The sequence below is a fragment of the Aulonocara sp. 'chitande type north' Nkhata Bay genome, linkage group LG14 (genome assembly GCF_057382095.1).
Source record: "Aulonocara sp. 'chitande type north' Nkhata Bay isolate Kocher_YH1m ecotype deep benthic linkage group LG14, A_spYH_male_GT1.1, whole genome shotgun sequence".
NCBI lineage: Eukaryota > Metazoa > Chordata > Actinopteri > Cichliformes > Cichlidae > Aulonocara > Aulonocara sp. 'chitande type north' Nkhata Bay.
In genome coordinates, this window is record NC_141357.1 from 17,943,577 (window position 1) to 18,084,674 (window position 141,098).

The 141,098-nt window shown below is 39.6% G+C and overlaps 9 protein-coding genes and 3 long non-coding RNA genes across 24 annotated transcripts in view; 9 read left to right on the plus strand and 3 right to left on the minus strand.

Moving 5' to 3' along the window:
- The first annotated feature begins 4,123 nt into the window (after positions 1–4,123).
- Positions 4,124–6,606, plus strand: LOC147314400 (uncharacterized). Its single transcript, XR_015124847.1, has 3 exons — positions 4,124–4,541; positions 5,433–5,461; positions 5,889–6,606. It is a non-coding gene; the product is annotated as an uncharacterized LOC147314400 (long non-coding RNA).
- A 6,538-nt stretch (positions 6,607–13,144) lies between these two features.
- Positions 13,145–16,454, plus strand: LOC147314401 (uncharacterized). Its single transcript, XR_015124656.1, has 4 exons — positions 13,145–13,723; positions 15,281–15,397; positions 15,514–15,617; positions 15,722–16,454. It is a non-coding gene; the product is annotated as an uncharacterized LOC147314401 (long non-coding RNA).
- Positions 16,455–28,223: 11,769 nt separating this feature from the next.
- Positions 28,224–32,669, plus strand: LOC147314402 (uncharacterized). Its single transcript, XM_086260384.1, has 6 exons — positions 28,224–28,314; positions 29,177–29,518; positions 29,671–29,766; positions 31,861–32,199; positions 32,309–32,407; positions 32,656–32,669. The coding sequence occupies exons 1-6, from the start codon at positions 28,224–28,226 to the stop codon at positions 32,667–32,669; spliced, it is 981 nt and encodes a 326-aa protein (XP_086116510.1).
- A 6,834-nt stretch (positions 32,670–39,503) lies between these two features.
- On the plus strand, positions 39,504–46,566 carry dhx40 (DEAH (Asp-Glu-Ala-His) box polypeptide 40). Of its 2 annotated transcripts, XM_086261321.1 has the most exons (17): positions 39,504–39,867; positions 40,035–40,180; positions 40,322–40,441; positions 40,924–41,160; positions 41,294–41,360; positions 41,461–41,592; positions 41,692–41,791; positions 41,881–41,967; positions 42,048–42,230; positions 42,340–42,420; positions 44,481–44,638; positions 44,850–44,964; positions 45,087–45,195; positions 45,283–45,377; positions 45,483–45,552; positions 45,644–45,872; positions 46,369–46,566. In XM_086261321.1, the coding sequence occupies exons 1-17, from the start codon at positions 39,696–39,698 to the stop codon at positions 46,488–46,490; spliced, it is 2,223 nt and encodes a 740-aa protein (XP_086117447.1). In that variant the 5' UTR covers positions 39,504–39,695; the 3' UTR covers positions 46,491–46,566. The 2 variants fall into 2 exon arrangements, with proteins under 2 accessions (XP_086117447.1, XP_086117448.1); XM_086261322.1 differs by lacking the exon at positions 39,504–39,867 and having other exon boundaries at positions 40,059–40,180; positions 40,263–40,441.
- A 242-nt stretch (positions 46,567–46,808) lies between these two features.
- Positions 46,809–54,448, plus strand: akt2 (AKT serine/threonine kinase 2). Of its 4 annotated transcripts, none has more exons than XM_086261326.1 (14): positions 46,809–47,243; positions 48,899–48,978; positions 49,218–49,349; positions 49,448–49,559; positions 50,432–50,585; positions 51,406–51,537; positions 51,635–51,700; positions 51,805–51,873; positions 52,126–52,248; positions 52,538–52,666; positions 52,957–53,171; positions 53,829–53,916; positions 53,991–54,093; positions 54,218–54,448. In XM_086261326.1, exons 2-14 carry the CDS (start codon positions 48,933–48,935, stop codon positions 54,295–54,297), a joined length of 1,449 nt encoding a protein of 482 aa, XP_086117452.1. In that variant the 5' UTR covers positions 46,809–47,243; positions 48,899–48,932; the 3' UTR covers positions 54,298–54,448. The 4 variants fall into 4 exon arrangements, with proteins under 4 accessions (XP_086117452.1, XP_086117449.1, XP_086117450.1 ...); XM_086261323.1 differs by having other exon boundaries at positions 46,810–47,243; positions 48,804–48,978; XM_086261324.1 differs by lacking the exon at positions 46,809–47,243 and adding an exon at positions 47,372–47,553 and having other exon boundaries at positions 48,804–48,978.
- Positions 54,449–55,600: 1,152 nt separating this feature from the next.
- ccnp (cyclin P) lies at positions 55,601–62,884 on the plus strand. 4 transcript variants are annotated; one of them, XM_086261327.1, is made up of 9 exons: positions 55,601–58,380; positions 58,902–59,027; positions 59,261–59,348; positions 59,509–59,681; positions 59,845–59,943; positions 60,901–61,056; positions 61,758–61,916; positions 62,005–62,183; positions 62,323–62,884. In XM_086261327.1, the coding sequence occupies exons 1-9, from the start codon at positions 58,291–58,293 to the stop codon at positions 62,480–62,482; spliced, it is 1,230 nt and encodes a 409-aa protein (XP_086117453.1). In that variant the 5' UTR covers positions 55,601–58,290; the 3' UTR covers positions 62,483–62,884. The 4 variants fall into 4 exon arrangements, with proteins under 4 accessions (XP_086117453.1, XP_086117454.1, XP_086117455.1 ...); XM_086261328.1 differs by having other exon boundaries at positions 59,512–59,681; XM_086261329.1 differs by having other exon boundaries at positions 58,139–58,371.
- A 718-nt stretch (positions 62,885–63,602) lies between these two features.
- On the plus strand, positions 63,603–71,343 carry LOC147314406 (CLOCK-interacting pacemaker). Its single transcript, XM_086261331.1, has 5 exons — positions 63,603–63,908; positions 64,899–65,037; positions 68,197–68,379; positions 68,988–69,169; positions 69,294–71,343. Exons 3-5 carry the CDS (start codon positions 68,205–68,207, stop codon positions 70,329–70,331), a joined length of 1,395 nt encoding a protein of 464 aa, XP_086117457.1. The 5' UTR covers positions 63,603–63,908; positions 64,899–65,037; positions 68,197–68,204; the 3' UTR covers positions 70,332–71,343.
- Positions 71,344–88,221: 16,878 nt separating this feature from the next.
- Positions 88,222–90,200, minus strand: LOC147314407 (uncharacterized). 2 transcript variants are annotated; one of them, XR_015124659.1, is made up of 3 exons: positions 89,890–90,200; positions 89,726–89,789; positions 88,222–88,942 (listed from the first exon to the last, which is right to left on the minus strand). It is a non-coding gene; the product is annotated as an uncharacterized LOC147314407 (long non-coding RNA). The 2 variants fall into 2 exon arrangements; XR_015124658.1 differs by having other exon boundaries at positions 89,726–89,794.
- A 6,205-nt stretch (positions 90,201–96,405) lies between these two features.
- LOC147314408 (sodium- and chloride-dependent GABA transporter 2-like) lies at positions 96,406–111,779 on the minus strand. Of its 2 annotated transcripts, none has more exons than XM_086261335.1 (14): positions 108,571–111,779; positions 106,377–106,511; positions 104,754–104,894; positions 104,566–104,653; positions 104,261–104,393; positions 102,307–102,441; positions 102,132–102,235; positions 101,890–102,014; positions 100,279–100,391; positions 100,065–100,202; positions 98,226–98,328; positions 97,873–97,973; positions 97,626–97,796; positions 96,406–97,457 (listed from the first exon to the last, which is right to left on the minus strand). In XM_086261335.1, exons 1-14 carry the CDS (start codon positions 108,728–108,730, stop codon positions 97,365–97,367), a joined length of 1,740 nt encoding a protein of 579 aa, XP_086117461.1. In that variant the 5' UTR covers positions 108,731–111,779; the 3' UTR covers positions 96,406–97,364. The 2 variants fall into 2 exon arrangements, 1 of the variants encoding a protein (XP_086117461.1); XR_015124660.1 differs by lacking the exon at positions 96,406–97,457 and adding an exon at positions 98,094–98,145 and having other exon boundaries at positions 97,749–97,796.
- Positions 111,780–111,966: 187 nt separating this feature from the next.
- On the minus strand, positions 111,967–128,721 carry vwa7 (von Willebrand factor A domain containing 7). 3 transcript variants are annotated; one of them, XM_086261334.1, is made up of 17 exons: positions 128,530–128,721; positions 127,583–127,842; positions 127,157–127,390; positions 126,941–127,037; positions 123,261–123,392; positions 122,931–123,126; positions 122,647–122,816; positions 122,102–122,214; positions 121,781–121,897; positions 117,176–117,391; positions 116,513–116,645; positions 116,000–116,152; positions 115,767–115,859; positions 115,403–115,683; positions 114,062–114,198; positions 112,755–112,914; positions 111,967–112,667 (listed from the first exon to the last, which is right to left on the minus strand). In XM_086261334.1, exons 2-17 carry the CDS (start codon positions 127,814–127,816, stop codon positions 112,104–112,106), a joined length of 3,030 nt encoding a protein of 1,009 aa, XP_086117460.1. In that variant the 5' UTR covers positions 127,817–127,842; positions 128,530–128,721; the 3' UTR covers positions 111,967–112,103. The 3 variants fall into 3 exon arrangements, with proteins under 3 accessions (XP_086117460.1, XP_086117459.1, XP_086117458.1); XM_086261333.1 differs by lacking the exon at positions 128,530–128,721 and adding an exon at positions 127,935–128,025 and having other exon boundaries at positions 111,968–112,667; positions 123,261–123,395; XM_086261332.1 differs by having other exon boundaries at positions 111,969–112,667; positions 123,261–123,395.
- On the plus strand, positions 119,080–121,175 carry LOC147314410 (uncharacterized). Of its 2 annotated transcripts, XM_086261337.1 has the most exons (3): positions 119,085–119,825; positions 120,060–120,342; positions 120,524–121,175. In XM_086261337.1, the coding sequence occupies exons 1-3, from the start codon at positions 119,593–119,595 to the stop codon at positions 121,040–121,042; spliced, it is 1,035 nt and encodes a 344-aa protein (XP_086117463.1). In that variant the 5' UTR covers positions 119,085–119,592; the 3' UTR covers positions 121,043–121,175. The 2 variants fall into 2 exon arrangements, with proteins under 2 accessions (XP_086117462.1, XP_086117463.1); XM_086261336.1 differs by having other exon boundaries at positions 119,080–120,342.
- A 5,121-nt stretch (positions 128,722–133,842) lies between the features above and the next one.
- LOC147314411 (von Willebrand factor A domain-containing protein 5A-like) overlaps positions 133,843–141,098 on the plus strand; it is a 9,555-nt gene continuing 2,299 nt past the window's right edge. Inside the window, exons 1-5 of the mRNA XM_086261338.1 lie at positions 133,843–133,962; positions 137,334–137,381; positions 137,538–137,740; positions 139,029–139,251; positions 140,850–141,034. Coding sequence (XP_086117464.1) covers positions 137,339–137,381; positions 137,538–137,740; positions 139,029–139,251; positions 140,850–141,034 — 654 coding nt within the window. The 5' untranslated portion in view covers positions 133,843–133,962; positions 137,334–137,338. The remainder of the gene's footprint in view (positions 133,963–137,333; positions 137,382–137,537; positions 137,741–139,028; positions 139,252–140,849; positions 141,035–141,098) is intronic.

The window sequence follows — 141,098 nt, forward strand, 5'->3', positions numbered from 1 at the left end:
GACATTCAACTATTCAACTTGTATTTATCTTTTCAATATCTATTATACTTTTTCTTCAGTTCCAGTTTAAGTTTCATGATGTTTTTTCACCCGTTTCAGAGTTTATAATGGGTGTGTATGGGACGGAATGTTGGGGCTAGAGTGAGACAGCTCAACTGCTAGAGTGAGAGGAGCAAAAAAATTAATCTTAAAATCTTTTTTAAAACTGCTGCTGTGTCCACAGCGTTTGCTCTACAGGTATGATTTTACCCTCAAAACGTAGCCATGGCTGTCCTCTTTCATCCAATGTGTTTACTATTGTACTAGGTGTTATGGTTCTTTCATAAATGTCACCAATGCACAGCCTCCTCCCTCCAACTCTTCCATAGACTCTAATGTTAAAATGGCTCAGAAGGTTCGTTTGAAAATCAGAAGAGCATGGTGTCTTTACACTGTCACCACGTCCATATAATAAACTCCACAGGCATGAAAACTGAGAATTAGGTAGACTAGACATGGCTGTCGCTCACGGTGAAAGAATTTTGTCAATACGACATGTACTTTTCATTTGGGAAGAATTTGTTTGGGCCTGACTTTTCTGTTCATTTTAAGCAGCAAAAGTGAGGTGCATGTCTGTGTACGTGTGTATGGAGCCATTGGGTGCAGTCACTATAGCAACCAGGCTCACACCTGCCTGCTTAACGAGCTCTGCCTGCCACTGTACCAAGATTCATCTTAAGCACTTCTCTTTCAACTGCTGCTGTGTCCACAGTGTTACAGCCATCATTTTACCCTCAAATTGTCGCCATTATTGTTCTCTTTCCAACACCATATCTTTCAAAGCTCAGGCATTTAAACTTTTTAAACTGTGTGGATCAAAGTGGAGGGATCACATTTGAGTCATTCAGTGATTCAAAGAATATGACCTTTTAATATTCATTCAGATGTTTTCTGACTCTAAATGTTCTTTTCTCATTTCTTAGGGTTTTCTAATTTACATTTAAAACATTTTCAGTTTTTTTTCCAACTCCTTCTTCTGTGTAACCTTCAGCTTTTAGCAGTTCAGCACCTTTGTTTTCAGGTTAAATTCGGGGGTTTTTTGTTTTTTTTTAATCTCATTCAATATTTTTAACTCAAAATTCAGCAATTAATTCATTTCAGTGCATACATTCAGATTCAAGCATTCACACTGCAGTTTCTTCAGAAAATGCACTTTCTAGTTATTAGTGTGAATGCTTGAAAAGCATTCACAGTATTGTTATTCGAATCTTTATTAGTGTGAATGCTTGAAAAGCATTCACAGTATTGTTCTTCTAATCTTTATTAGTGTGAATGCTTGAAAAGCATTCACAGTATTGTTATTCTAATCTTTATTATTATTATTATTATTATTATATTTTATTCTGTATTCCGTACGTTTTTTGTAATCCTATAACTTCAAAACCGTTCAACTTAGAAAAACCATTCAAACACCGTTAGATTCCTATTCTTTTGGACAACACTGCTTCTATTTTTCATATTTTTAACATTTATATTTTTAATTTTATTCAACTTTATTCAACAAAAATTTATAATGTATTTCAATGGGGAGACCCTTCAAATCCTCATTCAACTTACTCATTTTTAAACTCTTACTACTTCCACATACATTGACATAGAGCCACCATTCAAACTTTAAAACGAAGACAAGACATTCAACTATTCAACTTGTATATATCTTTTCAATATCTATTATACTTTTTCTTCAGTTCCAGTTTAAGTTTCATGATGTTTTTTCACCCGTTTCAGAGTTTATAATGGGTGTGTATGGGACGGAATGTTGGGGCTAGAGTGAGACAGCTCAACTGCTAGAGTGAGAGGAGCAAAAAAATTAATCTTAAAATCTTTTTTAAAACTGCTGCTGTGTCCACAGCGTTTGCTCTACAGGTATGATTTTACCCTCAAAACGTAGCCATGGCTGTCCTCTTTCATCCAATGTGTTTACTATTGTACTAGGTGTTATGGTTCTTTCATAAATGTCACCAATGCACAGCCTCCTCCCTCCAACTCTTCCATAGACTCTAATGTTAAAATGGCTCAGAAGGTTCGTTTGAAAATCAGAAGAGCATGGTGTCTTTACACTGTCACCACGTCCATATAATAAACTCCACAGGCATGAAAACTGAGAATTAGGTAGACTAGACATGGCTGTCGCTCACGGTGAAAGAATTTTGTCAATACGACATGTACTTTTCATTTGGGAAGAATTTGTTTGGGCCTGACTTTTCTGTTCATTTTAAGCAGCAAAAGTGAGGCGCATGTCTGTGTACGTGTGTATGGAGCCATTGGGTGCGGTCACTATAGCAACCAGGCTCACACCTGCCTGCTTAATGAGCTCTGCCTGCCACTGTACCAAGATTCATCTTAAGCACTTCTCTTTCAACTGCTGCTGTGTCCACAGTGTTACAGCCATCATTTTACCCTCAAATTGTCGCCATTATTGTTCTCTTTCCAACACCGTGTCTTTCAAAGCTCAGAGATGTAAACTTTTTAAACTGTGTGGGTCCAAGTGGAGGGATCACATTTTAGTCATTCAGTGATTCAAAGAATATGACCTTTTAATATTCTTTCAGATGTTTTCTGACTCTAAATGTTCTTTTCTCATTTCTTAGGTTTTTCTAATTTACAATTAAAACATTTTCAGCTTTTTTCCAACTTCTTCTTCTGTGTAACCTTCAGCTTTTAGCAGTTCAGCACTGTTGTTTTCAGGTTAAATTCAGGTTGTTTTTTTTTATCTCATTCAAAATTTTTAACTCAAAATTCAGCAATTAATTCATTTCAGTCCATACATTCAGATTCAAGCATTCACACTGCAGTTTCTTCAGAAAATGCACTTTCTAGTTATTCTATTTTATCTATTCCGTACGTTTTTTGTACTCCTACTCCTTCAAAACCGTTCAACTTAGAAAAACCATTCAAACACCATTAGATTCCTCTTCTTTTGGACATGACTGCTTCTACTTTTCTCATTTTTAACATTTATATTTTTAATTTTATTCAACTTTATTCAACAAAAATTTCCCATGTATTCCAATGGGGAGACCCTTCAAATTCTCATTCAACTTACTCATTTTTAAACTCCTACTACTTCCACATACGTTGACATAGAGCCACCATTCAAACTTTAAAACGAAGACAAGACATTCAACTATTCAACTTGTATTTATCTTTTCAATATCTATTATACTTTTTCTTCAGTTCCAGTTTAAGTTTCATGATGTTTTTTCACCCGTTTCAGAGTTTATAATGGGTGTGTATGGGACGGAATGTTGGGGCTAGAGTGAGGCAGCTCAACTGCTAGAGTGAGAGGAGCAAAAAAATTAATCTTAAAATCTTTTTTAAAACTGCTGCTGTGTCCGCAGCGTTTGCTCTACAGGTATGATTTTACCCTCAAAACGTAGCCATGGCTGTCCTCTTTCATCCAATGTGTTTACTATTGTACTAGGTGTTATGGTTCTTTCATAAATGTCACCAATGCACAGCCTCCTCCCTCCAACTCTTCCATAGACTCTAATGTTAAAATGGCTCAGAAGGTTCGTTTGAAAATCAGAAGAGCATGGTGTCTTTCCACTGTCACCACGTCCATATAATAAGCTCCACAGGCATGAAAACTGAGAATTAGGTAGACTAGACATTGCTGTCGCTCACGGTGAAAGAATTTTGTCAATACGACTTTTACTTTTCATTTGGGAGCGATTTGTTTCGGCCTGACTTTTCTGTTCATTTTAAGCAGCAAAAGTGAGGTGCATGTCTGTGTCCGTGTGTATGGAGCCCTTGGGTGCAGTCACTATAGCAACCAGGCTCACACCTGCCTGCTTAACAAGCTCTGTCTCTCACTCTGCCAAGATTAAATCAAAAATGTGTGTTACATCTAAGCAGTTGTAGTAAGATTAACTTTTTCAATAGGTACAATAAGACAGGTTTGACAGGCTTTTGCCACAGATTAACAGTATGTCAGTAGTTAATATAGGCTAACTGAATAGAGCCCTGAATTATTGCCCTGTTAAATTCAAGTTGATTGTGTATTGGTGGACAGGTTTTTCATACCTCGGCAGTTTTAGTCAGTTGATGACTTTAAAATAATCTTTTCTGACTGGATAATTAAAGCTCACAGCATCTACCTGTCTGTAGTGTATTTTCCCACATTTTAAATAATCGAATCTCATTTAATGTCTCTGTTTTTAGTCTGTATAGTTTATCTCCCCACGAATACGCTCAAAGTAGTCTTAAAATAAAATCCATAAAACAGTTCAAGATGACATACTTTTTATTTGCTAATTTAATGCCAGTTGCCCTCTTTCCTGAGTATAAGCGAATGAGTGACATAAAGAGAAAAAGTACCAATTTGTATGCTGGTGAGTCTTGTGTATTTTTTTCTCTGTCTCTCTATGACAGAGAAATATATATGCTCATTATTGATGTTCAAACTGATGCTCAAATTTCCAAGCACCACCTGAACGCCTCATCAGTCTTTAACTAATCACTGCACCAACTGCCGTCATTCCGCTTTGCTCTCTGCTGTGGTAAGTACAATACACTCAGTACAGCACTGTTTTAATTTTATGGTAAAAATACATGTTTGACATTTAAACTCACATATCAAGTCTTTTTAAAGTTCAACAGAGTTCAAAGAATAAAGAAAGCAAAAAAAGAATAACCTTTGCTACCATTTATATAGGTTTATGACTTTTGCTGTTAGCAGCAGTGCTAACGCTAGCTTCAATGCTAATGCTAGCTATAGTGCTAACACTAGCCTTAGCAGTTGTTAACTGACAAAAAGAATATTCTTGTGATATTCCTGTGATATTTATTGGCGGTCAGTGATACAAAAGTAACAAATGAGATTTATTATTGCCATTGTGCCTCAGTTTTAACAGTAAGAGTACTTCATGACTTTTGCTGTTAGTAGCAGTGCTAATGCTAGCTTCGATGCTAATGCTAGCATCAATGCTAACGCTAGCTATAGTGCCAACACTAGCCTTAGCAGTTTTTAACTGACAAAAAGAATATTCCTGTGATATTCCTGTGATATTTATTGGCGGTCAGTGAGACAAAAGTAACAAATGAGCTTTATTATTGCCATTGTGCCTCAGTTTTAACAGTAAGAGTGCTAGTTCTACCAGCAGTGCTAACACTAACTGAAGTGCTAACGCTAGCAGGAATGCTAGCGTTAGCAGCGATGCTAAGGCTAGTAACAGTCTAACAGTAGCCTTATATAAGTACTTAAATAAATACTTCAGTTAATTAGTTTGAATTATAAAATGGCTGCTGTATCAGCTGGTGTGCTATATTACTCTATAATTACCCTGCTGACTATAAGTTCAGTGTATCATGTCGTGTGGGCTTTGTTTTTTTGTTAGTCTGATAACACTGTACAGACAACTAACATGTTATTTCTTGTCTTACACTTTCAGGAACTTGACTCACATCTGTGCTTTGCCTGGTAGGTGTGCACATACTGTTAGAGAAGTACACCAAAATTTTAAAAAAAGAGTCTGACTAATATAAGCTTTAAAGTGATGGGTTCAAACTTTGTGCTAGACCTTTTAAACACATTTTTATAATAAATACACATAAGTTCAGCTTAACAATTGGGCTAAAATATTTTTTTCGTACATTTTTGCACATTACATGTGATTAGTTAACAATTCACTCAATCATATTTGTATTTAAAAATATTATTGCTGAATTTAATTAAATATTTATTCTTTTAAAAAGTGCCAAATTGTGCAACTTTTTGCACATGGCAGCCGACAACAGTTTAGCTTGAATATTTGTTTTGTCCTTTTTCAGTAGTCACAATTAGTTCATACAATTACCATGTAATATAATTTTATTAAAATTTTTTTTTTCTTGTTTTTTGTTCACAGTGTGCAGAAGAAGAACAAGGACCAGATCTCCAGTCTTCTATCTCACATCCCAACCCCCCAACCCCTCTATCTTCTGTCCTACTCCACCTGTTGTCTCTGCCTTCTTTCCATCTGTATTTCACCCTGTGGTTTGTGAGAAATTTTGCCAAACCAAGAATCTTATTGCGGTTTGATTTAAAGCCGTGTCTCTCCTGCTCTGTCTGTTCTCTCTGCTAAATTTTCTCTCTACCTGTTTTTCACTCTTTGGCTTGCTGCTGAAAAATGCACAAGCCAATAAAGCAATAAAGAGTGCATATTTTGCCTCAACCTGAGAACAAACTGAACAAACAAAGAAAACTCTGCGGTTTGATTTAAAGCCGTGTCTCTCCTGCTCTGTCTGTTCTCTCTGCTAAATTTTCTCTCTACCTGTTTTTCACTCTTGGCTTGCTGCTGAAAAATGCCAAGCCATTAAAGCAATAAAGAGTGCATATTGCCTCTACCTGAGAACAAACTGAACAAATAAAGAAAACTCTAATTCACGGTTTGATTGTGATTTCCCAGCCGTGTTTCTCCTGCTCTGTCTGTTCTCTCTTCTAAATTTTCTCTCTAGCTGTTTTTCACTTTGCGCTTGCTGCTAAGTTGTGCCAAGCCAATAAAGAGAGTGCATATTATTCTCTCGACTGACAAACTGTCAAACAAACAAAGACATCTGTTTCTGAGAAATAAAAACTGAAATATAAAGACAAAGAGAACATCTGCTGTGTGACACTCTTATTTTATAAACATACTTTCTAAAGACTAAGAGAAACACTTGTGTAAAAATGCCAAGGAAGCAGAAAAAGTCACAAGCTGCAAAACAACGCTGGAAGAAGTTCCATGAGTTTCATGAAGTACCAACATGTGAACAAGCTGAGTGTGATTTTCCTCAGAGCTCTGCAGAAGACTTTGTGTCTGCAAAGACCAATGCTGATGGTGTCAAACAGGCAGGTCAACATGTTCCTGCACATGTACAACAGGTATCCTATGCAGATGCTGTAAAGATTGGATTGCAGCATGAATTTAATGATCATCAGGTAAACCATAGAGACCAACCTGAGGTGTCAAGTGCCCCACAGGTGGGTTATGCTGATATTGTAAAAAGAGGCCGTCACAGTGATGTGGCAGGACCATCTCATGCAGAAAGAGTGAACTTTGAAAACCAGCCCTCTGTTACACATATCTGTGCATCTCACAGCCAGGCTCATCCCAAATATGGAGACTCCAGAAACAAGCAGTGCACATGTAACTCACTCACATTTCTTGCTTTCCTTCATGAGAATGATAACATGACTACAGCTGACCTTAATCTGGTCTTGGATAAAGGTGATGTGATGTACAAAGAGGCCAAGAAAAGATTTCCTAAAAATATTCATTTGGCTACCGATGAGCTGCCAGACAAAGTTGATGCTCGCAGGTCTATGTATCATGTCGACATGACACAGCCTTCCCGGTATGGGACATTTGAAGAACCTCCAGAGGAGGCAGTAGATACCTTTCTCAGCTTAGAAGCAGGACTGAGCTGCCTGTTGTCAGATGTGCAGTATGCCTTATTGATTATGAGTGGATTGTGTATCGCAGTGTTCAGATCCACATCAGGCAAATATGGTTTCTTTGATCCACACTCCAGAACAGCCAGTGGTCTTCCTCTAGCACTATGGTCACGTGACCGTGGTACGGCTGTGATGGTGAAATTCACACTCCTCAGTGACATGATTAAGAGGCTCCAGGATTCTTATGAAGGGATGGAGATATCACCTTCTTGTACCTATGAACTGAAGCCTGTGCAGTTCTACAGTATGAGCACAGTCAACCTGAGTGATACTATCACAGACACAGTCTGCAGACCAACAGCTGCCACTGCTGTGGGACCTACTCACTCTGATACAACTGAAGCAAACTCCTCTACTCCAAGGAGAAACACAACCACTGGTCTGACTGAGAACATCTTTTGTCAAATGTCCATTTACACGCCACTGGTGAAACAAAAAGAAGTCCGCATGACTCAGTTCACACCATATGAAGATCAGAATGAACCTCCTAATATACCAACTGAAGAACTATGCAGTGAATTAAATTTGCTTCCATCAAATGATGTTTTTTCATGCCAATCAAATGCTGCAATAAAAAATGTTGCTGCCTGTGACCTTTCTGATATAGTTTTACAAAAACTGAAAAAAGTTAACAAACAACAAAGGCACAAAATGAAAAGAAGATTAATGGCATCAGAGAAACCCAGAAATCAGAGAAAAGAAAACCAAAAAAGGAAAGAACGACAAAAGTATGCTTCAAATAAAGAGTACAAAGAAAAGAAAAAATCTTGCACAAGCGGGGCATATAAAAACAATCCTGAAGTTAGACAAAAACAACAACAGTATGTTAAAAGACGTTACTGTGAGAATGCAGAATTCAGACAGAAACAACAACAGTATGTTAAAAGACGTTACTGTGAGAATGCTAAAGTTAGACAGAAACAAAAACAATATATTAAAAGACGCTACTATGAGAATACTGATTTCAGAGAGGAGAAAAAAAGCTATATCAGTAAAAGGTATCGAGAAAGCCCAGAATTCAGAGAGAGACAGAGATCTCGTGTGACTCAGCGTTATGCACGTGACAACGCATTCAGAGTAAGACACAAACAACTAATGAAACAACTAATGCGAGACAGGTATCAAAGTAATCTTGCATTCAGGATTATGCACAACATGAGATGTGCCATGAAAATAAAAAGGAAATACAGATGGGTGAACAGACAAACCCAAGAGAGTGACAACAGTGTGATCAACGAGGCCATATCTGTGTTCAAATCACAAATCAAAGCTGGACCCTCATACCCATGTACTGTCTGTTTCAAGGCTTCATTTCCAAACCAAGTGCGACCCTGCACAAGGTCAAAGTATGTCAAAAACCCACATGTGGTTGCAACATGTTTGACTGGAAGATTTGTTCATGTTTGTGATGAAAACTGCAGAAATGAGCAGTGCAATGTTCCCGATGAGAGAAAGAGAGAGTGGATTTGTCACACCTGCCACGATCATCTTAAAAATGGATCCATGCCAGCACTTGCTGTTGCCAATAAACTGGATCTTGCTGATACTCCACCTGAACTGTCTGATCTCAACATACTGGAGAGACATCTCATAGCCAAGTGCATACCATTTGCCAAGATCATTCCTCTTCCCAAAGGCAGACAAAGAGCAATTAGAGGAAATGTGGTCTGTGTCCCATCCGAGGTACAGGAAACTGTTGAAGCATTGCCTCGATTGAGAATTAATTCTCAGGTCATGAGAATAAAACTGAAGAGACGCTTGTCTTACAAAGGTCATCAGCTGTTTCAGACTGTAAGCTGGTCTAAACTTGTGCAAGCACTGCATAAACTCAAGCAGATTCACCCACAGTATAAGGATGTGAGCATCAGAGATGATGCTGAGCTGTGTGATCCAACACTTCCTGATGAAGATGATGATGATGATGATGATGATGAAAACATGAATGAGGACGATTATGATGAGGCTGATTTAATGGAAATTGACAGCTGTGAGAAAAATGCACTGAGTGAAGCACAAAATAAAAATGAACAGGACATTGACACGTTACCCTGTGATGGTGAACAATCGCATGAACAGATGAGAGATGATTCAGAGCAAGCAGATGGACTGACTAATGGTGGTTTTGCACTCGAGTCCTGTTTGCAGCCCCCTGATGTGGCTGAGGAGATATTATGTTTCAGTGAAGGAATCTACTCTGTTGCTCCTGCAGAGAGAAACAATCCAATAAGTTTTTTCAAAACACCTAAACTGGAGGCCATGGCCTTCCCTGTGCAGTTTCCTACAGGCCAAAACACACTTGATGAAAGAAGGCTGATCAAAGTATCCCCCAGTGGGTATTTCAAATCAAGACTTTTCTGCATTGATGATCGTTTTGCCAAAGACACAAACTATTTGTTCTTTGCACAGTTTGTGACTGAAATACACTTGGCTACATCCAGCATGACAGTACAGTTAAGGAAGGCAAAGCCTCTGACCAGAGATGGTAGAAAAATAACCTCAGGCATGTTACAAGATAAACATGAGGTGGAGAAACTGGTGCGAAATAAAGATGCAGTGAGATTCATGCAGCCTCTGAGAGGAACCCCAGCCTATTGGGAGAAAACAACAAGAGATCTTTTTGCCATGATCAGACAGTTGGGAACTCCCACGTTCTTTTGCACATTTTCAGCTGCTGAAATGCGCTGGCCTGAAGTGATCGAGGCAATAACAAGGCAGCAAGGTGAACAAGTGAATTTTGAAGGACTCGACTGGTCAGCAAAGTGTGACATCCTGAGAAGCAATCCTGTCACAACAATGCGCATGTTTGACAAGAGAGTTGAAGCATTATTCAGAGATTTACTCTTATCTCCCGCAGAGCCACTTGGCAAAGTCATTGACTACTTTTACAGAGTTGAGTTTCAGCACAGAGGAAGCCCACACATACACTGCCTCCTGTGGGTAGAAGGTGCTCCTGTGTTTGAGGAGGATGATGAGCAAACTGTTCTTGATTTTATAAACAAATACATCACAGCTCAGCTGCCTGATCCACATAAACAACCTGAACTGTACAAAAAAGTAACAGAAGTGCAAAAACACAGTAAGAACCACACAAAGACGTGCTTTAGGAGTTTAAGCTCCGGGTGCCGTTTTGGTTTTCCCAAACCACCCTGCAATGAGACAATGATCACAAGACCCAGTGAGGATGATGCACTGGAAGTAGAAACGGCAAAGAACAAGCTCAGACCACTGAACCAGCTGCTAAATGAACCTGAAACTGCTTCCATGAGTTTAGAGCAGCTCTTGGAAAGATGCAAGTTGACACATGCAGAATATGAGAGATACCTGAATAAAATGAACATGAGGAGTACGATCATACTAAAGCGTGATCCAAAAGACTCTTGGATAAACGGCTATAATCCACATCTGCTTGAAGCCTGGAACAGTAATATCGACATAAGCTTTGTTTTAGATGCTTTTGGTGCTGCAAATTATTTAATGAAATATATATCAAAAAAAGAGGGCGGGCTATCTGAGTACCTGAAAACTGTCATTGAGAACTCCCATAAGGACAGTGTAAATGAGTGCGATGAAATGAGAGCCGTCATGCAGGCATATTCAAAGAAGCGAGAGATCAGTGCACAGGAGTGTGTTGCTCGTGCATGTGGTCTTCACATGAAGCAATGCTCACGTGCTGTAATATTCATTCCAACTGATGATAATCCTGTGAAAATGAGTCGTCCCCTGTCAGTTCTGGACAACACAACACCTGAATCTTCCAATGTTTGGATGACATCTTTGAATGACAAATACAAAGCCAGACCTGAAACACCAGAGTATGAGGAGATGTGCATGGCAGACTTTGCTGCTACTTGCAGGATTGTCTATGGCCAACAGAAAAAAGGTAAAGATGTTTTGCCCCTTCTCAATGAGATGGGGTTTGTGCAAAGGCGCAAAAACAATAAGCCTGCTATCATCAGATTTCACCGCTGCTCACAAGAAAAACATCCAGAGCAATATTACGGAAGACTGCTTAAACTGTACCTTCCTCATCGTTCAGACCACGAACTGAAAACACCATCGTTGCCAACCTATCAGGCTTTCTATGGTGCTGGCTGTGTACAGCTACCAGGTACTGACCATCTTGAGCACGTGCAACACATTGTCAAAAGAAACAGAGAAAAATATGAGAAAAACAGTGAGGAGATCGAGAGCGCTGTTGAGGAATATGAGCAGAACAGAGGTGTGACTGACGAATGGTGTAATCTGGCACCTGAATCAGATCTCGTAAGGTTGCCACTTGCCGAACAAGAAAGAGAGCGAGACAATGAAAATGAACAGGAAGATGTGCCCGACTACAGCCGTCAGGCTGATGCTTCAACAGAAGTCAGAGCCATCAGGGAACCCCCTGCTATTGATCCCACATTGTTACGTCAGATGTTTCAGAATCTGAACAAGAAGCAAGCCTGCATATTTTATGCAGTTAGAGACTGGTGCATTAAAAGAGTCTGTGCTCTAAATCCAGAGCAGTTTTTCTTTTATATTAATGGTGGTGCTGGAACAGGAAAATCACATCTTATCAAATGCATCTACTCAGAAGCATCTAAGATACTGAGCAAAGTGCCCAGATATGCAGACGACGTTGACATATCAAAACCCACTGTCCTGTTAACTGCTTTCACTGGGACTGCAGCTTTTAACATTTCTGGAACAACACTGCATTCTCTTCTCAAGCTGCCTAGAAGCTTAAAACCTCCCATTCAGGGACTTGGCAATCAGCTGGATGAAGTCAGATCAGAACTTTTGAATGCTGAAATAATCGTCATTGACGAAGTGTCTATGGTGTCAAGACATCTGTTTGCATATGTAGATGCAAGACTCAAACAGATCAAAGGGACTCGGAGACCCTTTGGAGGCATGTCAGTCATTGCTGTCGGAGACTTCTATCAGCTACCCCCAGTGCGACAGTCTAAACCTCTCTGTGTGCACGACCCGTCTGAGATCGACCTGTGGCGGGAGCATTTTCAGATGATCACTCTGACTGAGATTATGCGTCAGAAAGATGATGTTGTCTTTGCTGAGATGCTGAACAGAATTCGTGTGAAAGGAAAGTTGGATGAGCTTTGCGAAGCAGATAGAAATTTGTTGTCACAGGCCATAACTGAACCAGCCCTTTGTCCAACTGATGCGTTGCACATTTTTGCAACTAATAAAGAAGTGGATGCACACAACTCTGCAACACTGGCTCTGCTCCACACTCATATCATTGATATCCATGCAGATGATTATAGAAAAGATCCTAGAACTGGCAGAATGGCACTTCAAGACAGACCATTGAAAGGAGGTAAAAACGAGTTACCAGACACACTGAAAGTTGCAGAAGGAGCTCGTGTCATGCTCACCAGAAACATTGACATACAAAATGGTTTGGTTAATGGAGCTTTTGGAATACTACTTAGAGTAGTTCACTCTGAAAACGACCAACACATAATCAAGCTTGGACTTAAAATGGATAATGAGACATCTGGAAAGAATAACCGCACACCAGCAGACGACATGGTGTACATTGAGAGAGCAGAGGAGAATCTGAAGCAGAAAGGAGTGGTACGAAGACAGTTCCCAGTGAAGCTGGCCTTTGCATGTACAATACATAAGGTACAGGGTATGACAACTACATCAGCTGTTGTCTCTCTTAAGAGCATTTTTGAGCCCAGCATGGCCTACGTAGCTGTCAGTAGAGTGACGTCTCTCAGTGGACTGTATCTTCTTGATATGGAGGAGAAAAAAATATTCACCAACCCAGAAATCACTGCAGCGCTTGAGAACATGAGACAAGCCAACCTTGATGACATGATGCCTCTTCTACACGTGAGGCAAACACTGAGCAGGTCAGAGGTTTTCACCATTGTTCATCATAATACAGAGGGACTGCCAGCTCACATTAATGACATCAAAAGTCACCATGAATTGTGTCTAGCAGATGTTTTGTGCCTAACAGAAACACACCTGCGGGGCTCTTTTGTCGCAGAGAGTCTCCACTTGGAAAATTACAATTTGTTCAAACGCAACAGACACCTGTCCTACACAAACTTTCCCCAGATGGCAAACAGAAGTGGTGGTGGAGTTGCTGTTTATGTGAAAAGTGACATTCAAGTGCATGAAAAACAGTACATTCATAATGTAACTGACCTTGAATTTCTGGCTTTAAAGGTTGAAGCACCAGTCAGTGCTCTGATTGCAGTTGTATACAGACCTCCAGACTACACTCTGAGGCCATTCCTGAAAAACCTGGTAAGCCTATTAGACTCATTGGAGATCATGGACTGTCATCCCATCATAGTTTGTGGTGATTTTAATGAGAATGTTTTATCCAGTGCAAACAAACCAATCCTGGAGCTGTTTGAGTCTAGGGGATACGCACAGGTCATCACTGCCCCTACCACAGAGAAGAACACACTGCTTGACCTAATTTTCATTTCTCAGTCAGATCGATGTCTCCATTCTGGAGTCATGAAGACCTACCATAGTTACCATGACCCAGTATACTGTGTATTGTCCTGTGATGATTCATGATCTAGATCTTTGAATACAGTAAGTAATATCTATATTTTTGAATGACTTAAGAAAGTAGAGCGATATTTAAAAGTTGACGCTCTGCATTGCAGTATAATGGTTGAATTGTTTACATAAAATACAATTACATGAATTAAGTAATGATATCAGTAAAAGATGACAATTTTATTTATCACAGAAAATCTAAAGTTCACTAACAGTAACCTATAAATGTCAGAAAAATCAAATATAGCAGTTTAAAATGAATAGTGTAGGCATATCCTCTCTGCAGCCAGGCTTCAACATCCTGCCAGGCTGCCCCAGTCTCACTGTGGCTGGGAGGGAGGGAGGGTGGACCAGAGGATTGCCTACACAACACATAAATGTTCAACAGCTTCTTCATTGTTTCTGAGAGAACAATAATGACTAAAGGTTGCTTTTTAAACAAACAAACAAACAAACAAACAAACAAACAAACAAACAAACCTAATTACAGCAATAATGACAGTTAAGCCACTTTATGTGTGCCTCTATTTTGAAATACTATTTACAAAAATGTTATTATTTTGGTTTGTTATAAACTTTAAACTTTTTCAAAAGTATACGATTATATTTTTGGACAAATCTTTCGATGAAACATACATTTTTATGAGCTTTTATCATGTTTCGGCCAGTGCAATCATCAGGGTGGGTCTGGGTTGATAACTGCACATTTCTGGCCAGAAATGTTTCAGCAGTGTTACATAAGTAGTACATATGTAACACTTGCTTTCTGTTACCAGCTGATACCCTACATTTGTATAGACATTGGATGGTGTGAGGTTGGGGAGTTGAGTGGGGGGGGGGGGGGGGGGTTTACGGTGGGAGCTGAGGGGGGGGGGGGTGTTAGGTTTCCTTTTTTCTTTTTCTTTTTTAAGAGAGACACAGTCCTCCTGTGTCTTCTCCAAGCTTCACATGTAAGATCCAACAGTGTGAAGCACATAGCAGCTAGAAACTGTAATGCCACAGATCAGAGAGGCTTCATCATCACCATCTTCATCGCCGTACGATCAGAGCGTGAGACTTCACATCTGGAGCACAGGAGACATTCTGTGATAAGTCCTCCTTCTAGCTTGTCCCACAAGCAGTCGGTGAGATTTACTCACAACAAAAAGGGTTAATGACATAATTTCCATGAAAACATGTATTCATTCTTTGTAAAGTGTTTAAATTGTGTTTTCACTTGACCTTAGGAGTGTTAGAGTGTATTGTAATGTCTGTACTCAGGTGTTTCCCTCTGTGATCCATCCCCATCAGAGCTGAGACACTCAGGACTGAACAGACGGCACAGTTTCTGTGACTGAGCCTCCAAAACACCTTCTTTGAAACCACTCATGATAGAAGGGCTTCATATTTGCAGCAGCACTACTACAGGTATTCAGTTTATTACAGGATGTGTTTGTTTCTTAGGACCAGCTCTGAGTGCACACTACCTAACATATACACCTTTCTGTTCATTACAAACCAACTACTCTGGATCATATGGCCAGTTGGCAGGAATGTTGCTGCAGGAAAACATCCCTGGAGATCACCATCATTGTCAGACTGACTGTGCCTCCTCTGTGCAGTGTCAAGATCCTCTCTAAATGAGTGTGTAAGTTAACATTTTCATTATTTTATTCCCTTTGACAAGACAAGTATCACTGATATTTACATTTACAACTACATATGTTCCCGTTTTCTGCTCTTCTTTTAAAGTCCTCAGCTATCCTGCTTCTGTGCTGCTTGCCACACATCAAACACTGGCCGGATGACAGGGAGGATCCACTCTGAAGTCACTGGACGTGATGAGGATCATATGGGACTTCATAGTTTCACAGAAACATTGTGCTCTGTGATTACAGGTTTTAAATGGATACAATGACGGCCTCTCTCTGATCAACAGGCTAAAGGATTGTTTTCATTGTTAGTGCTCTGTACAATGTATGCTTATTTAATATTTCATCACAGAGCAAACCTTTATTTATTTAACATTTTTTTTATTTTGTTTTAATGTTGAATTAACTGTGGGGATTTTTTTAAGTGGGCACTTGGGATGTCATATGACCAGAAATGTGGTAACTGGAATTCAACAGTATGGAAGAAAAAATCTGCTGAGAACGAAACACATACAAAAACCCCCAAGAAAATTCAAATTCATTCCATGTAATCCAATCTAAAACATTTTAAACTGCTGAACAGCAACACAAACAGTGTTAAAAAACAGTGTTAACAGAATGATTATGATGATTTTGTACCAAAGTTTCAGGTCACATGGCACACCTAGTGTGTAGTGTGGGGTATCAGCTGGTAAGTATAGGTTTTTTCATATTTGTGTCCTTAGAGTTTAGATAGATAAAGCCTTGTGTATAATAATTAGTCATAACCACAACTCAAAGTCAGGGACTAACTAAATTTGGGACTTTGTGTCTGAGCCCAGGTTAAAACAATGTGTAAAAAAGGATTTAGTATTTAGTGGCATGGCTGAACAATGCTGTATTGATACTTATTTATCCATGTTCACAAAAAGGACTAATGTGTTTATTTGATTATTTGCATGTGTTAAACTGTGTCACCACCTTAGGCTTTCATTTGAGTTTACTCACAAATCTCTATACAGTTCTCTTTTACCACTGTGTGGACTCTGTTTACATTAAAACATAAAAAAGAATGAGTAATAAAAAGATGTGTAGACAGATCAGAAGATTAAGTAGACCGATAGAAACAGCTGTTCAGCCATGTTCTAAGAAACCAACACAATTTAAAGGTTCAGGATTGTGGTTTTAAAAGTTGAATTTTCATGTATTTCATATGTTGCTCATTATTTTTTATTTAGTTATTTAATTTAGTTATTTTTCTTTATTCTACCAGTCCTTTTCAGAAAGAAGCTGTATATGACTTAAGATTTTTATGTTATTTTCTATGACATACAAAACAAATTGATGTATGTAATACTATTAAACATGATATACACATGTGTATATGTCTGAAAAACATCATGCTGTATATTAAAGTTTGTATTTTCTGCAGAATGTTTGTTCATCTTTTAAGTTCATTTCAATTAGAAGAATATGAACTTTTAATATTCATTCAGAGGTTTTCTGACTCTAAATTTTCTTTTGTCATTACTCATCTTTTTATTATTTACATTTTAAACATGCTTAGCTTTTTCCAACTTCTTCTGTGTGAACATCAGCTTTCAAAAGTTCTGCACTTTTATTTTCAGGTTAAAAATTCTGTATTTTCCAGCTCATTCAGATTTTTAACTTAAATTCAGCAATTAATTCATTTCAGTGCATACATTCAGATTCAAGCATTCACACTGCAGTTTCTTCAGAAAATGCACTTTCTAGTTAGTGTGAATGCTTGAAAAGCATTCACAGTATTGTTCTTCTAATCTTTATTATTATATTTTATTTTTCCGTACGTTTTTTGAAAGCCTACTCCTTCAAAACCGTTCAACTTAGAAAAACCATTCAAACATCGTTAGATTCCTATTATTTTGGACAACATTGCTTCTATTTTTCTCATTTTTAACATTTATATTTTTAATTTTATTCAACTTTATTCAACAAAAATTTCCCATGTATTTCAATGGGGAGACCCTTCAAATTCTCATTCAATTTACTCATTTTTAAACTCTTACTACTTCCACATACGTTGACATAGAGCCACCATTCAAACTTTAAAACGAAGACAAGACATTCAACTATTCACCTTGTATTTATCTTTTCAATATCTATTATACTTTTTCTTTAGTTCCAGTTTAAGTTTCATGATGTTTTTTCACCTGTTTCAGAGTTTATAATGGGTGTGTATGGGACGGAATGTTGGGGCTAGAGTGAGGCAGCTCAACTGCTAGAGTGAGAGGAGCAAAAAAATTAATCTTAAAATCTTTTTTAAAACTGCTGCTGTGTCCGCAGCGTTTGCTCTACAGGTATGATTTTACCCTCAAAACGTAGCCATCGCTGTCCTCTTTCATCCAATGTGTTTACTATTGTCCTAGGTGTTATGGTTCTTTCGTAAATGTCACCAATGCACAGCCTCCTCCCTCCAACTCTTCCATAGACTCTAATGTTAAAATGGCTCAGAAGGTTCGTTTGAAAATCAGAAGAGCATGGTGTCTTTCCACTGTCACCACGTCCATATAATAAGCTCCACAGGCATGAAAACTGAGAATTAGGTAGACTAGACATTGCTGTCGCTCACGGTGAAAGAATTTTGTCAATACGACTTTTACTTTTCATTTGGGAACGATTTGTTTCGGCCTGACTTTTCTGTTCATTTTAAGCAGCAAAAGTGAGGCGCATGTCTGTGTACGTGTGTATGGAGCCATTGGGTGCAGTCACTATAGCAACCAGGCTCACACCTGCCTGCTTAACGAGCTCTGCCTGCCACTGTACCAAGATTCATCTTAAGCACTTCTCTTTCAACTGCTGCTGTGTCCACAGTGTCACAGCCATCATTTTACCCTCAAATTGTCGCCATTATTGTTCTCTTTCCAACACCGTATCTTTCAAAGCTCAGGCATTTAAACTTTTTAAACTGTGTGGATCAAAGTGGAGGGATCACATTTGAGTCATTCAGTGATCCAAAGAATATGACCTTTTAATATTCATTCAGATGTTTTCTGACTCTAAATGTTCTTTTCTCATTTCTTAGGGTTTTCTAATTTACATTTAAAACATTTTCAGTTTTTTTCCAACTCCTTCTTCTGTGTAACCTTCAGCTTTTAGCAGTTCAGCACCTTTGTTTTCAGGTTAAATTCGTTTTTTTTTTTTTTTTTTTTTTTTTTTTAATCTCATTCAATATTTTTAACTCAAAATTCAGTAATTAATTCATTTCAGTGCATACATTCAGATTCAAGCATTCACACTGCAGTTTCTTCAGAAAATGCACTTTCTAGTTATTATTATTATTATATTTTATCTATTCCGTACGTTTTTTGTAATCCTACTCCTTCAAAACCGTTCAACTTAGAAAAACCATTCAAACACCGTTAGATTCCTATTCTTTTGGACAACACTGCTTCTAAATTTCATATTTTTAACATTTATATTTTTAATTTTATTCAACTTTATTCAACAAAAATTTATAATGTATTTCAATGGGGAGACCCTTCAAATCCTCATTCAACTTACTCATTTTTAAACTCTTACTACTTCCACATACATTGACATAGAGCCACCATTCAAACTTTAAAACGAAGACAAGACATTCAACTATTCAACTTGTATTTATCTTTTCAATATCTATTATACTTTTTCTTCAGTTCCAGTTTAAGTTTCATGATGTTTTTTCACCCGTTTCAGAGTTTATAATGGGTGTGTATGGGACGGAATGTTGGGGCTAGAGTGAGACAGCTCAACTGCTAGAGTGAGAGGAGCAAAAAAATTAATCTTAAAATCTTTTTTAAAACTGCTGCTGTGTCCACAGCGTTTGCTCTACAGGTATGATTTTACCCTCAAAACGTAGCCATCGCTGTCCTCTTTCATCCAATGTGTTTACTATTGTACTAGGTGTTATGGTTCTTTCATAAATGTCACCAATGCACAGCCTCCTCCCTCCAACTCTTCCATAGACTGTAATGTTAAAATGGCTCAGAAGGTTCGTTTGAAAATCAGAAGAGCATGGTGTCTTTCCACTGTCACCACGTCCATATAATAAACTCCACAGACATGAAAACTGAGAATTTGGTAGACTAGACATTGCTGTCGCTCACAGTGAAAGAATTTTGTCAATACGACTTTTACTTTTCATTTGGGAACGATTTGTTTCGGCCTGACTTTTCTGTTCATTTTAAGCAGCAAAAGTGAGGTGCATGTCTGTGTCCGTGTGTATGGAGCCATTGGGTGCGGTCACTATAGCAACCAGGCTCACACCTGCCTGCTTAACGAGCTCTCTCTCTCACTCTGCCAAGATTCATCTTAAACACTTCTCTTTCAACTGCTGCTGTGTCCACAGTGTTACAGCCATCATTTTACCCTCAAATTGTCGCCATTATTGTTCTCTTTCCAACATCTTGTCTTTCAAAGCTCAGGCATTTAAACTTTTTAAACTGTGTGGATCAAAGTGGAGGGATCACATTTGAGTCATTCAGTGATTCAAAGAATATGACCTTTTAATATTCTTTCAGATGTTTTCTGACTCTAAATGTTCTTTTCTCATTTCTTAGGTTTTTCTAATTTACAATTAAAACATTTTCAGCTTTTTTCCAACTTCTTCTTCTGTGTAACCTTCAGCTTTTAGCAGTTCAGCACTTTTGTTTTCAGGTTAAATTCGGTTTTTTTTTTTTTATCTCATTCAATATTTTTAACTTAAATTCAGTAATTATTTCATTTCAATGCATACATTCAGATTCAAGCATTCACACTGCAGTTTCTTCAGAAAATGCACTTTCTAGTTATTAGTGTGAATGCTTGAAAAGCATTCACAGTATTGTTATTCTAATCTTTATTATTAGTGTGAATGCTTGAAAAGCATTCACAGTATTGTTCTTCAAATCTTTATTATTATTCCACATTCCGTACGTTTTTTGGCATCTAACTCCTTCAAAACCGTTCAACTTAGAAAAACCATTCAAACATCGTTAGATTCCTATTATTTTGGACATGACTGCTTCTATTTTTCTCATTTTTAACATTTATATTTTTAATTTTATTCAACTTTATTCAACAAAAATTTCCCATGTATTTCAATGGGGAGACCCTTCAAATTCTCATTCAACTTACTCATTTTTAAACTCTTACTACTTCCACATACATTGACATAGAGCCACCATTCAAACTTTAAAACGAAGACAAGACATTCAACTATTCAACTTGTATTTATCTTTTCAATATCTATTATACTTTTTCTTCAGTTCCAGTTTAAGTTTCATGATGTTTTTTCACCCGTTTCAAAATTTATAATGGGTGTGTATGGGACGGAATGTTGGGGCTAGAGTGAGACAGCTCAACTGCTAGAGTGAGAGGAGCAAAAATTTAATCTTAAAATCTTTTTTAAAACTGCTGCTGTGTCTGCAGCGTTTGCTCTACAGGTATGATTTTACCCTCAAAACGTAGCCATCGCTGTCCTCTTTCATCCAATGTGTTTACTATTGTCCTAGGTGTTATGGTTCTTTCATAAATGTCACCAATGCACAGCTTCCTCCCTCCAACTCTTCCATAGACTCTAATGTTAAAATGGCTCAGAAGGTTCGTTTGAAAATCAGAAGAGCATGGTGTCTTTCCACTGTCACCACGTCCATATAATAAACTCCACAGACATGAAAACTGAGAATTTGGTAGACTAGACATTGCTGTCGCTCACAGTGAAAGAATTTTGTCAATACGACTTTTACTTTTCATTTGGGAACGATTTGTTTCGCCCTGACTTTTCTGTTCATTTTAAGCAGCAAAAGTGAGGCGCATGTCTGTGTACGTGTGTATGGAGCCACTGGGTGCGGTCACTATAGCAACCAGGCTCACACCTGCCTGCTTAACGAGCTCTCTCTCTCTCTCTCTGCCAAGATTCATCTTAAACACTTCTCTTTCAACTGCTGCTGTGTCCACAGTGTTACAGCCATCATTTTACCCTCAAAACGTCGCCATCGTTGTTCTTTTTCCAACATCTTGTCTTTCAAAGCTCAGAGATGTAAACTTTTTAAACTGTGTGGGTCCAAGTGGAGGGATCACATTTTAGTCATTCAGTGATTCAAAGAATATGACCTTTTAATATTCTTTCAGATGTTTTCTGACTCTAAATGTTCTTTTCTCATTTCTTAGGTTTTTCTAATTTACAATTAAAACATTTTCAGCTTTTTTCCAACTTCTTCTTCTGTGTAACCTTCAGCTTTTAGCAGTTCAGCACTTTTGTTTTCAGGTTAAATTCGGGTTGTTTTTTTTATCTCATTCAAAATTTTTAACTTAAATTCAGTAATTATTTCATTTCAATGCATACATTCAGATTCAAGCATTCACACTGCAGTTTCTTCAGAAAATGCACTTTCTAGTTATTATTGGGTGGATGCCGTAGGCATCCACACTATTGAGATCCTGTTTCTCTTTATTCTTTATCCTTTATTATTCTAGTTGCTCCGTTTCTTTGCCGCTTAACTACTCCCTCAGTTTTCAGCCGATTTTTACCATTCAAACTCTAAACTGTTCTGCTATTTCTGCTTTCGACTGCTATATCTTTTGGTACTTATTACTATTATACTTTTTAAAATATTACACTTTTTTCCTTTAATTTGTCCCATTGAAATGAATGGGAAACTTCTACAATTCTGCTAAAACTTGCTTGTCTTTGAAACTTAACTACTTCCTCATACTTTCACCTAGAAACTCCATTCAAACTTTAAAACGTTCTCAGATGATTGGGCTATTCCTGTGTGATTCAGCTTTTTCATATCTGTTACCGTTTTCATGTAATGACTCTTTAAGTTTTCAGTTACAACTTTGTGATTTTTCAGAAAATACATGTGTTGCTATGGTTGCTATGCAATTAACTCCCACTGCACACTCGTCCGTTCTGAATTTTCTCTTCATGTCTGAACAACTCCTTGCTACTCGCTCAATTTCCACTCAACTTCCACAAATTATACATCAAAACGTAGGTATTTTTGCTGGCTTTAAGACAGTGTCACTATAATTATTGTGAGAGTTACGTTTTTTTCACAATTTGCCTCGAAGTGACACATGGTCTAAAAACTCCCCATTCAAAGTCTATGGGGAGGTTGTGAAACTCAGAGCTGAAATACTGAAACTGAAGGCATTTTCAAATCGTCATATCTCCTTAACGAAGCAAAGTTAAGACATGAGGCTTGTCCCTGTATATCTTCAGACACTCCTGACACTCACAATTCAAGAATTATTTTCTCACCTATTACCGTTCTGAGATGAGTTAGACTTGTTTGAGGGGTGGAAATCTGTCCTCCTCTCATTTTTCAAATTCCGAAAATGAAGCCGTTTCTTCTCTCGTCATATCTCCGCGACGGAGATACAAAGAGCTATGTAAATCGCAGTCAAAGTACACCAAAGTCCGCTGATTCACCCAGTGCAAGAATTATGCTTCTATCCCACCTAGTTTTTGAGTTACACGACGTTTTGTAACTCCAAAAAACGGCGTTTTTCGCGTCTCACCGCGATCTAATTCTGACTCCTCATCACCCTTTTTTTCAAAGCGCCCGCCCCCTTAGAGGTGGCGCGATTGGTAATGACACCGCTCTTCAGACCAGAGGTCGTGGGTTCGATTCCACCTTGGCCCACATGTTTTTTTTTTAACTACAAATTTATACACTATCACAGACCGGTAATTCATATTGATAATTTATTACAATTCTGCAAAGTTTAATGATTTTAGCAGCTTTTCTAATATGGACCTCAGATTCTGGTTAACAGTCTATGGCAGAAATACATACAAGTACACAGCCTGATGAAGCAGACAGAAGCAGTACCTCTGATTGGTTCCGCAGTTTCACCTCTTATCAGCACAAATCTCACCCTCTTCTGCTGTTTTCACCTCTTTTCTGCTAATTTGAGCTTCTGTTCCACAGTGCACTCAGCCTCTTCTGCTGTTTTCATTAGAATTTTAAGCTTTTCCACCTTTTTTCAGTTACGTGAGAACCAGTTTGGCTCAATGAGTAGCTGAAAAATATCAGCCTCTTCTGCTGTTTTAGCAGGATTTCAGAGTTCAGCTTTTTCACTTGTTTTAAGCACAAATTTCAGTTTCTTTACCTCATTTCACAACAAAGTTCTTCCTCTTCACCTCTTTTCTGCTAATTTGAGCTGCTGCTCCACAGTGCACATTTTCCCTCTCATCATATCTTTGCTTGTGACCAGAACTCATTTGGCTCAGAGGGTAGGGCATCTGTCGTGAGACCCGGTGGCAGAGGTTCGAATCCTACCTGTGACAGCTGCTACACATGTTCACTGCTTGCATGCGCTCTGCTTTCTTGACACTCTCCAGTGTGTCATTACACATACAGCCATCTTCAGCAAGCACTTCTGCTTCTACACTTCTTTTCAACTCGGCTTTTTGCTTCTTTACCTCTTTTCAGCAGAAATTATTCCTCTTCACCTCTTTTCTGCTAATTAGAGCTCCTGCTCCACAGTGCACTTAGCCTCTTCTGCTGTTTTCATTAGAATTTTAAGCTTTTCCACCTTTTTTCAGTTACGTGAGAACCAGTTTGGCTCAGTGAGTAGCTGAAAAATATCAGCCTCTACTACTGTTTTAGCAGGATTTCAGAGTTCAGCTTTTTCACTTGTTTTAAGCACAAATTTCAGTTTCTTTACCTCATTTCACAACAAAGTTCTTCCTCTTCACCTCTTTTCTGCTAATTTGAGCTTCTGCTCCACAGTGCACATTTTCTCTCTCATCATATATTTGCTTGAGACCAGAACTCATTTGGCTCAGAGGGTAGGGCAGCTGCCGTGAGACCCGGGGGCAGAGTTTCGAATCCTACCTGTGACAGTTGCTACACATGTTCCCTGCTTGCATGCGCTCTGCTTTCTTGACACTCTCCAGTGTGTCATTACACATACAGCCATCTTCAGCAAGCACTTCTACACCTCTTTTCAACTCATCTTTTTGCTTCTTTACCTCTTTTCAGCAGAACTTCTTCTGATTCACCTCTTTTCTGCTAAATGTTTAGCCTTTTCACCTCTTATTAGCACAATACTAAGCAGCTTCTGCTAATTTCACCAGAATTGTCAGTCTCTCCACCTCTTCTTTGTAAGAATCAGTTTGGTCCAGTAAGGTGAGACGCCGCCTATAGATCAGAAAGGCCAGGTTCGAATCTCGCTCAGGGCAATGTTTTTTGTTTTTTCAACTTTTTCTGCTTTTTTCAGCAGAAATCTTCAGCGTAAGGCATCCACACAGCATTTTCGCAGGAAATGCAATTTTTTCTAGTTATATTTTATTTTTCCGTACGTTTTTTGAAAGCCTACTCCTTCAAAACCGTTCAACTTAGAAAAACCATTCAAACACCATTAGATTCCTATTCTTTTGGACATGATTGCTTGTATTTTTCTCATTTTTAACATTTATATTTTTAATTTTATTCAACTTTATTCAACAAAAATTTCCCATGTATTTCAATGGGGAGACCCTTCAAATTCTCATTCAACTTACTCATTTTTAAACTCTTACTAGTTCAACATACGTTCACATAGAGCCACCATTCAAACTTTAAAACGAAGACAAGACATTCAACTATTCAACTTGTATTTATCGTTTCAATATCTATTATACTTTTTCTTCAGTTCCAGTTTAAGTTTCATGATGTTTTTTCACCCGTTTCAGAGTTTATAATGGGTGTGTATGGGACGGAATGTTGGGGCTAGAGTGAGGCAGCTCAACTGCTAGAGTGAGAGGAGCAAAAAAATTAATCTTAAAATCTTTTTTAAAACTGCTGCTGTGTCCGCAGCGTTTGCTCTACAGGTATGATTTTACCCTCAAAACGTAGCCATGGCTGTCCTCTTTCATCCAATGTGTTTACTATTGTCCTAGGTGTTATGGTTCTTTCATAAATGTCACCAATGCACAGCCTCCTCCCTCCAACTCTTCCATAGACTCTAATGTTAAAATGGCTCAGAAGGTTCGTTTGAAAATCAGAAGAGCATGGTGTCTTTCCACTGTCACCACGTCCATATAATAAGCTCCACAGGCATGAAAACTGAGAATTAGGTAGACTAGACATTGCTGTCGCTCACAGTGAAAGAATTTTGTCAATACGACTTTTACTTTTCATTTGGGAGCGATTTGTTTCGGCCTGACTTTTCTGTTCATTTTAAGCAGCAAAAGTGAGGTGCATGTCTGTGTGCGTGTGTATGGAGCCATTGGGTGCGGTCACTATAGCAACCAGGCTCACACCTGCCTGCTTAACGAGCTCTGCCTGCCACTGTACCAAGATTCATCTTAAGCACTTCTCTTTCAACTGCTGCTGTGTCCACAGTGTTACAGCCATCATTTTACCCTCAAATTGTCGCCATTATTGTTCTCTTTCCAACACCGTATCTTTCAAAGCTCAGGCATTTAAACTTTTTAAACTGTGTGGATCAAAGTGGAGGGATCACATTTGAGTCATTCAGTGATTCAAAGAATATGACCTTTTAATATTCTTTCAGATGTTTTCTGACTCTAAATGTTCTTTTCTCATTTCTTAGGTTTTTCTAATTTACATTTAAAACATTTTCAGCTTTTTTCCAACTTCTTCTTCTGTGTAACCTTCAGCTTTTAGCAGTTCAGCACTTTTGTTTTCAGGTTAAATTCGGTTTTTTTTTTATCTCATTCAAGATTTTTAACTTAAATTCAGTAATTAATTCATTTCAGTGCATACATTCAGATTCAAGCATTCACACTGCAGTTTCTTCAGAAAATGCACTTTCTAGTTATTATTATATTTTATTTTTCCGTACGTTTTTTCAAAGCCTACTCCTTCAAAACCGTTCAACTTAGAAAAACCATTCAAACATCGTTAGATTCCTATTATTTTGGACATGACTGCTTCTAATTTTCTCATTTTTCACATTTATATTTTTAATTTTATTCAACTTTATTCAACAAAAATTTCCCATGTATTTCAATGGGGAGACCCTTCAAATTCTCATTCAACTTACTCATTTTTAAACTCTTACTACTTCCACATACATTGACATAGAGCCACCATTCAAACTTTAAAACGAAGACAAGACATTCAACTATTCAACTTGTATTTATCTTTTCAATATCTATTATACTTTTTCTTCAGTTCCAGTTTAAGTTTCATGATGTTTTTTCAGCCGTTTCAGAGTTTATAATGGGTGTGTATGGGACGGAATGTTGGGGCTAGAGTGAGGCAGCTCAACTGCTAGAGTGAGAGGAGCAAAAAAATTAATCTTAAAATCTTTTTTAAAACTGCTGCTGTGTCCGCAGCGTTTGCTCTACAGGTATGATTTTACCCTCAAAACGTAGCCATGGCTGTCCTCTTTCATCCAATGTGTTTACTATTGTCCTAGGTGTTACGGTTCTCTCATAAATGTCACCAATGCACAGCCTCCTCCTTCCAACTCTTCCATAGACTCTAATGTTAAAATGGCTCAGAAGGTTCGTTTGAAAATCAGAAGAGCATGGTGTCTTTCCACTGTCACCACGTCCATATAATAAACTCCACAGACATGAAAACTGAGAATTAGGTAGACTAGACATTGCTGTCGCTCACGGTGAAAGAATTTCGTCAATACGACTTTTACTTTTCATTTGGGAGCGATTTGTTTCGGCCTGACTTTTCTGTTCATTTTAAGCAGCAAAAGTGAGGTGCATGTCTGTGTACGTGTGTATGGAGCCCTTGGGTGCAGTCACTATAGCAACCAGGCTCACACCTGCCTGCTTAACGAGCTCTCTCTCTCACTCTGCCAAGATTCATCTTAAACACTTCTCTTTCAACTGCTGCTGTGTCCACAGTGTTAAAGCCATCATTTTACCCTCAAAACGTCGCCATCGTTGTTCTTTTTCCAACATCTTGTCTTTCAAAGCTCAGAGATTTAAACTTTTTAAACTGTGTGGGTCCAAGTGGAGGGATCACATTTTAGTCATTCAGTGATTCAAAGAATATGACCTTTTAATATTCTTTCAGATGTTTTCTGACTCTAAATGTTCTTTTCTCATTTCTTAGGTTTTTCTAATTTACAATTAAAACATTTTCAGCTTTTTTCCAACTTCTTCTTCTGTGTAACCTTCAGCTTTTAGCAGTTCAGCACTGTTGTTTTCAGGTTAAATTCAGGTTGTTGTTTTTTTTATTTTTTATCTCATTCAAAATTTTTAACTCAAAATTCAGCAATTAATTCATTTCAGTGCATACATTCAGATTCAAGCATTCACACTGCAGTTTCTTCAGAAAATGCACTTTCTAGTTGTATTTTAACCATACATATCACATAACACTTAACACCTGGATTTGTAAAGAAATGCCTCTGATTTTGCCACCCCATCTGTTTCCCATGCCACTCTAAGCCTCGGGTACGCACAGAATGTTTTTGTTCGTTGTGTGGTTGAACTTAGCGCGGTTCAAAGCTTCGTTTCTATTGGTCACTTGGGTCGCTATTGCGCGGCGCAAGCATTAAAAAAGAATGGGTTTCGGGGCTCAGCGCTGCGCATGCCGCGTCCCACGTGAAAGGGCCTTAAGAAGAAATCTGAAGTAAGGAGGCGGTCCAAACCCAAACTTCGTAGCTTTGTTATCTAAAGACGTACCATCACCAGCGGGATGATTTTATATAACGAGACGCAGATGAAGATGCACGCTGGAAGGTGGATCTTTCTTTTCGCCCTGTGGGTCGTCTGTGTGTCTTCAAATGGTAAGTGCTTCTGTGAAAAGTGTAAAAAAAAAAAAAAAAAAAAAAAAAGGTCTAATCAGTAAACGTTTATGATCAAAACACGCTTTTTAAAGTTCTTTTGATTGACTAAATTCAGAAATCTGTTGATGAAAGTTACTCTTAATGTATTTACATCGTTAAACTATCAACTAACATTCATGAGACATTTCATAACGCATTAAATTCTCTACCATTTGATTAAAAAAAACTCAGAGCAGAACTCTCAGACCATAGCTTTCATTGAAATAAAGCACATAACATAAACTCAGTGAGAATTTTCCACCCGCTTCAGATGTTGTCACTGATAACATTCGAAGCGGATGAATTTCCAGGATTTTTGCAACCTGTTTATCTTGCGTCTTCCGCAGTTTTGCTTTCAAACATGTCTAAACGTGAATAGAATGTGAACAGACAAAATAAATAGAAACTTTTTTGTCCAATGTTGTGTGATCTTGTTTATTGTAGGAGGAAGTTTGCACTCTGAAGTATGAAGAAGCATTTAGAAAGCGAACTCCGAAATCTTACAGATTAGTCACGAAGCTTGAAGAAAATACAGGAGAAACTTTTATCACTGCTCATACCAAACTAATAATAATACAAATATTTTCTCTGCATTTTTAACTATATATCCGTACTATCTTTCAAGATTATTTTTTAATATTGAGCAATACAGAGAAATAAGATTTATATTTAATAGATTCACATCCTTTAATGCTTACTTGAAGAAATAAAGTCTGGAGATCTACTGTAAGGAGGAGAAATAGGTTCTTCTGCTTGCTCTTTATTCATTTGAATATGAAACGGGTAACCTGAACTTATTCTCATATTTAATTTTCCCTTTCAGATGAAGAATCATGTGAAGATTTAGGAGAATTTTGCAGCATGAGCAGACTGAGCATTTCACTTGGCTCATCTGTGTTCCTACCGTGCACTGCTCGGCCAGCCAGTTCCAACTGGGTGACATGGAGCCACATTCCCAAAGGGGAGGTGGTCAACCTGTCACCTTTAGGACATGTTAAGTACCAGGACCCCAGAAATGGCAGAGTTAAAACCTTTCCATTTCAGGGCTTGGAGGGAAACTACTCCATCAGAATTGATGATCTTGAGTTAACAGACCTTGGATGTTACTCCTGTATACAGGATAACATCCATCACCACTGTTTTCAAGTGGTGATGGTTGAAGTAGGTAAGTGGATTTTTATTTGTTTAAGTTAAGTTGAGCAGCACCCTGCAGTTTCTTCCTTTTTATGGTCACAAACCTCAGGCTCAACATACACAAAAAGACAAATGAATAAGCTAATGTTTCCTATTATTAATATGTTTTGGAATCACGTGCAGGTACAAGGAGGGACATGCAGATGATTTACATCTGTGTTAGTGTGGTTGCTCTCCTTCTGCTGTGTGTTGGCGGCTACACCTGCAAGAAATGCATAGGTGAGAACCTGACATGTCTGACATTCTCATTCAGTAGAGATGGTAAAAGAATCTGGGTGGTTGAATTGCTAAGTGGGTCAAAGTTACCTTACAACATTGATTATAAAGCAATATTGTAAGCTTCCTGGATATAATGATGTGACTGTCAATATTTTTATGTGTATTTTAAATAATCTGTGTGTCAGGCAGAAACATAATGATAATGATTTTTCTTGGGAAGTGTAAAATAAAATCTGTTCTTTGTTTGTGTACACTACAGGAACTAAAAGGTAATGGACCACAGAATTTTCCTCTTCGTCATGTTCATCTTCAGCAGAGGGGAAACAAACAAACAAAAACTTTAAAAAAATGTAAAAGAGGAGCAAAAAAGCCTAAAAAGAACTAGCAAAGAAATAATAATGAATAAATTCTACAAATAAATAAATTATTCACATCTAAAAAAAAAAATCATTGTTAATTCTGCCTTGTTACTTTTAGTTTTGTATATAATCCAACTTAATTTTTTGTGGTTGTTTTGTCCTTGAAAGTTTCTTGGTGAACTGTGTTTATGAAGAAAAATCAAAAAGAAATAATTGAATCAGTCTGTGTACCATCATTGTGCCTTACGTTCTGGTTGTATCATTATTATGTTCTCTGAACTGTTTTGTACTATCAAATAAATCAAAGAAGAAATTTCCATATATCACCTGTACTCACTAGTTAATGGGATACACAACAACAACAACAACAACACACCTCTTTTGTTACACAGCATTTTGAGATCCCACTCTACTTTCTAGTCTGTCACTTTGGACTGGCTTCAGGTTTTTCTTTATTCAAGGATTAAAATGGGGTTTTGGCAGGCAAACACAGTCCAAACATCAATGATAGAACCAATCAAAAGCTATTTTATTTTTTATTTTCTCTCTGTACGTGTTGTAAAAACTTTTTTTTTTAAAGTACTGCCTGAACTTACTTAGACATTTGGCAGCTGTTGTGTGAAGCTTAATAGAGCAAAGCATTCTGTTAAATGCATGAAACTGTTGGTTTTGTGGTTTTCTTCTGTGAAGCTTAAAGGGTTTACTAAAGCATTGCAGGTAGCAGCTTACATTGTTAGAGAAGCTGATGAAGATGCACGCTGCCGAGTGGAGTTTCGTTTTTGCCCTGTGTTTCATCTGTGTGTCTCCAAATAGTAAGTGCTTTTTTCAAGCCTTTAAAAAGTGTGAATACATGCTAATAAAAATTCATGTCACAAAAATCAGTTTTGCTAAAAAATGAAAAGGAAAAAAAATACTACAACACCAGCAACAACAAAAACATCAGCTTTTTAAAAAATATATATTGTACATTATTCTTTTGATTGCACATTTTTGGTTATATGTTTCACGAGCTTCATAGCATTGTCTAACATGTCTAACATATATTTAGAATTTGAATATATGTTGTCAAAATTCCTGAAGACAAACAAAATCCGTTCAAATTGTAGTTCAAAGCAATAGCAAAAAAGAGAACCGCATCTGCTTTGTCTGGTTTTTAATCTGATCTTCACCTTCATCTTGTATTCCCAGTTGATATAATTTCAAAATTGTCTAAACTTTATAGGAAGAATAAATATGTAGCGAGACCAGCATTTACAATTAGTCTGAAATTAAACTTAAAGTCATTTGTGTAAATAAGTGATTAAAAATTCTTTATTCGGTGCAACGGCTGTCTTTATTCGTGTGAGCTCTGAGGTGTGCAGAAATTATTAGAAAATATTTTAAACTGTATACATATTTCAACATTTTTCCTCAATAAAAAAAATTAACGAACAAAAAATGCATTTTTTTTAATATAGTATCACAGGGCTTTTTTTTGTTGTTATGTAGGCAGGTCATATAAATGACCTAAATCAGCTTTATCATTGAAACATTTTATTTTAGCTCACCTGTTGAATTCTTTTCAGTCATAATAATTAAATTACATTTTAAAAATGTACTCTTTTAAAGTTTATTTGAAAACATAAGAGTTGTGAATACCTGCTGTGGGGATGAAAAAGAGGATCTAGTCATGGCTTTTTGGTCATTTTAATATGAAATGACCAAAACTTGACTGTATTTCATTTTTCTCTTTAAGATGAAAAATGTTGTGGGGATACAGAAGACTTCTGTGAGAAGCTCAGTTTGAGCGTTTCACTTGGCTCGTCTGTGCTCCTACTGTGTCATCTTCAACCAACTGGCTCCAATTGGGTGACATGGAGCCACGCAACCACAGGGCAGGCAGAGATGGTCCAGTTTTCATCTGAAGGGCATGTTAAGTTCCTGGATCCCAGAAATGGCCGAGTCAAAGTCTTTCCAAACCAGCATTCAGACGGGAACTACTCCATCAGAATTGATGAGCTTGAAATATCAGACCTAGGATGTTACCGCTGTGGGCGGCACTTTCTACACGTGCAATTGCCAGAAACAGGCCTAAGTAAGTTGGTGTCTGTTTGTTTTTTGTTTTTGTTTTTAACTTTATTCAACATGAAGCAACAGCCGGGGCCTGTTGAAGACATTTTATTAAACCACAATTCATCATGCAGGTTCAAGCAAAGGCTTCCAGCCACTGATTTCTATTGTTACTTGTGTGGTTGCTCTCCTTCTGCTGTGTGTTGGCGGCTACACCTGCAAGAAATGCATAGGTGAGAACCTGACATGTCTGACATTCTCATTCATGGTAAAAGAATCTGGGTGGTTGAATTGCAAAGTGGGTCAAAGTTACCTACAACGTTGATTATAAAGCAACATTGTAAGCTTCCTGTATATAATGATGTGACTGTCAATATTTTTATGTGTATTTTAAATAATCTGTGTGACTCAGGCAGAAACATAATGATAATGATTTTGTTTGGGAAGTGTAAAATAAACTCTGTTCTTTGACTGTGTACAGGAACAAAACAGTAAAGTGCCACGGAATTTCACTCATGTTCTTCAGCAGAGGGGGGGAAACAAACAAAAACTTAAAAAAATGTAAAAGAGGAGCAAAAAAGCCTAAAAAGAACTAGCAAAGAAATAATAATGAATAAATTCTACAAATAAATAAATTATTCACATCTAAAAATAAAAAAATCATTGTTAATTCTGCTCTGTTACTTTTTAGTTTTGTAAATAATCCAACTTAATTTAATTTTTTGTGGTTGTTTTGTCCTTGAAAGTTTCTTGGTGAACTGTGTTTATGAAGAAAAATCAAAAATAAATAATTGAATCAGTCTGTGTACCATCATTGTGCCTTACGTTCTGGTTGTATCATTATTATGTTCTCTGAACTGTTTTGTACTATCAAATAAATCAAAGAAGAAATTTGCAGGATGATGATCAATGAAGTTGCAACATCTATTAAACTTTAATCATATTTGTATATAGCCTACAGTGTAGCTTTGACACCCTCGAGCTCAGGAGGAAAGTGAATGAGGACACGCTGTTGAACAAAACATGCATCAGAATTATTTCCATATATCACCTGTACTCGCTGGTTAACAGGATACACAACAACAACAACACACCTCTTTTGTTACACAGCATTTTGAGATCCCACTCTACTTTCTAGTCTGTCACTTTGGACTGGCTTCAGGTTTTTCTTTATTCAAGGATTAAAATGGGGTTTTGGCAGGCAAACACAGTCCAAACATCAATGATAGAACCAATCAAAAGCTATTTTATTTTTTATTTTCTCTCTGTACGTGTTGTAAAAACTTTTTTTTTAAAAGTACTGCCTGAACTTACTTAGACATTTGGCAGCTGTTGTGTGAAGCTTAATAGAGCAAAGCATTCTGTTAAATGCATGAAACTGTTGGTTTTGTGGTTTTCTTCTGTGAAGCTTAAAGGGTTTACTAAAGCATTGCAGGTAGCAGCTTACATTGTTAGAGAAGCTGATGAAGATGCACGCTGCCGAGTGGAGTTTCGTTTTTGCCCTGTGTTTCATCTGTGTGTCTCCAAATAGTAAGTGCTTTTGTCAAAGAAAAAAGTGTGAATACATGCTAATAAACATTCATGTCACAAAAATCAGTTTTGCTCAAAAATGAAAGGAAAAAACATACTACTACAACAACAACAACATTACCTTTTTAACTATATATTGCACATTATTCTTTTGATTGCATATTTTTGGTTATATTTTTCACGAGCTTCATAGCATTGTCTAACATGTCTAACATATATTTAGAATTTAAGTAAAGAAAGATATATGCAAGTTATACATACACATGCATACGTACATACATACACACATACATCATATATGTGTGTGTGTATATATATATATACACACGCACATATATATACGCATATATTTCCACATACATGCTTACACATAAATGCCATGTGAGGAGCAGGTGCAGTATGATCAGTGAGATTGCACATTGAGTGTGTGTGTGTGGGGGGGGGGGGCTACTATAAGTACGCTTATAATAAATACAGTTTAAAGATTATAGTTCATAAATAAAGTGTAATGTCCATGAGTGTTGGCAGTGCAGTTATCCTCCAATCAGGGTGGAGGTGGTGCATGTTTGACAGCCTGCGAGTAGAAGCTTCTGTTGAGTCTGTTCGTTTGTTTGTTCATTTATTTCGATCATTTAAACAATATACAGGTACATTTAGCAAATAAAACAAGAGAGAAAAAAATACTATACAGAATAATATTAATATATTTCAATATTGCTTCTGATTCAGTTACATGTCGAAAGGAAGTGGGAAGAAGTACACACATATATAATCTGACCTCTTTGCCATAAGTTATCAGTCAATATTTAGTCAGCTTCCTTACTGATATAATCTGTAATAAAAATACCGAACAGATTTTTGTTATAATATATACTATAATATCACATCATGAAATTTTCTAGATAGAGACATTTACTTAATTTCAACATTTTCTCTTTCTTTATAGGTTCAAGAAGATCATATCTTTTTAACTCTCTTTGAACTGTTTCAACATTGCTTCGATTCCATATTCAAATTGTTCCAGTTTCACTCCATGCACAGAAACACAAAAGCTTTTTCTTGTAGTACGTACCTTCCCTATTTTGAAATTACAAAAACCCCTTACATTATAACTTCTTTAAAAAAAAAACATACTCTGAATATTACCTGGCAGTTCCTTTTTTTTTTCTTTTTTTTTTTTCTTTTTTGCTTTGAATAGAATTTGTGCTGTTTGGAATTTCACTAGATCAGCAAATTTCAATACTTCAGACTGCAAAAATAGTGAGTTTGTATGATCCCTATAACCTGCACTGTGGATGATTCAAACTGCTGTTTTTTGAAGAGTAAAAAGTCTCAAAGGTGTCTTTGACCTGATGGACCTGAAGCCTTTGCCTGAGAGAAGGGGGGGGAAAGTGAGTGTCCAGGGTGCAAGGGGTCCTTGATGATGATACTGGCTTTCCACTGAAGTCTGCCAAATGTCTCTGAGGGGGGTTAGTGAAGTGCTAATTGCTCGCTCTGCTGCCCTCACCACCTGCTGCAGTTTCATCTTGTCTTCTACAGTGCAGCGGTTGAACCAGAGTGTGCAGCAGTAGGTCAGAAGGCTCTCGATGGTGGAGCGGTAGAGGTTTACTAGCAGTCTCTGGGGTAATTGGGCCTGACAAAACTTCCTCAGAAAGTACAGCCTTTATTGTGCTTTCCCTACCTAGTGGGAAATGTTTGTGGACCAGGTAAGGTTGGCCGAGATGTGGACTCCGAGAAACTTAAAGCTTTCTACCTCCTCACCATTAATGTAGAGGCTAGAGTGCTCAGATCGCCTTGTTCTCCTGAAGTCGATTACCATTTCCTTGGTCTTGACTGTTGTTGTCACACTATTGCTTCAGATGCTGAACCTCCGCTCTGTAGGTTGAATCATCGTTGTTGTCGATCAGTCCTATGATGGTGGTGTCATCAGCAAACGTCGTTATGTTTATAAAAGAAATAGAAAACAAATCAGCGTAAATTTGCACAGGCATACAGGGAGTGCAGAATTATTAGGCAAGTTGTATTTTTGAGGAATAATTTTATTATTGAACAACAACCATGTTCTCAATGAACCCAAAAAACTCATTAATATCAAAGCTGAATGTTTTTGGAAGTAGTTTTTAGTTTGTTTTTAGTTTTAGCTATTTTAGGGGGATATCTGTGTGTGCAGGTGACTATTACTGTGCATAATTATTAGGCAACTTAACAAAAAACAAATATATACCCATTTCAATTATTTATTTTTACCAGTGAAACCAATATAACATCTCCACATTCACAAATATACATTTCTGACATTCAAAAACAAAACAAAAACAAATCAGCGACCAATATAGCCACCTTTCTTTGCAAGGACACTCAAAAGCCTGCCATCCATGGATTCTGTCAGTGTTTTGATCTGTTCACCATCAGCATTGCGTGCAGCAGCAACCACAGCCTCCCAGACACTGTTCAGAGAGGTGTACTGTTTTCCCTCCTTGTAAATCTCACATTTGATGATGGACCACAGGTTCTCAATGGGGTTCAGATCAGGTGAACAAGGTGGCCATGTCATTAGTTTTTCTTCTTTTATACCCTTTCTTGTCAGCCACGCTGTGGAGTACTTGGACGCGTGTGATGGAGCATTGTCCTGCATGAAAATCATGTTTTTCTTGAAGGATGCAGACTTCTTCCTGTACCACTGCTTGAAGAAGGTGTCTTCCAGAAACTGGCAGTAGGACTGGGAGTTGAGCTTGACTCCATCCTCAACCCGAAAAGGCCCCACAAGCTCATCTTTGATGATACCAGCCCAAACCAGTACTCCACCTCCACCTTGCTGGCGTCTGAGTCGGACTGGAGCTCTCTGCCCTTTACCAATCCAGCCACGGGCCCATCCATCTGGCCCATCAAGACTCACTCTCATTTCATCAGTCCATAAAACCTTAGAAAAATCAGTCTTGAGATATTTCTTGGCCCAGTCTTGACGTTTCAGCTTGTGTGTCTTGTTCAGTGGTGGTCGTCTTTCAGCCTTTCTTACCTTGGCCGTGTCTCTGAGTATTGCACACCTTGTGCTTTTGGGCACTCCAGTGATGTTGCAGCTCTGAAATATGGCCAAACTGGTGGCAAGTGGCATCTTGGCAGCTGCACGCTTGACTTTTCTCAGTTCATGGGCAGTTATTTGGCGCCTTGGTTTTTCCACACGCTTCTTGCGACCCTGTTGACTATTTTGAATGAAACGCTTGATTGTTCGATGATCACGCTTCAGAAGCTTTGCAATTTTGAGACTGCTGCATCCCTCTGCAAGATATCTCACTATTTTTGACTTTTCTGAGCCTGTCAAGTCCTTCTTTTGACCCATTTTGCCAAAGGAAAGGACGTTGCCTAATAATTATGCACACCTGATATAGGGTGTTGATGTCATTAGACCACACCCCTTCTCATTACAGAGATGCACATCACCTAATATGCTTAATTGGTAGTAGGCTTTGGAGCCTATACAGCTTGGAGTAAGACAACATGCATGAAGAGGATGATGTGGACAAAATACTCATTTGCCTAATAATTCTGCACTCCCTGTATGTCTTCCTGTTTCCCTGTATAATTATAAAGTAAAGGTGAACAGCATTTAATGTCATTTTTTTCTATACATGTGTAACAAGTAACATCTAGTACTCTTCACCTCTGGAATGAGATATAGTTGCTTTCACACCTAACTGTGGTTTATGCATAGCTCTAACTCTTTAATATTATATTGAGACCCAACTTTCTTGCACAGTGTGTGTGTGTGTGTGTGTGTGTGTGTGTGTGTGTGTGTGTGTGTGTGTGTGTGTGTGTGTGTGTTAAGAAATATATTCTAAAACACTTCTTCAGTAAAGACTCAGAGAAGAGAAACACACAGAACTTCTTGCTAGCAAGGGCAGCCTCCAGACTGAGAGACTCGCACTGAGAAACTGCCCCGGTCTTTATTTATACTTCAGTGAGCGTTTGTTCCTTAAATTGGAATGTGGAGGTGTGTGTGTGTGTGTGTGTGTGTGTGTGTGTGTGTGTGTGTGTGTGTGTGTGTGTGTGTGTGTGTGTGTGTGCGTGTGTGTGTGGCCCCATAAACGACTTCCCTTAACCTGCTGGTCTGGAAAATCCAACAGTTCATCTATATGTAAAGAAGCACTTAAACTAAAACTGACATAGCTACGTTAATCCTACCGTAAAACAATAAGACAAGGTACGACCTCTGCCATGCTCCTAGGATGTGGGGGTGAACACGCTAGAATGTTACAGACCTCCTAGGATGAGACATTCTTTCAATATGCCACCAACTATATACTTCTACACACAAATAATTACATGCAGCATTCTACCATATGCAAACTTATATCATTAAAAGATTATACTGACCACTAAGTACAATTTTCCTATTAACAGTGTGTGTGTGTGTGTGTGTGTGTGTGTGTGTGTGTGTGTGTGTGTGTGTGTGTGTGTGTGTGTGTGTGTGTGTGTGTGTGTGTGTGTAAAATACAGCAATCATAGTTGACACTGTATATGTTACATTCAATTAAAACATACACAGACCTTATTAACTTCACTATTCATTCCCAAAAAGACCTATTCAAATTTGTAGTCTAGTGTCATCTTTTCACTTTTAGTTTTAAAGACCTCAGCTGCAGCTTGGAAATTGGAGGAGCATATATGTAATTATATACTCAGTAAAATGTTAGCAGATAATACAAAAGCCAGTTTACAGGCTTCATTTTAAAGCAAAAGGTTCAGCTGCTTATGAACGCAGACGGACATAAAATCCTGCTGCTGCAGTATGCTGTTAGTCATCATTTGTCACATGATGAACATCACACACTGATTTTATACCATTAATGACTTCCTGATACTGTTTTAGGCTATTATCATATTAAATAAAAAATCTAGCGGCGATAATCAGTGGAGGTACGCTTTTCCTTAAGACTAACTCATATCTGTGTTTAGCCAATAATACATCTGAAATACCTTCAGGTTCAGGAGATGAATAGGGAGAGAAAGCAAGCTGCATCAGGTCCTTGCAGTCATGCTTTTGTCAAAGGAAGCTGCTGTGCCTGATTCTGATACCCCATTTTGGAACATTCATGTCAAAGTCACAGTCATGGTATCCCCACCTTAAAGATAATCAGCACGGTAGCAGACTAATGCCAAGGTTTTATCCTAAATATTCAGAATTATTTATCACTATGTGACAAACAACACAAAACAACAATTCCGTTTTCCACTCCAACAGGTCACGAGAAGAGTAAAAGCCCAAGAGAAGTCCCGACTTGATCTGTAGATATATTAGAGACGGAATAATTCTGGATTTTTGTTTGTTTGTTTTTGACTTCTTTAAAGTGATACATAGTGCATACTAACTGTATAAATTTTACTCCCCAAAGGAAGTAAAATGCACTGCACATATGGGATTGGTTTTATTGAAGTTCATCAAATCATCATTGTCTTAGATAGAAATGAGTTACGTCGTGATCATATCCAGAAATGGATCCTTAGAGCACTGCGGTAAAAATGTATATTGCTTACATTTAATAAGAGGTTGTTATAATAATGTGGTATGTAAGAGATCCCGTTACTGCTTTTATAAAGAGCAATGTAAAGAGAAAATATTTTAATACATGGTGGGGTTAAGGTTTTATATAGATTTATGGTTGGATTGGCAACTTTCCCTCTCAGTAAGTTTTGATTTCAATAAAAGTAAAAATAGAAAAAAAAAATCCATATACTTTTATTGTGAAGGTGCCTAGGTCATGTGTCCAAAAAAGGACCAATAAAAATGGAGAATGAGTTTAGTTTGCGGAAGCCGAGGAAGTAGCGTGTCGCCTTCGAAACGAGAGGACCAAATTTTTAAATAAGCCGATCCTCTGTAAAGTTTTATAAAGACTCTGGCCGCAAAGATTAATTTAAGTGTGCTCGGCACTGTTAAGGTCAGTGTTTCACGTGTTTAAATCCTCGCACGGCTCAACACATTCAGTTTTGTCGGTTATGTCAAAATCAGCGAAATGGAGCCCAAAAGAAGACGGGTCAAAACGTCTGCCCATCTATCAGCACAAAAGCAAACTAATTCAAGCTGTCAGAGACTGCAGCTTCCTGGTGGTCACCGGTGAGACTGGCAGCGGGAAAACCACACAACTCCCACAGTACCTGCGTGAAGCAGGTAAGCTGACTTTTATTGTCAAACACACAGACATACTCTAATTCTGCACGTAAAGTCACCATATACATGCAGTGTACCTGAACTGAACCGTCTGAATAGTGCGAAGTTAGTGTGGCGACCATTAAATGAAAACGATGGCCAACTTTTGTCTGTTTGTTTTTTTTCAGGTTTTTGTAAAGATGGCAAAATTGGCATCACTCAGCCGCGCAGGGTCGCTGCCATCACTGTGGCCCAGAGGGTAGCCCAGGAGATGCAGTGCACTCTGGGAAAGGAAGTTGGCTATCAGGTCCGCTTTGATGACTGCACGTCACAGGTAAAAAAAAAATCTAATAATTATAATACTACTACTACCTATAATAATAATAATAATAATAATAATAATTTATCCCCTGCAGAAAATACGTGTTTTCAGTATTTTTTTTTTTTGACACACACTTGTTTGTGCCTGAGCCAGGACACGGTGGTGAAGTACATGACAGACGGCTGTTTGCTGAGGGAGGTGCTGGCAGACCCTGCACTCTCTCAGTACAGTGTTATAATCTTGGATGAAGTCCATGAACGCAGCCTTAACACAGTGAGTCACCCTCCTCACCCAGAGTAATTAACATCATGTTGTTAGGACACTGACACATAACAAAGCTTATCAACTACCTTAAACCAAAACCTCCAGCCCTCAAACACAAACAAACAAATGAACAAAAAACTGAATTACAGCCTTTAAAAAAAACAAATTCTGTGACGTCATATCTGTGGTGGGCCAAGGTTTACATGCACCCATCATGGGTAGCTCCTGCTACAATCGTACTCAGATGTTTTGGTAGTTAGAGGAGCAGGCACTGTGTAGTCTTTAAAACAACATAGAAACATTAGATTAGTTAGAACTCATCTTTCAAGATAGCAAATATACAAAATGATTTCAAAACAACATAGGAGATTGAAACACTGAATGGGGTAAACAACTGCACTAAAGTTATCCATTCAAACACTGCCACCTTTTGGTGAAAGTTTTTTTTTCTCCCCCTTTTAAGTTTGTTTCTCTGTGTGTTTTATTACAAGGACATTCTCTTGGGTTTAATAAAGAAAGTCTTCACTGACCCAGCCAAGGCCACCAAGGGCCGATCCTTCCCTCTGAAGGTGGTGGTGATGTCGGCCACTTTGGAAACGGACAAACTATCAGCTTTTCTTAGTAACTGCCCCGTCTTCGCTATTCCTGGGAGGACGTTTCCTGTAACCTGCACGTTTGGGTCGGCTGTTGGACCTAAAGATCTGGAAAGCACTGGTTATGTAAAAGAGGTACTCAGGGTCATCTGGAAATCAGGCACTGCTTTAGCCAATAATAATTATTAGTGATTAGGTAAGCTTAGATATGTTGTAGATTGATGTGTTTGGCTTGCGTTTATCAGATTTTACACCTTCTGCTCCACAGGTTGTGAAAGTGGCTCTGGACATTCACACTAGTGAAATGGCTGGGGATATTCTGGTGTTTTTGACAGGCAAATAATGATTAGTCTTCATCAAATATCAAGACTGCAACATACTCATTAAAAATAATATTGATAGTCAGCCACATTATTTCCTTTTTTTTTTTGACAGGTCAGTCTGAGATTGAACACGCCTGTGACATGCTGTTCGAGAAAGCCGAGTGCATAGACTATCGCTATGATGTAACAGACCAATCAGTGGATGGCCTTCTCATTTTGCCCCTTTATGGATCCATGCCTACTGGTAAACACACACAGTTGTGTCAGATTGAAGCCAGTGTCAGCTTTGTGTGGTGTTACTGTGATGTCATCTTCTTTTCTTTCTTTTTTTTTTCTGTCTTAGATCAACAACGGCAGATCTTTCAGCCACCACCTCCAAGAATAAGAAAGTGTGTCGTGGCCACAAACATTGCTGCAACCTCTCTCACCATCAATGGCATAAAGTGAGTAAAGACTGTCGGTCCAGTGGTTTAACAGTCTCTCTCACACCTTTTGGCAAACACATCGTCATGCTATTCTTGTCCACATTTAGGTACATTGTGGACAGTGGCTTCGTGAAGCAGCTCAACCACAATTCGAGGGTGGGCATGGATCTCTTGGAGGTTGTGCCTATTTCAAAGTGAGTTTCTGAAAAAATTAAGTCATTTTAGACCTGCGTACAGCTTTAACAGAGACTTGATGTATCTTTTTTGTAATCAGGAGTGAGGCGCAGCAGAGAGCGGGTCGAGCTGGAAGAACTTCAGCTGGGAAATGTTTCAGAATCTATACCAAGGAATTCTGGGAGAAGTGTATGCCTGAATACACAATTCCAGAGATCCAGAGGACGAGTCTGACCGCTGTGATACTCACGCTGAAGTGCCTGGGAATTCATGATGTCATCAGGTATATTTTTACCTCATTCTGTCTCAGTTTCTTATTCAGTGTAGTTTAACTAACTTTGCCTTCCTGTTGTCACCGATTTATTCATTAACAAGGTTGATTTGTTTTTAAGGTTTCCTTATCTGGACTGTCCAGAGGAAAGATTCATACTAGAAGCACTAAAGCAGCTCTACCAGTTTGATGCCATCGACAGGTGAGTACAGTGGATTTAAAAGTCTACACACCTCTATAAAAGTTAAATTTTTTGCAATGTAAAATAATGACAGCAAGATAAATCACTTCCAAACTTTAATGTTAACTATAAGATGTGCCACCCAATTAAAAAACAAACATGAATGCGTAAGTGTGTACACTCTTTTATAATAAGTGATATGACTATGGTCAAAACACACCAATCACCAATCTGCCATCAGTTAAAGTTCAGCTGTTCTTGTAGGATTTTTCTTACATTTACTTTAGTTGCATCTTACAAGCTGGTCCACAAAGAGCCTACAAAGCATCATCGTTGGAAGGACAAAACTTTAGGTCATTAAATACACCACAAGACACAGCAAAGATTATCATCAACAAGTGGAGAAAATATTGTGCAAATGTTACTTCTGTAAATATCCACTCAATGAGCACTCAAAGTGCTTTCTACCACAGGTTTTATTCATCCAGTCACACGCACTCATACAGTGATTTTATGTATTACTTAAGTGCTTTATAACACTCACATACACTTTACGGATGCACTGAGGGCAACTGAGGGTTAGGCATCTTGCCCAAGGATACTTCGACATCAGGACTGGAGGAGTCGGAGCAATCCACCAACCATCTGATTGGTAGATAACCCACTCTACTGCCTGAGCCATAGTGACATTACTGTGAAAAGGACTACAGGAGCATTAAAGGAGCTGCCTGAACTTCTGGCAAGAACTGGTTGTGCACTACATGTGACAGCAGTCCCTGTGGTTAAGGATGGCAAGATGGAAGCCTTTTCTTATAGAGAAAAACATCTGATCCCAGCTAAATTTTGCATACATTGAACAAACATGAAGTCTTCCAAAAGTGTGTTGGAAAATATGTTATAGTGTGATGTGGCCAAGGCTGAATGTTTTGGTCATAATTCCAAAAGGTTTGTTTGGCAGAAAAAACAGCATTGCACATCACCAAACGAGCACCATACCCATGGTGAACCATGGTGGTGGCAAGAACATGCTTTAGAGGCTGTTTTTCTTAAGCTGAGACTGGAATTTTAGTCAAGTGGGAGGAAATTACAAACAGTTCCAAATATCAGTCATTTTTGTCATAAAGTCTTCAGGTGTCTGCTAGAAAGATGAAGAGGAATTTCCCCTTTCACCACAACAATCCAAAGTATACACCCAAATCATCAAAGTAATGGCTTCACCAGTAGAAGATTGAAGTTTTAGAATGGCCCAGCACGAGCCCAGACCTAAATTCAATGGAAAATCTTTGAAGTGACCCGAAGAGGGCTGTGCACAGGATACGCTCTTGCAATCGGACAGCTTTGGAGCGCTTTTGCAAGGAAGAGTGGGCAAGTTACCAAGTTAACAATTGCTGTGCTGACTCCTACCCAAAAAGGACTCAATTTTGTATTAAAATCAAAAATGTCAACAAAGTGTTAGTGTTCATATTTATGTAACTAGATTATTGTACTTTAAAATTGATTTTATCTAAGTTTATATTGTTTATCAGTTGAATTATATGTGTTCTAGATCAGCGGTCCACAACCTTTTTTGCGCCACGGACCGGTTTATGCCCGACAATATTTTTCACGGACCGGCCTTTAAGGTGTCGCGGATAAATACAACAAAATAAAACAAGTACCGGTACCAAAAAAAAGATTTATTCATAACACACGTGAAAAGACCCAGGAAAACAGAGTTAACGATAAAAATGATAACAAAATAACGCTGAAAACCGATAAAACCCCTGAAAACCATACATTTCACACCTGAGCCTCAACTCTCGCGGCCCGGTACCAAACGACTCACGGACCAGTACCAGTCCGACGTCCGGGGTTTGGAGACCACTATTCTAGATCACAATAACCGTGGAAACGATTCTGAAATCATTTATCTTGGTCTTGTGATTTTTTTTACATCACAAAACCATGGCATTTTATCAAGGATGTGTAGACTTTTTAAATCCAGTGTATTGTTGTTTTTTCAGGGGCATGAAATTTACACAATGTCTTGTGTAAATTTCATGAGCTCTTATCCTCTTATCTCTTTGATGTTTGGGCTGTAGAAGAGGAAATGTGACAAAGCTTGGGGAGCTGATGGTGGAGTTCCCCCTACACCCAGGCCTCACCAGGGCCCTGCTCAAGGCTGCCTCCCTCGGCTGCCAAGACCTGTTGCTTGCTGTGGCGGCCATGCTGTCGGTGGAGAACATCTTCATCAGGCCAGGTCCGCAGTAAATTTTAATGTTGATAATTTAAAGGAAATGTCTTCTAACAGGGACAATAAGCTATACATACAATACAGTCCATTTATTTACTGATATGCTGGTTTATTTGTGTATGTATTTCACATTCTACCAAATGGGGAAGGCAGGTGACATGGTATGAAATAAAGCTTTCGGCTCACAAAGTGTTGGCTGATCTCTTGTTCCCCTCAGGCCACCCTGATAAGCAGAAAGAGGCAGATAAGAAGCACCGAGCGCTGGCTGCAAAGACTGGCAGTATGAACGACTTTGCCACACTTCTCAGTGTCTTTCAGTCCTGCAAATCCAGGTGAAGAAAATAATCGATTAGTACTACAAGATGCATTTCTATTTTCCACTTCTTCCTCTAGAACTTCACATTGCATGACTTTATCTGTGAGCCGCTGTGTGAGCCTCTTATTTGCTCTATAGTGATCGACCTTCAGCGTGGTGTAAAGAGAACTGGATCCACTGGAGGGCGCTGAAGTCAGCCTTTAGTGTGGAGACTCAGCTACGAGACATCCTCCACCGACTCCAGCAGGTAAAGCTTTTTGACATCACTGCGACGCTCTGCTAATTTGTTCATATTGCTTCTCATTGTTTGTGGATCTGCCTGCTTGCTTTCTAGAAAAAAGATTTCCCTGTAGAAACATTTGATGGCAACAAGAGTGAACTCTTTAGGCGATGCCTCTGCACAGGATACTTCACTAACGTTGCAAGAAGGTATCTGAAATGATGCTATACGGCCTCATTTGGGGATTCATTATATATAAAAGATTATAAATTCACGGTGGTTGTTGATGTATTGCTTTATCCCATCCCACATAGGTCTATTGGAAAGGTGTTTTGTACAATGGATGGCCATGGATCAATGGTTCACATTCATCCATCCTCATCTGTAAATGATTTTTAAAAATGTTTTTGCTTTAAATAATTCTCTGTATTCAAACTGCAACATAAACTTACTGAGTTTTTCTTGTGGCTTCAAGCTATTTGACCAGGAGGGAGAGCTGAACTGGGTCATCTTCCATGATGTGCTGGCGACATCACGGGTGTACATCCGGACTGTTTGTCCTATTCGATATGAGTGGGTGAAAGATTTATTACCCAAACTCCATGAAGTGGACGCCTATGAACTGAGCAGTGTGGCGAGAGAAGAAGTTACAGCCGAGGAAATGACAAAATGGGAGTCCAGGGAAGCCGCCAAAAGACAATCAGGTTGTTAAAAGTAGAATCTGAGGCAGAGCCTTCAGCTTTCAGGCCCCTCTTCTGTGAAACCAACTCCCAGTTTGGATTTGACTTCTCTCACCTCTTTTCACCATGTGTTATACACCACTCTAAATGTAATCATTCTGGTTCTGCAAGAGATTTATTCCTCTTAAAAGGGAGTTTTTTCTTTCCACTATGACCAAGTGCTTGCTTATAAGGGGTCGTGGGATTTTCTCTGTATTTGTGTAGGGTCCTTACGTTACACTATAAAGCACTTTGAGGCAACTGTTGGTGTGATTTGGTACTATATTAAATGGAAGAGGATAAAACTGACTTGTCAGAATATGTATTTATGATGTATGTATTTATTTATTGTTATATAATATTGTGGTTCTTGGTCTGTACTCACATTACTGAGAGATACCATCAAAAATAGCTCAAAGAGGGTGAATTTAAAAGGGTTAACCTGTGCGGTGCTTTTCTGTTTGTTTTTTTAATCTTCCAGAGGTTTCTGATGAGGATGCAATGAAGAAGCTGGAGAAGCGAAACGACGAAACCACAGTGAGCGAAGCTCGTGCTCGCTACCTGCAGCGAAAGCAGCAAAGGCAGCAGAGTAAACCTCTCTGATGTTTTTAAGGAAGTGATTCATACGCTATAATACAAAGGAGCAGTTTTAGAAGACATTTAAATAATAAAATATGTAGTGGTAATAAAATCGCCTCTGTCTTCTTTAATCCCTCCACTTTACATGCTACACTGCAGCTGTGACTCTGTTTGCTTTTAAAACTCCTAGCTGACTGACTTGAGATCCATTAACATTAATTTGGCTTGTTTCACACGACTGCCTCCCTGTCACTCAGTCCAGCTCTTTCAGGCTAAGGTTACAGCAAAGCACTTGATGTACTTTCACACTGACCGTTCAGGTGCAGTGGACCCCTCTCTGGTCTCGTACGTCACTTCCTTTTAGTGTGAGTCTGCGGGGCCGCTGTACTGTCTGGCTGGGACGGAGGGCTTCAGTGCTAACCTTATTAAACTCCAAAGAGGCGTTTTCTTTTCTCCTGGATTGTTCTTTTTAATTACTTGTCATCGCATTTACCTGCCCGGCACTTCGCACCTTAGTGGAATCTGTTCCCTGGTCTGTTCACACACGTTTCAACAGAGAACTGCAGCAGCGACTTGAGCAAGCACGCCGCCGCTACCGCTGTTGTTGTCAGAGAAGAAAACAAGCTCGGCGAGCAGTCCGCTAAGCTGTGTGATCATTGACAGAGTTCAATACACACACGCTTCCAGTGATATCTGAGGGTAGCTCTGCGATAGCGTAGCTCCGAGCCTTTTCAAAGAAGCGACGGCTGGGACTTCTTCGTTGTCACTGAAGCCGAGGTAAGAACAACCAGAGTAACGAGAAATACCGCAAACGGCTAACTAACATGCTAACTAGCTGCTAGCTTGAAGGATATTTTGGCTAGCTGCCTTGTTTGGTCGTAATGCGGTCACGGTCAGTGTCCTCGCTGCTACCTGACGCGCCACTTGGCCTAGCTGCACATCGGCTATAATGTTAGCTGGGAGTGTTGTAACTACTCATAAGCTAGAGAAGCTTTGAGTCGCTTTGGACTTGGAGGAGTAGCATTTGTTGACTTTGTTTCAGTTAGCTAGCTACACCACTGGAGGATGTGGACGTGTTAACTTTACGGTAATGTTTACGTTTGGCAGATTGTGGTCGCGCTGAGTACGGTGCTTAGTTTTAAATTTGAATTAAATTATATTTTCCGACAGAGTAGCAGCATATATGTCGGCTTGCCTCCGTTTCTTTAAGAGTTGCTGCATTTTAGGGCAAAAAACAACCTTAACGCTTGGCTGGTAGTGTTGGGAGGAGAGGTCACGTCTGTAAAAACAAAGGGGTGTAAGTTTACAAGGAAATGTCCTCCTTGTTTATTATCTCAGAGAGCAATTACCTATTATTCTGGCCAAGCTGTGATAACTAAGGATAGTCATAAAAAAAAAGAAAGTCTGAAGTCGAGGGGAGCCTTATCTGTTTCATCTTTGTAAACAAGGCAGTTCAAACAGTCTTTGTGACTGTACGCACTGTAATATTCAACCCCTTCATTTTCACCGAAACGCTGCGAAATTCCGGTAAACCTATTATCTAACATAAGCTGTTGATTCAGGACTGACCCTGGATCACCAAGGCCTCTCCACAAACATTTAACAAGAGCCGTTGTTGCTTTTTGACATTACACAGCGTTTCAGCCATTTCACTGTTAGATGAGCGGCATTGATTTCCTGATCACTTTCACTTGGCTATTGCTCGAATACGAGGATCTACTACGTTTGGCTATAACGTGACAGTAAAAAAAACAACAACAAAAAAAACACCGGGGGGTGGTAAAGATTTGTCAGAGAGATTTGCATGAGATAATGATGACGGCACCTGGAGTGGTCATGATAATGATGTGCAAATTGCAGCAGTTTTCTTTTGTTTTGGAGTTGCTTTTCAAAGTGGCAGAAGGTGGAGAGTTTACTCAGGCACATTGCTGCAATGACAGCAGTCAGATAGGCATCAAGAGCAACACTTTTTTTTCTTTGTGCATGTGTGTCAGTTTCAGTTTGTCTTCACCGTTTTGCTTCCTTTAGGCATCGTGTCTTCTCGTATTCATTTTCGTTCCCCTGCACCTTAGTGAACATTAAAAACAATTACTTGAGGCTATGTGTTCCTATTCAAAGTGAGGAACCGAATTGTCCATTCAGGGAACGTTTTTAGTAGTTATCGACAACTAACATTACACTTTTCCGATAATCCTGTGCAGCTCTGCGTGTTTCTTATTTAAATGAATGTAGATAACCTATTTAACTTGGCTTTTTAACTGGCTTTGTTGTATTTTACCTTTCATACTCTTCTTGGTTATTCTCAATTTAACTGGCGTGCTTTGTTCTTTCCTCCAGGTATTTCTTTCTTTTTTTGTTGTTGTTATCTGAGCCACAGTGAGGCACTTGACCAATAAGAACAGCTTGCACAATTTCCACCAACCTGTCTGCAGCCCCCTCCCTACCCAGACAGTCTTCTGCCCCAGCATGAATGAAGTCAGTGTTGTGAGAGAGGGATGGCTCCACAAGAGAGGTAAGGGGACCTTTGTGTTCAATATCCATCACCTGAGTCTGCATTAAATGACATAATTTTATATTTTAAGTATTAGCTACTTCTCGTGAGCTTGTCAGGGGTTCCTTTATTGACAGAGAACAGCTGTGACAGCCTTATTGGATTCCCAGTGTAATGATGTTCGAGTACATGTATAGGAAAGTCAGACATCACTGGCCTCTCTTTAAAAAAAATTAATAAATAAATAATCTGTTTTTCAGGTGAATATATTAAAACATGGCGTCCTCGTTACTTCATCTTAAAGAGCAATGGCTCCTTCATTGGCTACAAAGAGAAGCCTGAGGTGTCCAGTGACCACAACCTCCCACCACTCAACAACTTCTCTGTCGCAGGTCAACTTTCCCTTCTGGCTGACAAACTTGAGTCAGTGCAATATCTAAACTCTGTTTTATTGTTGGTGCCTTCAGCTGAAGTGTCTGTGCTTTTGCAGAGTGCCAGCTGATGAAGACGGAGCGCCCCAAGCCCAACACGTTTGTCATTCGGTGTCTGCAGTGGACCTCCGTTATTGAGCGGACTTTCCATGTAGACAGCAATGAGGAGAGGTAAGACTTCCCACTCTCTGTGGGAAAAGTGTCGATCACAGTGGCTTTAGGCTGGTGCATCTTAAAATTCTGTTTACTTGTGAAAATGGCTTTTGTCTGTAATTTGTCTCTCCATACTACATAAATATCCTAAAAATGAACTTAAATATTGTTCAGAGATGACATAAACTCTGCTTGAGCTCAATAAACCTTGTTTTCTTTATCATCATTTGCAGAGCGCTGTTTCACTAGAACCAGACTCCAGTTATTTATTATTTATATCCAGTTATTATTTAATTGCTCTGAAGTGGATTTTGCCCTTTCTTTTGTTTCAGATACATAACAAGTTTAAATAAGTGAACTGATCATACATGTGCGGTCTTGGAGATTACAGATTTAAAACAACAGCAGAGTTTTATATAGCGTTGCCATGGTATCCAAATGTTGGCAATATGTTTTTTAATTTATATGATACAAAATCCTTTGTGTAACCAAGTTGATTTTAGTATGTAGTTTTGATCACATCTTAAAACAGCTTTAAAAGAATAAAAACGGAAAGACACAGAATGGACCAGAATTAATCCAGAGTCGATAAATGGGTCATTGTTAACCACACTCACTGAAAGCCATTTAGTTTCCAAGTATGAGCAGCCATCATAATCTAAAGAGAATTCAGGGCCAGATTAGGCCTGATTATTCACCTCTAACCCAAGCATTCGTCATTGGGCTTTGTTTACATCGTCTCTGCCAAGTAGCAAATCCCAGCAGCCCCTAGATGACTAGTACACGGATTATCCTCTACCTTCTAAACTTAGCATGCTAGACTACAGATTTTCCCACTGAGATTTATTTAAATTTTGACTACTTTGATGCATGTGTGTTGCTCCAATCAGGGAGGAATGGATGCGATCGATCCAGGCGGTAGCAAACAGCCTGAAGAGTCAGCAGCAGGATGAGGAGCCCATGGAGATCAAATTTGGCTCCCCGAGTGACAGCAGTGGCATGGAGGACATGGAGATTGCTGTGTCCAAATCCCACACAAAAGTGGTCAGTATTTGCACAAGCAGTGCCTGGCAGCTGAGTGTATGCTGTGTTTGTCCAGCTAAGCTCATCTTTATTGAGCAAGTTGTTCAAACTTTAAGCCTCTTTCTCAAAGCTTTTTTTTCCCCCTTGGTTTTGATGAAGCAATCTTTAAAGGAGTTCAGGGTAACATTTCATTATATATTTTATCAATTGCTAAGTCACTTCAATTGATTTTGAAGATTGTTGAAAATAACAACCAGTGAGGTTGTTATTGAGTATTAAAAACATATAACATGTATAGCTGTTAATGTGTACTGATCAAATACAAGTTTGTTGTTCTGTAAAGAAGTCTTGATTTATGGGGTAAAAGTGTTCCTATCACATCTTATCCCAGTTGAAGTGTTCTGCTTTACTTTGTGTTTGTGCGATATAATTCAAATTGTGATCTGCCTCCTTGTCACCTCCCTTACATTCTGTACACCAGAGGCCTGCACAAGTCTTTGAAGTAATTCTTTGAAATGAATATCAGTCCATCTTGTTGCTTTTGTTTCTCATGCAATATGAAAAATTAGCAATATTTTGAACTACATCATGGCATAACATGTTGCCTGTCATTAACACGAGAAATCAACATGCTAGGATACATCAGCAGTGTCCAGTAGCTGTTACTTTACATTTTAGATAGAGGTAGTTCCGATGTATTTATACATAACAACACATCCTTCAGTCCAATCAGAGTTCGAAGATGAAACATTGGTGGCATCTTTGAGAGTTGAGTTTCGTTCAAGAGCACTCGTAGACCCATTAATTTGTCTCGGCTGATCTTTGACCTCTGTTTTCTCAGACTATGAGTGACTTTGACTACCTGAAGCTTCTGGGCAAAGGGACATTTGGTAAAGTGATCCTGGTGAAGGAGAAGGCCACAGGGATGTACTATGCCATGAAAATCCTGCGCAAAGAAGTTATCATTGCTAAAGTGAGTCCTGTCACATCAATATGTGTAGTAGCAGAATTCTGAGCAGTTAGTTAGGTGTTGTTTACACTCCAAGTACTGAATGTGTGTTTATATTTAGGATGAGGTGGCACACACAGTTACAGAAAGCCGAGTTCTCCAAAACACACGGCATCCTTTTCTAACGGTGGGTAACGGTGCATCTATTGTTGTTTCAGTTTCTGCTTTCCTACAATGACTGGACTTTCATCAGTATAAAACATTCAGTAATTCATCTTCCCTCTTTTACAGACACTAAAATATGCATTTCAAACACACGACCGGCTATGCTTTGTGATGGAGTATGCAAATGGAGGAGAAGTAAGTCTTCCTCTTCCTCTTTCTCTTACTGTTGTGTCATTTCTTTGCGTGACCTTTTGGAAAATGGCTAGTTGCAGAAGGGCAAAAACATAGAGGACACTGCAGTATTGGGTCACATTAATGAATAAAAAAGAATAGGTTTGATTTGAGAAATGTATTCCAATGTGCTTTTTTCTTTTCAGGAAATCCAATGTCTTGAGAGGATTTACGAATATTTTTTTGAGCTCTTTCCTGTTTTTAATTCTCTTGCAGCTCTTCTTTCACTTATCCCGGGACAGAGTATTCACAGAAGACAGGGCTCGATTCTACGGTGCAGAAATAGTGTCAGCACTGGAGTATCTTCATTCACGCAATGTAGTTTACAGGGACCTGAAGGTAGGAGGATTTCTGGCTTTGACTGTATAACAGTAATGTATACATATATTAAGGAGGGATGGGAGGGATATATAGGGATTAGCTAGTAAGGGAGTAATGACTTGATAGCATCATTACTCCATGCAGCATCTCTGATGCAACACATCAAAGCATCCAAGTTTTGCAGTCACACTGCAACAGGACAACAAATAAGCACTTTTAATATGTACAATAAGTATGCGATTTTAAATTATTTTCCCAGCATGGCTGTGGGCTGATTTGACTCTAATTTGAATTTCTCCCCGCACAGCTGGAGAACCTCATGTTAGACAAGGACGGCCACATAAAGATAACAGACTTCGGCTTGTGTAAAGAAGGGATCACAGACGGCGCCACCATGAAAACCTTCTGTGGAACCCCGGAGTACTTGGCACCAGAGGTAATTCAGTGGTTGCTTTTATTGTCATGAGGGTGGTTTGTGGACAGTATGATGTAAAAAGGCACCAGTGACACAGAGCTGGATGAGACAAGTGGGATAGATGATAAACAATATTACCTTGATAAAAGGACCAGTCACAGTATTCAAAGTGGCCATTTTATCAGAGGATGTCTGTTGCCACCTTGTTCCCAATTTTCTTTTGTGATGGAAAAAATGTTTACTGATATTCCTGCACCGCTATTTTCATTGTTTGGTTTCTTTCTCAACACTTTTCATTTCTACCCTGTCAGGTGCTGGAGGACAACGATTATGGTCGAGCAGTGGACTGGTGGGGATTGGGTGTAGTGATGTATGAGATGATGTGTGGCCGATTGCCTTTTTACAACCAGGACCATGAGCGCCTCTTTGAGCTTATCCTAATGGAGGAGATCCGCTTCCCCAAGAACCTGGCTCCTGAGGCCAAGGCCCTGCTGGCAGGCCTGCTTAAAAAAGATCCCAAACAGAGGCAAGTTGTCCCATCACAATAAGCACTACTTTATGAATATTATGAAGAATAATTAGAGAGAGAATTAAATGGCTAAGTTGAACCTTAAAGATTTTTACAGCCACTTAACCAAAAATAAACCGCCTAAAATATGTTTTTGATTAAAGCTTAAAATCCTTGAATACATGAATATTTATTCATTGTTTTGAACTTTATCTGCAGCATAATGGATACATGGCAGCAGTTCAGCTGCACTTGTTGCACTCTGTTAGTTTTCTGAATCTTCCACTGTGCTCAGGGGCACCATGTATTCAGCTATAAAAGGAGTAACCATGTTATTTAAGCCCATGTTCTTTCTTGATTTGTTTTGGCTCAGGATAATGGCCATAAACAGGAATGTAATTAGTTGTTGTTTTGACCAAGCACTGCGTTTCTGGTAATAGTTGGAGAACTGCTAATATTAGCACATTAAGGACTGCCTGCAGGCTTACTAACACATTGCATATGGTAAGGAAATGAAAAATAAATTTGTCTACAAATTGGTAAATATAAGTCAGTGGAGACCAACACAACAAGTGCTTGTTGTGCCCATCTAATGACTGTGTTTTGTACATTTATTTGTAGCTGGTGAGTGTGTGGGTGGTGGTGACGATGATGGTGTTTTTGTTGTGTTTACAGGCTCGGAGGTGGTCCAGACGATGCCAAAGAAGTGATGAGCCACAAGTTCTTCACCTCCATTAACTGGCAGGATGTCATTGACAAAAAGGTGAGATGAAAACAAACGATGGGGGAAACTGGATGACCGGCATGCGAACTGACTGATTTCCTTCCTCTCCTCAGCTTATTCCACCCTTCAAGCCACACGTAACATCCGAGACGGACACGCGCTACTTTGACGACGAGTTCACAGCACAATCTATTACAATAACTCCTCCAGACAAGTGTAAGTGCACTTAAGTGGCTGCTTTTCTTTGTGCTTGGATTTATTTTTCTAAGCAGCTCTAAGTTGTTGTTGTTTTTTTAACGTCTAGTTTCATCTTTGTATCATCTTCTTCTCTCCCCTCCAGATGACAGTTTAGACGTAGAGGATTCAGATCAGCGTACTCACTTCCCTCAGTTCTCCTACTCTGCCAGCATACGGGAATGATCCCTCAGACTTTTGAATGAGCAGGCAGGCTGACACACGATCACAATCCCACATACACACTTGCACTGCTGAGGAAATTTGAACGACACCAACAATTTAAAACAAAAAAAAAACAACAAAAAAAATAAAGGAAAAAGAAAGTGGCACAAGACACATTTTCATTCTGTTTTTAACGCACACATACTGGCAAATCAGACAAGACACAGATCATAGTAGTAGGGAATGAACACACACAGACCCTGAATGACTGACCTCAGCAGGTTGGTGTGGATAGACTGGCAGCTTTGTCTCTGTAAGTCCTCTCAGGGCTTGCGTTAGGCTTCCCTGCGGGACCTCTGCTGCAACACATCAGAGCCTTGACACTTTGAAAACCAGGTTATGCCAGCAAGTAACACCTCTTTACCAGCTGTTCCATGCTTCACACACACAAATAAACACACACCAAAATCTACCAACTCATGCACAGACTGCATAAATGTACTTGATAGAGTTTTACAAAACCAGTATAATCAAGATTGGGAAAATCACAGCAATTTGATGATGGGGGAGACAAAGTTTGATTTCATCACTTGTTACGGTTTTAAATGTAAAGCCATATTTCTGCATTTTTTTTTTTTTACATTTTTTTTTAACAAGTGCTCTTTCTGGAACTTGCTGTTACAAATCAAGAGTGGGATTTTTCCCTACAGTTGGGTTAAAGGGGGGCAATAAGGAAGAGGAGAAGGGTAAGGAGGGGTTGCCATTACTGTTTGCACTGCTTGTGTGTGTGTGTGTGTGTGTGTGTGTGTGTGTGTGTGTGTGTGTGTGTGTGTGTGTGTATGCATGCAAATGGTCGAGCAGATGTGTATGTGCATATAGGGTGCAAGAGAATGTATGAACAACCATTTTGAGTCTCAGCCATCCATTCGTGTCTGTTTTTATGCACGATGTTTTGGGTTTTTTTTTTTAACTCTGAACTTTTGCTGGAATATGGACAAGAGAGGACGCCACCGAGCACACTAAACACGCTGGGTGTTTTGTTTTTGTTTGTTTTTTCTTAAGGGAACAGGCATGTCATTTATGATTGGCTGGCTTATTGCTAAGTTGAATCAGTCTGGATTATAAACTGGGATCGTGTGTATGGCTCACATTTGCTTTAAAATACTGCATTAAATTTATCTTGATGCAGCAGACAAGCTCCTAGCATCCAAAGTGTGCGACTAACTTGTAGCCAGTTGAAAGTCTAAGCAAGTTTTCCTTCAGGCTAGCCGAACTTCCATGTTGAAGCAGTAGGAATAGAAAGAAATCCCCCCCCCCCCCCCCCCCCCCCCCCCAACCTGTCTACAGAGACCAATCTAGAGGAGAACAGACATCTACTGCTCTCACTGGAGAATTTGGCACCAGTCGTTTATTTTCAATCTGTATTACCAATTTTTTTTTTTTTGTGTGTGTGCTGTTTTGTTTTTTTTAAATTTAGCCCGTGGGTGTCTCCCCTGTATTTAGAGAATGAGCGTTCAATCATTGGTAAGAGGCCAAAATTTGACTGAGTTGTTAAACACTTCACATGATTCCACCTTTGATGTTTAGTCTTTGTGTTTTTAGGGTTTGTTTGTTTTTTTTGGTTTTTTTTCTTAAATTCTGTGTTGAAGCACTTAAATCTGTGTAGCTGTACATCTGGAGCAACAGTCTGCAGGTTTACAATCAGACTAAAAGCTGCGTGAGCTGTTTGACCGACCTTCAGCCTGCGAAAGAGGAGGAACTGATGGAAACGCGAGCGCTGATGTTGAAATAATAAAAGCCCTGAACATGATATTGAAAGAGTACTCAAATTGATGAACGTGTATTCCATAATGCTGGAAGAGGATGCTGGTTGCTCTTTGAACTTAACTAAAGGAACATCAAAACTTTTTTTTTTTTTTTTTGTATGTCATCATTTTTTGTTTGGTTTTTTTTCCATTCTCTCCCCCCCCCCCCCCCCCCCCATCTATTTCTCAAACCTTTGAAGACACATTGTCTTGTTTGAGTATACGTTATATAAGATATATATTAAACTTTTTTTTAAACCACTTTCTTTTAAGTTCTTCATTTCAAGGGGATTCCACGTGAGGATTGCTTATGTAGCAATTTGACTTGCATTTTCACATCAGACACATCAAAAATGAATTTAATGGTTTTATTAATAATAATAATAATAAGCTGATATTGGAATAGGAGGGAAAAATGGAAGTTTGTCACTTTTTACTTAAAGAGACATTTGCCCCAAAATGGGTTAATTGTGAGCAAGCCAAGAGCAGCACTTGACTGAACTTACTGTGTATATAAATATTTTCTGCAACAAATCAGCATTCTCTGGGACATCCCTCGTGTCATGTCACATCTTTATTTCTTCAATTTTAAGTTTGTGTGAATGTTGTGGTGTGACAGAGTGTGCCTGTGAGTGAAAGTGGTGAAATAGACACGAGAATCTAAAGGCCCCTGCTCCTCAAATGATGATGATTATGTGGTGATCAAATGGCTTTGATTTACAGTTCACAACTCCAGCACCTCTTCTCACTGGCTCAGGCACAGCCATCATACTCTAGCCTAGCGTCCTGCGTTTTGGAAACAGCAGGATCAGATATCAGAACCATTGCACTGATGGACTCCACTGTGGACTTGCCTTCATTGCTATCACGGCCATAAGGGGGTGCTGCTGGACTTCTTTTGATATTGGTTGTGAAGCCATACACTGAACCTCGCTGCTGGCCACGCTTTAAGCAATGCTTCAATGCTAAACATGCAAGTTAATACCCCTGACCTCTCCTGTAGGCGTACACGGGCACAACAAGTGCCTCTTTATTATTTTGTAAATACCAAAAAAAAAAAAAAAAAAAAAGAAGCAGCTAGATGGGGAATGCAGCATTAGTAGAAGGGGAGGCCTGCAGCTTCGTAGTGTTTGATTTGCAGCTTTACTATGGTTATCTTGCTTCTTTGTATATTTGAATGTGATCAGCAGTCAGGAATGTCACACCTGATGCCGGTATAAAAGATTTTTTTCCTCCCCTTTTTTTTTAATATAGATTTTTTTTTTGCTTGTTGCTGTTAGTTAAGGCTCAGAGGGCAATGAAAAAAAGCAATCTCTAAGGGGAGGACTTTGTCCTGGAAGGCATTTCCAGCCCCCTTTTGCAAGACTTTACAATGTAACGGGTGATACCTGCTACAGTATGGTAGCTTATAACATTTGCAACTATAATGTGCCAGTAAACATTTTTACTGAAGAAATCTGTGTGTTTTTCTTTCATGAACTTGGTCAGTGTAAGCTACATATACATGCACTCCTTTTCCTGGATAAGGTTGTCAACTAAAGGGACTGTACGTTTAGATTAATGTTACACAATGAGTGTTAGAATTTAAATATAGATGCATATTAGGCCAGAAATAAATTCAACCCAGACCTAGTTGAAGCCATGAGATGCTTTGAAATACCATTTGTGCAATTATTTGAGAAAGGACATTTCCTACAAGCCAATTCTAGCAACTCAATTATTACATCATTTTGTAATTCGACGATTGCACTATGATAGCTTTGTTTGTATTATAAAACTAGTGAAGGAACATGGCCTCGCGTTGACCTTCGTGGGGTTGCATAAAATGCCCCAATTATGAGAGTATAATATAACCGTTAGCATTGTTCGATCTCACTAAAACGTAAGTCGCGGTGGACAAAACATTTCATTTAAGACTTAAAGTTCATCTTTTTCCTTGAACTACGCAGATGAATTTTATGAGCTTTTAAGGACCCATGAATGTCTCACGGTTTGACGTTTTCGCTACAATATGCATTTTTGCGCAATCTCCATTTGTTTATTTAGCCATCTATCTGGCTATCCACCGGAAGTTCTAACCTGTCCATCACACCATTGACCCCGCCCCAATCAGTGGGCTCACCTGTCTTTATTAATGGCTGTTCTGGCTGCACGACTCTGCTCCAGGCCTCCGTCGACACCCGTGGATAAGTAGCTGCAGCGGCCGTGCATGAGACCTCTGTCTTCGGCTGTGACCATGGCCAGGACTGGGTTCTGCGACACCAAGCCTCTGCTGGACTTACACAAGAAGGTTTGCTCGGTGTGCTCCAGAGACCCAGTCTTAAACATATGTGATATACTTCTAAAATCAACTGTTAGAATGAAGCATGGAAATTTCTTCAGTTTCCATGCTTCATTTCTTTTCTGCCTTAAACCTTGGTGTGCTTGCTCAAATGCGGTGAGAATTTGGGCAAGCTGGTGGAGAAGTGAATGAGGAAAAGTAACCTTTACCTCATTAATCACATTCCTTTGTTATTGCACCCCGTTATCATCTCACAGCAACATAATTAGATGAGTCTGAAACTTTTTTTTACTGCACTGCAGTCACCTTTCTCAAAGTCTACAAGTTTCTGTTATTAGACTGATTGTGTTCACCTGCCATGAGTCCATGTGGCTGTAACAGGACCTTGATGTGAGGCACGCTTTTTGAACAAATCATTGCAGAGATATACTGTCAGCAGATTGTCTCACAAACTGTACTGGGGGGAGAAATGCATAGCCATTCAATTTTAATGTCAGAATCAGAAAGTGTCAGTCAGTTACCATCTGTGATCCCTCCAGGCGGATGAAAGGCGAGCCCCACTAAGAACCTGGGCTAATGCCTCTGGGCCTATAGATCGCTGGCTGCCTGTAGAAGCAGACGAGTCCAGGATGAACTTGCTTAAAATGGAACCAGAACGCAGATGGGTATGCTTTTTGTCTCCCAACACTAACATGACTTCATGTACTTAAAGTGACTTAATGTATTCTTTTGCCAGCTAAGTGTAGAATAGTTGCAGGAATTCTGTGTGGATGTAAAGTTCCTCTCCTTTGGAGAAAAAAGTCTGGGTTAGAATTGGTGCTTTTATTTTTTCCTTGCCATGATCATAAGAGTTGCAAATTGAGGATCATTTTGCAATGATCAAATGTGTTCTCTGCAGGAAAGGAGGCTGTCCTTGCAAACCAGTGATGGCATCATCATGGGGTTTCATGAGGACAGTAGGGCATGGTCACCTGGTAAATTAATTGGTATGTTTTGTTTTGAAAGATCAGAGCCATAAAACCACGTGGTGCCAACATATAGGATGAATGGTTAATAAAATTGAATTGTCAGTGCTCATAAGAGGGAATATCGTTTTAAATCTGCTCAACGTTTATAAACTTGTGCTTCTCTTGCTGTCCTGTATAGCAGAAGGGTGTGTAGAAGATCCTGTGCTGCTTTATCCTTGTGGCCTGCAGGGTCTTCCTAGCCTACAAGTGCTGGTTCCTAGTTTGTTGCGCCATGAAATAGAGAAGGCATTAGAGAAATTAGATGTCATATGGGACCGGACATATGCCTGGGAGATGTTTCTAGACATGATGGTGAGACACAATTAAACCCCTTCATGTCTTATCTGAGTTAACCTTGTCTTTCAAGTGGGCTGTGTGCACAGGTCACTTGTAATGTGACTTCACACACTTATTATAGCACTCTCATCCTTTATTTTTTTTAATGTGCCTTCTGTCTTCTATTTTCATCCTTTAGCGAACCCAAACACAGAACTCTCTTCCCAGTGCTGACCTCCCCAGGTATTTTACTAATGCCACTCGAGGTATTCTGGTGGATTGGCTCATTCAGGTTCATGTAAGTCCCATTTAAAGTAGATTAATTTTTAGCTAATCAAAGACTGTATCCCTTTGTTGGGTTGTTTGTAAAAAGTAAAACGGGTACTGGGCACACAGGACACGCATGAAAACACACCATCAAAGTAAGTGGATAATGTTGGGTTAATCTATCTAAAAAAAACTATGAGCATACATATTGTAAGTTTGTAAATATGTAAATGGTGTTATTTATATACAGTTCAGGTTATTGCACATAGAATTTGGTATTGCACAGTGGTGGTTTATAGAGGGAAATGGGGAAAGTTGGGGGGCGGGGGTGGGACTGTGTTATCGGTGCGTGTAGAAGTTGAAGAAAACTGTTTGGTTTTTTTTTTTTTTTTTTTTTGGGGGGGGGGGGGTTTGAGTCTGTGGGCCTTTGTGCTGATGCATCTTTAGCATTTTCCCCAAGGGAAGCAGGCTCCATACAGCTTGCTCGTATTAGCTGATAAGCCTGCACTTCATGTTCAACTCCAAAAAAGCCAAGATGGAAATATGTGAAAAGCTAAACAGCAATGCTTTTAAAATGGTAGTGTACAAATTAATGGATGGCATCACTGTGGTTATGTATGTACATCTTCCATATAGAGCATAGGTGTCAAACTCTGGCCCGCGGGCCAAATTTGGCCCGCAGCCTAATTACATTTGGCCCGCGAAGCCATACCAAATTATTATTATTAGAGCTGGCCTACTGGTATTATACAGCTAATATATATATTGTTTAGTATTAAGCTTTGCTTGTTCCATATTCAGTTTTTCAGCAAAACGTGTTTGAGTCCATAAGAAAAGATTCATTCTTATATCTGGAGGAATAAATATATTTCAATAAATATTAACGTTAGCCTGCGACTTTGTTCCAGTTTTGAATTTTGGCCCACTGTGTATTTGAGTTTGACACCCCTGATATAGAGTATGAAGGTCCTGTTTTGTTTTTTCCCAGGAAATTATGCACTTTCAAGATGAGACCCTTTATCTGGCTATACACCTCCTCAACCGCTCACTGCGACTAATCAAGGTGACCACAGCCAATCTGCAGCTCCTTGGCATGGTTTGTCTCTTCATTGCTGCCAAGAAAGAAGAGTGTCTTCTCCCTGAGGTATGCTGCCTCAGCACTCCATGTCTGAACAGATACAGCATCCTTGGATCTCTAAATAAGCCGTGAGCATGTTCAATACAGTGTAATTTGGCATGCCTTCATAAATATATTTTATGTCCTCTTGTTTTTTTGTGATTAATTGGTCAGCCTATTCATCTGGCCTGAAGCTCACATGGAATTTTTTTTTTTTTTTTTTTTTTTGTTAAGAGAAAGGTGAAAACAAACTACCTAAAGATGATACCCTACCCAAAAACATAGATGGCCTGAAAGCAGCTATCAAAGCAGCTTGGCTTCAGTAACATTTCAGGAGTGTCACAAGCTGATCACCCACATGCCATCCAGCACTGATGCATTAGTTTGTGCTAAATAATCCTTATCGAAGTGCTGAGTGTATAAACATACTCTTCAGAAGCTCAACTTTTTAATTCTTTTTTTGGTATTCATCTTAAGAAATATTATTTTGAGATACTGGAATTCTGAATTTCTGGAATTTCACGAGCTATATGCTATAACAATAAAAATGAAGTGTATGAAATATTTCACATTTTGTAATGAATATATGAAAGTTTTACCTTTTCAGTTAATACAAAAAAACCCATTCACCTTATGATCTTTTGAGATTCACTACTATTTTTAATCTTGCAAGTTAAGATGACAAACTTCTTTTCTAAAGCTGTTCTATCTTGTGGTGATTGCTCCAGGTGTCTGGACTCTGCTCCCTGATGGATCACACCTATACTAAGCATCAGTTTCTGCGAATGGAACGCAAAGTCCTCTCCGGCCTCAAGTTTGAGCTATCCTATTCTCAACCTCTTCATTTCCTGCTTATTTTTGCCTCCGTTGCTCACTGCAGTGCCATGGTAGATGGACAACATTTTTGTCAAGATGTTTTGTACATATTGATCAGAAAGATCCAGTGTCACCCCATCCTGTTATTTGTGGCACTAGGTGGTGTGGATGGCTCGTTATCTGCTGGAGCTGTCGCTCCTGGAGGGCCAGTGTGTGGTGTTTCTGCCCGCTCAGCTCGCTGGAGCCGCACTCTGTTTGGCCCGCCAAGTTGTGCAGGAGCCTACAACACCAGAGGGAGAGGCTGCCTGGTGTTTAGTCTCCAGCATTCATGTTGGCAGGTCAGCAACACATTTATTCATCACAAATTAATTAGTTACCACATTTACATCTATACAAAGCTTTGTTACTTTCGTAGTGGTTAGTTTAATGTCTGTGCTGCTTTTTTTTTTTTTTTTTTCTTTCTTTCTTTCTTTTCAGTGAAGCTACTCTTATGAAGATCATGCATATTCTAGCTAGTGCTGCTGCCAAGGCTCAGACCTGTGCTACTTTTCTTAAATTTTCATCTCCAGAAACCATGCATGTCAGTAGACACCCAGGACTGAAAAATGCCTCCAGTCTACTGGGTGTATGCAGTTGACATACCTGATTTGAAACAACTTGATTACATTGTTGAGCTTCAAAGGTGCTAAACTTGTACAAACTAGTTTAAACTAGTTATACTACACTAGTATAACTCAAGAATGTCATTCCTTTGACAAAAAACTTCCAACCAAAGCAGTATCATCTTGACTATGGATCATGAAGTGTTGACATGTAATTGGGTAAAGAAACAAGTAAGATTTGTTGCCAGACATATGTACTGACCAACTTTGCAGCACACCTGTTTTATGAACTTATCTTGTAGCTGATTTAAGAAATATATATTTAAACTGTATTGATGTGTCCTTGTCTTGCCATTTTGTGGAGAGGATGTCTGAATGCCAAGTTATTTGAGAAAGTTTTAATGTAAAAAAATAAAGTGTCTGTTGCTGAGTATTGACATCCGGCTTATTCATTTTTGTATAAATGTGGAATACATTTAAGTCCAGTGGCACCTGGAAAGTGTTTCTTTTCAATGGCACAGGAATGTTTAATAAAAAAAGTATAGAAGTCTGAAGCCACCTCTAATTTCTTTATATTTTGCTAGAAAAAGTGGAAATGGGTGCAGAGACGTATTGTGCCAATGTACAGGAAACTGGAACTTGTCTGTCAATATTTGCTTTGACCACATTTATTCTTAAACACAACTTGAACACTCTTAATTTCTTTGAGTCTTCAGGAATGGTTTATTGACGGATATGCAGCGATCTTTGGATATTGCTTGTCTTTTTGTTCTGTTCTGTTCTGTCAAGATGATCCCCAAACTCTAGGAAGACTAAAAAAAAAACAACGCACACAATGGAACACTATCAATGCTTTCACTGCATTAGCAGAGTGTTTGGGCTCATCTGACCTAGGTACTCTAGGTTCATTATTCCATGAATTAAACACTTACTGTTGAATCATCCTGACTACATCTGTGTGTATATATAAGAGAACTCTTTATTGTCATTGCACAGTCATATATATATATATATATATATAGTACAGTAGTACAATGAAATTGGAAAACTGTCCTTTCGCAAATGTGTCTTTTGACCCTCTTGGTTTCCTGCACAAGCGCTGCCTTCCTGCGCACGTGTTTCCTATGATTGGCTCTTGGAGTTCTGTCACGGACCAATGGGAGCTTAGCTGGCGGAGAGAGCTCGTTTCGTGTGTGTGTGGTAGGTGGTACAACAGGCAGCTGTGGGTTCAGTTAAGGTAAAACAGGACGAACACACGTTTAATTGTGTCGCCGCTGGGCTGTCCTCCCACAGTGTTGTTCATACTTACAGGATCGAGTGACAGCGTGCGGACACTGGTTATGTTTTGTTTTCACTTTTTCGGATCGTTTCTGGGATCGGCGACGTCAAGCTAGGAAAAATTTAGCCACTGTAATTTCAAAACAAAATCGTCGCAGTTTGTCCGGTTGGATAAAAGTACAGGTAAGTAGTGACGGAAGAACCTAAACTCAACAAACAACTATATATTGCACTGAGTAGTGTATAAAATATATGATACTATTCACAGAACCGCGTCTTTTTACTTTTTTTTTTTTTTTTTTTTTTAAGCTGTGAGTTTTATTTTGAAATTTATCGCATATGGCGTTCAACTTAAACAGTTTGATGGACGTTGCCTAATTTCAAACAGTTTTAACCCTAGTTTTTTTAAAACAGCAAATTTGACAAAGCACATATAAAATATACATACTGGATATACAACAGCTATAACATTTGAGCGTTTATGGACAGCATTTTTTTTTTTTAAAAAGCAGAGAATCTAGAAAACAAGCCTTAGAATGGTATAATTGGCTGTTTTACGTAGAGGTTTTACGTTTAGCTTATGTCAACAGATAATCTACACACAGCGTTTATATTGCCACCACCGTGGATACTAAATGTATTTTTTATGTTTTTGTTTGTGTGAGAGGAAGTGTATGTAAGAAGAGGGCCGGACTTAAAGTTGGGTATTACATAACACGGGGGGTGGGGGAAGAGTGGTGTTGTTCAGCTGACAGCGGGCTGTGGTGCCTTCATGGAACCAGCCCGATAATATCATAAATGCTGTGATGATGTCATCAGTCAAGCCCACCCGATTGGTAGGATAATATCTTTAAATTCTTAAAGAGCAGCCATTAAAGTTAAAAGTCCTTCAACTGCACAGCCATGCATGCTGCTGTAGTTAAATCGTTATCATCTCAACTCATCTTTGAGACAGAGAAATCACAGTAGAGAGCACAGAGGGATAATATCAGATTGTAGCTACAGTTTGTGGGCAACATGAGGAGTTCTGTGTATTACAGCCTAATTGTAAGTCATTTTAGTATCTTCATTAAAGCCGAGCTTTATCATGTCAGTTTATTTATATCGGTGCCTGCGTTGTACAGTATGAATTGATATGATTACTTGTTTCGTCCTTTACGTTTTGTTTTACAGAACATAATGCAGGGTGACATGCTTGGGGCAATTTAGAAATGGTGCTGGCAGATAGTTTTTCCCAGCTGAGTGACTGTCTTCAGCACATGAAGCAGAGTGCACATCACAGCTGAGCAGACAGTGGTGTGGGGTCAAGCAGGTAAGCTGCAAACGTGTGTGAAATGTGTTGTTGGAAAGTTAGAAAACCAGAAACCCATTTTTCTTTAACTTCCTAATATAATTATATGTATTTGTATGCTGATACATGGTACAGTTGAGTCCTAATTGAATAACAAGATCAGATGATGCTGGTATGTAATTCTGTTGTCTTTCCTATAATCTTGAACTATTGTTTACACATATACTGCCCTGTCAGTAAGTGTCTTGCAAACAAACTTATTTTTATTTATTTAGCAAAGATCCATCAACTAACATTTATGTCTGTTTGATGGTATTTCTCACAGGCCTTTGGCAGAAATCTTGGTTGTTTGCACCATGGAGTACTGTGGTGCAAACAACAGTACTTTTTTTGTAGACTAACTCCAAAGGCATTGGGCTTTATACAATTAGGTCAGCAATTTACTGGGTAAAGAATTTTTTGTAATTTTCCCTCTGTAGAAGTTTGTAATAAATCAAACTGTCAATATGTGGTTGGAGTAAGCTGAAGGCATGCAAAAATTAAATGCAATTTGCATTTACTATTTAGGAATTACAACTATTACAAGAGACTTAAAAATAATTTAACAAACAATTTTAAATATAAGAATTGTTATTTGTGTTATTTATTTACCAAAGTCCTTCACACTAAATGACTACCTGAAGTCTAGAACCCGTGGACATCACCAAATGCTGTTTTTCCTTCATTGAGATGCTCTTCCAGGCCTTTACTGCGGCCATTTTCAGCCACTGCTTGTTTGGGGGCCTTTCTGTATTTAGTTTTGCATTAAATGATCGAACATTGCGTTAAATGATCGAACATTGCTTTGTTGAGCTGAGCTCAAGCGACAGACTTGGCTATTGAAGAAAATATTTCTTTGCCATTAGAAACTGTTGAGTTGCTTTTGCAGTAGGCTTTGGGTACGTATCCATTTGCATTGTGAGGTGCAGAATCTGGACAGATGTTTCCTCTTGCCTCTTCTATCAGCAAACATCTCATCAAGAAATCCCAGTGACCTAGTTCCACTGGAATAATACTCCCTCCACCATATTTGACAGATGATGTAGTATGCTTTGGTTCATGGACTGTTTTTGTCTTTGAGAATACTTTTCTCAACATTGTGGTGCAGACTAACTTTGGTATATTCTTGTAAAGTCTTATCTGGTTTTCCTGTTCTTGAGTGTAATCAGCTCTGTATTTCCATTCTTAAATGTGTCTTTTGATTGTTACCTTGACAATGATTGCCTCACCTATTTCCTCTGTTCTTCACCTGGTTAGCTGTTGTCAAGTTCCTATCAACCAAGGAAATAATGTCATCATGGTCTTTAGTCATCTTCTTTTAGCCTTAGTCGTCTTCAATTCAATTCAATTCAATTTTATTTATATAGCGCCAAATCACAACAAAAGTCGCCTCAAGGCGCTTCATAGATACAGAGAAAAACCCAAAAATCATATGACCCCCTATGAGCAAGCACTTTGGTGACAGTGGGAAGGAAAAACTCCCTTTTAACAGGAAGAAACCTCCGGCAGAACCAGGCTCAGGGAGGGGCGGCCATCTGCTGCGACCGGTTGGGGTGAGAGAAGGAAGACAGGATAAAAGACATGCTGTGGAAGAGAGACAGAGGTTAATAACAGATATGATTCAATGCAGAGAGGTCTGTTAACACATAGTGAGTGAGAAAGGTGACTGGAAAGGAAAAACTCAATGCATCATGGGAATCCCCGGCAGCATAACTAAGGGAGGATTCAGGGTCACCTGGTCCAGCCCTAACTATATGCTTTAGCAAAAAGGAAAGTTTTAAGCCTACTCTTGAAAGTAGAGATAGTGTCTGTCTCCCGAATCCAAACTGGAAGCTGGTTCCACAGAAGAGGAGCCTGAAAACTGAAGGCTCTCCCTCCCATTCTACTTTTAAATACTCTAGGAACAACAAGTAGGCCTGCAGAGCGAGAGCGAAGTGCTCTAATAGGGTGATATGGTACTACAAGGTCATTAAGATAAGATGGGGCCTGATTATTTAAGACCTTGTATGTGAGGAGCAGGATTTTGAATTCAATTCTGGATTTAACAGGGAACCAATGAAGGGAAGCCAAAACAGGAGAAATATGCTCTCTCTTTCTAGTCCCTGTCAGGACTCTTGCTGCAGCATTTTGGATTAGCTGAAGGCTTTTCAGCGAGTTTTTTGGACATCCTGATAATAATGAATTACAGTAGTCCAGCCTGGAAGTAATAAATGCATGAACTAGTTTTTCAGCATCACTCTGAGACAGGATATTTCTAACTTTAGAAACTTAGTTACAGCGCTTTCAGAAAGACATCTGCTTTGATAAAGTCTACTCTCCACTGCTGTGTAATCAATTATTGTAAATGTAAATGTTATCAGGAAATGATCAGACAGGAGAGGGTTTTCAGGAAACACTGACCCGTGCAAGAATCTACCAAATTGTTGGTAAACATTGTATGCTATCCTTCTAATAGTTTTTTTTTTTTTTTTTTTAATTTGATTTCATTTTTTCCAGCCTCACTTGCAACACTCTCTCTTTGGACCTTCATTCCAGTGAAAGGACACCCTGTGAAAAACAGCTCTTGCAATTAACCATGGATCTGTTTATCTGTTTAATTTCTCAAGGAAATAAAACACAGGGCTGGGACGCACCTGGCATCAGGGATTTGTCCAATTGCTTCTGAGCCTCTGAATCTGAATTTGTGCAACATTTTTGTTAAAGTTGAGAGTATGTGCTTCAATCACACTTTGATTGTTTGAAATCCAGTTTTGTGATTTTTTTGTAAATTGATTAATTAATTAATTAAAAAAACATATGGGCATGTACATGGCTTAATAGAGTCCTAAATGTATGTCAAGATCTGGTTTATGGTTAGGACTTAAAAAGTATCTGTCTAACTGTGTCTTAGTGAGTGATGTTAGGACCATCTGTTCAACACTGTGGTTAATGTTGCTGTCTAAGGAATTTTAACCACACATCAACTGAAACAGAGTATTCCATTTTACAAATTAAACTGAAACAGTTACCCTCCTATAGTATGAAGTATGAGGATATTGCTGTTTATTTGTGGATTATATATATGGTAAACCTGTTTAGGGTTACTATTTCCTACATCTTAGCACAGAGGAGCTATTTAAATTTCTCTGATTTTCTTGATAGGGTCCAGTATGCCAAAGGAACAGCCTCCATTGGATCAGCACAGCCTTTGTGCTGCACCCAGCAAGAAAGTTAAAGATAAGAGCAACAATACAGCTCTACTGGCTATACGTGACATTAAAGACAAAGATGACTCAAGCAGGAGGGGCTCCCACTGCAGCTCCGAGAAGGACTCTGGCTTCTCTGGTGAGTCCAAGTCGATATAGCGAACGTTTCATATTTAATTTCATAGCTATTCACCATGCTTTTTAGATTTATATACAAGCCAGTGCAAGCATTGATACCTTCACTTCAACTTTGCTGGAATAATATCTAAAGCATCTCCTTGAATTCAAAGTGAAAAGGTTATTACAAATATATAGTTTTAGCTTTTGGGGTTAGATTTTCATCTATGCGACATTCCTAAGGGACACGGTGAAAGTTGATTAGAAGAAAATCATAATGCAATGAGTATTGTTGGACGTTCTTGTGTGGCTTGAGTCATTTAAGAGCATCTAATGCACTTTTTTAAATTTTAAATACAAATAAGAAAATAAATAAAACAGAAATACAAACACTGTGCTACTGATACCACAAAAGAAGTGTTGACTGTAGGAAAGCATGCATGTTGCTCCTGTCTTCCCTTTTGTGAGAATAAAGCAAATGTTTGCCTAGTTTGATTTGGTACTGCCTGATAAGGTAGTGAGGGGAAGAAAAAACATCTTTCTGCTGCATTGTGTCACAAAAAGTTCAACTATCCTCTTGAATGTGGCGTTCAGCTGTTAGCATTTCTTCCTGTAATAACTTTTCTGCAGATGGTTCAGACTGGCAACTGGAGGACCAGAAGAGAAACAAAAGCCAGTTCAGAGCCAGTGAACATGCAGAAACGTCACAAAACCAAGAACGTATGCAAAGGAATCTTGGAAAGCATTCTGTGATGCCTGATGGTCATGACCAGCCACCTGTTTACATGATCAAGAACACGATGCTTAACCAGGTAAAGAAGGATACAACCAACACAGGATAGTCTTTCAGAAAGAAAAATAATGTTCACATCAGATGTACGGTGGAGCTCCTCACCAGTGTGTCATATTGACTTTTCTCTTCCTGTTTTGTTCCAGCAGTCAGATGTGACCCAGAAAAGAGGCCAGCTTCTCTGGGGAAACAGCGTCACTGACATCAACCATTCGGGTTCTCGTCAAATAATCCTTCTCCAGCAGCCAAGATTGTTGCCTGCTACCTTCCAGCTATCAAAGCCCTTGTCCCGAAAGTTTAATGTCTCAGAAAGGAAAATACCTGGTTCCTACTTACCCATACTGAACTCCTACCCACGCATAGCGCCACATCCCAGCAAGAAACCACCGGATAAATATTCAATCCACGAATGCCAGAGTCTCAGCAAGAGGGTGTGCTCAGAACAAAAGGGTGATGGCCCGTCTGTGACCCGAAATCTGCCAGAGCAGCACCTTCATAAACAACCTAAGTTGGCACTCTCAGCGACTGGCATGCCGTGTTCTTCTCCACCCCAAGATCAACTGTCTGCCTCAAGTCCCACCCCTACTTCCATGAGCCAGAGATCCCCATCTGTATCCAGTCAGGACACCAGCTACTCGTTATTCACAACCAGTTCGGCTGGACTTAACAGAGATGCCACCACCAGTATTCGCCACCGACGTTTTCTCAACACAGTAAAAATCCTCAGACAGTCTGGTCTGCTGGACATTACATTGCGCACAAAGGAGTTGATGCGTCAGAGCAACGCCACAGAGAGGGACCTCTCCCAGCTGCGGCAGCACACAGAGCTGCTGTGCCAGGCTGCCAGAAACCCCAGCCTCAATCTAAATGGTATCACTGTTTGGGAGCACCTCCATCAAGCTATGGCTGAGTCAGGAAATTATCCCAACCTTAAAATCCTGCAGAATATCCAAATCTCAACTGTGCCAGGTTCTGCCGGTCCATCAGAAAGGATTTCCAAAGGAGACACCAACAGGCCACAAGCTGCTGAGACCACACAAGCCCTGCCAATGTGCCTTCTCAGCACCATGCCAGAGCAACACTGTGGTGTACAACAACAGTCAAAACAAGACAGGAAGCTCAAGGCCAATGAGACATCCTTAGACAAAGCCAGCTTTACACCTCCTGACAGTTCTACTGGTTAGCCCAGTTGGCAGTGCCTTTTTGAAGGGTGAGTTTTAGTTGTGGACATTTAGTTTTATGAATATTTTAAACCCAGCGTTACAGGAGTCATGCAGAAAATCTCTGTAGGTCCATGGAAATCAAACACAGACGTAGCTTTAGTCCTTACTGTGCGTGTCACAGTTTTCGGACTTAACTAATGGCTTAATGCACTTGAGTGCAATCAAAGACCAGATTCACCATCTGATGACAGATGATGGTAAAATGTGTGCTTGAGATGCACTTAAAGAAGAGGAAAAAAACGTGTTTCCCTGGGAGAAGGGAAGGGGAGTGGCACTTCATGCAGTGGTGACATCTGCAGTATATATTATCAAGTTTGGTTGTTTTGCTGTTGTTTCAAACCAACCACATTCAGGGAAAGATGAATAGAAACAGTTCTTTTATACCTGTATCACCAACATCGGTGTGATTATTCTGTGCCTTTGATAGCACAGCTGAAGCTAAAGACTCAAAATATAAACTGTTCAACACTACACTGGACATGTGGATTTCTGTCCAGTCTCTTTTCCACAAAGCCTTAAAGCTTTTTTTCTTTTTTTTAAACAGGGGCACATTTACATCACAGGCTATCATGCTGTTGTTGTTGGTTATAACAACTTTCTTTCTTTTACAAACACAGCACACATCTCATGATAATGGAAGCAATTCTGCAACAAGCTCTATGTATCCAGTCATACCACATCCTCTCATGTAGCCGCTTTATTTTTTTCTTTTTTTTCTTTTTTTTTGATCAAGCCACTAATTGTTGCTTTTGTATGGTCATTTGTTTTTGCTCGTAGAAAACCACACTTTGGTTTATAAATGTAAAAATTTGAGTATAAACGCTGTTGTTTTTGTTTTGTTTTTTTAATGCATAGGGTATGTGCAAGATTATTCTCTCTTTCTGCATATGAACACATTTGTGAAACTTAAGGTGGTTTTTAATGCTAAGTTTTCATAATTAAGCTATTTAAATAAAACAATATGGGAAAATGGTCTTTATTTCAATGTGGAGTTTTTCAAGGTGAGTCTCATATTATTGTTGTGTTTTTGTGCCACATGTTTACTTAACCTTGAGTTATTCTAGCTGCTGCTATGGAAACTGACAGGGTGCTTCATGTGGTAGAAGTGCAGCACTGTCTCTGGTTCCTGAAAGCCATGGAAATAGTTTCCTTTCCATTTGCTGGATTGTGTGGATTGTAACTCTTGTCTACACTGTGTTCTTTTCCTAATGAAATAACATGCTGACATATGTCTGTGAAGGTTCTCAGTCATCCAGGTCATCGTAGTCAAAGGAGCTTGGAAAGAAAAGCGTCTGGACTTCTTTAAGTTACTTGAAGACGTTTCACCTCTCATCCGAGAAGCTTCTTCAGTTCTAAGGTCAAATGGTGGGGAGTCCCAGATATAAACCTAGTGGGAGTAACCCCCCCAAAGAGGGACAAGAGGACCCCCTGATGATCCTATAATCGCCTGAGCCAAGGTGTGAAACTGGGTGTGGGTCCCAATCAGCCAGAGTTTCTGACATATGAAAAGTACACTACAGTGGGGCAAAAAAGTATTTAGTCAGCCACCGATTGTGCAAGTTCCCCCACCTAAAATGGTGACAGAGTTCAGTTATTTGCACCAGAGGTACACTTCAACTGTGAGAGACAGAATGTGAAAAAATAAATAAATAAATAAAAACAAATCCATGAATCCACATGGTAGGATTTGTAAAGAATTTATTCGTAAATCAGGGTGGAAAATAAGTATTTGGTCAATAACAAAAATACAACTCAATACTTTGTAACATAACCTTTGTTGGCAATAACAGAGGTCAAACGTTTACTATAGGTCTTTACCAGGTTTGCACACACAGTAGCTGGTATTTTGGCCCATTCCTCCATGCAGATCTTCTCGAGAGCAGTGATGTTTTGGGGCTGTCGCCGAGCAACACGGACTTTCAACTCCCGCCACAGATTTTCTATGGGGTTGAGGTCTGGAGACTGGCTAGGCCACTCCAGGACTTTCAAATGCTTCTTACGGAGCCACTCCTTTGTTGCCCGGGCGGTGTGTTTTGGATCATTGTCATGTTGGAAGACCCAGCCTCGTTTCATCTTCAAAGTTCTCACTGATGGAAGGAGGTTTTGGCTCAAAATCTCATGATACATGGCCCCATTCATTCTGTCCTTAACACGGATCAGTCGTCCTGTCCCCTTGGCAGAAAAACAGCCCCATAGCATGATGTTTCCACCCCCATGCTTCACAGTAGGTATGGTGTTCTTGGGATGCAACTCAGTATTCTTCTTCCTCCAAACATGACGAGTTGAGTTTATACCAAAAAGTTCTACTTTGGTTTCATCTGACCACATGACATTCTCCCAATCCTCTGCTGTATCATCCATGTGCTCTCTGGCAAACTTCAGACGGTCCTGGACATGCACTGGCTTCAGCAGCGGAACACGTCTGGCACTGCGGGATTTGATTCCCTGCCGTTGTAGTGTGTTACTGATGGTGACCTTTGTTACTTTGGTCCCAGCTCTCTGCAGGTCATTCACCAGGTCCCCCCGTGTGGTTCTGGGATCTTTGCTCACCGTTCTCATGATCATTTTGACCCCATGGGATGAGATCTTGTGTGGAGCCCCAGATCGAGGGAGATTATCAGTGGTCTTGTATGTCTTCCATTTTCTGATGATTGCTCCCACAGTTGATTTTTTTCACACCAAGCTGCTTGCCTATTGTAGATTCACTCTTCCCAGTCTGGTGCAGGTCTACAATACTTTTCCTGGTGTCCTTCGAAAGCTCTTTGGTCTTGGCCATGGCGGAGTTTGGAGTCTGACTGTTTGAGGCTGTGGACAGGTGTCTTTTATACAGATGATGAGTTCAAACAGGTGCCATTCATACAGGTAACGAGTGGGGGACAGAAAAGCTTCTTACAGAAGACGTTACAGGTCTGTGAGAGCCAGAGATTTTCCTTGTTTGAGGTGACCAAATACTTATTTTCCACCCTAATTTACGAATAAATTCTTTACAAATCCTACCGTGTGAATTCATGGATTTTTTTTTTTCACATTCTGTCTCTCACAGTTGAAGTGTACCTCTGGTGCAAATTACTGACCTCTGTCATTATTTTAAGTGGGGGAACTTGCACAATCGGTGGCTGACTAAATACTTTTTTGCCCCACTGTATGTACAGAGGCCGTTGGAAAGAGTGAGCAATTTATACCATTGGTCCTTGATATTTAATCAAAGTATAGACCAGATGTGGCACCCCCTTTGGTTATTTTACTCCTCTAGGGTCTAAGCACTGTACCAGAATGGGATTTTAGGCATATGCATGGCGCTTTCATAAAGCTTAAAATCAGAATCAGAATCGTGTTTATTGGCCAAGTATATGTGCAGACACATACAGGGAATTTGGTTCCGGTAGATGGTGGCTCTCAAGCACAGCAATGTAAATCTCACACACACACACACACACACACACACACACACACACACACACACACACACAAGTGTCTATATATACACATTACACATACATACACAAAGCTATGTAAACCAACTATAAATAACGAATCTAAACGTATATACATAAAATACAGAAATGAATGAGGTGGAATGAATACTACAAAATGTACATAAGGTGCAGTTGCAGTCTGGCAGTGGGAGCAGTGTGACAGGTCAACTGTTAAGAAGGGAGATGGCGAGGGGAAAGAAACTGTTCCTGTGTCGGGTGGTCCTGGTCTGCAGGCTTCTGTACCGTCTGCCAGAGGGCAGCAGATCAAAAAGTCTGTGTGCAGGGTGTGAGGGGTCTGCGATGATTTTCCCTGCCCGTTTCCTGGTTCTTGAGAGGTACAGATCCTGGATGGAGGGCAGGGGGGTGCCGATGATCCTTTCTGCTGCCCGTACAGTCCGCTGCAGTCTGCTCCTGTCCTGTTTAGTGGCTGCTCCATACCAGACTGTGATGGAGGAGCACAGGACAGACTCAATGACCGCAGTGTAGAACTGGATCAGCAGCTCCTGTGGAAGACTGTACTTCCCCAGTTGTCTCAGGAAGTACATCCTCTGCTGGGTCTTTTTGAGGATGGAGTTGATGTTGGTCTCCCACTTCAGGTCCTGGGAGATGGTGGTACCCAGGAACTTGAAGGTCTTCACAGTTGACACAGGGCTGTCTGATATGGTGAGGGGGAGCAGAGTTGAGGGATGTCTCCTGAAGTCCACTGTCATCTCTACAGTCTTAAGAGTGTTCAGCTCCAGATTGTGCTGACTGCACCAGAGTACCAGCCGCTCAACTTCCTGCCAGTATGCAGACTCATCACCATCTTGAATGAGGCCAATGACAATGGTCTCTATGTGGCCTGAATGTTTTAGTTACTTAATCATTTACAAATTATATGAAAACGATATTTACCATCTTATCATAACACATGAAGTCTGTCTGTGTGTGATGATTTTTTTTTTTTTTTTTTTTTTTGGACTGCCAGCTCCTACACAGTCTGGAGTTCAGCGATCATACTTGGCACACAGGAATGGCTTAGACTTCTTAAGGTTCTTATCTATATTAAATGGGTGGTTGCTAGGCATCATACTAAATATGGTTTTTATGGTAGTTTTATTGTAATGGGGAGAAAATATAGGCTGGATCCTATCGAAACCACCATTTGACGAGAGGCAGGCTACATCCTGAACAAGTCACCAGTCTGTTGCTGGGCTAACACAGAGAGACATGTAGGAGCTATTTAGAATCACCAGTTAACTTAACCCTACTAAAAGATAAAGTATAAGTAACCTAAATTGATTTGCATGTCCTCCATTTTGTGCGTGTGAGATGTGTGAGACATCTTCACGAGTTTGGGTCCTCTACCAGAGGCTTGGGAATTTGTTGTCCACAGAGACCTTTGATTTCGTGCCTGGAATGTGTTGGAGTCAGTCTTCCAGTTCTGGGGTTACAACTCCTAATGCTCTTCTTACCATTGTAACCACTTTGGAATTAAAAATAGCAGCTCGATAGTGTAGTGGCAACACCACAGTCTTTCGAACAGTTGGTCAGGGGTTTTGGCCAGAGCATGGATCCAGTAAGGGTCCCCAGGTTGTGCCCCCCGTGCTGCCCAAACCTATGAGTGAGGATCATGAGTGTGATATTTACAGACATCACCTGGCTTAACAAGGTCCATGTCAATATCTCTCATCGAAGATAAATTGGATACTATATACTGGAACAAGGCATACATGAAAAAGGACTGATATATAAAAATGAAAACTTAAATTTCTTTATACGGTCCACATCTGGGCCTTTATGTTTTGTTGATTTCTTGCTCTAAGTGCTTCAGACAAAACTAAAGTTGTAACTCAATCAGCTCTTTGTATTTTTTACACTTCTTGGTGGATACCATTAAATCAATCTCATTTGCAATTTAAATTTTAACATTTTATCTTTTATACAATCAGTTGTATAAAGGTAAACAGGGAAAGCCACATCACATTCAGCTCCAAATTGTAGCAAAAACCAAAGGACCTGATGACCTTTTTCTCTCTGTTGAGTTTGAACTACAGCAGAAGTTCTTCTCTGATGCTCTGCTCCCCAGTTTCTATCCTTTGGTTCGCTGAGTTTTCAAGATTTGGCTGGCAAAGATGATGGAAACGCTACAAAATGTAGGAAGTATACATAAACAGGTTTGTGACAAAGTTTAATAACAATTCTGAAAGGCTACAACATAACAAGCTGCGATGTGAGTCATTAAAATCTTGTCATAGGCAGCTACATTTAGTTAGCTGGATGGCTGCATATTGTGATTAAAAATTACAGTGTAGGCACGTAAGCTATACATTTTTGTTTAACAATATACAGTGGGGTGCATAATTATTTGAATTTTAAAAATTTGCTCACAAAGAAATAAACAGTAAGGTAGGTTACAGGATGACTTCATAGTATTGAGGGGACAATGGCTGGAGCCATGTATCATAAAATCATGGACGGCAACCTCCTTCGTTCAGTCAGAACACTGAAGATGGGTCCTTTCAACATGACAGTCACTCAAAACATACTTCCAAGGTAAGAAAGCAGCACCTAAATAAGCACATTTTAAATCTAAACGAATTAGGAAGTTTCTGTAAAGAAGAGTGGATCAAAATCCTTCCTAGCAAGTGTGCAAATCTGGTGACTACCAACAAGAAATGTTCAATCACCTTGCTTGCCACGAACAATATACTCCCATTTTTGCTTTGGGATCAAAGACTTACAGTGGGGGAAAAAAGTATTTAGTCAGCCACCGATTGTGCAAGTTCCCCCACTTAAAATGATGACAGAGGTCAGTAATTTGCACCAGAGGTACACTTCAACTGTGAGAGACAGAATGTGAAAAAAAAAACCATGAATCCACATGGTAGGATTTGTAAAGAATTTATTCGTAAATTAGGGTGGAAAATAAGTATTTGGTCACCTCAAACAAGGAAAATCTCTGGCTCTCACAGACCTGTAACGTCTTCTGTAAGAAGCTTTTCTGTCCCCCACTCGTTACCTGTATGAATGGCACCTGTTTGAACTCATCATCTGTATAAAAGACACCTGTCCACAGCCTCAAACAGTCAGACTCCAAACTCCGCCATGGCCAAGACCAAAGAGCTTTCGAAGGACACCAGGAAAAGTATTGTAGACCTGCACCAGACTAGGAAGAGTGAATCTACAATAGGCAAGCAGCTTGGTGTGAAAAAATCAACTGTGGGAGCAATCATCAGAAAATGGAAGACATACAAGACCACTGATAATCTCCCTCGATCTGGGCCTCCACACAAGATCTCATCCCGTGGGGTCAAAATGATCATGAGAACGGTGAGCAAAGATCCCAGAACCACACGGGGGGACCTGGTGAATGACCTGCAGAGAGCTGGGACCAAAGTAACAAAGGTCACCATCAGTAACACACTACAACGGCAGGGAATCAAATCCCGCAGTGCCAGACGTGTTCCGCTGCTGAAGCCAGTGCATGTCCAGGCCCGTCTGAAGTTTGCCAGAGAGCACATGGATGATACAGCAGAGGATTGGGAGAATGTCATGTGGTCAGATGAAACCAAAGTAGAACTTTTTGGTATAAACTCAACTCGTCGTGTTTGGAGGAAGAAGAATACTGAGTTGCATCCCAAGAACACCATACCTACTGTGAAGCATGGGGGTGGAAACATCATGCTATGGTGCTGTTTTTCTGCCAAGGGGACAGGACGACTGATCCGTGTTAAGGACAGAATGAATGGGGCCATGTATCGTGAGATTTTGAGCCAAAACCTCCTTCCATCAGTGAGAACTTTGAAGATGAAACGAGGCTGGGTCTTCCAACATGACAATGATCCAAAACACACCGCCCGGGCAACAAAGGAGTGGCTCCGTAAGAAGCATTTGAAAGTCCTGGAGTGGCCTAGCCAGTCTCCAGACCTCAACCCCATAGAAAATCTGTGGCGGGAGTTGAAAGTCCGTGTTGCTCGGCGACAGCCCCAAAACATCACTGCTCTCGAGAAGATCTGCATGGAGGAATGGGCCAAAATACCAGCTACTGTGTGTGCAAACCTGGTAAAGACCTATAGTAAACGTTTGACCTCTGTTATTGCCAACAAAGGTTATGTTACAAAGTATTGAGTTGTATTTTTGTTATTGACCAAATACTTATTTTCCACCCTGATTTACGAATAAATTCTTTACAAATCCTACCATGTGGATTCATGGTTTTTTTTTTTCACATTCTGTCTCTCACAGTTGAAGTGTACCTCTGGTGCAAATTACTGACCTCTGTCATCATTTTAGGTGGGGGAACTTGCACAATCGGTGGCTGACTAAATACTTTTTTGCCCCACTGTATTTAAAACAGTGACATACAAATCATTTATAACTTTCACGTAATGTGTTATTTTATTAATTTTGGGGTTGATATTGTGTCTTTATTAAAATGAAACAACCATAAAAAATAAAGGCTGTTCATTTCTTTCTAAGTGAACAAACTTTCAAATTCAGAAGGGGATAAAATAATTATTTCCCACACTGTATTTAATCTTATACCACAATCATCCCACCTGACTTAGAGTCCCAGTCTCAGTGCCCAGCTTATACAGGGCCCATCCTGGAACAAGCAGGATGGAGGAGAGGGCCAGTATCCACCCCAGCACATATGCCCAGGATGGATAGATGTACCACCGATTAAAGGTCAGAGGCTGGTACTCAATTAAAGAACATATAAAAGAGCCCTGAGAAATCAAAAGGAGATGGTTTAGTTGGTGGAGAATTGAGTGTTGGTATCCTAATACTTAAAGCCCAACTCACCAGTGAGACCAGTGGTGTGAGGTAGAGCCAGCAGAGTTTAAAGAAGTAGTTGGCTTGTGTTTTCCTGTCATGTCCTTTATTATGTCATACAGCCGATCTACTCCTTAATAGGAAAACAAACAAGATAAACAACATATATTGATCACACTTGGTGTTAAACGGCACTATAATGTCTATAGTGTCCAAAAGATAAATCTGAGAAAATTTCCCTGATCATGTCATCACCACGACATCACTAGGGAACGATATGGAAGAGCACACCTACCAAATATCCAACCCAGTGCCAGAGTTCAAAACACACATAGGAAGAGGATGCAGGCTCCATTACAAGCATAGTAGTCCAACAACTGGAACACAAACATTCCTCCCTAGACACAATGACACAGATATTTCATATGTGTTTAGTTTTAAAATCTAAAATCAGAAACTTAGGATATATAATTTTTAAACATTTTCTTTCAGACCCCTACACACATTTCTAAAACATTTTCTGCCAGTGATACATTACATACAGACCTCAGTAACCATGACAAGCTGAGAGAAGAAACATATCAGGCAGTAGAGAAGGAGAAAAATCTCCCTTCGGCCAGCTCTGCGCAACACTTTGGGAAACATATCGACAAAGGACGTCATCACTACTTCCATGGCAACAAACTGTGCAGAAAATGGACAAAACACTTAGTAAATAGCAACGCATAAATGCAAAGTTTCAAAGTTGTGTGTGTCTTACTTGTGAATCAAGACGCAAGAGAATGAGCATAACAAAGAAACAGATGGACCACAGTTGAGGCAGGGGCATCATGGCTACAGCCTGAGGGTATGCAATGAACGCCAGGCCTGGACCTGAAACACAACAGCATGATGCCAGAAAACTGAGCTCCTTCTATACAAAACATGCCAGCCAGTGTTGAATGTTTGTGTTTTAGTTTGGACAGTTTGTGGTGTGTAATGGCATAAATATGACAGCAGGAATGCAGTAAATTGAACAGCCACCTGTGCCTGCTTATATTAACAAATATTACTTTGCTACTCATGTTTGACTGTCCACAAGATGGTGCAAGAGGCTGAGATTTGATTTGTATGGAATTTTGTTTTCACCATTGAGGGGGAAGAAAACAAGAACACCATTAACCAGTTCCTAAAATCATCTTTAAAAAAAGAAAAAAGTAAACATGTCATGTTCATTGTTTCTGCTCTTACTGTCCTTCTGCAATGACAGTGAAACAAAATATATTTATTTAAACATGAAAGTGTAGCACTTACGTGGAGTTACATAAAGTACCGATGGATAATTACCAAAGTAATAAGCAATTTGGGCTAGTGTCAGAAGACTGAGAACGACTCTTAGAGCTCTGGTACACGAATGGCAGAGAAACCAGACAAACACAGTTATGTGGCTTTAAAAGTACTTTAGTGATGTTAAGCCTTGCAAAAGAAATTTGTAAACAACACAGTATTACAACAGGTTTTAACAGAATGTCAAGTATAAAAATTTCCCCCAAAGTAGCAAAAAAAAATAGAATTAAATAAAATTGTGCACAAGTAAAAGAATTAGTCTTTTTTAAGTCCAAATGGTACCGGTGGGGCCCATAGAATTCATCTGACAAGGAGTATGTGTGTGATTGTCTGTCCTACCGTACTACTTGTACAGTAGAGGACTGTAGTCCATCAATGTGCAAATGAGTGTGCGTGTATATGTATATCGTCTCCTAGGATCTTGGGTTGGCTCGCCATCCAGTGAACACTGGAACACTCTGGGTTCTGGAATTGCTGACCTGGTCTTTGGATTCGTCCCATATAAAAACCTGACCTATAAACAATGGCCAAATATATGTCACGTGCCCTTTAAGGATAACTCTCACAAATTAAACTAAAGTAGTGTCACAGTGCAGTAACTACTATTCAGATCAGCTATCATCAATTCAATCATCATCAGTTCAGTCATGTTGTACAACATTAAAATATCAAGTTTCAAAGGTCAAAGTATCAATATCCAAAATTTCACAGTATCAAGGTTCAATTATTTGTAACCTGCAGTAACATTAAAGATTATCTACAAGGTTTTAAACATTCAGGAATTATAGTCACCATATAATTCACTTTCATTGTAAACATTAATTACATCGATCAAAATAAACTCACTGTACATATATATCTAATCACAAATAAATAAGTATATTACCCCTTTTAAGAAATGGAATAATATGCAAATGCTTATCAGAAATTGAACAAAGTGCAAATAATCAATTTCAATAACACGTAAACACAAGGACTCAGTCCACAAATAGGAGTATTAAAATAGACGTGCTTAATCCCGCTTGTACCATAGGCCTACCAGTACAAGTGGAAATACACTAAAAATTACCTCCAAGTGTTCAATACTGAGTATTGTAAAACAACTGATTGACATCAAAATTTAAACAGGAAGCAGGATAAAGTCTGCTTACAATTATCTCTCATAAAGTTATTTTTAGCTGCTTTAACCATTTACAGCTTTTCACATGTTAATGACTTAGTTAACGATCTAACTAGCATAACAACAGCGTTTCAGAGACATCGAACAACTGTACCCACACTCCGCACATCACGTGTCTGATTAGCCACATTTAGCTTACCGCCGTCGAGTGGATGCTCAGCATTTACATGGAGCCACAGCTCAGTAAACCCTCCGGTTTCGCTCTGCCCTTGACAACAACAAGTGCAAATACATAATTTGTGAAAAATATCAGTTTAGATGGTATTTCTTTTAACTCGTTAGAGGTTAATTTCTCCAGCTTACCGATAACAAAAGTTTTAGTCCGTCTGCTCTGTTCGGCTGTAGAAGCAAGAGACTGAAAACTTGGGAGCTGGTACTAAGGAGGGACAAGAGCTGCCTAGAGCTTCACCGATTGGCTGACATGTGAGGAGTGGAGTAAAACAATAGGCTCTCATCAGAGCTCATCAACCCTCTGAGAAAACTTAACCCTTGTTTGACCAGAGCATATCATATATAATCTGCATCCCTTCTATGTTTAAATAAATATTTTGATCTCATTTCACTTTCATTAACAGGGACAGTAAGAACAGAACAATGAACATTAAATGTTTTAATTTTTCTTCTCTTTCTGTTTGAGATGATTTTAGGAACTGGGTTACACCCTCCCCTCTTGAATTCATGCAAGTCCCTTTGCATGTCTACTGTGAACTGCATCATCTAAGAACAATAATTCAGCTTTAGAATTTAAAGAGTCAATGAAAGCTGTGGTTAAACCCTGAAATAATGATTTGACCACAGTGACAAGGGGATTTCCCAATTCAGCATAGTCTAGCCTTTTTGGTGGCTGGCGACTTCTTTCTGATCTTCGAACAGGAATTTCTTTGCTTGTTTGTTCATCTCTCTCTTTGTTTACTGTTTCCCTGTCAAATATCAAGTCCTCTCCTTCCTCATCACTCCCTAACATGTCCGAAAGAAGTAGGATTTGTTCATCCCTCATGTCAGGGCGATCCGTAGAAGGTAAGTCTCTTTCCTTTTCAGGTTCGTCATTTCCGGGTAAGTCTCTTTCCTTTTCAGGTTCGTCATTTCCGGGTAAGTCTCTGTCCTTTTCAGGTTCGTCATTTCCGGGTAAGTCTTCCCCATACAAGGCTTCTCCATAACTCGCAATCTGATTGTCATAAGGTTGGTTATGGTCAGCATGACTGGCTGGAACAACATCGGAGATGGTGTCTGCACAAGCTGGAGCATTACCAGCCAACTTGTCTTGATCTGCAGTCACATCATCTTGACCAAGACTTGATTTATGGGTCAGCAGAAGATCTCGCTTGACAATGTACGCCGAGTCATTTGGCACTGATCTATCTGCAAACCAGTGGACTGAAACAATATCATCCTCGTCCGAGGGGTGATCTGCTCTTTCATTGTCTTTCTGAGTGGTCCGTCGCGTTCTGGGCCTTTTCTTGGGTTCTGGTTGTTCAGGTTTCACTTCCTTGGCTGCAGAGAGGAACCCACAAGGGAGTAAGAGGTCTCTGTGTAGGGTGCGTATGGGGCCATCCCCGCCCTCTGGTTTAACGGTGTAGACAGGGAGGTCTCCAGCTCGTTTCACCACCACATGGACGGTCTGCTCCCATTTATCGGCGAGTTTGTGTTTTCCTCGAATGCGTATGTTCCTGACCAGCACTCGGTCCCCGATTTCCAAGGTAGATGTGGTCACATGTTTGTCAAATCTGGTTTTGTTCCTTTCGGCTACCTTTGCAGCACTCCGTGTAGCTATTCTATAGCTCTCCTCAAGATGGGATTTGAGGTCCTTAACATATTGGGAGTGTGACTTGTTTTGTTGTTCTCTCACAGGTAAACCGAAAGCCAAATCGACAGGCAACCGTGGCTGACGCCCAAACATCAGCTCATACGGTGTGAATCCAGTTACCTCGTTCTTGGTACAGTTGTACGCATGAACTAAAGGCTTTACAAAATCCTTCCAATGTGACTTGTCTTTGTTCTCCAGAGTTCCAAGCATACTTAAGAGTGTTCGGTTAAAACGCTCCACCGGGTTGCCCCTGGGGTGGTACGGCGTAGTCCGAATCTTCTGTATGCCTGCTACTTCACACAGCCCCTTGATCAACTGAGACTCAAAATCAGGCCCTTGATCGCTGTGTAATTTTTCAGGAATGCCATAGTGTACTATGAAATGGTCCCACAGACACTTTGCGACAGTCCGAGCTTTTTGGTTCGATGTTGGGATAGCGACTGCATATTTAGTAAAATGATCTGTGATGACAAGAACATCTTTCACATTACTGCTGTCTGGTTCAATGGATAGGAAATCCATGCAGACTAGCTCGAGGGGTCTTGTCGTCATGATATTCACCAAAGGTGCAGCCTTCTCAGGTAACGTTTTCCTGCGCACACACCTGTGGCAGGTCTTTATCTTTTTCTCCACATCTGAGGACATTCTTGGCCAATAGAACCTGGCTCTGACCAGATCGAGTGTGCGCTCTATTCCCATATGACCCATATTGTCATGTAGGCTTGTCAACACAGACTCTCGCAGGTCTTCAGGTAAGACCAACTGGTAATGTTTATTACCGCCTTCTCTTCGTGTTCTGTAGAGAATGTCATTGCACAGCTCGAACCTGTTCAACTCTCTCAGCAACAGGACTACGTCTGGAAGTTCTTTCCTCAATGTGGGAGGGGGTTTCTCCCCACTCTCCATCTGGGTAATAACATGTCTGATGCACCGATCAGATCTCTGGCTGTCTCTGAGATCTGCCGGTGACAGGTGGGGAATGATGTGTAAGCCTCCCAATGTTTCTTCCTGCTCAAAGCTGTCAGGTATAGCATCTCCAGAAATGGCAAGACTTTCGACAAGGGTTATACCTGCATCATCACCCAAAGCTTCAGAGGTGGTTGAATGATAAACAAACTGTCTCTCACAGATAGCATGAACAACGTCCTGATCGACTGAGTCAATATTGTCTGGATCTGACAGATGTTGTTTTGCGAACTGGCATATCCGGTCTCTCTCTTTTTGAGATGTAAGGTCATCAGGTAGCCTGCCATGAGGACGACGCGAGAGTCCATCGGCATCTCCATTTTGTTTTCCAGAACGATACTGGAGTCTGAAATTGAAGGTAGAGAGGGACGCCAACCACCTGTAACTGGTTGCATCGAGTTTTGCTGAGGTGAGGATGTAGGTCAGAGGGTTTGAGTCTGTGACAACGGTGAACTGATTGCCATAGAGGTAGTCACTCAGCTTCTCTGTTACAGCCCACTTTAAAGCCAAAAACTCGAGCTTATGTGCTGGATAGCGGGACTCACTACTTGACAAACCTCTACTCGCATAGGCGATAACCCGCAGCTGTCCCTCCTGCTCCTGGTATAAGGCTGCTCCAAGGCCCATAGTGCTCGCATCCGTATGAAGGATGTAAGGCAGCTTTGGGTCAGCAAAGGCCAGGACTGGAGGCGACGTTAGCTTGTCAATGATAGTCTCAAATGCTTTCTGGCATGCAGGGGTCCACCGCCCATAAAACGGCTCCTTTGGATCATGATACTGATTACTCCTCCCTTTTGATTTGCAATGCTTCCTCAGTGGTGGATAACCGGACGTTAGATCGTTCAGCGGTTTCACAATACTTGAGTAGCCTTTAACAAACCGTCTGTAATATCCACAGAACCCAAGGAAGGATCTCAGCTCCTTAAGGTTCTGAGGGACTGGCCAAGTTTTAAGTGTGGCTGTCTTTTCTGGGTCAGTTTCTACTCCGTGTTGAGAAACAACATGCCCCAAGTACCGAACTGAGGACTGGAAGAACTTGCACTTCTCGGGGGACAGCTTTAAGCCATACTCCTTTAAGCGTTCCAGGACTTTCATGAGTCTGGCTTCATGCTCCTCAAGGGTTTTCGAGAAAACTATGAGATCATCCAGGAAAACAACAACTTCCTTCAGATTTATGTCTCCCATGCATCTCTCCATAAGCCTCTGAAAAGTACTTGGCGCGTTTGTCACTCCCTGTGGCATACGGTTGAACTCCCAGAAACCTAGTGGACAGACAAAGGCAGTCTTGGGCTTGTCACTCTCTGCAACTTCGATCTGATAATAGCCGGATTTAAGATCGAGTGTACTGAACCACTTGGAACCTGAGAGTGCGGTGAAGGTGTCATCCAGTCTTGGGAGGGCGTATGCATCTTTCACTGTTTGTAAGTTTAACTTACGGTAGTCAACACACAGACGTACCTGACCGTTCTTCTTCCTGACCACAACAATTGGCGAAGAGAATGGGGACTCGCTCTCGCGGATTACTCCAGTTGCGAGAAGCTCTTGCAAATGCTTTCGAACAGCCTCTATGTCGTGCGGGTGAATCGGTCGGGCTCTGTGTTTGAATGGTGTCTCATCTGATAGCTTAATGTGGTGTTTGACCTTGTCCGTCCTTCCAAAATCCAGATCAGTCTGGGCGAAGACCTCTGGCATACTGCTCAGCTTTTGAGTAATGCGGTCTTTCCAGTCAGAAGGGATGGGAGAGTCGGCAAAGTCAAATGTCACACTAGAGGTCCTGGATGGTTCACACTCTGATGGCTCACTCACAATTTGTTTGTGAGATAGGACAGTCTGTATTGCACTGAGTTCTGCAATCACACTCTTTGCTGGGATGGTAATGTCATGCTCTGACTCATTGGAAACTACTACAGGTAGCTTGCACAACTGGTTATTTGGCAAGTCAAGGAGACAGGTTTGCACCAAAAGCCCCCCAGGCAGGGAAGATACTGAAGGATATTCCAACAGGGCAGATCTCTCAGTGTAAAATTCCTTGATTGATACTGTCCCCTCAAGAACGACTGTTTTCCCAGCTGGGACGTTCACTTCATCCTTGCCACGCATCCTCACTAATCCAACGTTTTCATCTGAACCTTGCTTTTGCCGCAACTCCAGTACTTTGAGTACGGTTCTGTACCCATGAGGAATGGGATGGTAGCCCTCTGGGTTTGCCTCTCTGTACATTTCATACACTACATCAAGAGTGTTTGTTCCTATCAATACACAAGACTTCGTTAATGTCCCGGTGTCTGGGACTACTAGAGCTAGCGTTTTGACTTCTAGTTCAGCACCAAGAAAGTCTTTAGGAAAGGTGATTCCAATCTCAACATAACCCAGGTAAGGTACAAGCTGCCCATTGGCCCCTTCAACCTCCAGAAGGTCATGTAGTGGCTCTATCTGTTGCTCAGACAAATACTGGTCATAGTAGGACTTGGTGACAGTGGTCACTTGAGAACCTGTGTCAAGGAGACAACTGCACACCTTACCTTTGATCGTGACTTGACCTGTACTCTTTGTGCCTATGAGCCTCTTAGGTAGTCTGAAAGGTTGTTCTCCAACATGGGATTGCCTCAAAGTGGCCTGTGCTCTTGGTTTAGCTTGACTTCCAGATTTAGCGGGACGATGTTGACCTGCTTCAGTCCCAGTTTGCCCCACAACTGAGACTGCGTCTAAAAATCCTGGTCAGCAGATGGAGTGTTTTGCATCTCCCAAATGCGACGCTTCTCTCTCAATTGCTTCCTCTTATCAGCGACAAGAGTGGGGTCTGGGTCATTACTGCAACTTGCTGAGATGTGGCCATCCTGACCACACTTGAAGCAGTACCATGGTTTTGGCTGGGTGCTCTGCCGCAAGTTGGCAGGCTTCGCACTTGTGACCTTGATGCTAGGTGTTGCCATAGCCATCTCACGTAAATCACACTCGGCCTTGTCCTTAGGCTTCGAGCTTTTCTTCTGTTTCTTTGCCATCAAATTAGTAAGCTGACTCTGTAGGGATGCAACTTGCTTCCTCAGATCTGTCAACGGGTCAGAATCAGATTGAGTCACTGCCTGTAGCTCACTACAGGTGCAAGTCTTTTGACAGTGCGCCACAACCCGCTGCCGGGTTGAGCCAAGGTGTTTCTTCATCCGTGTAGCTTTAGCTGCCAGTCTATCTTCTTCTGTCCGGAGCATTAATAGAAGTTCTGAGAATGTTGGGGGTTGGCTTTTCTTGTTTTCAAGATTAAGATCTGAGAGCAAGGTGTGGTCCCAACATCCACGACAAAACTGCTTGAGAATGTGTTTATCGGCATCCCCAGCAGAGACTCCTCCCCTCTTCAGAGTAAGGTTCAATGCGCCCTGAAGACGGCAGAGGTACGCAGAGGCCTTTTCACCAGGATCCTGAAGAGTGTTCATGAATTGGGCGAAAAGCTCCTCTCCATCTTCCACTGTTCCAAAAGCTGCATCCAACAACTGAAGGTAAGTCTCAGGTGTAGCTTCTGGGCTCAGTCTGTTGACAATGTCAGCTGCAGGGGACAACAAGCTCTCAAAGATCTTTCTAGATTTTTGAAGTTCAGACATGGCAGGGTCTTTCCTGAGAAGTTCGACATGTGAACGCCATGTGTCATAATCTGTCTCACCGCTGGGTCTGGGGATCCTGCCAGAGAATGACCGGAGTCTCATTGGAGAATATGAATGTGCAATCAAGTCATCTTTCTTCACGATGTGTTCCACAATGACTTTCTGAATTTCAGGTGGGTTGAAACTGTTTGCCGCACTAAATGGGCTCTTTTTGAAATCAACAGGTAGGTGTGGCTCCGCACCACCTTGAATCAATCCTACCTGGGGTGGATCTTCAGAAAACTGCTGGCGTGCAATCTCAGAAGTTTCAAGAGAGGGGTGAAGCTGGTTCTCCCTGTCTGGATCATCAACTTGCATGGAGGAGAGCATACATTCATCATCGGTCTCTGAACTCCCAATGATTTCACTGATCTCTGTCATCATCGACTTCAGTACCTCTTCAAAACTTTTGCCACTCAGTTTTGCCACCTGCTTTATTTCATCTAAGTAGGACTTAGTAGCACTGCCACCCACCATGGCAGTGTAAACGCTGGAGAGAGCTCTTACATGGTATTTTACACCGGGCTTCCCTTCAACTTCATATGTGTATGGCAAAAGATCAGTTAAGGCATCAATGGCGTTACCACTTCGGTACTCGACGATCAGGTTTTTGAAAAATTCTGAGTTTGGATCTACAACTGGGACGGCTCTAAAGGTACCATACTGCTTCAAAAAGTCAAGAACCCCTTCATCATCCAATGAATTGAGTGTACCACTAACAATTACTGCATTGGGGACTTTGATACCTGAGCTCAATACAAAATCCATCTTGTGGCAATAGCAAAAGATGTTTCAATGACAATACACACTTTAAGGAGGTTTCACTGCTGATATTCATGCACCAAAGAGCTCCTGGCTGGCTCGCCACTTTTGTAGCACTTACGTGGAGTTACATAAAGTACCGATGGATAATTACCAAAGTAATAAGCAATTTGGGCTAGTGTCAGAAGACTGAGAACGACTCTTAGAGCTCTGGTACACGAATGGCAGAGAAACCAGACAAACACAGTTATGTGGCTTTAAAAGTACTTTAGTGATGTTAAGCCTTGCAAAAGAAATTTGTAAACAACACAGTATTACAACAGGTTTTAACAGAATGTCAAGTATAAAAATTTCCCCCAAAGTAGCAAAAAAAAATAGAATTAAATAAAATTGTGCACAAGTAAAAGAATTAGTCTTTTTTAAGTCCAAATGGTACCGGTGGGGCCCATAGAATTCATCTGACAAGGAGTATGTGTGTGATTGTCTGTCCTACCGTACTACTTGTACAGTAGAGGACTGTAGTCCATCAATGTGCAAATGAGTGTGCGTGTATATGTATATCGTCTCCTAGGATCTTGGGTTGGCTCGCCATCCAGTGAACACTGGAACACTCTGGGTTCTGGAATTGCTGACCTGGTCTTTGGATTCGTCCCATATAAAAACCTGACCTATAAACAATGGCCAAGGATAACTCTCACAAATTAAACTAAAGTAGTGTCACAGTGCAGTAACTACTATTCAGATCAGCTATCATCAATTCAATCATCATCAGTTCAGTCATGTTGTACAACATTAAAATATCAAGTTTCAAAGGTCAAAGTATCAATATCCAAAATTTCACAGTATCAAGGTTCAATTATTTGTAACCTGCAGTAACATTAAAGATTATCTACAAGGTTTTAAACATTCAGGAATTATAGTCACCATATAATTCACTTTCATTGTAAACATTAATTACATCGATCAAAATAAACTCACTGTACATATATATCTAATCACAAATAAATAAGTATATTACCCCTTTTAAGAAATGGAATAATATGCAAATGCTTATCAGAAATTGAACAAAGTGCAAATAATCAATTTCAATAACACGTAAACACAAGGACTCAGTCCACAAATAGGAGTATTAAAATAGACGTGCTTAATCCCGCTTGTACCATAGGCCTACCAGTACAAGTGGAAATACACTAAAAATTACCTCCAAGTGTTCAATACTGAGTATTGTAAAACAACTGATTGACATCAAAATTTAAACAGGAAGCAGGATAAAGTCTGCTTACAATTATCTCTCATAAAGTTATTTTTAGCTGCTTTAACCATTTACAGCTTTTCACATGTTAATGACTTAGTTAACGATCTAACTAGCATAACAACAGCGTTTCAGAGACATCGAACAACTGTACCCACACTCCGCACATCACGTGTCTGATTAGCCACATTTAGCTTACCGCCGTCGAGTGGATGCTCAGCATTTACATGGAGCCACAGCTCAGTAAACCCTCCGGTTTCGCTCTGCCCTTGACAACAACAAGTGCAAATACATAATTTGTGAAAAATATCAGTTTAGATGGTATTTCTTTTAACTCGTTAGAGGTTAATTTCTCCAGCTTACCGATAACAAAAGTTTTAGTCCGTCTGCTCTGTTCGGCTGTAGAAGCAAGAGACTGAAAACTTGGGAGCTGGTACTAAGGAGGGACAAGAGCTGCCTAGAGCTTCACCGATTGGCTGACATGTGAGGAGTGGAGTAAAACAATAGGCTCTCATCAGAGCTCATCAACCCTCTGAGAAAACTTAACCCTTGTTTGACCAGAGCATATCATATATAATCTGCATCCCTTCTATGTTTAAATAAATATTTTGATCTCATTTCACTTTCATTAACAGGGACAGTAAGAACAGAACAATGAACATTAAATGTTTTAATTTTTCTTCTCTTTCTGTTTGAGATGATTTTAGGAACTGGGTTACAAAAGGGACACAGATTTATATGTGATGTGTGTTTTGGCTAAACAAGAGTTACGTTTTTCCAAGTGTTGATGAGCTCTGATGAGAGCCTATTGTTTTATTCCACTCCTCTTGTTTAAGCTCTAGGCAGTTCTTCTCCCTCAGTGCCTGCTCCCATATTTTCAGTCTCTTGCTTTCTACATCCGAGCACAGCAGACGGCCTAAAACTTTTTTTATTGGTAAGCTGGAGAAAATAACCTCTAACGAGTGAAATACCATTTAAATTGATATTGTTCACCAAGTATGGTTTGCATTGGTTGTTGTAGAGTACGGAGTGAAAACGGGGAGTTTACTGAGCCATGGCGTCACGTAAACACTGAGCATCCCTCTCAACAGCGGTAAGCTAAATGTGGCTAATTAGACACATGAGTGGTTAAATTGAATTGATATACCTTTATTAGTCCCACAAAGGGAAATTTCATAAGGCTGTCGACCTATTGCATGCAATGGCGGCGCCATCTTACCCTCCGACCATACATACATTTCACAAACCATCACATGGGGAAGACAGGTCAGAGAGGTATAACAATGGAAAATGCATCACATGAGGAAAGATAAGGAGAAAGAAAAATAACTCCCCCCAGACTGAGCTCCAACAGGGAGATCAAAAAACCCCACCTCTGCACATAGCACATGAAAAAACTCGTAATACACCAAAGAAACACATGACAAGCAACAGGGGTGGGTAAAGGGTGCAGCATCAGAAGGGAATAAGTGTAGAAAGGGGTTTGGAAAGGGAGGGGGGGATGAGTGTGTGCGTGTCCAGAGTTCAGCTGAGACAGTGTCCTTCGCCCTGCTAGGCTAAGTAAACAGTCTTCCAGCCAACCCAGGTGGCCTTGCATGGAATGGGAAGGAACAGACTAAACACAGTCGTTATCAGGGTGTTGTTGTTCAGCTCCAGCCTTGAGACCGCAGCTGGCGCCAAAGGGGCTATCCGCATGAAGTGATGGTGCTTTTTACTTTAGTGCGAACAGCTCATATGAATTTCAAAGCAGTGGCTTTTTTCAGTGTTTTATGTGTTCGTGAGTAAATCGGTTTGGCTGTGATTAAAGTTCAAGTTTTCACACAGCTGAATAAACGTCAAACAGAAAACTGATTAAATAGAAGTGTGAGATGGTCGAGAATTTACTCCAATGTCCTGTTATATATTAGCGAGCGAAGACCAGACGAGTTTGCTAAACTCCATCGAGACAGTTGGTGATGCAAATCTGAAGGCTAGACCGTCCCATTTCACAGCCTCGCACTTCCGGCCTTCTCAGTCTTCAAAGGACCCGGCCCACATAGGCCAAAAAGCCTGGGTCCTCGGAAGAATGCGGCCTATGAATTAGGACATAGCTTCTGAAATGCACTATAGTTATGCAAATTAGATCGCTAACCAAGTCATTACCCTGTGAAAAGCTGTAGATGGTTAGAGCAGCTGAAAATAGTTTTATGGGAAATAATTGTAAGGAGACTTTATGCTGCTTCCTTATGTGATGTCGCGATGAGGAATAACCGGGGATGGCAACTAAGATATTGACAACGCCACCTGGGGGAGGGCGTTACACCCCAGGAAAGATTTCTCTAGCCAATGTACGTATTGCACTGGCTACCAAAGCCCACAGACTCGTTATTAACGGCAGAGGTGAGACAAAGGAAGTTTACAAATCAAAATTTATTAAGAGGAACTACTAAAAACATAACTATAAAATCAGGAAGGCACCTAGGGTAGCAGGGTTGAGACGGCAAAATAGTTCATTAAAACACTTTATTAACAAACGATGATTAAAATGACCAGACTCCCTACCACGATGCTACCCTAAAACAATCACAGCATGATAAAAGAATAACTAAACAAAATAGTGGAGACCGGCCACTGAATGAAGCTGGGACTTGCATATATACATACACAAAAATCTATTTTATTTTATGTGCTGGAATGTGCAGAAAATAGGTTTAAATGTTAAACAAATTTCTTCCAGTCAGAGAATGTTGCATATAATTAAATTTTTTAAAAGATTAAAACTAATAAAACAAGTTTTAAAAAGAGACTTTTTCCATTTGATTACATTTTGTATGATGCATTATGCAGAAAAAGCAGAATTGAGCTGAAAGATCTTTTGATTTATCACCTATGCAGGTTGTAAATCGTGTTTTTAAATAGTAACTAAGTAACTAAGTAATTAATTACTTTTGAAAATAAGTAATCAGTAAAGTAACGGGATTACTTTTCGGGGGAAGTAATCAATAATTAGTTACTGATTACATTTTTCAAGTAACTTGACCAACACTGCTCATTAAGTATGGATTCTTCCTCCATTAGCATGAATAAGGGACAAAATAATTTGGGTGAATAGTTATACTTACTAATGAATGATTGGATAATGGACAAGTACTTATTGAGCACTCTTCCATCCTATCCAGCACCGTCCTGGATGACAGTAGCAAATCTATTCTTGAGAAACTCTGATGAGGGCAAAAAACAAACAAACAGTGAAATCCCTATCGGTTGGGTGAGCTACTCTCCAGGCATCATAAATTTCTAGATCACAGCAGAACTCTTTCAGTCTAAGGCTTTTTGGTGATAAGTAGGGATGGGTACCGGTATCCGGTTCTGACATAAACGGTAGTAACCAGACCGAAAAGCAGCGCACATTTCGGTGCTTTATTTCGGTGCTTTTTTTCCCTGAGATGTCATACACTTTGGATACTAGCCAATCATTTTACCTTTGCGAGCGTAGTAGGCGGGCCCAGGTACGTACGTTCTTTTAGAGCAGAGCTACAGATTAAAAATGCCCAAAGCAAAGCGGTCAAAGTCTGGCTGTACGTCACAGCAAAAGATGCAAACTCAGCAGCCTGCAACAAGTGCTTTAAGCTGATACTGTGCAAAGGAGGTAACACCTCGAATCTGATGAAACACATGGTGGCATGTAGCGTTTTGTTAAAAGCCGAGAAATGCGCCGTATTTGATAGCTTGCTGCGAGACCTCACACCGAGCACATCTACTGCGGGTGGTTTTCCTGTTATCGGACCCGGAGTTAGCAACATCCCCCAAAAACCCGAAGAGTAGAGTCCTGGCCCCTAGCCCTGCCAGTGTAGCAGAAATGATGACGGAGGATGATGCAGCAGCAGCCGTTCTTCTCTGCGTGAGTAGCTTAATGTTGTTGGTGTGTAATTTACGTTGAGTAGGCTAACCATGTTATTAAATTAATGCAAGTAAGGTGAACTAGCAAACACCGTCGTAGTTACATGCGGCTGCCTTCTTGTTTGATGGCTGATACTCCCTTCACCCTGGCCAAAAAGGCTAAAATGACCAAAGAAAAAGTGGAAAACAGCTAAACATGAGAGGTTTTTGGACAAAGTTGGTGTTTTTTTTCCATTGATTAAGCACTGCTTCTAGCCAAGAGTGATGCCATGCCCTATAGCTGCAGAAAAGGCTAACATTGTTATCTTTTTACAAAAAACAGCTGAACATGAGAGGTTTTTGGACAAAGTTTGTGTTCTTGATTCTTTAAGCACCGGTTTGAGCACCGTTTAAGCACCGGCACCGTTTCAAAAGTACCGGTTTGGTACTGGTATCGGATAAAACCTAAACGATACCCATCCCTAGTGATAAGTCACCCTCTGTTTTACATTCATCAACCCTTGGATCAGATACACAATTAAAGTCACTTCCCAATACCATATATGGAGAGGCTATGGCTGAAACAAGGGTTAAGAGATTTTTTTTGGGGGGGGGAAGAGATATCTTCTGAATTTGGACCATAAATGCATCCTATAGAAATAGATTCTCCAAATAGATATCCAGAGAAAAGAATGTAGCATCCTTCATTTTCTTTTACAACTTTTTCTATAGTTAAAGGCAGATTACGATGGATGGGGATGGCCATCCTCTACTTTTTGTATTATAAGATGAGTAAAGAACTTAGCCAACCCAACTTCTCTTTAATTTTGAGTGTTCCAAATCATTTAGATTGGTTTCTGATAGTAAAGCAATTTAGGTTTTTTCCTCTTTCCGGATTGAAAGAGGGTTTTTAGTTTGTTTGTTTTTTTTTTTGCCTTTTTACAACATTATTCAGTCCTTTAACCAGGGGTGATTTTAGCCCATTTCGGAATCAAATGAATGAATCAAAGCACCCCTCAAAGATCTCTTACTTTTTTTTGAGAATATTTGTTGTTTGTGTGACACACTACTAAAAATATAAAAAGCATTCAGTACTTGTTTGGGACTTAACATTTTAACAACAAAAGTATAGATACCCCTCTCCCCTGCTCTGGCTCTAGCGCCGTTGCTGCCAGAACAATGGTGGCTGACATGCAGCGGAGAGGATGTGTAAGTGCCTGGCTTAAAACAGGACATATTAGCTGCATTTAACCTTCAGTTACTCTTTATATAGTTAGGTAAGAGTCAGACCATGTTTCTTTTTAACTGAAAAACATTACACCCAGGTAACCGGCTGTGTTGAAAACGTGTTTCTCGACTATGTTTGCTACCCTACAATCCGTCCTGCTCTGTAGTAAAATCAGCGATATTTGACCGTCCTGTTGCTCCCATTGAAATTTATACAGTCTATTTAAAATCTAAAACTTAACATTGTCCGTAGCCTACTGTTGTTACCACTGTCCTGTTTGAAATGTAATGAGAGAAGCTGGTTATTTTGTCATATGTGCATGTGCCGATATTGAACCCAAGGTACTAACTAGCTAACTGACTGGATGCCCATTAACCTTATAACTTCTGTTGTGTGTGTGTGTACAGAGAGACACACACACATCTCATAATGGATATGAGGAAGTTTTTTCAAAAACAAGAGCCACATTCAGGTAAAAGTGTAAAATCAAATGATCCGTCAATAACGAATAATGTTGGATCAGTGTTTCAATATTTATATCTTTTATTAGATGTACATGTGGTTTGGTTATTTGCCTTTTGGTTGAAAGTACACTGAAAGAGGACTTTTTTATTAGTGTTCTTAATAGTATTTTTTTAATCTAATTGAATACAATCTATTTGTGTATGATTGTCAGTCCAAAGATGGAGAGAGGAAAGAGACAGGAAATACTAACAGGCAAAACAGAAACTGGCAAAGAAAAAACAACAACTAATTTTACTCATACAATCTGGAAGTTGTGTCCTCCCTATATTAAAGCTGCTATACAGTGTCAGGGGTTGCTGAGTGGATGTGGAGAAAAGGACTCAAACGCAGGACTCACGGTGAAGATGCAGGGTGTTTATTGTGAGGGACGAATGACGAAAACAGGAGATGGCTGGCTGACTGACTGAATGAACGGCTGACTGATCTGAACTTGGGAGGCAAACATGGGGCATAGACAGCAGTGACAACATTAAGGACGCGACGCTGACCAGGAGAGAACTGAGGACTTAAATACACTGTCTGAACAATGACTGATAGGTGACAGGTGAGTGAGTAGCTGAACACAATTGAACTAATGATGCATGGAATAAGAACTAGAACATAATGCACACAGAGTAACGTAACACAAAACAGGAAGTGGAACGTACAGAGGATAAACAGTGAACATGAACTGAAAATACTGGGTCAATGACCCAGAAACCCTGACATACAGAATCTGCAAAACCAACTGGGTTGTCAGCCCTGGCACTGCATTACCATATTGAACTTCAGTCAGAGGACGTCACAGTTGCCAAAAACTTTTTGAAGCTCAAGAGTGAGGCTGGTGCCATCCCAGATATGTTAACATTGTACAATCTTCTGGATAATCAGATCTTCCCCACACTGAAAACTGTTATTCAGGTTGCCCTAACAAACCCAGTTACCAGCTGTAGCTGTGAAAGGTCTTTTAGTGTCTTGAGTCAGCTCCATACCTGGCTGAGAAGGACCATGGGTCAAAGCAGACTCCAGCACCTGGCTGTGATGTCAGTTGAGAAAGAGATGCTTGAGAGACTTGACCACCAAAATGTGATAGACGGATTTGCCAACCTCAAGGTGAGGCGACATAGGTTAAAAGAAAAGAAAAAATCTGCAGAGCTATATTAGTATCTGCAGTAAAGATCTTTTCATACATTGTATACATTGTACCATAGGCCAAGGTGTCCATTTTCTAATTTTTTAATAATATTTTGTACATTTCAAGGACTCTTCTATTTTTGGAGTGTATTTTTTATATTATACATACACATTAAAAGTGAATCTCTGTCCAAAATATGCACTCAGTTTACTTCTTACTCACTGTGAGCATCATTCACTTCTCCCACAGTAATTAAGGTTGGGATATGTTTTTTATTTTTATTTTATTCCAATCCATTCTTCTTTAGCAGCATTTAAATAACCTTTATCAGATTTGATGGTTTTGTTACAGACTTTTCAAAAAAGTGTTTTGCTTTTCTTTCACAAATGTGGGGATTAAATTGTGTTAAAATGTACAAAACAGTGATGTAATGTTTTGTGATGAGGACCCAGGCACAGAGAGACTTGATGAATTTAAGAATCTTATGATTTAATAAAGAAATTTGCAGACTTGCACAGAGATGGTAAAATTATGATGAGTGATAATGGAGATGAAGACAACAGACGATGAGGACAGGGAGGAACAGGGGTTTAAATGCACCAAGGAGACAGTCAGAGAGAACTCGTGACAACTGGAGACATTTAAGGATGCAGGGACTGACAGAGACGGGGAAGACGTCTCATTATGACGAGTAAAGGCCTGGATGCCTGGATGGGCAGCTCTCTGGCTGCTCAGCACCCCCAAAGCTCTGATCCTAGAATCGCCCCTGCCTTTAACGTTTAAGGACATTTTTTTGAGGTCAGTCATATCAACACAAAAGCATTTTTTCTTTTTGTAACATGTGGTGTAAAACATCATTTTTGGGAGTGCACTACACAAACACAGCAACCATATCTTTCCATTAAAGAAAATGTGTGTGGATTTAGATACATTGATATATTGTATAAACAAAAAAAAGAAAAAAATGACTATGATGCAGCTCAAATGGGTACAGAAGTGGAAAAAAAGCGAATTTTTTTTTAATGGAAAACAGAGAAAGTGACATCACGTTCAACTCCAAATCGTAGGTGTTACAAAGGGATCAGATGACCTTTTGTATCAGTTGAGTGTGAACTACTGCAGAAGTTCTCTGATGGTCTCTAGCTGAGTTTCCCTCTTTTGGTTCTCTAAATTTTCAAGATTAGGCTGGCACAGATGATGGAAACGCTACAAAATGGAGAAAAATGGAGAAAAACTTAATTTAAAAGTTTTATAATAATTCTAAAAAGGCTATTATTACCATGATTTCTATTACGTTAAAAATCACCCAGTAAACATGAAAGTCTTACATTTTTGTTTAACTATATATTTAAAATAATAACACAGTCATCCCACCTGACTTAGAGTCCCAGTCTCAGTGCCCAGCTTATACAGGGCCCATCCTGGAACAAGCAGGATGGAGGAGAGGGCCAGTATCCACCCCAGCACATATGCCCAGGATGGATAGATGTACCACCGATTAAAGGTCAGAGGCTGGTACTCAATTAAAGAACATATAAAAGAGCCCTGAGAAATCAAAAGGAGATGGTTTAGTTGGTGGAGAATTGAGTGTTGGTATCCTAATACTTAAAGCCCAACTCACCAGTGAGACCAGTGGTGTGAGGTAGAGCCAGCAGAGTTTAAAGAAGTAGTTGGCTCGTGTTCCTGTCATGTCCTTTATTATGTCATATAACTTATCTACCCCTTAATAGAAGAAGAAACAAGATAAACAACGTATAAAGATCACACTTGGTGTCAATGGAATGCCATGGATGTATTTTTTTCACATAAAGGTTAAATGACAGCCAAAGGAGTCATAATCACCCATGTAAAGACTCCATTATAATGTCCTCACAAGTGTCTGCAAGATTTGCCCCTATATATGAGAAAACTTCCCTGATCATGTCATCATTACGACATCATTAGTGTGAGATGTAAAAAGAAGAGCACACCTACCAAATATCCAACCCAGTGCCAGAGTTTCAAACACACATAGAAAGAGGATGCAAGCTCCATTACAAGCATAGTAGTCGAACAACTGAAACACAAACATCCCTCCCTAGAGACAATGACACAGATATTTATTTTGCATGCATTTATTTTCCTCACTAAAATCAGGGGCCCGTTCTTCGTACCTCGCTTACTACATCCAAGATCAAATGACACATCCAAGATCAAATCATCTCGCTAACTTTGAGCTCGCTATTCCGGTTCTTCGAACACACCTGTTGTTGACGATTAGTATAGCTGGATGAAGTAATGTGAGATCACTGGGTGGCTTAACAGGGGCTACGCATCGATAGTAGAAACATTGATCGGCAACCCTTTGATTGGTCGGCGAAATGTCGAAGGAGCGCGCTCAGTATTTTTCGGCAGCAGAGCAAGAACTCTTGATTGAGGGATTTCAGGAGTTTCAGAGTTTAATTAAAACGCAAGAGAACACTGCAAAGGCTGCAAAAGCAAGGAGAGAGGGGCTGGCAGAAAGTTTCTGACAAATTAAACTCGTAAGTAATTTAATAATAATAATAATAATGGATTGGATTTATATAGCGCTTTTCAAGGCACCCAAAGCGCTTTACAATGCCACTATTCAGTCACTCTCACATTCACACACTGGTGGAAGCAGCTACAGGTGTAGCCACAGCTGCCCTGGGGCAGACTGACAGAAGCCAGGCTGCCATATCACGCCATCGGCCCCTCTGGCCAATACCAGTAGGCGGTAGGGTAAATTTATTATATTATATTATATTATATTATATTATATTATATTATATTATATTATATTATATTATATTATATTATATTATATTATATCCTCTTTCACATCAGAGCCACAACAGGACCCACGAGAACATGTGAACAAGTAAAAGTGAAATAAGAATATTCTACAGAATGGTAATATTTATCACTTATATTGCTTTTAGTCTCTTGAAAAGAGACCCTGAAATAATCTGTTTGTTTGTTTATAAAGGCAACCAAGAAAAGGGCAGAGCAAAAAAAGACAGGTGGTGGTCCTGCACCCCCTCGTCAACAAGTTGGTTAAGTGAATAATACCCTCACGGGAAAATCGATATCTCTCTATGAGCACACTGTCGCGCTGAGCTAAAGGATCCTGTCTGTCCCGCAATATACGCTGAATTCTGAGGACTCTCCTTATCAATCTTGCACCTTCCGCAATGGGTTGCTCGCGTATACGGACAGGACATGGCTGCGACAGGCTTCCCAAATCCACCTTCGCTTTTATAGCCGTGGTCTCTCATCTTGATTACACGAAGTAATTTACAATTACTACTCTGAAATATGAATTACATCTGAAATAATCAAATACATGAAATAGAATGATTAATAGTACATTTCCCTTTTTTTAGGAAATGACCTGTATGTATCTGTATGGAATCAATAAAAGGATCAAGTACTGCATTATCTTTAGTTACATTGATAATATTTATTTATGGAAAAACAGTGGTAAAATATCGCTGTTGCTTTCGTATACATGAAGCGGACATACCTGCGTGGCCGCGATCTAATCTTGTTTACATAAAGTAAACCTGCTTCCGAGCAGGTTTACGCTTACGGATCTGTTGCTATGACAGCAAGTCCCGGATGAGCTTCGGAGAACCGAACGATCCAGGATCACGCGAAATCGTCAACAATCAAATCCAGCTAACTTACTTAGCGAGGTACGAAGAACGGACCCCTGGATTACAATTAGGATATGTAATGTTTATTTTTTTCTTTTAGACCCCTACACACATTTCCAAAACATTTTCTGCCAGTGATACATTACATACAGACCTCAGTAACCATGACAAGCTGAGAGAAGAAGCATATTAAGCAGAAGAGAAGGAGAAAAATCTCCCTTCGGCCGGCTCTGCGCAACACTTTGGGAAACATATCGATGAAGGACGTCATCACTACTTCCATGGCAACAAACTGTGCAGAAAATGGACAAAACACACTGAGTAAATTTCAAAGCATAAATGCAATGTTCCAAAGTTGTGTGTCTTACTTGTGTATCCAGACCCAAGAGAATGAGCATAACAAAGAAACAGATGGACCACAGTTGAGGCAGGGGCATCATGGCTACAGCCTGAGGGTATGCAATGAACGCCAGGCCTGGACCTGAAACACAACAGCATGATGCCAGAACATATCAAACATGCCAGCCAGTGGTAAATGTTTGTGTTTTAGTTTGTACAGTTTTGTGGTGTATAATGGCATAAATATGACAGCAGAAATGCAGAAAATTGAACAATCACCTGTGCCTGTTCATATTAAGAGGGAAAAATCAAATGACATCAGGTTTTCACCATTACTCACGTGTTTGACTGTGATGGCACAATGGCACTGACTGATTTAGCCCACATAATATAGTCTGACTATTGGAACTCAAAGGATGCTGAGACCTGATTAGTATGGTAGTTAGTTTCCACAGCTGTAAAAATTATTTTTTGCCAGTGAGACCTAAGTCTTAATTTCAAGTTAAGCATCACAAAATGTCAACTTCCTGACACAAACATTTAGCAAAGCATTCGGTTTTCCTATAGAAATGTGAATACCACAGAAAAACCAATCCTTCTGTTCCACATTCCTCCTCTTCCTATAATCAAGATAACAAGGAAACTTTCACACAATGTTTGGATGCCAACATTGTGTGAAAATGTTGCCAATTTTCTTATTAAGTTTTCTTAGATATCGTAAATTTTGAATTTTCAGTGGCAAAAGTACTTCGTTGTTTTTCTTCCAGTGCTGGAAACAAGTTCCCATAGATTAGGTATAAACTCACTACTGAGAAATTAAGCTTTTGTAAACAAAAATGTCGAAATCTGTCACGGTTCTGGGTCACTTTGACCCAGTATTTTGAGTTGTTATTTTTTGGTGTGTTTTTGGATTATGGATTGTTTTCTTATTCTCTTGTAGTGATTGTGGTGGTGATGGTGGTGGTGATGATTATTAGAGTTTCATGTTTCTGTTTATCCGTGTTTAAGGATTTGTTGTTTCATGTATTGTTTGAGTTCCATGTGTTATATTCTGTCTGCCTCTCTGTCTGCCTCTTTGTTTAGTGGTTTCTCGTTTCCTGTTTTATTGTGAAGGTCTGTGTCTCATGTGAGTGTGTTCAGTTCTACTGCTCCCCTGTCTCTTTAGTCCAATTTCTCCCAGCTGTGTCTCCCTCCTGTTGCCCATTCCCTGATTACCACCCTGTGTATATTAGCCCTGTGTTTTCCTGTGCTCAGTGTCGCTTCGTACCCCCAGATCCTGCCTGTGTGTTCCAGTTTTATGGTTTGATTTCTGTTTTTGTTTGGTGCCAGCAATAAAGCTGTGTGTGGTCTTCAGTTACATTTCCATCTCAGAGTCCTTCATTTGGATCCACATCTCCACCTGCCTGCACAATGAGCCCTGACAGAAATCATTCCAAAAAATAATATTCCCCCAAATCAAGCTTAACAATTAAAACAGAGCCCTGAAAATTTTAAAGTCTTTCTTGTTCTGTTACCAAGTCTGTGACCAGTTGAGACATGCTCCCATAATATTGTTATGTAAGATTGAGTCCATTTATGGATCACTGTTATGTCACATTTATGGGTCCAGGAGAATATGATCGCATGTTTGTGATATATACCTGACTCTGCCACTTCTGCAATGGGAACACCTTGCTCATGAGCCATGAATCCCAGCACCGAGAACACAGCAAAACCAGCTACAACACTGGTACCACTGTTCAGCAAACACAGCATCAGAGAGTCTCTGCAAATCACAAAAACAAAGTGCAAAGTGTAGTCACTGCATGTGACAAAATATGAGGTTGTTAATATTTAAATATCTATTTAAAATTAAGGTAAATAACTACTGATCATCATGTACTTATAGCAGTTGTTGTTGTATTTGTTGTAGCTTCCCAGCACAGTTAGGGAGCCCACACCGATACTGTAGGAGAAGAAGATCTGACTCACAGCCTCCATCCACACCTTTTCCAACAAAGCAACAGTATTACACTTGTCCACCTGTGTCAGACACTGTTAGAGATTTGAGCTAGTACCTGAGGGTCTATCAGTCGTGAGGGTTCAGGCAGAAGATAAAACATGATTCCTTCGAATGCTCCAGGAAGAGAGAGGCCGCGAATCAAAAGTATTAACAACATCACGTAGGGGAAGGTAGCTGTGACATATACCACCTGTGGGAAAAAGTAACATTTCAGAGCATTTAAGTGTTTACTCAATATGTACTATGTATACATACTGTATATAGAGCTACAGTGAGGAAAAATAATTATTTGATCTCCAGCTGATTTTGTAAGTTTGATTGCTTATAAAGGAGTGAACAGTCTCTAATGTTTGTGGTAATTTAATTTTAATGGGGGGGGGGAGACAAGATATCCCCAAAAAGAACACATTAAATAAAAGTTATAAACTGATTTCCATGTCATTGAATGAAATAAGTATTTGAGCCCTTACAGCCTAGCCAGAACTCTGGTTCTCATAGATTTGCTGTTGTGGCCTATGTGGCACACAGATTGCAATCAATCAATGAATTAATCAGTTACAGATGCTCCTGTCACAGTTCTGGGTCTTAGGGCCAGCTTCTGAGTTTATTGTGGGGTTTTGTTTTGTTTTTTGAGTGTTTTGTGTTATCATTATGACTTAAGTTTCAACAGGCAGTCCTGAATTTATTCTTATTATTGCTTCAGAGTTTTCTTGTGATCTCACTTAATTTCCTTGTTCATTAGGTTTCCTTTGTTCCCCCCTTTGTCCTGTGTCCCTCGCTCCCTTGTTGCATTTGGTTGTGTGTGTGCGTCTCTGCGTCTTGTTTCCCTTTTCTTTTTACATGTTCCCCTCCTTGTTTTTCATTCCATATTTCTCCTGTCTCTCGTGTGCATTCATGTCTGTTCTCCACAGCCCAATTTTCCTCTTGTTTCAACAAAAACAAACAAAAACAAAATGTTTTACGTCTATTTGTCCTGTATGTTGCTCTGCATTTAGTTTCTCACATTTTTGATTAGTTATTGGCTTTTGGTTTTTCTTATTTTTGTACCTTTGTGTTTTTGCGCCTAAATAAAATGCTAGCCTTTTGTTATTGTTGGATTTGTATTTTTGATTATCATTTATGCTTAGAAATATCTACTTATATATGCTTAGAGTTTTATAATTAGTTGTAGACAATAGAGGTTTGATCCTTAGTAGTCTGCAGAGACGTTGTTTTCATTCCAGAGTGCTCTGGCATTCACACCCACATTCTGGGAGCATGGGAGAGGTCGTACCTTGTCTTATTGTTTTATGGTAGGATAAACGTATCTATATCTGTTTTAGGCTAAGTGCCTTCTGTTTAGACCAGCAGGTTTAGGGAAGTCATTTATGGGGTCACACTCTGACCCCACACACGCACACACAACGCACAGGCAAGGTACTCTTTGTTTGTATGTAGACATCATATGTTAATGAACCTATGTATATTCATGTAACCTCAATAAAAGAGCAGTGTTACGGGGGGGGGCGGACGAGAGCAACTGGGGTCGAGCGAAGGAACGGCGTTTGTCCAGTTCTCTCCCGTGCACTAGAAACATAAAGAACTTTGCCTACTCGTGTCTTGCTTTGCTGTGTAATTAAATTATCTTGAACGTTCCAGCAAATAGGTTTAAGTTACAAACCTATCAGCTCTTAAGTTCATTTTTCCTTCTGCCATCTGCGCAGGGGTCCGTTCATTGCCACACACAATCTGCATCCACAGATCGTTGTCAACAATTTTCTATTTTTTTGTCCACAAAATATGGGAAATCTGTGGAGGTAGCTAACACTTGAAGTTAAATACTTATCTCATTCAATGACATAAAAATCAATTAATTCCATAACTTTTATGTCACATTCTGCCTCATTCCATTGAAATTAATCTACCATTTAAATTAGAGAGTCATTAGAGAGTCATGTATTTGGACAAACTTATAATTTCTGCAGGGGATCAAATAATTATTCCCCCACTGTATTTACCAGCAAAACTACCTTTCCTGTAGATCTGACTCCTTTCCAGATACAAAAGTAGCAGACGATCCACATAGCAATGAGGCACAACAGCACCTCCCACTGGATGCTGCCTATTTCCTCAATGCCCCCAGAGATCATCAGCACTCGTCGTCTAGAAGTCAATTAAATGCAGAAGGTAAAAAAAACAATATATAGATTGATAGACAGACAGATCGATAGGTAGAAGGATATAGATATATATAGCTGGAAAAGGTACAAAATGTTTTATTGGGCTTTAAATAACTTGGTATGTAGGCTTTTTCAGTCCATCTACATAGACATACTCCCAAAATTCGGTGGCTGCAGAGGTCGAGTTTGTCTGGTTGGTCCAGTGGACGGTGTTATTTTTTGTTGAAAAGTCTACACAGCCCTCTGAGAAGAGAGTGTGAAAAGTATCAGAACAAAAGTTTAAATACCTAAACATACTTTGACAATTTTTTATTGGAAAATGGAAATAATCTTTGCATTTTACCTGTGTTCCAGTCGTTGTTGCAGGAGGCCCAGGGGAGCTGAGAGCTGAAGGAGAACACGAGGTAGAGCAAAGCCCAGGAAAGAATAATGATGTAGGTCATACAGCTATAGAAAAGGATTAGTTGTCCACCAAAGCCTATCCCTGAAAGGCATTTACAGATAATAATTACAAAAATCTCCATTTATCAATTACTCAGACTTCTTGTTGTTTTAGGGTTACTCAGCAGTTTTGGCTTGAGGTCTGTGACTGTGGTGGCCATTTGAATGAACTCATTGTTATATTCAAGAAACCAGTTTAAGATGATTTTGTGATATAACAGGATAATATGACATTATCCTGCTCAAAGTAGCCATCAGAAGATGGCTACACTCTGGTCATAAAGTGATGGACAAGGTCAGCAGCAATACTATAGGCTTTGGCATTTAAACGATGTGCAGCTGGTACTTAAGGGCACATGGTGTACCAAGAAAATATCCACCACATTATTACATCAGCACGACCACCACCAGCCTGAACCACTGATCCAAGGCAGTGTGGACTCATGCTTCTATGCCAAACCTACCATCAGAAAAAAAGTTTGCTCTCTTCTCTAGTTTTGGTGAGATTCTGTGAATTTCAGTTTCCTGGTCCTTATCTGAGTGGCACTTGATTACAGCTGAAGCCCATCTGCTTCAAGGTTGTTGTGCATTGAGAGATCCTATTTTTCCCAGGATATATTGGATGTGTGTGTGTGTGTGTGTGTGTGTGTGTGTGTGTGTGTGTGTGTGTGTGTGTGTGTGTTTCATTTTGAATGAGCATATTTGATTTGTGTGCGGGTATTGAAATACATGTGTGCGTATTCAGATTTTTGCTACAATAATATGTCAAGATACTGTAGCAGGTTACATGTGAAAAGGAAGCCTAGTGAAAAGTTGGGTGAGCTGTAATTGTTACTTGCCTGTATTTTCAATGCTTTCAGCAAAATGTTAAGACTTTTCAGGCCAAAATCCTAATAATAATAATACATCGTAATAATGTGCAACTTTAAAGTCAACTTTTATTTCAGGCTGCTTGCATTCTGTTGCTAATTGCTAACTTAAAATATAATGGGTCCAAAAACTTGCAGCTACAGTAGCTTTTATGTGTAGAATTCAGTTGTGGGATAGTCCAGTGCTATTCCTTTAAAAACATAAATAAAGAGTGCCACAAACACTGTTTTATACATTAGCTGGGTAGCAGTCTGCAGTAAACGGGACAAACACATTCCAATATTTAATAAAATTTAGTATTTCTAATTTGAACATCATGGAAAATATTTGAGATAATGTAGAAAAGTGAACCACACACATAATATTAGTCTTAACATATTAAATTTAAATGCATAGAAATTACATCTTGTTCCTTTAGAACTGCCTAGTAGCAAATCACTGAGAATGACTTGCAAAACACAATGTTACCAGTTCTCAGTTAAGGCTTGAACTTATAACTTGAAGATTGTGATAAGTACAGAATTGGCTTAACTTTAAATACTTATTAACTTGTTCACTACATTTTGAGACACAGTTGTGCAAGACTGTGAATAAATGGCCATTGAAGAGAAGGATAACATGATGTTTTCTTGTTAACGATCCCTGAACAGCTTACCTTCTGCTAATGGGCACAGCTTCCTCCAGCAGGTAATGCCACCCTCCTGGGTGAATTGCCCTATAGTTGTCTCCAGCAGGAACACGGGTACACCACAGGTTACCACAAATACCAGATATGGCACCAGGAATGCACCTGAATTAAAAACATACACAGTAAACACACCTGTTGTGCAGCTTCTGAGTAACAAGCTTACTCAATTATGAATTGAAATTTTATTTCAGTCAACAACAACAACAACAGATTATAATTTTACATAAAAGTACTCAAACAGAAACCGAAAAAGGAATAGGCTGAAGCCTTATGGCTTATACTTATCCTATCCCTTACCCCCATAGAAATAATCAAATCCTTAACCAAGAAAATAAATAGCATTGATAAATAAGTTGTATAACAGTTTGAAAAGAAATCAATGATAGATCAAGAAATTAAATCAACACAAAAAAATTTTAACAAACCAAATTTCTATAACCTTGTATAATACTAATTTTTAAAATCTTCCTGAAGAATGACAAAGAAAAACACATCTTCAGTTCATCATTAAGTCCATTCCATAATTTCACTCCCAAAACTGACACACATCTATACTTAACATTGGTTCTCACTTTAGGCATTTCAAACTTATAAGACCCCCTCAAATCATATTTTCCATCTCTTAGTTGAAACATACTTAAAATACAAATTGGAACATTCTTTTTCATCACACGATATATCATTTCTAAAGTTTTAGAATATATAATGCCCATGAATTTTAACATAGATGATCCTACAAAAAACTGGTTGGTGGACTCCCTATATCCAACTTTATTTATTATTCTAATAGCTCTTTTTTGCAATTTAAATATTGAATCCAAATATGTTTTGTATGTGTTCCCCCAAATTTCTGCACAGTAGGTCATATAAGGCAAACAAAGGGAAGTATACAATAAATAAAGGCAGTTCTTATTCAAAAAATCTCTTGTTTTATAAAGAATAGAAATAGACTTGGATAATTTTCGTTTCACATGTTCTATGTGGGGCTTCCAACAAAGTTTATCATCAATAATTACTCCTAAAATTTTTTGTCTCATATACTCTTTCAATTTCAACATTATTTAAATTCAATTTTACTTTAATATTACTTTTACTACCTCCAAATAACATAAATTTTGTTTTACTTTCATTCAATGATAGTTTATTAAATACAAACCATCTATTTAACTTCATGAGTTCTGTTTCCACTGTTTTCAGTAATTTCTTTATGTCTTTTCCAGAGCAAAATAAGTTTGTATCATCAGCAAACATCACATATTTTAAAGTATCACTGGCTGTACAAATATCATTTATATAAAGTAAAAATAACTTAGGTCCCAAAACAGATCCTTGCGGAACTCCACAAGTTACTTTTCTAAGTTTAGATTTCATGTTATTAATACTCACATATTGGAACCTATTATTCAAGTAACTATTTAACCAAAATTGTACAACACCTCTTAAACCATACCTTTCACACTTCCGTAAAAGTAAAGAATGATCTATTGTATCAAAGGCTTTACGTAAATCAATGATATTAAACAAGGACCTGGTATATGCTTTTAAAAACAAAACATATATCAGTTGTTTAAACATACTACCAAAATTAAGATGACATATTGGGAAGTTATTAAAGGAAATTTTTACTAATGAATTGTTTGACTAGTACTTTTACTACTACTGCTGCTACAACTACTTTTTACTAGAACTTTGTTTGTGAAAGTTGAATTCACAAAAAAACTACAAGAGGCAGATTTTTATAAACTAATAATATTGTTTTCTTCTTTTTTAATTATAATGATTCTATTGCAAACAATCAAGCTGCCTGAGGACTGGATGCTATTGGATTCAGTGGAGCAGAGTCTTCACTTTGGATGCTGGCATCAGATTTGATGGAATCAACCTGCTGCCAAATCCAAAATGCTTCAAACAGATAGAGAGCCCTGCTTGACTTCACCTACAGTTGTCATGTGAGCTACCTCAAGTGATAAAATTAACATTTCCTAGAGTACCAATGGAGTTTGAAGTCACACTTTCAGTCTCATTTCAGTGACTGTGAACTAGTAATAATAGACCTTGAACTAGTACTGTTTTGTAATTTATTTTGCTCATGCTTTGCACAATCAATATAATCCTACAAGATTAATACACCTTTAATGTAGTGAGTTCCTCATTTGCTTACCCCCTCCATTTTTGTAACAGAGGTAGGGAAACCTCCACACGTTCCCCAGGCCGACAACATTTCCCGCCACAGCAAGGAGAAATTCCACCTTATTTCCCCAGTGTCCTCGCTCCTCCACCTCTGGCTGTGTGTCTCTCTGCATAGATTTTCTTTTCATCATTTCTAAAGGTTCAGGGTGCGGACAATGATGGCACTGCGCTTGGTGCTCTAATTGTCACTGCCTTTATATTCTCTGCCAATTCTGTGTTGAAGAATGAGTTAATAAGTTTTCAGTAGAAAAATTAATTAACTCCAGGAGAGTAACTGGATGAAAAAAAAAGGTTTCAAAGGTTTCACTTTTAACTTGTTGGGGTCTATGTTTTTCAAGATGCATCTCAGATATAGGAGGGGTTAAAATTTAGTTGTGCTGCATCACTATATCACCGATCGTTAAGCTATACTTGCCAGGCTTTTGTGTTGGTCAAAGTAAAAGTTTAAAGGAAACCATTTAAAGCCATGAGAAGATTGCGAGTTTAAAGATGGGAGAGGAAGAGGAGGTGCACTTAAAATTGGGGTCTCCTGTCTCTAATTTAACTGTGAGTTTGTGTTTGTGGTTGCAGTAGCTTCTGATTGGTTCTCTAAGGCTGGCCCAGAAGGTGGGGACAGCCGAATTTCAAATGAATAACTGAGTAACAGGTTTTAGCAAGGTTCGTAGGAAAGTAGTTAAATATTAAATTTTAGTTTAAATATTTAAGCTAAAGTCCTACAGCTGAAGCACAAAGGAAAGTTTCTCAGTACATTTGTGTGGGATGTGGGATTTTTCAGTTAAATATAAACAAGGTGCATGACTCTGCAAAATTCTTTGTTTCCAGCTTTGCCAGATTGTATTTAAGGTCTAAAGACACTAAGAGTTTTCAATACTTTCTTTTTGTAGATAAATGGACGTCAGAGAATAAAAGCGAAGACCCATCAGTCAATTCTTATCATGGGCCACTCTTTAATATTACCCTGACTAGTGGTATACAGATACTGCTTCGTAAATTTGTCAGATGTCTCCATGATATCATCTTAAAACAACTTCTTTTTTTTTTTTTTTTTTAAATGTGTTAAGAAATGCATTATTTCATCTTGGCCATTAAGTGATGATGGTCTGTGAAAACAATCCAGTTATTTACCCACTGCTTTATTTGATTTCTACTTTTTTATTCCACATTGGGAAAATCCTGGATCCAAGTTCTAGGATTTTGAGTTTTTCTGTGAGTTATTAGTTCTTCTGGGTTTTTAGAAGTGATTTATGTTTTTGTTTTGTATCATTTCATGGTTTTCTATTGTAGTGATATTTTGCAATTCCTAGTTCTGAGTTTTGTTATAAAAATTTTAATTGTATTTATTTAATGGACAATTCACAACAACAGTTGCCAGGTAATGTATATTGCAAGGTAAATACACAACAATAATATAAGAAAACAGAGAAAACCCCAACAATCATATGACCCCCTATAAGCAAGTGCTTTGGTGACAGTGGGAAGGAAAAACTCCCGTTTAACAGGAAAAAACCTCCAGCAGAACCTCAGAGAGGGGCAACAATCTGGCACGACCAGTTGGGGGGTGAGGGTAGAAGGACAGGACAAAGACATGCTGTGGAAGAGAACCAGAGATTCAAGGGTGTAGATTTGGTTGTGGCATTGGTGAGGACGGATGATTCAACCATCGAACCCTGCCCTGTTTCTTATTTTTTCTTTTTTGTTTTTGCTTCTTGATAAAAGGATATATATGTACATATATATATACAAAAAACTTGAATCTTACAGTGTTTATTTATCGGATAAAATACCGTTATTATTGTCCGGCCGGAAACAGGCTGGGAGTGTCCAAATTCAGAGGCTGCGTCCACCTGAGGACCCGGCCTTTGTGGTCTAAGTGGGCCGGGTCCTCCGAAAGCCGGGTAGACCGGAAATGAGCGACTGTGAAATTGGACGGTCTAGCCTTCAGAATTACGTCACCTGCCGTCTGCTCCTTGCTGTCTAAAATATAACCGGACGCTGGCGTAGATGGTCGAATAAACTGCTGTATTCACACAGCTGCTTTCACACACTGCTGTGTGACAGCAGTTTATTCAGCTGTGTGAGAACCCGGAGGAATCCTCCCGAGGGATTGATAAAGTTTTATTTAATCTAATTTAATCTAATAACTTTAATCTCAGCCAAACCGATTTACTCACCAACAAATAAAACACAACTAAAGCACTGAAAAAGGCCAAACAATAACATGTTTAAGTTATTTGATGTTTACACAGCTACATTCTCGCCTGAAAATGTGTTAAAAGTTTATTTTGCGACCCAGAAAGAGTAATAAGAGTAAAACTAAGTAGCTGCAGTAATAGTAGCCATTGTTGGAAACTGAAATTGGCTGGGCCAGTCTGGGATATGGCTTTTCAGTTTTGTTGTTGGAAAATCGGGAGAAATTGGGGAGAATGGTCGCCCCCAGAGATTTTTGGGAGGGGCACTGAAATTCGGGATTCCCCGGAAGAATCGGGAGTGCTGGCATGTATGGCCTAGCATAGCCTGTAACGTTATTGTGACGGACACATTATATGAGTGAACTTGACTTTAAGTGACTTACAGGTTTCTTTGAAAAATACTTTCTTATATCCAGGTTCTTCCTTTTTGCTGCCATCCTCCTCTTCTCCTCGCAGCGCAGGCTACTAGGTTTTCTTTCTATCGGGTTGTTTTTCTTTACTCGAAGGGATCAAATTATTGGTGGGGACAATTCAATAATCGCTGGATATTGGTGGGGACACGTCCCTTCCGTTCATGCCAAATCTACGCCCTTGCAGAGATTAGTAATAACTAATAATGAAATGCATAGAGGTGATGGTTGGTGTGATGCTTGGTTTTGGTTGTTTATGGTTTGTAATTTGTGCCTTTATAGTTTGGTTATAGATAACTTCATGTTCCTTCAGCCTTGTCTCTTTTTTTGGACTTTTTTTCGCATGTCAAGTTGATCTTGGGTGCACATTCAGTTGTGTCACTCTTCCCGTTTTCTTTTGGCAAGTATTGTTCCTTCCATCTCATTTGTTTAGTTGTCTCCAGCTTGGTTTCCCACCAGTTCCAACTCCCCTCATTACCTTGTCTTTATATTGTCTGTGCATTCTGTGTTTTTGTGGAGTCCTGTATCCTAACTAATCTCTGATTTTTATGTCTTCTGTTTTTGTAATTATTTTCTTAGATTCTGGACTTTGTTTATGTTTTGATCTATCAGTATTAAAGCTTGCCTTGGTGTTATTGGTGCTGCTCCCCAAGTACAAACTACAAATGAATCGACCTCTCACACAGCCTTAAACGTGACAGGCATACAAATCTAGTTGTAGCAAAAATAAAAGGAAGTGCAATAAAAGATTTTTTATTCTTTGCAAATTTGCATCTTTTGAATATCAATATGAAAAAAAATTATTGGTGCTTCAGATTTTGCCTTTGAAAATACAGTAGAGCAAGCTCTGTATCAAGTCATCAACAGATAATTTTGACCAGCAAAACATTTGTAATCACACGGGGCTAAAGCAGAGGAAAGCACAGCAGGCCTAACAGCAAGAAAAAGAAGCCTGTGGGCATTTTCTGTCCAGTCCCACTGGTTTCTGTACTCTTGTTTTGTAGCTGCCTCTTCTGACCATTTGCTAGATGGCAGCGTTTCATGTTTCCAGCTTTGTCCCAAACCAGCATCTTTGCCTGAGTAGAGCAGCAGCTGGATGTGTAGCTCACAAACAGTGGCTGAGATACATCCAGCGACCATTCTGAAATATTCAAAGGGGGGCCCCCTGTCTCTAATCTGGCCTTGTGGTTGTGTTGCTCTTGGTGGTGGTGGTAGGCTCCATTTGTTGATTTATCCCTCTGTGTCTGTTGCAGCTCAATGCCAGGCTCTCCAAGGCTGTCCTCTGAGGTTGGGTTACTGTGAAACAAAATCAGAATACCTTCACCTTCCTGTAGCTGCAGAGCATCAAGGCCAGAGTGTCCGATATCTGATACAGACAGAGACACACTCCAGCTAGTCGCGTTGCAAATTGCAGAACAGTTCGATTGGACTCGTGCTGCAGAGCAGGATGGTGGGGACGTGTCTGAATCCTGTAGGCAAGAGAAAATCATCATATACACAATAAACCAAAAAACAAGTTTTCAGCAGAATATCCTGCAGTTTCTCTTATTGCTCACCTGAGGGACCACAGTCAAGTAGGCCACTGCATAATTTGAGTCAGCAGAATGAAGATCATTTACAGTCAGTGTAAGGGTGACTGTCACCCCTGCCTGCGCTGTGGCTGGAGTCTGGAGGTACACCTGGTCACGAAAAGACCTTTGTTCTGCTACAAGAAAGCTGAAGGGCAAAAACATGAATTGTGAAATCATTTAACTTATACTTACAATACTGTGCCAGAGTTTTGAACTAGCCATCATTTAATTTATATTTTTCTTAAAATGCGAAATAGATGCAAGGTTTTATCTCCTTTCTTTTAGTAGTCTTCAGGAATAGGTCTCCAGGCTTCTTAAAAGACATTCAAAGGTCCTCTTTGAATGCCGGCTGCCTTTTGTTCCACCCTCTGTCAAGATCATCCCACACTGCTTCAATAAAGTTAAGGTCCAGGCTCTGGGGAGGCCAATCCATGAATAATAGTGTTCTACTTTGTGTTTTTCTATCCAGGTATGCTTTTAATGCACTGGCAGTGTGTTTGGGATCATTGTCATGAAAAATTAAGCCACTGCCAATCAGGCCCAAAATGAAATCATACCTTTCTGTGTTCTTAATTGCATCAATTTTAACAAGATTCCCAACACCAATGGGTGAAATGCAGGCCAAACCATGACTGTAGATACTGACTGTTGTCATTCCATAAGACCCGTTACCACAGATTTTCAGTCCATAATTTGGTATATCTAAGCTTTTTCCCGTTTCCCTTCCTTGGGGATGGCTTCATGACGGCCTTTATAGGCATCTTTATCTGCTATGGATAGTTAAGTGGGCATGCCACTTCTTATTTTGTCCGCAACTGGTCTAATTTCCTCACACTTTTTAATGACACACTACTCAGCTAATAGTTCTTTTGAATAATCTTGTTGGTACATTTTGTTACTGTTTCACAGTGTTATCTTTGAAATTTTCATTAAAAAGAAATGGGAACAAATTATGTGTTTTAATAACAAAGTGCATAAAGTTAAAATTTAAAATTGGTTCTTTTCCCCATCTAAAGCACAAGTGCAAACTGCAATAGGTGCACACCCTTAATATATCCACTAGCAAAAAAGAAAATTAGAAAGCCAATCTGATATGAAGAGCAGAATTGAGGGGTGACTCAAGACTTTTGTACATAACTGTATAATTTAAAAAATATTTTGGGTTACTAAGTTTACATAGTTTTCAAAGGTGAGAGAATGCCAGCGAAGGTGACAAAAGAAGCGGGATGGCAGTCTAAGTTCTTTGAAGTTTGCTTTGTACCTGAGCAAGATGTATTTTCATTTTGATCTACCTGTGGGGCTCTGTCATAAGAAGATATCCACAGTCATCATCGGCTGTCCAACTGAAGTTCCGTGCTGCACCGTGGTTTTGGATCTCAAAGTTCACCACAGCACTCTGACCAGGCACGAGGTCAGGAAGAGAAAGCACCTGAATAATGTGTGAAACAGACTGTGTCAAAAGTGCACGGACCACCGGTCAAAGAAAGGTCATCACCTGACACCTCTACATAGATACTGTAGGTAATCAATAACTTATAATTGTGCCATCTGGCCCTGCAGAATTTAAAGAAGCAAGAAAATAGAGTTTTACAGAGAAAACTGTAAATCCAGAAAGTATTCACAGGGCTATACTTGTTCTACAGTTTGCCATGTTGCAGCCTTTTCATCTCAGAATTCGACACAAAATATCCCATATTGACATTTTCGGGTTGTTTTCATTTTTCTCATTCTTCTTTGCAGAACCTCTCAACCTCCATTAGGATCGATGGGAAGCATCAATGCACAGCCATTTTCAAATCTCTCTAGACATGTTCAATCCGGTTCTAATCTGGTCTCTGGCTGGGACACTCCAGGATTTAACAAAGGAGTGGTCTTAGAGAGTCTTTATATGGGTTCATATGGCCCACAGCAAGAAGCTACCACCAGCATGCTTCACTGTAGGGATGGTATCGGTCTGGTAATATGCAGTGATGAGAAAAGTTAGATTCTTTTAACCAGAGGATTTTGTTTCTCATGGTCTAAAATGGTTGCCCTTCTAGAACGTCCTCATCTCTCCACAGAGCAATGCTGAAGCTCTGTCAGAGTAACCGTTGGGTTTTGATCACTCCCCTGACTAAGGCCCTTGTACCCTAATCTCTCTGGTTGGGCAGGCAGACAGCTCTAGGAAGAGGCCTGGTGGTTCAAAACTGGTACCATTTACGGATGATGGAGCACACTGTGCTCACTGGAAACTTCAATGCTGTAGAGGTTTTTCTGTAACTTTTCCCAGATCTGTGCCTCAGAGGTCTTGGACTTCATGGCTTGGTTTGTGCTCTGACATACAGTCTCAACTATGAGACCATATATATATATATATATATATATATATATATATATATATATATATATATATATATATATGACAATGTTGTGTAATAAGTGAAGTGATGTGAATACTTTCTTGATACACTGTAAGAGTGCAAGAGTGCTTTACATTTATTGTGCACAGAAATAACCAAACCAAAACAATTTCCATTTAAAATATAAGAAAAATTGAAAAATAGATGTACATAACAGAGTAACGGAGATGAACTATAGTAAACTTGGAGTAGAAAACAGCCTCTGTCCTCTTCAGCATTATTGCTAACAATTACCTGTATCTGAATGTGAGTGGGCTCCACCATCTCTGTGGAAACCCTCTCCAGTTTGTTTCCTCTGCTGTCCTCGCCTGAAAGTCTAATGCAGAAGGGAACTCTGGGAAAAGGGTCCACCAAGCCCACCAGCTCCTCCAAGGAATAGATAGATGAAGAGGAGGAGTTGAGCTTCACCTGCTGAAGACTTTCTCCTTCAGCCCCCAGCAGTGTTGCATGACTAAAAGATGCCTCTTCATCTGAACCCAGGCCTGTAACAGCCACCACTAGAAAGGCAGGAACACCTGAAAATTAGAAAGATATATTCTTAAACATATTGTTTACTTACAAATCCTCATTATCGTGTAAATTTATCAAAATCCCTCACCTGCTGTAGGATTACCATCAACTCTGGCCAGACCCGGGTGTGTCTCATTGGTTATAATTGCAAAATAATACAGGAAGTCTACACCGCTGTCACCTGGTGGTGTAGATCAAAAGACAAATCAATTTTAAAAAATGTTTTTAAAAAAATCTCATACCACAGTAAAGCTGCATTTGAATTGAAAATGAATATCTGCCAGGTGATCTGCTTGATGTACTCGATATTATTTCTTTTACCTATAACATTGAACATAAGATGCCCATTGCTCTTGGCTTGCAGTTTCCACTGGCCAGGTTGTAAAGGAGGAAACAGGTTGACACGGTACAGTCCCTGAAATTGCTGTAGCACTGCTAGGGGACCTTCTTCATTCAACAGTGACTGACTCTGGTCTGAGAAGAGAAGCATAAACAGCTGAGCTTATTTTACCCTCAAATTACAAAGAAAAAAAAGTTAAAGAATGATCTTTGCAAGGTAACACTTTAAAGTATGTGTGATAAATCTAACGCGTAATTCCCCTGTAACTAAACTGAATTTCAGTGTAGTGTAAATACCTTTCAATATTTACATGTAAATATAATTATACTGCTATTTAAAAGAAAATATGCTGAAATTCAATTTAATTACAGGGAAATTGCACCCTGTACATGATATTTCAAGCAAATGCAAAGTACAGTTCAAAGTGCAGTGTCGTGATGGAAAAAAAGCTAACCCTGACTTCATAGCTGATGTTAATATGATGTGAGAATTACCTGATGGACTGGTAAGGATACACTCCGTCATAGTGCCAGAGACATGTAGGGTGACATTTTTTACCGAGCTGTCAACTCTAAATGTATGAACGGACATCAGGTCTTTGTGACTTTCCACATGGAGGAGGGTCACCTGAGGTAGGAGAAGAAAAATAAGTTGTGATAGGTAATGAAGGTAATGAAGAGTAATTATAAGTGATATCATTATGAAATTAAAGGTCTAAAAGAGAAATTAGTCGGCTTGCTGGAAAAGAAACTAATAAAAAAAAAAATTGAAATATACTTTGTGATATAACTTTTTATAAAATCTGACACATTTCTGCTCAGCAAAAAGTTGCAGCTAAGATAGACTACTTGATTAAAAAAGATTTACATGTGCTAACTGTCATGTAGAAAATGAAATTATATTGTTTTTTCAATGCTTTATAAGCAGCAGTTGCATGTTTGTCTGAGAAAATTAGAGCATTAGGTCAATGGAAAATTTCATATTTAATTGAAATTTTCTAATATTAAATGGTTGATAAATTATGAAGGTGGGAAATTGAGACTGCTAGAATGAGGGAAGTTAACAGATACTGTGAGCTAGTGTACTACCTCAGTTCCTTAAATAACTTGTTAACTTTGTTTGGAGTGAATTTCCAGTAAAAAATCTTATTTTGGCACCTTGTCAGCTGCTGTGTTGTCCTCCACTATTGTGGAGACCCTGTGTATGTCAGAGTTGGTGGTGAATATTGTTAGTCCTCCTGACAGGGAGGACAGTGAAGAGTAGAGATTAAAACGATCAGGAGATAAAGGTTCTCTACTTCTCCTCTTCCTCCTCATTAACCTGCCTCGGCTCTCTTTGGTGTAGTTGGGATCTTCAGTAAGGAGAAAAGTCACCTGTAGGGAAAATAAGTGCTGTCAGCTGTAAGTACACTGACATACAGTTTGCTTTACTGCAGTCCCCCTGTCCAAAGTAATTTCACAGTGAGCAAGAGAAGGCAAACAAGAGGGGTTCTTTCAGTCTTTCAATCTGGCTGCATGTTATTTTTGCTCCTTATTAGTATAACTGCTGGATGAATTATTTTCTTTGTTACAGTTTTTTCTGATTGCTTAAGCACATTTTTGGTAACTATTGGCTAATTTTGCAAAACTCTTCACACAAATAAGAAAACCTGTCACCCAATCATCAAAACATTGTAGTTCTCTTGCAAAAGCGAACACAGCTAGATTAACTCTTCACACCTTCATAAAAATGGTGTTTCCGTATCAAACAGTACACACAAGCCATCATCTACTAAGCACACAATGCGCCAACTGCACACTGATGGTATGAATACAAAACACATCTGGCTTTTGCTTTCTCTGTGCACAAGGTAGGCTATGTCAGTTTGAGCTCATACTTCTGTCATAGATCCATAAGCATAGAGGGATCCAAACTTCAAGTACTGGTGTTTATTCAAACACATCAAAACAAACACAAGTGTTTATTTCCAAGTATAGGATTATTTGCAATCGCCATAGTGACTATATGGGTTACTTGGTCTGCAGTGAACATGCTTCCTCTGCCCCCAGCATCTGGTCATCTAGCAATTCTGTAAAGTAACAATTTCAGTATTTTTACATCAATGGTATTGGTGTGTTTCTCATTGGCATATGGCAGTGCTACAAATCTTTGTGCGGAGTGACTGTACTAACCGATTCTCATTTCAAGATGTCCTTATGGTACTTGCTACAGTGTAGCGGCTCGAGTTAGACTGGACCCGTTGGCCAGCTACCCTCAGGGTCATTCCACGGTTGATTACATGGTCCACTATTGTAGCTCTGATGTCATCAGCAATTCTATTTCTTACTCTTCCTACCCTTCCTCTCCCCCTTCCTCGTCTTCCTCTTGCTCCTCCTTGTCCTTGTCGTCCTCTTCATCCTACTTCTTCACCTCCACGTCCTCTTCCTCGGCCTCCTCTACTTCTCACTCTTTCTGCTCCCTCCATTGTACTCCGCACACACAGCTTACCTGTATTATAGTGCTTAGGCTGATTGCAAAGTGAACTAATTATCTAAAAAAGTTTTCACATGTGAAAGTGTGCCAGACAGTTGGCAAATTAGTGTTAATGATAGCCATACATGTGTATACTTTTGCTAGGAGTGTGTTGGAAATTTGGTAATTGAGTGTTGTGCAGTGAATTGTGCCTACAGTTTTGCAAAGTGTGTGTTACAAAATTGCAAACTGAGTGCAAAGCAGTTTTTGTGCTTTTAGTTTTGCAAACTCAGTGAGTGGTTTTGCTATAAGTCTGACTAGTTTTAGAGATTGTGCTACAGGAATCACAGTTAGGGTTTAAGCATTCAGGAAAAACTGTAATAAAACTGTCCTTTGGTTAAAAGGTTTCATGATACAATAGCACCACTGTGTGGCCAGTGACGAAAACTACAATTCCATTAAACTTTTAATTTTCAACTAGTGTAGCTGCTGCCACCTGCCGGCCACATGAGGCAGGTGATCTCCACCAGCTTTCAGCAGGCACAGTTTCTCCAGGAAATTCTTATTTCCTTTAAAACCCATCTAAAAATGTAATTCACGCAGTGCTTTCTTTATAAATATACATACAAACAGAAGCTGTATAACCAGTAGCAATCACATCAGATGAAGGCTTTTATTTTAAAGTTTTGAAAATCTGAGAACAGGTTATTACAGTTTTTGCCCGTTGCTTGAACACTATAAACCCATGCTCAGACTAAAGTAACACAACGTGAAGCTTTTGTTACCATACCTCAAACACATGTACCCATACCTTAAACAAAAGCGCTGCTTTGCACCCCAGTACCAATTATGCAACACTCCTACTCCTTTATGCAACACACCTACCCCTTTATGCAACACACATGGTCCTGCATGCTACACTCTATTTCATACATAAGACACTTCGCTCACAAAATGAAATCTCAGGGTGCCATTCGGAAAACACATGTATCCAAAATACAAAACACATCGGATAATTGCAACCACTCAAATACACACCTGAAGGCACGTACTTGCAAAACCGAACACCAATTAGCCAACTACAAAAAGCCCTCAGCGTAGCCATTTCAAGAACTTTGCAAGCATGGATGGAGGGAGAGCAAGAGGAAGAGGAAGAGGTAGAGGAGGAGGAGGAAGAGGAGGAGAAGGCCGAAGAGGCCATGAACGGACCCATATTTCTGATGAAATAAGAGCAACTTTGGTGGACCATGTCATCAACCATGGCCTGACTATGAGGGAAGCTGGGCAGAGAGTCCACCCACATCTAAGCCGCTTCACAGTGGCATCTGTAATACGAACATTCCGACTAGAAAACAGGTATGTCTTCACCTCCATACCTTCTGCTCTACTCAGATGGTTTCATAGCACTGTTCTACAGTATATCACATTACCATATCAAGTGTACGGGGTGCTAATGCTCCTTTTGCAGCCAAAGTGGCTGATTCCTTATATTGAAGTACAGTGTTGTACAGTGGATGACACAGTACATACAGTAAAGTACTGTAAGAAAAATAAGCAAACCGATGACAATATGTGGTTGTATTCCTCCAGAATGACCCGAAGACCTTCTGGGGGAGGACGGCAACGCCTGTTCACACAACAGCAGGAACTTGCCGTTGTGGACCTAGTGAGGGCAGACAATGCCATCCGTCTCCACCAGCTACGACGGAAAATACTTGCAGACAGGCGAGTGTTCAGCAACATAAACCATGTGAGCATCACCACCATCAGACGCATCTTGGGTAAACTCAGCATCACCATGAAGCAGCTCTACAGAGTCCCATTCGAGAGGAACAGTGACAGGGTCAAAGGACTTCGAGCTGAATATGTACGGGTACGTGTAACTGTCCCTTACATTTACAATAGAGTATTGGTGAAGTCCAGTAGCAGCTGAATATGTACCATATCAGTACCACATGGATCTATTCTGAGAGCTACACAGGTACCTGTGTGATGGGGTGAGGGTGCCGTATGTGTAGCACTGTAGTACAGTGACATGTTCCCCTTTTTTTCAGAGAATCTCGGCCATGGATGGAGCTGCACAGCCTCATGAATACATTTTCATTGATGAAGCTGGATTCGACCTGAGCAAAACAAGACGACGGGGTCGTAATGTAATTGGCCAAAGGGCAATTGTGCACGTCCCAGGGCAGCGCGGGGGAAACATCACATTATGTGCCGCCATATGCCTTCGAGGGCTTCTGCACCATCATGCAATACTAGGTCCATACAATAGCCAACACATACTCACATTTCTAGATGCTCTCCATGATATAGTTGTACAGAACAGAGCAGATCAGCCCAGGTTTGTGGTGATATGGGATCATGTCAGTTTCCATCGGGCTGCTCTGGTCCAGGCCTGGTTCTCCAACCACAATCAATTTGAAGTGGTATACTTGCCCCCTTACTCACCATTTTTAAACCCTATTGAGGATTTTTTTAGGCTTGGAGATGACGTGTATATGACCGCCAACCACATGCCCGCATGCCTCTTCTGCAGGCAATGGAACAGGCCTGCGGCGACATTCAGGTGACAGCAATCCATGGATGGTTTCGACATGCAAGAGGATATTTTCCCCGGTGCCCAGCGGGAGAGGACACTGCTTGCGATGTTGATGAGGTCCTGTGGCCAGACCCCAACAGACGGCGGGATCCATGAGCCCACTTATGCACAATTGTCATGGTTTTTTGTGTTTACAGTATAGTGTTTTTTCTATTGCAGTATTATTGTGTTGTGGTTTTTTTTTTTTTTGCTTCATCTGAATTCATGGTACTGCGATGTACACTATTGAGTAGGTCTATTTGTGTTTTTGGTTGTTTGGAAATGTGTCTCCTGTAAATGTGCCTTCTGAATACACAATGGAAATCAAGGACTGCAGTGTTTTATGTAAAGAAGACTAGTGTGTTCCCCCTGATCTGTAAGTGTTTGCATATGATGCAAGTATGTGTCATTTTGTCAACAGAGTTACATTTTGACAGAGGAATGTTAGGTTTTGACAGCAGAGTTTAGGTTTTGGGAGTGGAGTTTCATTTTGGCACAGATGTGTATGGTATATTTCCCAGTGTTGTGTCGTGTTTACTTGTGTTTAGAGTTTTGGCACAATGAGCGACGTTTTGCCAAATGTGTTCAAGCAACGGGCAAAAACTGTAAACAGCAGCTCCCGGTTGGTGTTTGTCTTCGCTGTCAACCTTAAAGCAGCTCTGATTTTTGTTAAACATAATGCTATGTGACAGATGAAAAAAAAAAGACTTCCCTTCAAAGGTGCATATACCTTGCTCTGTTTCTCGAGGGAGAGGGCCTTCACCACACCGAATAAATGGGCATCTTTAGGGGAAGCGTCAGTGAACACGAAGATCTCAGACAGAGGTGGACTGTGAGTGAGTGCCAGCTAATAACAAGAAGAGAGCAAGTTAGTGGTGACATGTCCAATCTATACAACTGCAGTGTTTGTGTTTTCTAACTCAGGTGTCTTAGCTGAAGAACTACAGGGTGATTTAAAGAAACCCCTTGTCACACACACACACATGCACGCACACACACATACACACACAACATCACTTATTCTCTCTGAGTGTTTAGCGTCTAAATGTACCTGAATTGCGGAGAGGCACATCTCTGGTTCATCTCCGCCTCCAAGAGCCATCAGCCCCTCCATGTGCTGCATGAACTGGCCTGGATCATCAGTCTCAAATACCGGTCCTACTCCTGCACAGTACAGTAAATATAAATGCTTACAGACTGTGATAAGGAACAGCTTGTTTGCAGTCTTTATAGACCCTTATTGTCTATTTAAAACATATTTACAGTACCATAAGACTGAATCTTTAAGCTATCAAGAGGCTCTGTCTATAAGTTATTATATTAATATATTATTTCTCATTTCATTGCTTTCATGGAAGTCACAGAAGTTCATTCAGTCATTCTTTGAACTGAGGGAAACAGATGGCACAAATCTAGAGGCTCACTGTTGATAGAACATACAGTAGGCATGAAACATATAATCAGAACTATACTTTCTACAGAAGTATATAAAGGTATGTATATAATGGGAAACACAATCACACATTAACAGGGGGCAAAAGCCTCTACAGGTTTATCTGTTATGACCTGCAGGCACTTTTTACCACCAGCTGTCACCTGGATCGTGGAAGGGGACGAGCACAAAGGTGCCGAGTTGCCCCGGGCTGTTGGCTCTGCTCTGTATGATGGATTGAGCCCGAAGACGAGCAGCGTGGATCTCCTCAAACATGCTGCCTGTGGTGTCCATGACAAAAACCAGTGCAGGAACTTGCTTCACACTAAAGAGTCTTCAAAGAGAGTTCAGCAGCAATTAAAGACAGTCATTTCATGCAGCACAGGCATCACCTAAATCTTGTAACAAGTCTACAGTTCAGGGAGCTTTAGCAGTGGTTTAAACTTACTTGAGAAAGTTTCTGTGGCCCACAGAGTCTCTGAGGTCTCTCAGCACAGTCAGGGTGGCCTCAGTAGCCAAAGTGGCAGCTTTGAGATGGAGGTAATGATGAGGGGAGAAGAGAGGTGAGGTGCTGTCCTTGTTGATGCCCCCTTTGGCGCCCGAGAAGCGGCTGCTGTCTAGAATACCTCCATGACTGCATTTGCCTAGCAAAAAAAAACATCTTTACAGCTTTGTAGATGGAAACGTAGTTGAAAAAGTCTTTAAAATATTCTAAAAACCAAATGTGTTTATTTATTGTGTTTTTGTAACACTTTGCCTGCAGGTGGCCGAGGTTTACCCTGAGGTTTTGGAGGAAATGTACTGAAATATCCAGTGGTGAGCAGCTGAGAGTTTCCCTGTGTGGTTTTCAGTCTTGGCAGAAGGTTGTTTCGACAGGTGGTACTGAAGCACTCCATACAGGTAGGTGTGTCTTCTGAAAGCAGAAATGATGAAGGCTTTAGTTTTTACATTTAAACTTTTTTTTTGTAATGTAATAATGAATATATCAGATTGACATATGTACAGCCAGGTTTCCAAAACATTGGGAGTCTGTGTTAAATGCATGACCAATAGAAATGATAGCTGATTTCCACTGAACCATTTAAAGCCACATTTGAAAGAATGTTGAACATTTGGCTGGTCAAGTTAATTAGTAAAGATGGGGAGTGCTTTACTAGACGTGGTGGGTCAATAGTTAAATGACGTGGATAATTATATGTGTATGTGTGTATATACATATACACACTGAGTGACACATTGAGTTTTGAAAAAAACCAACACATTATATAAATATTATATTCTTTTAAATGAAACATTATGCACCCTGCCTTCCTGGGTGCAGCTACTACCTTATTTTTTACATCACTTCCATTTTCCTGCTAAACTAAACACTGACATAATTGCTCTGATCAAATCGTTTTCTTTATTTTGTTGAGTCAGTCAGCCTCTGTTCTGCCTAGTTTAAATCTCAGCACTCAGTCATTTTGCCTTTCAGATTCTCATTCATGAAACCCACTTCCTTTTCATCTCTGCCTCCCTCTTGTCACTAATAGCCCCTCCCAGGCCTCCGTCTTCATCTTCACTCTCATTGTCCTAATTTCTATCATTGCTGGGACTCCATTCTGGTACAAGTCTAATTACAAAAAAACATATTAATCGAACTGTTAAATAATAACTGAATGATCTCTACTTGATGAAATAAATACTATACAGTAGCATATTACAGTTTTTTCTGATTGCTTAAGCACATTTTTTGTAACTATTGGCTAATTTTGCAAAACTCTTCACACAAATAAGAAAACCTGTCACCCAATAATCAAAACATTGTAGTTCTCTTGCAAAAGCAAACACAGCTAGATTAACTCTTCACACCTTCGTAAAAATGGTGTTTCCGTATCAAACAGTACACACAAGCCATCATCTCCTAAGCACACAATGCGCCAACTGCACACTGATGGTATGAATACAAAACACATCTGGCTTTTGCTTTCTCTGTGCACAAGGTAGGCTATGTCAGTTTGAGCTCATACATACACATAGATCCATAAGCATAGAGGGATCCAAACTTCAAGTACTGGTGTTTATTCAAACACATCAAAACAAACACAAGTGTTTACAGTTTTTTCTGAATGCTTAAACCCTAACTGTGATTCCTGTAGCACAATCTCTAAAACTATTCAGACTTATAGCAAAACCACTCACTGAGTTTGCAAAACTAAAAGCACAAAAACTGCTTTGCACTCAGTTTGCAATTTTGTAACACACACTTTGCAAAACTGTAGGCACAATTCACTGCACAACACTCAATTACCAAATTTCCAACACACTCCTAGCAAAAGTATACACATGTATGGCTATCATTAACACTAATTTGCCAACTGTCTGGCACACTTTCACATGTGAAAACTTTTTTAGATAATTAGTTCACTTTGCAATCAGCCTAAGCACTATAATACAGGTAAGCTGTGTGTGCGGAGTACAATGGAGGGAGCAGAAAGAGTGAGAAGTAGAGGAGGCCGAGGAAGAGGACGTGGAGGTGAAGAAGTAGGATGAAGAGGACGACAAGGACAAGGAGGAGCAAGAGGAAGACGAGAAGGGGGGAGAGGAAGGGTAGGAAGAGTAAGAAATAGAATTGCTGATGACATCAGAGCTACAATAGTGGACCATGTAATCAACCGTGGAATGACCCTGAGGGTAGCTGGCCAACGGGTCCAGCCTAACTCGAGCCGCTACACTGTAGCAAGTACCATAAGGACATCTTGAAATGAGAATCGGTTAGTACAGTCACTTTGCACAAAGATTTGTAGCACTGCCATATGCCAATGAGAAACACACCAATACCATTGATGTAAAAATACTGAAATTGTACTTTACAGAATTGCTAGATGACCAGATGCTGGGGGCAGAGGAAGCATGTTCACTGCAGACCAAGTAACCCATATAGTCATTATGGCGATTGCAAATAATCCTATACTTGGAAATAAACACTTGTGTTTGTTTTGATGTACTTGAAGTTTGGATCCCTCTATGCTTATGGATCTATGACAGAAGTATGAGCTCACACTGACATAGCCTACCTTGTGCACAGAGAAAGCAAAAGCCAGATGTGTTTTGTATTCATACCATCAGTGTGCAGTTGGCGCATTGTGTGCTTAGTAGATGATGGCTTGTGTGTACTGTTTGATACGGAAACACCATTTTTACGAAGGTGTGAAGAGTTAATCTAGCTGTGTTTGCTTTTGCAAGAGAACTACAATGTTTTGATTATTGGGTGACAGGTTTTCTTATTTGTGTGAAGAGTTTTGCAAAATTAGCCAATAGTTACAAAAAATGTGCTTAAGCAATCAGAAAAAACTGTATTTCCAAGTATAGGATTATTTGCAATCGCCATAGTGACTATATGGGTTACTTGGTCTGCAGTGAACATGCTTCCTCTGCCCCCAGCATCTGGTCATCTAGCAATTCTGTAAAGTAACAATTTCAGTATTTTTACATCAATGGTATTGGTGTGTTTCTCATTGGCATATGGCAGTGCTACAAATCTTTGTGCGAAGTGACTGTACTAACCGATTCTCATTTCAAGATGTCCTTATGGTACTTGCTACAGTGTAGCGGCTCGAGTTAGGCTGGACCCGTTGGCCAGCTACCCTCAGGGTCATTCCACGGTTGATGACATGGTCCACTATTGTAGCTCTGATGTCATCAGCAATTCTATTTCTTACTCTTCCTACCCTTCCTCTCCCCCTTCCTCGTCTTCCTCTTGCTCCTCCTTGTCCTTGTCGTCCTCTTCATCCTACTTCTTCACCTCCACGTCCTCTTCCTCGGCCTCCTCTACTTCTTACTCTTTCTGCTCCCACCATTGTACTCCGCACACACAGCTTACCTGTATTATAGTGCTTAGGCTGATTGCAAAGTGAACTAATTATCTAAGAAAGTTTTCACATGTGAAAGTGTGCCAGACAGTTGGCAAGTTAGTGTTAATGATAGCCATACATGTGTATACTTTTGCTAGGAGTGTGTTGGAAATTTGGTAATTGAGTGTTGTGCAGTGAATTGTGCCTACAGTTTTGCAAAGTGTGTGTTACAAAATTGCAAACTGAGTGCAAAGCAGTTTTTGTGCTTTTAGTTTTGCAAACTCAGTGAGTGGTTTTGCTATAAGTCTGAATAGTTTTAGAGATTGTGCTACAGGAATCACAGTTAGGGTTTAAGCATTCAGAAAAAACTGTAAAACAGATTAGACCACAATAGAATGACATCTGAAGAAGCAGCAAAATCGGTAGTAGGAAAACTGTGGAAGAGCTGTAACTTTAACACGTGAAGCTATGCAGTATGATAAAATGATGCAAAATGAAAAAATTCTGTAAAGCTGTTACCTCAGTAACTAGTCTTTTCAAGAGGACCTTTACAATAATGTATAGATACAACTAATTTTGTTTTTTTGTGATTAAATGGGACTATAATGTCACATTCATGAATCACCTTTAGCTACAGGCACGGCAGGCTCCTCTGGCTGAAGCAGATGGAGGTAAATAGAACGCTGGCCCATCTCCACCCAGTTACTGTGGCTGTAGAAGTCCTGACATAGCAGATGTTCAAAACAAAAACATAGCCAAAACATTTCACTTCATGAAATATCTCTAAGGTTAAGCTAACCCTCCCCCTATTATTAAAATTCAGTTCTGTGTGGCAGATTACCTGCAGTGAATGAAATAGCTGACCCAGGCTATGACGGGCACTTTGGTACTCTTTGGCCCGCACTGAGAGCACAGTGTGGGTCCAGAACCGTCGTAGCATGACCGTGGCACTTTCAATATGCTCTGAATCAAAGTGGTAAACTGGGTCAGACCTTGTGGAGCTCCGGAAGTCCATGGCTGCATTGGATTTCACCACATCTCCCACAGCTCTCCAAAATCCACGTCCCAGTCTGATCTGCAATCGTTAGACCAGGACTTTTATCATTATTTGAAAGAAATTCAATACGTCTGTGTTCAAATATCACCATAGGGAGAAAGAGCGATTCAGTTAAATTTGCATACTTACTTAAAGAGGTAATTCAAACACTTTATGAACCACTGATGCTGCATTACTCAGTAAATCTCCTGACTGCAAACATGACCTCACCTCCTCTTTATCATGGTTTCCATGGTGTTTTTTTAGTCCCCTCAGAGTCTCCAGGGTTACGTTTAGAATGGCCCGCTCTGTAATGTACTGGTGAGTGTGTGAGTCCCAGGACAGAGTCAGCACTCTAGACCACAAGTCAGGGAGGAAACCCTCGCATGGTGAAGCCAGGAGAAGAAGGTAAGGGAGGGTAAAAAGGTGCACCTGCCTCCTCCAGATTCCTCTGTGCTGTGACATTGTGCTCTGAGCAGGTCACGTCCTACCTGCATGAAATAAAAACGAAATGTCATTTGCCTGATATCAGTCTTGCTAAGACTCATTATTTTGTCTTTTAATTGAAAGGATTTGAACTGACCTGACTTCTATTGTTCAGTAAAGTTTTGTGCTAATTTGATCAAGCTGTGCCACTCAACCATGCGTACTATTCTGTCATCACCCGGTCCTTACCACCACCCCCGACAGCTCCTCTCAGATTTTTCTCAGCCTTGCCTGTACAGAGCCTCCTATTGTTCTTTTTCATCTTAATTCAGATACATTCTTTGGGATTGTTCTCACAGTCTGTGCTTTCACGAGGAGATAGTGCAACAAAGCACAAGGCCTATAAAAAACAACCTGTTCCTTTTACTATGTCAGGGTCCCAATTAAAACTCTCCAGGATTGATTCAAAGACAGTCATTCACTTTAACATTTCACAAAGCAAAAACTTTGGTGGTGTTGGTGGTCAGTTTAAGCAATCACTTGCCATTTACCAACACAACTAATCAATTTTTAACACTTTAGCCTAATACGTTAACTGACTCCAGTGCAAAAATGAACACTAGATGAGCATGAAGTATGAGTTATTTTATGCCATAATGGTTATTTTTATTAGCTTCCAAATTAGCAGACAAATGCAAATATTTCTTTAGAGCTGTAGTCAGACCCAAAGAACTTGATAAAAACAGTCTCACCTCAGTTCATCCTGTATGTCTAGCCCTGTAGATCTGTTTGATCACGTAGCACAGCATCAAGAGTACAGAGTATCAAGAAACGCCACAACACATGCTTGTCAGTGGTTAAGCAAATCACAACATTTCCATCTTTGAAACAAAATAGCAAAGTCTTCACATTTGTGCGTCCTTGAGCTCTTGTCTCTTATTTGCTCCTCATGGATATAGAAACCCTCCCACCCCCCACAAAAAAAACAGGACCTGAATGTTAGAGGCACTTTCTTCAGATGAGAGTTTAGGTGATACTGCACAGTCTTGGGTGTGCCTCTTAGCTTTAGGGGTGCACTGTGGGGCAAAAGATATCTCGTCATAGCTCCCCATTGCCCCTCCTTATCTCCCCATTAAAGCACGGTGCATTGATTCACCACAATAGGGCTGAATATATTACCAGTCAGGGTGTTCAACTAAGGCCTACCCCAACCCCCTCTTTGCAATGTATCACACTCTGTGTTCCTCACAAAACCAAAAAAAGCACTTTGCAAAGGCGTTGAAAAGAGGGGAATCAGTTGCTAGACAACTCCAAAGAGGGTGTTGAGCTTGCAGGACTGAAATGTGGTTAAGGTTATAAAGAATACAGGATGTCTCTGCTTTGTGTTTTTGTTGTTGTTTTCTTATGCTGTTTTGTTTTGCCTTTTTTTTGGCATTTTAATTATTAAAATTAATTATTACAATTGAAAGTGAAACACGAGATGCAACGGTTGTTTTGTTGCTGTGTCTCACTCTCCTGCCCTGACAAACCAAAACACACCCAAGAGGAAATTCTAATGTGTTATAGAAAGTGATCAGTGGGAGACTTTGCTATGGAGCTGCAGTTCTAATGAAGGACAAGTGCATTGCACATGGTTCCATGCAGGCACTCATAGCAAGAAAGAGGCTAAACAAGTCTGCTAACTTTTGCAATTTACCAGAAGAGTGCTGAGGTTGTTGAGGGTAAGGTTACTGTTTCCTGTTTACCTGCAGTAACGTAAGCTAGTTCACCACACTGACATTTCTGTCTGTCACCTCAACCAAGTACTTGTTACAAAAGCTTCTTTCTGTACTGAACAGTACAATTTGTGTCTTATTATTTTTATAATTCATGTAACTGGAGAGTCCTCTTCACAGACAAAGTTTAATATTGGAGTTCTACAGGGTTCAGTACCAGGACCAGTTCTGTTTACAATATACATGCTTCCTTAGGCAGTATCATCAGAAGGCATAGCATACATTTCCATTGCATTGCCAACTTTATCTATCCATTAAGCCAGATTACACACACCAATTAGTTAAACTGCAGGAATATCTTAAAGACATTTTTCAAATGACCTTGGCCTCCAGTAACACTGTGAGGAATCTTGGAGTCATTCTTCACAATGATATGTCCTTCAATGCACATATTAAACAAATGTCTAGGATTGCTTTCTTCCATTTGCGCATTATATCCCAAATTAGAAACATCTTGTCTCAGAACTAGTTCATGCTAGTTCTAGTTTATGTATTACTTCTAAGCTGGACTACTGTAATTCATTATCGTCAGGATGTCCTAAAAACTCCCTGAAAAGCCTTTGGTTAATCCTGCAGCAAGAGTACTGACAGGGACTAGAAAGAGAGAGCATACTTCTCCTATACTGACTTCCCTTCATTGGCTCCCTGTTAAATGCAGAATTCAAAATCCTGCTCCTCACATACAAGGTCTTGAATAATCAGGTCTCATCTTGTCTTAATGATCTTATAGTACCATATCACCCGATTAGAGCACTTTGCTCTCAGACCGCGGCTTACTTGTAGTTCCCAGAGTATTTAAAAGCAGAATAGGAGGCAGAGTCTTCTGTGGAACCAGGTTCCAGTTTGGATTCAGGAGATAGACATTATTTAGTCAAATTTGTGAAAAATCAAAGACTTTCAGAATTTTTCTGAATGCTTCTTTAGCTTAATTCTAATTGTTTTACTTGTATGTATCTTTCTGTTGGCAGCAATTGAAAAATAAACCCAGTGCTTTGGATGAAATGAGCTCCATTCCTTTAATTATTGACTTTGCATGTTTTCTGTTCAGTGTTGTGCAAACTATGTAACACATTTATGAACACTCTCTTCTAAATTTAAGAACTGACTACTGTAAAAAAAAAAAAGTTCATATCTCTAACCTAAAGTTTAACAATTTACTCTTTGCTTAGGTCTTGGTATGCTGATTTCAAGAAAATGAACGATAGCTGTCTACTTTTTTTTCAATAATACTTACATATATTACAACAAACTTGCAATGTCAGCATAGATTTAATATCTACAGCATCTACCTATACACTCCACTTCAGTACACTTCAGAACTTCTTTCAGTAACTACGAGCTGTGCTATTGATATGGCTTAAGCCAATCACCTTGGACATGTGAATGGTTGTATTCACAAGATACAAGTGAACAAAACAAAATAAATTCTATCGTAGAAACTGAGATCCCTACCTCTGAGCATAAAAAGAAGGTTTCTGGAGAGCTTAAACCCCTACATCCTGAGAGATTTGCCTGGGGTGCAAAACTACATGTATAACGTTGTGGTCTATGGAGACTCCAAGAAGGCTCATGATCCACACATGTAGGCAGACCTCAAACGCCTCCAGATAAATGCAACAAAAAAAAGTTTGTTCAGCCATCCCAGCATTCCATTTCTGATAGATGTGATTTCCAGAGATGGCCTGTGCTCTAAGTTTTTGCCTGACTATACAACAGTGATGAGGCATTCTGGGAAGTAATACACAGACTGAAATGCAGTGGAATTTGATGGCAGAAGAAAGCTTCAGGGAAACTAAAACCTATCACAAGTATATATATAATATAGAAATAGAACAGATAAAATACAAATAGTACAAATAAATAAATGAAGACAGAAAAGGAGAGAAAATATTGACGTGTGAAACAGAGATGTGTGCAAAAGAGCTATAGCTTAATATGCTGCCTTAATATGCTGGATGACCTGATGTGCAAAAAATTATTATTTCTGTTCAATAATAGGTCAGCTGTTCAAGAGTCTGATGGCAGTGTGGAAGAAGGAGTTGTTGAGTCTGGATGTTCTGGATTTCACACTTCTGAACCTCTGTCCCAAGGGCAGAAGTGTGAACAGTCTGTGTTGTGGGTGTGTGAGTTCTTTGAGGATGGAGGCAGCTCTCCTCTGGACTCTGCGATGGTAGATGCTCTGAAGAGAGGGCAGCGGAGTCCTGATGATCTTCTCCACAGTTGTTATCACTCTCTGCAGGCGTTTGCGGTCCATGACAGTAGTGCTGCCGTACCATGCTGTGATGCAGCTAGTCAGTTCTAGGTTACTGGAAAACCTAGCACTTGTGATTTATGACCCTGGATTCCATACCTTCGTTACCACAGATTTCTGAGACTGAGACACTTTCCTAGCTCAGCTTCACAAAAACAACATTGAATGCAGAGATGGGCAGTAATGCGTTACTTGTAACTTCTTTTTACAGCGAAAAAAAACCCTAAACGTCCAAGCAAGCACCGAGTGCGCTACGACGTAATGAGAAATTCACAGAGAAACTCGCGGATTCTTCCACTGACCGCTGCAGCACACCTGCACCGGGGTAAACCTCCGCCTACCCTACTTCTGCTTTGCAGGTGACAATAGAGCAACAGAACTGCTAGTCTTTGATTTTATTTATTTTCTGCTGTGATTTACTTGCATCTATTTGAAAGAGTGAGTGTAAACACAAAAAAAAATTTTTATTTTATGTGCTGGAATGTGCAGAAAATAGGTTTAAATGTTAAACAAATTTCTTCCAATCAGAGAATGTTGCATATAATTAAATGTTTGATGCATAAAGTTAAAAGATTAAAACTAATAAGACAAGTTTTTAAAACAGACTTTTCCATTTGATTACACATTGTATGATGGATTATGTAGAAAAAGTAGAATTGGGCTGAAAGATCTATTGCTTTATTACCTGTTCAGGTTGTAAATCGTGTTTTTAAAAAGTAACTAAGTAATCAGTAAAGTAACGGGATTACTTTTGGGGGGGGAAGTAATCAGTAATTAGTTACTGATTACTTTTTCAAGTAACTTGACCAACACTGATTGAATGTGTAATTGCACTTGTATCCTGCATCCTGTCACCAACTGACAGAAAATTCTCCATAATCGAAAAGTACAGATTGGCTTGTGTCTGGTGCGTGAAGCAGTGGAGAACCTGTGTATGGGGACTCAGATTTACAGAGATAAAGTTCAGGTAGGCAAACACATGGGAAAGGGAGGGCCAAGGTTCTCGACCACCATTTTGGTCCATCAGCAGACAGGGCCCAAGCACATTCATCCTCAGTGACACAAAACACTGGAAGATAGAAAGACTTTCTCCCTGTTCACAGTGGTCTAAAGGGTCACCGCAGAATGACTTTTAAGAGTAAGCAGGCAAGGTTCGCCTAGCAGGTAACAGAAAGAGAGACACCTTCCTGTTTGGTGTAAACATTGTGTAATAAAGTATCCCTCACATGGAGGATTAAAAAAATGTAAATGGTGTAGGTGGATCTCTTCACTTAAAAATGAAAATAAATGAATAAAAAAATGTATCAAGAAAAATAAGGCTAAAGTAAAGTTTTACCTTCAGAACTTCAGCTGACTGCATTATATTTTGTTTTTAAACTTTCTATTATTTCGACATAGGCTTAATAAACCTGAGGTGTATTGCGTGAAAGAGATTTTTATCCAGAGTTTGTTGATTCCAAGTGCTTTGCAGAAACATAGACATGCTATTTGGCTGGTAGATGCTTGTACCATCTACCAGCCAAATAGCATGTCTATGTTTCTTACATGTGTTAGGCTAAACCATTATGTGAGGCAGGCAAGAGTTGGCTTTTGTCGCTGCTGCAGCTTTTTCACAAGCAGAAAATGTCTTGGGTAATGGAGATGTTGGCCACCAGGCGGCAGGCAAAACGTATTTTGGAGAATTCATATTTAATGCGATCTGATAAGGGAGATATATGAGACACACAGAGAATTGGCAGGTATGATTACTCTCACTCTCTCCCTGTATATATATATATATATATATATGAAAAAAAATAGCACTGGGTGTTTACAAACTGCGTTTGAAGATGTATTAAGAACGCTGTATAAAAAACTCTTTAAGAATTTAGTCTTAAATGCAGATGTTTGTATTTCAATACTTGTCTTGTATGATGTTCTTTGGTCTTCAAATACCAGACTATTTTAACAACGGTGATGGGTAAGTTTTGTATAATAATAATAAAAACAAATTTAAGGTCCACCCACTCGACTCTGACGCGATCTCACTGAAGGGTTCCCACGGATACAGGAAAGTGTTTCAGTTCGGTATAGAAAACTGGCGTAGGGGCATTTAAGCCACATTTCACACACTGAAGAACGAAAGTACTTTGAGGAGACAAAAATCTTTCTTTTCAAAGGTAGGCATTTCTCTGAAACCCATTCCCGCACACTTGTTGCGTGTGTTTTGTGGAGAATTCTGTTATTTTTCTTTTCACAAGAAGCGGGCTGTAAAAAACAAAAACAAAAAACAAATACAAACTGAAAAACAGCTTCGATCTGTGATCACCCCGCCTTCACATGACTTATTATTAAATATTCATCCGCTCTGCTGTTTTGATCAGTTTGAGAGTGTGTTTTGATCACGTGGAGAAACTATGTAATGGCATGAAGACATCATCTTGCCCAAATGATGTTTTTCCAACACATTTAAAAAATATATTTTTAAGGTTATCGGTACTGACATCTTAAGGATTTTTAACAGCAGTCTTAGTTCAGGTGTTGTGCCAGCCCGTTTCAAACATGCTGTTGTACAGCTTTAAAAAATCATCTGGATTCCTCTGTACTCTCAGATTTCTGGCCTATTTCAAAGCTTCCTTTCCTGTCAAAATTTTTTTGAAAAGATTTTATTCGTTCAGCAGCAATCTTTTTTTTAAATTGACACGGTGTCCTTGGGAGGTTTCGGTCTGGTTTTAAAGCTCTTGGCAGCGCTGAAACCGCAAAGTTTTTAACGGTCTTTATTTAGCCACTAACTCAGGAGACTCGGCTGTGCCTTTGCTTTTGGATCTGACAGCTGCCTTTAATACTGTTGACCACAGCATCTTGATCTCACATTGGGGCATTGCAGCATCAGATTGGTTCAGTGGCATTAGAGTGGTTCAGGTCTGAGAGGACTTTCTCTGTGAGCTTTGGAGATTTTATCTCTTCCTCAGCTCCCTGTAACCCACACAATTTCCTCAGGGATTAATAAACTATGCTGATTCTCATTCTGATTACTTGTGGTGTTGCCCAGGGATCTATATTGGGGCCAATTTTATTCTCTATTTATATGCTACCTCGAGGTCTATTTTTTTTTTTTTTAGAAAATAATAATATTTGTTTCCATTCATACACCGATGACACTCAGATCTATCTAGGACTGAAGACGAGCTGCCCTGCCCCACTGCTATGGATAGTTACCCCACCATTACTTCAGTGTCTCGGTGAAATTAAAGCCTGGATGGCCTCTAACTTCTCTTTAATGAGAATAAAACCAAAGTGATAATTTTTGGACCAAGTGGCAATCCCAGCACAGCTGATTTTAACCGGCACAGTCTTACTGCTTATATGTTGGAGTTATCCAGATCTGCCTTGTAAGACTGCAGTTGGTCCAAAATGTCGAAGCTCGTCTTCTGACACGAACCAAAAGACGCGAACATATTTCCCTGGTGCTTGCCTCTCTTCACTGGCTCCCTGTTCACTTTGGAGTTGATTTTAAATTTTTTATTGTTGATTTATAAAGCCCTGAATGGAAAGGCTCCTGGGTATTTGTCTGACCTCCTATGGGCCCTCTAGATCTATTAGATCAAATGATCTTCTGCTTTTATGGATACCAAGGTTGAGGCTGGTTCAAAGAGGCGATCGAGCGTTTGGGGTTGTAGCGCCTTAACTGTGGAATAATCTACCCCTACACATCAGACAGGCTCCTTCTGTGAAACCTTTTAAATCTCATCTTAAAACACATCTGTATTCACTGGCTTTTAATGCAGTATGAAAGTTATTTGTTATTTATTTGTTGTTTGGTACCATCATAAATTATTTGGAATTAGTTGTTTTGTATTTTTGTACAGCACTTTAGTCAACGTTGTTGTTGTAATTAAACGTGCAGTATATATAAATAAACGATAATGAAACTATTATGGTTTGATCGAGGAGGTGATCAGGGTGTCAATGGGGCAGTTTGAGCACATGGGCGAGGTTCTCTCTTAAACGCTACACGGGTATTTTTGAAAACGTAGATTTTCCGATTTCCTTTAAAAAAAATCTCGTCCACACAAAATATCTCCGTTGTCATGTAAATGCAAAAAACCGGAGTCAAAAAGTCAAACCAGAACCCCTAACCCACTAAGAAATGTTGGCCAATCAGAAGTCTAGAAACCTGGGAGAGAAAGAGTATACAGGGTTTTGTGTCCTCACAAAACCTTAAGTACTGAAAAGTTTTATTTTTATTTTTGGAAAGGCAACTTATTTTGTGTTACTTTTCAAGTGCGTTCATCATTTTAAATGTTAAGAAATGTTAAGAAAAACATTAGGAATGAACAAAATGTATACAGCATACATAAGTTTAATATATATATATATTTTTTAATTCAAAACCGACGTCGGGATTTGGGTTATGAGAGCGTCTGTGTTGAAGAAGCCACGTCCGAAGTTCACTCTGACCTCTCTGTCTTTCTAAATGGAGGGCCAGTAACTGCGTGTGTATATGTAAGCGTGTAAAAACTGCAGATAGTAAGATTAAGAGCAACAATATCTTGTCTCTATCCACCATTGTACAAATTCATCTCATGTAAACAATAACGTGGCGCACAGCGTGACGTCAAAAACGGCGCACACCTTTTACATTGGGTGACAAATAAAAACCTAAACGCAGAAACGGAGGTTTTGAAAATCTCCACACTGGTAGGCGTTTTTAAAAATCTCAGTTTTCAGTGATGGAAATTTGGATGAAAGGTGCCACGCATAGTAAAATGCGTGGCACCTCCTTGGGCACAACGCCACAGGTGGCCTGTCTTTAGGCGTATTAATTTTTTTGTTAAGCTGCTAGAGTAACATAGTGTCACTGAATCTTGTTCTTTTAATTAGTGTCTGAAAAGTGTTTTAATTTCAGGTCTGGTAGTATTGTAAGTCCTGCCACGTAGTTTGCTGTTTTTTCCCCTGCTGCTCCTTATTAGTTTCAGTTATTTTATTAATAAAAATCCTTTAATTCGTTTTTCTACGCCTTTGCCTTGTCAACAACCATATTTCCTGGGGTGTATCTCCACGCCAAGCGTTGTCAGTTCCATGTTTACAGACAGCTGTCTTTATTAAATTTTATTTCATTTTTGAGATGCTAAATCTATTTTGGCCTAGCTGAAAAAGACTTTAAAGCATTCACCTTATCCCTGACTGTGGTTGCTGTCCATGGTGCTGATCAAAAGCTGTAATGATGCTACTGATATTATTATTATTATTATTATTATTATTATTATTATTATTATTATTATTATTAAAAAAATATATGTAAAATATATTATTTTTGCACTCAAACACTGTGTGCGTGTGTGTGTGGTGGGGGGACTCATTTCTCTCAAACAAACCATTTTCTGAGCTGCTAGAATAAATGTTTTTGAGTCTGGTGATGTGAGAATTCGCTTTGAGTATGTGCAGAAGAGACAGACTCCAAAAAAGCTGATAAGTGTAGTATAATATACTATGTAAACTGAAATGTTTTATTGAGGAAAACTGTCTGTGGTGTTTGTCTCTTATATAGGTACAATGATGAGATGCTGTGGTCTGCTAACTGCCCAGAACAAACCAGGTAAAAATCTGATAAACATTAAAATGAATTTTCAATTTGTCATAAAAAAATTAATAGAGTTGCATGGACAGATGGCTCAGCAGAAAATCTAATTTTGACTTTAAAAAATAAATGCTACTATGAAGTGTGACTGTTAGAATTCTGTTTGTCTGTCAGTTCCCCTGAAGAGCATTGAGGTGGAGCTGGAGGTGAGGGACCATGTGGCTACAGTGGTCTCCACTCTGAATTATGAGAACAAGGAGAACAAACCATTAGAGGCTGTTTTTGTCTTCCCTCTGCCTGGAGACGCTGCTGTCTGTCATTTCAGTGCTAAGATCGGACAGACACAGATTGTAGCTGAGGTGATGGAAAAACAGAAGGTGAGCTGGACAGTAAATATAACCTCATTATAAGTAAGATTATCTATTCCATGGACAAAAAGCAATGTGTGGTAGGTTATCCATAGACTTGAGAAAAGCATTTGACACTATAGATCACAATATATTAACAAGAAAACTGGAACGTTATGGTGTCAAAGCGGTAGTTTTAAATTTGTTTCCTGAGTAATTTAAGTGACAGGAAGCAGTTTGTGAAATGAAATGGTTGTTGCTCCTTATGTATGGACATTGCTTGTGGTCTACCCTAAGGGTCAGTTTGGGGCCCAAAATTCTTCAACTTATACATCAATGACATTTTTAAAGTCTCCAAAGTATTAAAATGGTACTATTTGCTCATGATACAAACATTTTCTGCTCTGGTGCTGATCTGCAGAAATTATTGGATGAGATGACTAATGAAATAAGTAAAGTGAAGTTCTGGCCTGATAAAAACAAATTGTCATTAAATTTGAATAAAACACACAAGACACTTCACCTGCCGCCTACTGGTGTTGGCCAGAGGGGCCGATGGCGCGATATGGCAGCCTCGCTTCTGTCAGTCTGCCCCAGGGCAGCTGTGGCTACAACCGTAGCTGCCTCCACCAGTGTATGAATGTGAGAGTGAATGAATAGTGGAATTGTAAAGCGCTTTGAGGCCTCGAAAAGTGCTATATAAATGCAATCCATTATTATTATTATTATTATTATTATTATTATTATTATTATTATTATTATTATTATTATTATTACCAGCAAAAGCTTTTGCATTTCTGTCCATGGAGTGAAGCTGTGGAACAGTTTGAATATGGAGTTGCAGCAGTGTCCAAATATAAAGCAGTTCAAAAAGAGTTATAAAGATATAGTTATAATGATTTTCATGAAAGAAAAGGAAAATGTTGAAATTCAGTGAATGTCTCTATTTAGAAAGTGTCATGATGTGATGTATATACAGTATTATATCAGATATCTGTTCGCTATTTTTACTGCAGATTTTATCAGTAAGGAAGCTGACTAAATATTGATAACCTAAGGCAAAGGGATGGGATTAAATAAGTGTGTAGGCTACTACTTCCCACTCCTTTTTGATATGTAACTGAATCGGAACAGTTGAAGCAATATTGAAATGTATTAGCTTTATTTTGTATAGCATTATTTTCTCTTCGTTTCTTTGCTAAATGTACTTGTATATTGTTCACATGATTGAAATAAATTAACAAACAAACAGACAAACAAGATTCAAATTAATAATAAACACAGTGAATGTCACTGACATGTGCCACCTGTCCTTCAGGCTCGTGAGGAGTATGATGATGCTCTGAGCTCCGGTCAGCAGGCCTTCCTATTGGAGGAGAGTGATCAGAGTCCAGATATATTCTCTCTGAGTGTGGGCAGTCTGCCTCCAGGAGAGCGCGCCTCCATCAGGTTGGAGTACGTGGCTGAGCTGGCTGTGCAGGCTGATGATGGTCTGAGGTTCTGTCTGCCTGCTGTGCTCAACCCTCGATACCAGCCTCGGGGTAGGAAAAAACGTTGACACTAACAGAAAGCCTCAAACTCACACCTCTGCATAGAAAAAGGTTTCATAACTGCAACTATGGTGGTGGAGGAATTTCCAACCTCTTTCTCTCTCTCCGTCTCTCTTCCTCCATAAATAAAATATTTTTGAATTTGTTATGTAGACAAAAAAGATAAACTTGAAAAGAATTAAGCGTAACATGGAAACATAAACATTGAAAGCAACTGTCTTTCTCAACACTTTATTTTCAAGTCCAGAATCTATAACATGATTAGGGGATGGACTTTGGGGTTATGGAGTATCTGTGCTGTGTTAGGCTATGTCATTCTTTCTTTCTCATTCTGCATTTATTCTGTCTTTCAAACATACAAAATTATTTGATTGCCCTTCCACCATTACTATAACTGCAGTTTCTTTGCTCTTTGTGTCATTTCTAGCCACAATTTAAACACAGGGTTTACTGTGGCTCCTCTGAAAGAGAACACCTCAAATCAGAAGTACTTGACTCCCTGGTATAACTCGCAAATGTGCACCTTAAAGCAGATAAAGTAAGCTAGAAACAGTGTCTCACTAATTAAGAAGATCATCATTTAGCTTAAAAATAGTTTTTTGCTTTATAAAAAAGCCTTCAGTAAAGCTAGAAGGTTACTATTCATCACTGATTGAAGGAAATAAGAGCAACCCTAGGTTTCTCTGCAGCATATTATTCATTTTATTCTATTACATTGTCTACAATTGTGTACAGTATCTTATTCTTATCCTTTTCCAGTGTTTTTCTAATTTTTACTATGTAACTTTGCACTGTCCACTTTCTGCTGTAACAAAACAAATTTCCCACAGGTTGGACTAATAAAGGTTATCTTATTGTATCTTATCTTAGCACTGTAGTCAAGCTGACAAAAAGTCAGAGCTCTGCTGAGCCAACCATTCCTTTAACGTTAAATAGTAATGAATTCATGAACGTCTTCACAAATACAATTTTAACTACTAGAGGAAAAACATACTCATAATCATCTCACTGACTTAACAATGTGTAGAGTTACTTTCAGTACCAGTGGTATTTATTTCATCTTTTTCTTCAATTGATCTTTCTGAGTTAACTTCAGTAATTACTTCATTACTTCCTCCAAATGATCAACATGTCTCATAGACCCCATTCCTACAAGACTGTTCAAAGAAACTCTGCCAATAGTTAATATTTCATTCTTAAATATGATCAACCTATTTCTATTAAGCGGCTATGTACCACAGGTCTTCAGACTGGCAGTAGTTCAACTGTTACTTTAAAAGCCACCTCTAGACCCAGCAGTCTTAACTAATTACAGGACAGCCTTCCCCTAATTAGGACTGGATCAGGTGGCCCAGAAACTTCCCTTAGTTACACTGCAATAGGTCAAGGTTCCCATGAAGCATTAAGTGTATTTCTTCACTGAGTGTTTTTTCACTCACTATACGTTTACACATACCTCTGCATTTAATTCAAGTTCTCTTCCATGGCATGTCTTTGTCCTGTTTTCCTCCTCTCACCCTCAACCGGTCTTGGCAAATGGCTGGCCCTCCCTCAACCTGGTTCTGCTGAACGTTTCTTCCTGTAAATAGGGAGCTTTTCCCTCTCATTGTTGCCAAGGAACTTGCTCATAGGGGGTCTTTCGAGTGTGGGGTTAGTGCCCTACAGTCTGTCTTTCTCTGCCCGAGTGTCCTCTCCTCGTCCAATCTCTAAAGTAGAGTCCAACTGTTCCCTGGACCCTCTCCAGTACCTCAACACTGATCAAACCCAGGCCACGGTAGGTAGAGTGCTGATGTTTCTGCTGTGTGTGGTTGTTACTTATTACTGAGAATTAAATATGA

What these genes read in the sequence shown, in the direction of transcription:
- vwa7 (XM_086261333.1), bottom strand. Translation starts at nt 127,816, where the DNA reads ATGTCACAGCACAGAGGAATCTGGAGGAGGCAGGTGCACCTTTTTACC. An exon ending in TATCCTTACCAGTCCATCAG is followed by an intron (nt 116,153 to 116,512) that starts GTAATTCTCACA and finishes TTCTCTTCTCAG; the next exon opens with ACCAGAGTCAGTCACTGTTG. An exon ending in ACTTGACTGTGGTCCCTCAG is followed by an intron (nt 112,668 to 112,754) that starts GTGAGCAATAAG and finishes TCTTGCCTACAG; the next exon opens with GATTCAGACACGTCCCCACC.
- dhx40 (XM_086261321.1), top strand. Translation starts at nt 39,696, where the DNA reads ATGTCAAAATCAGCGAAATGGAGCCCAAAAGAAGACGGGTCAAAACGT. An exon ending in ATGAACGCAGCCTTAACACA is followed by an intron (nt 40,442 to 40,923) that starts GTGAGTCACCCT and finishes TTTTATTACAAG; the next exon opens with GACATTCTCTTGGGTTTAAT. An exon ending in GCACTGGTTATGTAAAAGAG is followed by an intron (nt 41,161 to 41,293) that starts GTACTCAGGGTC and finishes TCTGCTCCACAG; the next exon opens with GTTGTGAAAGTGGCTCTGGA.
- LOC147314408 (XM_086261335.1), bottom strand. Translation starts at nt 108,730, where the DNA reads ATGATGAAAAGAAAATCTATGCAGAGAGACACACAGCCAGAGGTGGAG. An exon ending in CAACAACGACTGGAACACAG is followed by an intron (nt 104,654 to 104,753) that starts GTAAAATGCAAA and finishes CTCTCTTCTCAG; the next exon opens with AGGGCTGTGTAGACTTTTCA. An exon ending in TCTTGGGTCTGGATACACAA is followed by an intron (nt 100,203 to 100,278) that starts GTAAGACACACA and finishes TTTTCTGCACAG; the next exon opens with TTTGTTGCCATGGAAGTAGT.
- ccnp (XM_086261327.1), top strand. Translation starts at nt 58,291, where the DNA reads ATGAGACCTCTGTCTTCGGCTGTGACCATGGCCAGGACTGGGTTCTGC. An exon ending in TGGAACCAGAACGCAGATGG is followed by an intron (nt 59,028 to 59,260) that starts GTATGCTTTTTG and finishes TGTTCTCTGCAG; the next exon opens with GAAAGGAGGCTGTCCTTGCA. An exon ending in AAGAGTGTCTTCTCCCTGAG is followed by an intron (nt 61,057 to 61,757) that starts GTATGCTGCCTC and finishes TGATTGCTCCAG; the next exon opens with GTGTCTGGACTCTGCTCCCT.
- LOC147314402 (XM_086260384.1), top strand. Translation starts at nt 28,224, where the DNA reads ATGATTTTATATAACGAGACGCAGATGAAGATGCACGCTGGAAGGTGG. An exon ending in CGTCTGTGTGTCTTCAAATG is followed by an intron (nt 28,315 to 29,176) that starts GTAAGTGCTTCT and finishes TTTCCCTTTCAG; the next exon opens with ATGAAGAATCATGTGAAGAT. An exon ending in AGTGGTGATGGTTGAAGTAG is followed by an intron (nt 29,519 to 29,670) that starts GTAAGTGGATTT and finishes AATCACGTGCAG; the next exon opens with GTACAAGGAGGGACATGCAG.
- LOC147314406 (XM_086261331.1), top strand. Translation starts at nt 68,205, where the DNA reads ATGCCAAAGGAACAGCCTCCATTGGATCAGCACAGCCTTTGTGCTGCA. An exon ending in GAAGGACTCTGGCTTCTCTG is followed by an intron (nt 68,380 to 68,987) that starts GTGAGTCCAAGT and finishes ACTTTTCTGCAG; the next exon opens with ATGGTTCAGACTGGCAACTG. An exon ending in AGAACACGATGCTTAACCAG is followed by an intron (nt 69,170 to 69,293) that starts GTAAAGAAGGAT and finishes GTTTTGTTCCAG; the next exon opens with CAGTCAGATGTGACCCAGAA.
- akt2 (XM_086261326.1), top strand. Translation starts at nt 48,933, where the DNA reads ATGAATGAAGTCAGTGTTGTGAGAGAGGGATGGCTCCACAAGAGAG. An exon ending in CGGAGTACTTGGCACCAGAG is followed by an intron (nt 52,667 to 52,956) that starts GTAATTCAGTGG and finishes CTACCCTGTCAG; the next exon opens with GTGCTGGAGGACAACGATTA. An exon ending in AAAAAAGATCCCAAACAGAG is followed by an intron (nt 53,172 to 53,828) that starts GCAAGTTGTCCC and finishes TTGTGTTTACAG; the next exon opens with GCTCGGAGGTGGTCCAGACG.
- LOC147314410 (XM_086261336.1), top strand. Translation starts at nt 119,593, where the DNA reads ATGGATGGAGGGAGAGCAAGAGGAAGAGGAAGAGGTAGAGGAGGAGGA. An exon ending in TTCGAGCTGAATATGTACGG is followed by an intron (nt 120,343 to 120,523) that starts GTACGTGTAACT and finishes CCTTTTTTTCAG; the next exon opens with AGAATCTCGGCCATGGATGG.